Below are 144,179 nucleotides of genomic sequence, written 5' to 3' on the forward strand. Positions count from 1 at the left end.
ATTTTCAAGTTGTTGGCATTCATCCAATTAAAGACTTCTTTTAGACACTTGATTAGGGTTGAGTGATCGGCTTGATTGTCTTCGATTTTGTAGATGAGTTGAGTGTCATCTGCGTAGTTGTAGCATGTGATTTTGCATTCTTTGAAGATTCTGATTAGTGCAGTTTGGTAGATTCTGAACTGCAGTGGTGATAGTGAGGACCCTTTCTGGTACTCCACAGTCATTGACTCGTGGTGTGGATTTGAAGGGCTTTAACCAGATGGTTTCTGTTCTGCCTGCTAGGAAAGATTTAGTCCAGAGTAGTGCAATGTCTGTTATGCCTATGTCTTCTAGTCTTTGGTTAGGGTGTTGTGGCTCACTGTGTCAAAGGCTGCGGAGAGTCGAGCAGAATAAGGGCAGAGGTTGTGTGGATTCCGCGTTTGTTTTTAGATCATCCCAGATTGACAATAGTGCTGTTTCTGTTCCTCTTGCGGGTCTGAAGCCGACTTGTGCTTGGTCCAACAGGTGGTGTTTTTCTACGTGTTCTTGAGTTCATTTGTAGACATAGGTTTCCAGGAGTTTTGCTGGGTAGGAATGTTTGAGATTGTCCTGTAGTTGGAGAGGTCTTCTACATCGCCACTTGTGTTTTTTAGGAGTGGTTTCATATATGCTGATTTGAATGTTTTTGGTACAGTTTCTGTTGCTAGTGAGAGATTTAGGAGGTTTCTGTAATATTATGATGATGTTTCTTGTGCAAGGATTGATTTGTAGATGTCAGACGGGTATGGATCCATGGGTGAACCTGATTTCTTGCTGTTTCACACCAGCAAGGCGAAAGCCTCTGCCAATATTTCGGGAAAGTTTTGGAGTTTGTGTTGTGGTTCTGTGTTAGGTTCAGTTTGATGGATGTTATGGTTGGTTGGTCTGTTTTGTATGATTTGTCAGATGTCATTGATTTTGTTCTTGAAGTGGTCTGCCAGGTCGTTGCAAAGTTTCTCAGAGGGGTTTGGGGTTTTGCCTCCGTCTGGTGGGTTTCGTATTTCTTTGATGATGTTGAGCATTCCTTTTTGTGAGTTTGTCACATTGGTGATTCTGTCATCATAATGCCTTCTCTTCACCTTTTGTATTTCCTTCCTGTATGCTCGTATTGGTTACTAGACCAGTTTTTTCTTCTCTGGGTTGTATTCTTTCCTCCATTCCAGTTCCATTTTTTTGTTGTCCTTTTTCATGGTGCTTAGTAGTGGTGTGAACCATTTTGCCATTGCTCATTTTTTTGATGGGGTGAATGGTTTTTCCGGGACAAGCTTTTAGATTGTATCAGTGATCCATTTGTGTGGCAGCTCCGCTTTCCTGTCTAGGTCAGCCAGTTGTAGTTCTGTAATTGAGGATTTGGTCGTCTCCATGTTTTCAAACAGGTTGCTTGTTTTTACGGTTTTGCAGTTTCTTTTTGGGGTGGTTGTGAGTTTGGGGGCTTGGATGCAGGGTGGAGTTGTAGTCTGATGATGAAAGGGATGATGAGATGGTTGCTCCGCAGTATTTGTATTGGTGGTGCCGCGGTGATGAGGTTTTCCTGGGCAAAGATTGCATGAAGGATGTGTCCTGCCGAGTGTGTTGCTCCTTTGACCAGTTGTTGTAGTTTCATGGTTGTCAGTTGTCCGGTCAGTGAGTTTTGGGAGTTAGCGTGATTTTCTTCAAACCAGATGTTGAAATCCCCCAGAATGATTAGATGTTCATGCTTGATGGCTATGTTGGTGATGACTTCTATGATGTTATCGACGAAGGTTGAATCATATGATGGTGGTCTGTACACCAGGATGAATGTGACATTAGTTTTTGGGTTCGCTGATAGGTGTATGACCATGGTTTCGCAGTTGATAATGTTGGGAGGGTCATCCGTTTTTATTTTTAGGTGTTCTTTGAATGCTATCGCAAAATCTCCTCCTTTTTTATGTTTGCTGTTTATTTGAAGGCATTTGAAGTTGGTTTGGAGGCAGCTTTGGAGTGTGATTTTATAGTTGTCATCCAGCCATGTGTCTGTGATGAAAAGGATGTCAATGCCATTGTCATCAAGGAGGTCAAGGATCTCAGTTGAGTGTTTTGACATGGATCTTGCGTTTAATAGATTGTAGTGGAGTTTAGAGGTGTGGTTTGGTTTGGCCTTTGTTGTTGGGGTCGTCTTCTGATCGGTGTTGGGGTTTTCTCCTTTAAAGTCGATCCCTATTTGAGATGTCTGTGTCGTCGAAGCGTTCTTCTAGGTTAAGTCTTAGGTTTTTGTTTTCCTTCTTCCAAAAATTGTGGGTGTCGAGTGGAAGTTACTCTTGTTTTGGTGATGTAGGATGTTATTGCATCGATTATGTTTTTGTTATTTCTAGCGTTGTCTGATCTTCTTTTGCGCGGTTGTGTTTGGTTGTCTGCTGTTGCTAAGTGCGTTGAGTTGGTTCGTTCTGGAAACTGGTTGTTTTCAAGGTATGGCATTAAGTAGAGGGATTTTTCTCTTTTCTCAGCATTGGTTTGAGTGTCGTTCCTGTGATTCGGAGTGTTTTCTGCAGTTGCTGTTCCGGTGTGTTTGCTCTTTCTTTTCTTTGCCTTCCCCTCGGTACAGGCTGTTTGGGTGGAATTTTGGGTCGAGGGCTGTTTTGGTCTTTGTTTTTTTGCTTTGGTCTGGCGGTCTTGTGGTGTAGAACTGGCTGAGGGGGAATTGTCCGCTATATGTTTGGGTGCTGTCTATTGGTGGTCAGCAACTGGTATTGCCGACATTTTTAGTCAGTGTTTTGAGTAAGGTAGGGGAAGTTAGCTAGTATTGTATCGTTGGGTTAACGTTGGCTGCCCTTAATATGAGTCTCCTTGGAAGAGGTTCACAGCGGTGAGCCGGCTAGGTGGGGTTGGGGGGTTAGCTAGTTGGTATGCAAGTGAACTACTGATTTCAATGCTAACAGCTAGGTTTGAGAGTCTCGCACAGTGGGAGAAAGGGCCACGGCCAGTTGGTGGAATGATTACAATCCTGATCACAGTCCTAAACACAGGAGATGAATTACAATTCTAAACACAGCTAAACTTGAGAGTCCTGCATAGTGGGAGAGAGGCCCACGCCCAACAGGTGAAAGATTACAATTCTAAACACAGCTAGATTTGAGAGTCCTGTATAGTGGGAGAGAGGCCTATGCCTAACAGGTGAACGATTACAGTTCTAAACACAGCTACATTTGAGAGTCCTGTATAGTGAGAGAGAGGCCTATGCCGAACAGCCTAACAGGTGAGAGAGTACAAATCTAAACACAGGTGAAAGAGTACAATTATAAACACAGCTAGATTTGAGGGTCCTGTATAGTGGAAGAGAGGCCTATGCCTAACATATGAGAGAGTACAAATCTAAACACAGGTGAAAGAGTACAATTATAAACACAGCTAGATTTGAGAGTCTTGTATAGTGGGAGACAGGCCTAGGCCTAACAGGTGAAAGATTACAGTTCTAAACACAGCTAGATTTGAGAGTCCTGTATAGTGGGAGAGAGGCCTATGCCTGACTGTTGAAATGGGTGTTATACTAGACATCACTATGATTAATAGTGTGAACATAAGGAAGGCTGAAGAGGTGTTATTTTTACTAAGGTGTTTTAGGATGGATTTGATAAGTGGGCTAGGCTTCCAGGGTAGAGTTATTGCTCTATTCTCTGCCTATGCCACTCTTACCTTACAGGTCTTTGGTCATTGCTGGTTGACGGCTGGCCACTGGCTTCCCCTGCGGACACCTGCTGACACTTCTTGGAGCCGCCTCTTTTGGAACTGCCCTTTGCCTAAGGGCCCTTAGCTGTGGGGGCTGCACGAGCAGAGGGGCAGACTCACCTCAAGCCGGCTTCCTCGTTACACACAGAGGAGCCGGTGTGAACTGGGTCGCTAGACCCTGGAAACACGTTCCACAGGCCCAATCAGAGCAGGGGGGGTGGGTCGGGGGGCAACCTAATATGAATGCCTAAATAGCAGTATTCATGTACCAATTGAAGTGTAATATTGTGCAGAGACCAAGTATAGGTTTTTCCATGATTGCGTGGATTGCCACAATGCATTACTTTTGTTTTGTTTAGATTGATTAATAATTTGTTTTCTTCTGCATAATTGCTTAAGACATTTAGTAGGGTCTGCAGAACTCTCAGTGTTTTAGATATTAAAACGAGATCATCTGCATATAGTTTAGGAGCATCAGATAAGATGTTTGTGAACCGTTTTTTAAAATCAGAAACAAAGAAGTTAAAAAGAGCTGACGCGAGGATGCACCCCTGTTTTAAGCCTCTATGAGTGGAGATGGGAGCAGAAAGAAGGCCATCCAAGGTTAAATGAACCTGAATTGAAGTGTCAGTGTGCAGTGATTCTATTAGTGCACTGATGGTCGTTGGGCAATCGGCCTTATGGAGTCTGTTCATCATAATTGTCTAGAAACTGAATCAAATGCCAAACGAAAATCTACAAAAGCCAAATAAATCTTTTGACTCTGTGACTGGAACTGGTTCTTCAAGGCATTAATGTTTGTTAAGTTGATAGACACGCCCAAACCTGCTATAAAAACTGTCTGAAAAGGGTCTCGACACTGGTGTTTCCTGGTCCAATTATTGAAGTCTCACCAAATGAAACGCATAAATATTTTGCCAGGCGCATCGAGAAGGGACTTGGGTTTGTAATTAGTGGGGTTTTGACAGTCACCTTTCTTAAAAATTGGTACAATTATTGATTTGCACCAATACATTGGTATAACTTTAGTTCATAGGACATGAGTGTAGATGCTGTGTAGGTTGTTCGGCTAGGAAATAGGGTGCTCTTTAAACATTGCGTTATGGAGCCCATCAGGACCTAGCACTCTCGAACCACTAGATTTTTGAATATAGTACAGTATGTCACCTTTAGTTATTTCAAGCTGATAGTTTTTACCTATAGGTCTATTATAAACGGATGCAGTTGCATTGGGCAAAGCATAAACTGCTGTAAAATGATCTATACATTGCTGTTCTGAGACACCATTTATTAGAATGATATTATATGATATGATAGGTTATTTATAACACGCTTAATACCCAGAGGTTTCTAAGCGCGGATCCGGGGATCGAACCCGTGTTGCTTAGTGTCGTCTTGCTTCCAAGGTGAGCACTTTGCCGCCGAGTTATCCTCCCGAGACGGGGGTTTGTGTGATGTTATTGGCACGGTTTAATAAGCTCCAGATCTGTACTGAGTTTTTTTTACCAGATTGCAATCAGCATTTGTTCTCCATCTTGCTGATACAATACAGCTCTACGAGCTGTGTCCAATTTGTATACTTGGTTTTTATCTGTTTCAGCGCTATTGTCCTTTTGTTTGGCGTAAGAGAGTTTGCAAATCTTTTCTCTTGAGGAAAAATAGTTTTTCTGATCTGCACTTCTGGGTCATAACTGTGCTTGTATTTATGAATTCTTTTACCTAATGTGGCAGGTTGTTGGGTGAACAGTGACAGCGCTGCAACATAGTGCTCGCCTGAATTGATCAAGTCTTCATATGTGGCTCGTTCATTATTTATAATACAGTCTTTTGGATGTTTTGGAGATTGCTCCGACCATCGAAAGTGGTTTCTCCCACCAATTATTGTTAATTGACCTCCACATTTATTGTCGGAGGTCTTAGTGACTGTAAAAGTCAGGGTCCCTGCTAAGCCTTGAACGTCCAGGAGTATTATAGATAAGCAAAATAGAAAATCATAAAGGCTGGTTTTGTCACACTCCCCCCTCTTTTACACTCTGTTTGATGCCAGTACCATGGAAACCTTTAATTTTTCATATAAACGTTGTTTTTATTTTTTGGTACCAACATGTCTTGTGTGAATCTCACTGTTCAACACAATTAAATACAAAAAATGTATACGCATTCATTCAGCCAAACTATGGCCAACACAAATGATTTCATATAGTAATAACAGCATTTAACTTTTTAAGACACATGATCCAGACACTGATATTTTGCAATGTCTTATGTTCAGTTAATTTCCTCTGTTGTGTGGGGCCTGCCCTAATTTAAGCAGTGCTGATGGTCGCTGTATAGAAAGGTCTACACAGTGTGTTTCGGCTTGTCACCCACTGTGCAATCTGTTGCTGCGCTGTTGTTCCTAGTTTCCCCTATTATTCCTTAGCCTCTCTTCCTGTCCTTGTGGTTTCCCCTTCCTGGATCCTTCTCCTGGCCCCATCTTCTGCAGTTCCTGTGTCATGCTGATAACAGGCCGGGTCATTCCTATTGACCTGGCCTGTTATCAGCACCCTGCATTACCACCACTGCCATCTTACAAAGGTTTTTCTCTCCAGAGTTTTACTCTCCATTGGGTGTTCGCTCTGCCCGTCACCCTGTTCACTACTTCCTTCAGAAGTAAGGGTAGCGTCCAGAGAGGATTGTTCTGATCTTCAGAGCACTCAGTCATGTCTTCGCCACAGAACCAACACTGTAGAAGAAGCATCTAAATCATGTCCTAGGTCTCCAGTCAGCTGGTCATCAGACCTCATCAGTAAACAGGTGAACGAGATCGCTGACAGGTGATGCAGTGCAGTGATATTTTGCCCACCAGTCTGTGCAGTCAGGAGTACTTGCCTGTGTGGCTTTGTGTGGCTTTTAAAAAAAATCAAAGCTGTCCCCTGCAGGTGGAAAGTCAGATTGATTTTTCCACTATTGTTGTTGCTATTGTTTCTGAGCACAGGAAAAGCCTCTCTGTGACCCATGTAGAACAATTACTGGTAATTAAAATAAATGAGATCCATATCTCACAAGGCTATGGTATAATGTCAGTGCTCACCCAAGTATTGTGACATTATTCAAAGAGTGAGCATATCTTGGACTCAAAGAATCACATGTTTCCCAGCATATGACAGGCGAACCAGAGTAGCTTAGTGGCAATGCCTGCTACCAGTGTTTCCCCAGATTTAATAGGCAAAAATGATTGAACCCCTCAATTATGAATAAACATGCCTAAATAGCTTGTTCTATGTGATGGGTCCCACTCACGAGCGACTACAACCATGTGCTAGCTCACTCTACCTACATCAGTAGAGAAATAGCCTTTTACATATCAGTCTGCTCCCACCCACAAGAGCAATCCAGCACCAAAAAAAAGCTGGGTAATTCTCCTCAGAACAAGTGTACTTACAGCAACCCCAGACACATGTGTCTACCTTGTTGGGGACCATCAGCGAGATGAAGCTCTCAGCAAAGTAAGCGGTTGGTGCAGGTCTGGATTACAACTACCATTTTGGGTTAAAACCCCACTTTTTTCAAAATATGTTGGAGCCCATTGACTAAGAATGACTGAGCGCCATATAACCTGCCTTATGGGATGGTTACAGCCAGAAGGAGCTACAACCAAGTTTCTGCTCACTGTAACCTTCATAGAGGAGAAATATTAATTTACTTATCAGTTTGGTCCTGCCTACAAAGACAGTCCACCGCAATACTAGGCAAATCTCCTCTGAAAAAGTGAAGCTGTGTGTCTCTTTGGACTGTGAGCAGTGGTGGTCAAGTGCAGCCAGCAGCGCTTGCATGCCCATCTCCCCACATAGAGGTGCAGAAATCACATATAGAACTAAAGGGGGAAAGATGACGGCCCGAACTAGGACGGGAACCCTAGAGACAGCCAACCAATCACAGCACAAGTGCTCCACATTCGTACATCTAAAACTAGTTAGGCGAGGGGATTCGACCCCAAGGGTATGGACAGGCTGTTACAAGCAGGGAGAATACTATCCATGGACCCCTAACTCAAAAAGCAAGTCCTTCACAGGGGCGGACCCAGCAGCCAATCCCCCATCCTAGCTGCACAGGGAGGTGCAAAAGCAGGTTTAAGGCACTATTAACAGAAAGAGCTTGTGGAAGAAGGCAGTAGGGAGGGGTGGGTCAGGGCAAGGGCCTAATTTGGAGATGGCTTGCAGACAGTGTAGAATGAACAGGAGACTGAAGGATGGAATAGAGAAACAGGGGATTGTATAGAGAAATAACCAATGGGCTAGTAGAAGGTAGACCCAGAAGGAGTGGGGAGTGTAGACTCAGGAGACTGGGGAGTGGCATACTGAGGAGGTTGGGGGAAGATGGACGCTGTATGATGGGGTGAGTCAAACCCAGATGGGCTGAAGTATACCAAGGTGGGGAGCAGAAGACCCAGGGGAATGGGAAGAAGAAGACACAAGAGGCTGGAGAGAGGAGGACCTAAGTGGATGGGGAGAGGAAGGTGGAGGCTGTGGAGAGGAAGATCCAGGTGGATACGAAAAGGACCTCACAGGCTAAGGAGATGAAGACCCAGACTAGGGAAAGGAAAACCCTGGAGGTTGGGAACAAACAACCCCAGATAGATGCAGAAAGGGAGACCCAGGATGTTGAGACAAGAAATTAGCACTGAGTATAGAGGTTTCTCCAGGACAGATGATAAGAGGAATTAAGCAGGAAGAACTTCACCAAGAAAGCTACAAGCTCTAGAGATGAGGCTTTTTGATTGAAAGACTGAGAAGGATGCACATGGGACCCTGGTCAATTGTGGTCAATGAACATCTTGAGCACAATTTAGCTATTTATAGGATTATTCCTGACCTAAAAGTTTGATTTAATTTGCCCTTGTAAAAACCCATGAAAGAGCTTTTGGTAACCACATCTTCTGTCAGGCCTGTGTATAATCTCACTCTAGTAGGGCCAGAGGACATCTGAGCAGTGGTCGAAGTGTACGAAAAGAAGTAGTCGAGCTATGTTGTCTGCTGGTCTTCGCCGCTCGCCCACAAACCCCATCCCTGCGCCCCCTCCCACACACAATCATGCCTCCCAAACAAACACACCTGCTATTTATGGGAATGTGCAGTGCAGTGCACTGAAGTGCAAGCTTCAACTTCTTCCTACACTTTTATTTTAAAACTTAACCATTCCAGAGCGGTTTCTTTTTAAAATAAAAGTATAGGAACAGTGAAACTTAAAAATAAAAAGTATGGGAGCACCGCTCCCGACCGCTCCCACCCACTTTGACCTCTGCATCTGAGAGGCAGAGGGCAGGACCATTGAGGCCCGAACTGTCGAGTGCGTTGAGGTTACACTCGTTAACGAAGAGGAGAGCTTTGTTTTACCTGGGAACAGTGATTGGTAGGGCAGACACATCTAAAGAGGTAGATAGACACTAGTTGTCAGCCTAGACTTTGGTGGAACTGAAAGTCCACCAAGCAAAATATATTGGGAATTTGAGCCAGGAGGATGCACTGTACCCCTGAAATCTAATCACTCTTGGTTGGGGGATGTGTAACAAGAGGGTTTGCAGCTTGAAAATCCCCCCAGGAAAGATGGTGGAGAAATCCGCTACCACCTTGTCATCAAGCTAAATAGCCCAGCAGGGCTGCCTTTTGCAATGCCGATCAATCACAGAATGATATTGTAGCCAGAGCAGCTCCAGGAATCCTGCGTGACGTTGTACAAACTATGCAGGGTGATACAACCCTGAACACAAACTATTGTAGATTAGGGAATTTAGGTTTAGGACACCACCCATTTATTCAACAGGGGCACAAAGCTCACGCAGTAGCCTGTTTCCATTTAACCTGCGGCACTGTTATTTTGTGAACCAATCCTTTCTTTGTCAAATCCCTCATTATAGGTGTTAGGAAATGTTTCCATTTAAGTGTAATTTCCCTCCAGTTGTGTAACCCCCAACTTTTTTTTGCTGCTGTTTAACACCATAGTCTGACTTTACCAGGGGAGCCCAGCCTTCTGCTGCATTCCTCTGGGCTTTCGCTCACTTTTTATGGGGCAACTGACATGCCCTTAAGACAGTCAATACTGGGAGACTTTGTTTCCCTTAGACCTTTTCAAATGTTACAACTTTTCTGCAATATATAACAAGTGTACAATGTACCTTCCAGTACAGTACACTTGGTTCTCTTAGTCATTTCCAAAGGCCCTAGATACTCCCAAAGGCTTTTTTTAGGAGATGTGCAGAAGTGTCACAGACAGGGCTGATGGCAGCTTATCTTTTCATGTAATTTGAACCCTTTCCTGCTAGGTAAACCGCGATTACCGCGTTTGGCACAAATATGTGGCCTGGCTACAAAATGGCCATGCCACAAGGTTCTTTGTCCTGTCCTTTGGCTATCTTGCCCCTTCGCCTTCCCCAGGTCGAGCCGACCCGGGTCAGTTCTTATTTGGGCATGCATTCTCCCACGGAACACCAAGCTTTCGCAGGCGTCTGCATGCCTTGTGTGTTTGACTCCAGGATGTGGGCTGGAACGTCCGGTTCCAATACACATCCTGGGTGCCAGAGAGTCTGGAGTGCTGTGAAAGCCTGGGACCACCGTGGTCCATGATTGGTCCACATATGGTATGCCTGTATGTGAGCAGATCTCCCATTGGGTCCTCTTCGTTTTGGCACAAAGGAGATTCTGGATAAGAGAAGCCCCCAAACACCCATACCATGTCGATCTCCGGAGTTCTTACTGAACAAAGGATAGGATCCAAGTATCCTGAAGCTAAGAAGCCGAGTCGAGGAAACGCTGGTGACCCACTGGAAGGTTTGGGACCCTGAGCCCGCTGTTGTCCCGTGGGACCCCTCTGCATCTGGTTGTCCTAGAAGGTCTGCGAAGATGCTTTCACCAATTGCAATAGTGGGACCAACTACTCTAGGCACCTTCATCAAAACTGGCAAGTAAGCCTTCTCAGAAGTGTCCCTGGGCCAACCAGTGGGCTGACCAGCTTACACAGGACCTTTGCTCTGTCTCTGCCGCCGTTTTGAGGAGGCCCTCATAACTTGGTTTATTGCTAGCTGTGTGTTCACGGCACACTCACACCGAATTTCGTACACTTGGCTTTCCCAGGTCTGAAGTGAGACGAGTGCGCCAGAACCGGAGCATACTCTGGTACCGTGTCGCCCAGCCATGGTGATGACCTTTGCAGGTGCTCTGCATTTGTGCCCCTCTTTCCCCTGAAGCCTGCTGCAGTGAAACTGGCCTGATCCATCCACCAGGAGCAGAGAAAACGCCACTGCCCCATTTGGGAATCATCGCTGTATCTTCGTTGCTGAAAGAGCTGCCAAATTGCTGCACTTGAACCTGCAACCGAAGTGGACACGACTGCTGAAGTTTGGTCCGGAGTGCACCGGGGGTCAGTGAGTAATTGCAACCCTAGCCGGTGGCCCCTAACACCTCTACCCATTTTTACGCACAAGTGGCTCCTGGGAGCCCCTCTCCTTTCCACTGCTAGTGCGAACTAGCAAACTATTCCCAACTCTTGGAATCGACTCTGCCCTCAAGTTTATACTTTCTTTTAAGAATACAGCTGACCACTTGTCCCCTTTGAAACCATCCAAGTCACATGCATGTCTCTCTGAGCACTGGTTTTCTTCTGACCTCGCCGAACTGTGCCTCTGCGGCAGACAAGCAGAAACGAAATGGCAGTTTAACTATTGTCCTTTGGCCAAGTATCTGTATCGCAAAGTCACTTTTGTGCACGATCTGGGCTTTTTTTTGTTTAAAGTCCTTCATTTTTACCATCAGATTGAAGCTGCTCTTAAACAGCCTAAAGAACTTTTAAAAGTTGCTGAATCCCTCTCTTCCCGTAAGGTTACTTATAATTTAGTTCCGCCTTCCCAGGCCCTATGCGATTCATTATCAGTTTTCTTTTTAAATAAGATTGATCTCATTCAGCAAACAATTTCTTCTTCTACCACTGATTATATGGCCATCATCAGGGATGTCTCGGTTTCTACTACAATTTCCTCTCCCTCCTTGTCTTCCCTTCCTGTGTTTGTTTTTAAAGACATTATTCAGGCGACTGTTAAGTTAAAATCAGCCTCCCATCGGATTCTATTCCTTTATCATTAAATCCATTGTGGCTGAAATTTCTCCCTTGGTGACTGCTGCTGATGACCATTCATTTGCTATTAGCACTCTTCCTTCGGAACTCAAACACGACCTTGTTATTCCTTTATTGAAAAAAAACATCTCTTGACCCTTTTCTTCCAACTAGCTATCACCCTAGTTCTCTCCTCCCTCTTATCATGAAGTTGTTAGAAACTTCTCTTACTCCTCTTCTAGGTTCTTATTTTGAGGATTCTGGATTTCTTGATTCTGTCAAATCTGGTTTTTTCCCCGGCTGTGGTACCAAAACGGTTATGGTCTCAATGGTGGATGACCAGACCTTGTTCTCTGACCAGGGTGGCATTAGTGAACAGATTCTTATTGATTTATCAGCTGCATTTGATATCATTGACCATACCATCCTGGTTGATAAGTTAGCCATGGCTGGCCTCTCTTCCGTGTTGGCCTGGTTTCGCTCTTTCTTAGCAGATCCTTCTCCGTCTCTTTCTTTACCCCCTTTTCGCTATTCTTCTTTGCCAACCACTTGCATAGTTCCCCAGGGTTCAGCTCTCCCTCTGATTTTATTTAATGTTTATGTCCAGCCATTAGCCAAGCTCATCTAGTCCGACGATTTCCACTGTTACATCTATGCGGATGATACTCAGATTATGGTTCCCTTTAATGTTACTCAATCCGGGATTGCCGTAAGGTTTAAGGACTGCCTGAGGCTGTGGGTCACTGGATGAGCCTGAATTGACTCAAATTGAACACTGTGAAAACCAAGGTTTCGGTGATAGGTCCCACTTCAGCTGCCTATTTTTGGAACCCTGATTTTTGGTCTTCCTCCCTTGGCTCCTTCCCACAGCCTGTTCCTGTAATTAAGGATTTAGGCACTAGAATCACAGCCTCTTTAGCTATTGAAGACCAGATTAGCTTTGTTTGCCAAACATGACACTGCAAAATCATTGTTTTGCAGAAGGCTCTGCTCTTCCTGCCGCCGCATTTGCAAGCTCCAGTGGGAGCCTCTTCTGTGTTTGCATGCTGGACTATTGTAATGCCCTGTTCTTGGCCCAGCCTGCCTATCTTTCGAATTGTCTATACGTATTACAAAACTCTGCAGCTAGGGCAGTTTCTGGGCTCTCTTCATTTAAACAAAGTTTGCCTTCTCTTTGCAGCCTTCATTGGGTGCCAGTTGACCAACGGGTAAAATGTAAGTAATTGTGCACCAAGCTTTTTATGGTCTCGGAGCTGAGTACTTACATTTTGCCATTATATTCCTATTCCTTCCATTCTTCGACTGATCTCTTGATTCAAGTTCCGAGATTTCTTCATGCTAGAATCAGTGGTTGTGCTTTCTTTGTCGCAGCAGCATTGCTCTGTAATAAGATTCCATTTAATCTTTGGGCTATTGATAATCAACTGCTCTTTCAACACCATCTAAAGACTTTGTTGTTTAAATTCTCCTATTTTCTGCTGTTTTTCTCCTGTTCAGTGCCCTAATTAGCACCACAATGCATTCGGGTGTATGTTGTGCTGTATACATTTAATTAACATAACATAACAGACCTCACTACCAAAGTCATGGGCTACAGCCCTACATGGTCATGTTAGGATTGCATGTTTGTTAAAAGGCAGCATAAAATAATGTTGGAAAATTATAGGTGCTCATTGGATGAGTTATACTCAATAACATTGTGCATCTTAACCAAAAAACAGTCAACTATGTGAAGGCAAGTCCCTTTTTACGCACACTCCAGAAAGACAACCCGCTAAGAAAATAGGCCAGGAGATAGCGTTGCAAGTTTTTTTTAAACACTCTTTATTGGCATTTTTATAATAACAACCCCAAAAAAAACCCCACAACTCCTCCGAATCTCCCTCCCATCCACCCTGACCCCCCAATACCCTTCCCCTCCACTCTCGTAACACTTTACTTCTAACAGTGGCAACAAATTCCTAGCCCACCCCCCTCCTTCTATTCCCCACCTTCCAGTGTCCTGAATCGCCTACCCGGTTACCATTCAGTCCGTTGGTCACAGCATGCAATCCTACTTCATCCATGATTCCTTTGTAGATTAGGCCGGCCTACCGCCCATTCCCAGGTTCATATCTTCCCTGTACATCTCTACCCCCTCATCACTTCCCCCCTACCCACGCCTCTTCACTGCCGGCGTAAATCATTATCCTTTCACAGGCATTTAACAATTGGGTCCAATGGATCGTCACATCCTTTCTTCCCCATATTCTGCAGAACCGTTAGCTCCGCCACCCTTCACCTCCGCACGTCGTTCCGCCTTAAATGAATCGCCAGACCTTGTGGGGCTTTCCATGCTATCGCCATTTGGCGTTTAGCCAGTATAAGCAAGAACCGGCCCGTTCTATTCTGCACTTTATGCCTTTTCTCCCCTGGAAGCTTGCCCCATAAAAAGTTTCTGGACACCGTTCCAGTCTAGTCCCCAACAGCCCATTCACTCCTTTAAAAACCTCACCCCAGTATTCCACTATCATCCCGCACTCCCATGCCATATGCCAAAACCCTGCCTGCACCGCGCCACACCTGGGACATTCATCCAATAGCTCCCTGTTCATTGCCCGGAGTACCACCGGAGTCACATATGAACTATGTAAAATATGAAATTGGACCAGCTGAAAACAGGCATTTCTTGATGTCTTCCGGACCAATTCCCAGACCTGCACCCATTCTTCCTCCGGTATTTGACGTCCCATGTTCCTCTCCCACTTCTCCTTAACCTTCAACGCCCCCCCTGAATTTCCCACCTGCAGGGCCTTATAGATCCGTGAAGTACACCACTTACCCCCCTCCCGGTCTAACAATACTCAAAGCACTGGACTCGAGTCTGGCTCCTCTGAAATTCCTGCCCACATCTCCGCTAGTCTGCGAACCACTGCCCCATATGCTAGGAAAAACCCCTGTGGTAGTCCAAACTTCCGGCACCATTCCTTACAGGTAAGCAACTTCCCATCTTCAAAAAGGTCCCCCACCATTTCACATCCCTTCTCCCGGAGCCTCTGTATTCCAACCCTCTCAATGGCCTGACGAAGCTTCTGATCAACCCCCCATGGGAGACCACCTTCATACCGCCCTCCAATCCCCTTTCCACCAACATATTTTTTCCATGTCTCCTTCACCGCCTCAAACACTACTGTTCTATCCTCATCACCTAGTGGGTGCCAAAGTAGTTCATCCAGTCTGCAGTTCGGTGGCAGATCACCTATCAGTCCCTTGAGGGTCTCCCCCCCCCCGGTTGGTCCCATACCTGCACTGACTGCAATTGTGCTGCCACAAAGTATTTTTCATAGTTTGGGAGGCCCAATCCTCCTTCCTCTATAGTTTTCCACAATTTCTCTAAGGATATCCTCCGCCTCCCCATATCCCACAGCAGCTCCCTAATCTTAACATCCAGCATCTTAAAGAAAACTCTTTTGGCCACATATGGTATATTGGTAAAAAAATAGAGCAACCGTGGTAGAATCACCATTTTGCATAGAGCCACCCTGCCTATCGGAGAGAGGGGTAGAACCTTCCAAAACTGGACAAAGGCTCCTATCCTAGACAATGCCCTCCCTACATTGTGCACAAACGTATCCTCCATCTCATGGAATACCCGTATCCCCAGATAGTGAAATGACTCCGTCTCCCACTGTATGCCCAAATCCGGTAACTCCCCCAGCGGGCGGTCCCGTAAGCCCCCTAATGGAAACAGCACCGATTTTTCCAGATTAATACGGAAGCCCGACATGAATCGGAAGTTTCGCAATATCTCTAACAACTCTGGAAGGTACACCTTGGGATCTACCACATATAACAAGAAGTAATCTGCATAAAGGGACACTATGTGTTTTTGACCTCCCACTTCAATTCCAGCCTCTGTCATTTCCTGCCACAGAAATGCAGCCAGGGGTTCTAGGGCCAGGGCAAAAATAATATTGGGAAAGCTGCACACCCTTGCCGTGTCCCCCTCCCCAGCTCCCATGTTGCAGACACCCAATCGTTCGTCCTCACCATCGCCAGCGGTTTCTTATAGAGGAGTGCCAGCCACCTACAGATGTTCTCCCCAAACCCGAATTCCCGCAACACCCGGAACAACCATCTTTCCCCTCTTTCAAGATCACTGTGATAACTGCTTCCCTCATTGATTCCGGGAGACAGCCATTCTGGAATGCCTCCTCATACACCCTCTGGAGTTGTAGCACCAGGAGGTCAGCAAACATTGAATAAAACTCTACCGGGAACCCGTCACTGCCCGGCGCAGTGCCTCTCCTCATTGTATGGATCGCCCATCTAATGTCCCCCTCCTCAATCGGAGACTCCGATTCCTCCCGCCTGTCCTCCCCGAGTTTCAGAAGCCTCAATGATTCCATGAGGTCCTCTACGTCAAGCTATACATAACCCCCCTCGCTCGTATATATAGCTTCTTGTAGAATGCCACAAAAAAGTTTCATTAATCTCTTTCTGGGTCCCAACTATCTCCCCCATACTTGTTTTAAGTTGAGTTATGACCTGATTCGGGTGCTCCCTACCGATCAACCAAGCCAACAGCTTACACGCCTTATCCCCTTCCCCATACAGTCTAACATCCCGCCTACTATTATCAAACCACTACAGCTCTACCAGGGTTCTCTGATAGAGCTCCAACTTCGGCGCCAATGCTTCCCCCACCTCCGCACCCCCCGCCGCCTCCCTCTCCAGTTCAGCCACCTGGGCCTCCGTTTGTTGCAGCATATCTAGGAGCCTCTTACGCATCCCCACCATCATGGATAGGCACTTCCCTCTCATAGTCCTTAAAGGCTTCCCACAGCACTCCCCTGGATTCCACCGAGCCCTTGTTCAATTCGAAGTACACTCTAATCCCTTCTCTAAGCTCGCCAACAAATGCCCCATCTCACAGTGAGCCCTGCACTAGCACCGTTCTGCCCACCTCATCCTTTAATACCGCCTCCACCCTCAATGGCATCCCCTTTGCCACCCAAATGAGCACCCCCTGGCTTGGGTTGAATATGTCGTATCGATTACTTGCCCTCCCCACATCTTCCCCAGTTTCCCCAGCACTTCCACGCCCACATGCGTCTCCTGTATCAGCACCACTTGTATCCTCTGCCTCTTCAGGAACTCACCCACTCTCCGCCTCTTCTAGTAGCTCCCCAGCCTCCGGACATTCCACGTCCCAATTTTCAACTTTCCCAGCCTACCCATCTAGGAATTTGATGTCTTCACTCAAGTTATCCCTTCCTCTCTTCCCGCACCTCTAATACCTCTACCCAATTCCGACCCCATCCTCACCCCACACCTTATTGCTGCTGTGCCATACCTTCCTTCCTCTCCTCGTGTCCCACCCCCCTTTTCTCCCCAACCTGGCGCTCTACCCCCCCAACTCCCCCTCCCCTATTCCCCCTTTTCCCCCTTCTAAGCCCCCCCACTCCTCCCCTCTTACTCTCCCTCCCCCCATTCCCCCAACTACCATCCATTAACCAACCCTCCTGGACTCCAATCCTCTTCCCTCTCCTTAGCTGTAGACCCATTGGCTTACCAAACTCCTCATGCTCCTCTCCCCCAGGGTTAGTAGCAAATAGCGTTGTTTAAGCAGGGGGGTCCATCTCCTTTCCCATGCCACCCCAACAGTACCATATCCCCCCTTTCCCACGCCCCCTTCACTTCCAAATAGATCGCTTCTGCAATACCAGTTTATGACCACCCCCCATTTCACCTTATCTGCGTTCCACAGTGTCTGGGTGTGTAACGCTCACCTGGTTCCCACGGGGGCGCTGGTCTAGTCTGGATTGCTGTGGCCTCTTCTAGCGTGATGCGCAGGACCCGGAACACCGATTGGACAGGACCTCCAAATCGTGCTTGCCTGGCCCGTAGGAATATCCTTCTGCAGATGAGAAAGGGGATTAACAGTCTGCAGAATAGTTTGCTAGCTCCCCCCTTTCCCCCTTCCCCCTTCGTTCCTCTCTAACTTCCTCCAAACCCCGGTTTAAGCTCACCTTATGGTTTGGAAGGATGAACTCTCCATCCTGCTTCTGGTGCAGGGGCGCGTGTTCGTCCAGTTACTTCACTGGTTTTCAGAATGGCGCTGGCAAAATCCACTTGACTTTCCTGAGCGATGCGCCGTAAGTATGAAAGTTCAAAGTTCAAGTGAGGCCCCCTTTATGTTGTCTTTCTAACCTGTGATCTGTCCTTTATTTCAGGTGCAGAATGAAGGCGATGCGTCGAGGGGTTAAACTGCCGAGGTGAGTAGTGATGAGGGCGATCCCTCTAAATGTCCTTATCATTCCCCAGAAATGTCTCTTCGCCTTTCCCCATAGGGGCCGGGGTACGGTACCTGCCAACGGGGCGGCACCGACCCGAAATGTGGAAGAAAAGCCGGTAAGTATTATGGCTGTTAATCAGGCTTTCCTTCTGTGTTCCTTATGCTCACCTTTTGTTTCTTCCTCTCTCCCCTAGGTGCAGAGATGTGGCATCCGATGCTGACAGCCGCGATGGAGCCGGGAGATGTCTCGAGGACAGGTGAGTGAAGCGTGGCGCTGCAGCGAGCAACGCAATGCTTTTAAATGGAAGTCTTTCTTCAGGGATGCTGGCGAGAAGATTCCGGATGCAGGTAAGAATTTTGAAATAGTCCTTGGTTTTCACCTTTCTCTTCTCTTCCTTCCTTGCAGGTCTTCCAGGTTCGAGGCGGGCGTGGCTGGAGTCCAGGAGCAGGAGCAGACACGGTGAGCGTTAAGCTGCAGGAAGCAGAACAACGCAAAGCATGAGCTGCTGTCTGGGCGTGGCTTAAATAGCCTCCAAAGAAGTCCCAGGTATGTATCCTTCCCCAACTAGGTATGTATCCTTTCCTGGCCACGCCCGAGTGAAAAAATAGTCCCTATGAAAAAATAGTCCCTTTCAGGTCTCAGGGAGGCCTGAAGCGTGCAGCATGGTCTGCATCAGGTAAGTGCACAAAACACCTCCCTTTATGAGCCTGGCGCCTATGGCGCCAGGACTGATGTCCAACATGAGCCTAGCGCCAAAGGTTCCAGGACTGAGTCCAAAGAGCCCCTATAAGGGGCCGCTGGGCTTTTACCCGAGGGCATGATGCCTGCTTCCGGGGGTGCTGGGCCTGGCCTGGTGCTCCGGGGGTAGGCATCATGACAGCACTCCCCCCCCAAGGCCCCTCCCAATGTCGTTCCTTCTGGAAGTTTCGGTTTGTTTGGGAAATTCTGATGGAACCTTTTTACCAGCCGAGGTGCATGTACGTGATCACTGGGTTCCCAAAACCTTTCCTGAGGCCCGTACCCTTTCCAATCAATTAGATAGAAAAGTTTTGATTTTGAGATATTAGAATCCAAAATGTTCTTCACCTCGAATTCAGGCTCCCCATCTATCTGAATCGGTTCTGGTGGCTTTGTTAATCTGGTTCCTGGGTGCACTGGTTTCAAAAGTGACACATAAAAAACGGGGTGAATCCGCATGTTAGCTGGTAGATCGAGCTTGACTGCCACTGGGTTGATTATAGCTTTGATCGAGTAAGGGCCTAAATACCTTGGATTAAAAGTTCGAGGCCCCTTGAGTGATAGGTGTTTGGTAGCCAACCATACTTGATCCCCTATTTGGTATGGAGGCGCCTCTCTTCGATGCAGATCTGCATTCTTTTTGTATTTCCCTTTCGCATGTTGCAAATGTGCAGTTGCATCCTTGAAGGCTTGAGTAATCGTAGAATGCAAATGGTCCACTGCGGGCATTTCAAGGCTCAGAGGTGAGTCCAAGTCTGAAGTACGAGGGTGATGTCCATATAGGGTATAAAAAGGGGCTCTGACCAGTTCCAGAGTGTATCGAGTTATTGTATGCATATTCTGCCACCCATAAAATGTCCTTCCAATTACCCTCCGATTGGTGCAACATACATCGTAGATATTGTTCAAGGGTCTGGTTCGTTCTCTCCGTCTGACCATCGGTCTGTGGGTGGTGGCTGGTTGAGAGTCTTACGTCGATTTGTGCCAGTTGACAACACTTTTTCCAAAAATGAGAAATAAACTGGCTTCCCCGATCGGAGACTAGTATGGACGGGAATCCATGAAAACGGATGATATTTTCGAGGAATTCTTTGGCAAGAACAAAGGCTGAAGGTAATCCTTTCAACGGAATAAAGTGGGCCATTTTGGAAAATAAATCCACCACGACCAGAATAGTATTGTAACCATTACAAGAGGGCTGGTCCGTGATAAAATCTAGTGACAGGGTGTGCCAAGGTGCTAGTGGAATGTCTAAGGGCTGAAGAAGACCGGCGGGTCTTGTCTTTTGACCTTTGTTTTGGGCACAAACTCCACAGGACATCACGAAAGATTTAATATCCTTTCGCCAGGAAGGCCACCAGAATTGTCGTTTAACCTTTTCCTCTGTTTTGGCAATGCCAGGATGTCCTTCCATCAGGGTATCATGATGACGGGAAATAACCAGATCTTGCAATTCCTTTTCTGGCAAAAATAAGCGTCCTTGGAAGTAAGGTAAGCCATCCTTGACTGAAAAGTTAGACCCCCTTTTGATCCAATCCTGCAAGGCTGAAGAGTCCAGGAATTGTTTCACTCGTGCTTGAATGTCTTCAAGGGTTTGTAAAGTGGTTATCCCCAAAATTCTTTGTTCGGGAATTATCGGCACAGGTTCTGAGTTTGTGTCTATTTCATCCATTCCAATTCGGGATAGAGCGTCCGCCTTACCATTCTTACAGCCGGGGCGGTAGGTGATTACAAAATCGAACTCAGCAAAGAACAAAGACCATCGGAGCTGTCGAGACGATTGAGCCTTGGAAGTTTTTAAATATTGTAAATTTCGGTGATCAGTGATCACGGTGATGGTATGCCGGGCGCCGAGGAGATAATGCCGCCAAGCCTTGAAGGCGGACTTAATGGCTAATAGTTCCTTATCAGTGATCGCATAATTTATCTCCGGCGGCGAGAACTTTCTGGACCAAAATGCTACGGGGTGCAGTTGGTTGGTTTCAGGGTCTCTCTGAGACAGGACAGCTTCCATGGCTAAGCTGGACGCGTCGGTTTCGACTATATATGGGAGATCGGGACGCGGGTGCTTCAAAATAGGTGCGGACGTGAACTTAGCTTTCAACTCCTGAAAGGCCTGTTCGGCTTCCTCGGTCCATTCAAAACGTTTATTTTTTCACAAGAGTGCAGTGATGGGTTGCACCACATGTGAAAACTCTGGGATAAACCTACGATAAAAGTTGGCAAAACCAAGCATGCTTTGGACACCTTTCACCGAACTAGGTGATGGCCATTTGAGGATGGCATCCACTTTCCGTGAATCCATTCGGACCCCTTTAGGTGTCAGGATGAATCCGAGAAACTCAACCTCGGTGGTATGGAAAACACATTTTTCCAGCTTGGCAAACAGTTTGTGCTGGCGCAGTTTCTCTAGGACGGCCCTGACATGCTTTCTGTGATCAGATTCCGAAGAGGAGTACACAAGAATGTCATCGATATACACGACAAAACAGACATCGATGAGTTCCCGAAGGACATCGTTCATGAAGAATTGGAAGGCTGCAGACGCGTTGCACAACCCGAAAGGCATCACCTGGTATTCGAATAGTCCATATTTTGCACGGAAGGCCGTTTTCCATTCGTCGCCTTCTTTTACTCGTACCAGATGATAAGCCCCCCGGAGATCTAACTTGGTGTATACGCAAGCGTCCTTCACCTGGTCAAGGAGTTCAGGGATCAGAGGCAGAGGGTAACGATTTTTAACAGTTATCTGGTTCAATGCGCGGTAATCGATACAAGTTCTAAGGTCGCCTTCTTTTTTAGGCACGAAGAACAAAGCTGAGGATGCCGGGGACTTTGACGGGCGAATGAAACCATTGGCGAGGTATTGATCTAAATATTGTCTCAAATGCAGATTCTCTGGTTCAGTAAGGGCGTAAATCCTGCTACAAGGGGGTTGTGGACCGGGCACCAGATCGATTTGGCAATCGTACGATCTGTGGGGAGGTAACGTGTTGGCCTGTTCCTTTTGGAAGACGTCCTGAAAGTCTTGGTACTCTGGAGGTAGTTGCACGGGGACAGAGGTTACTGATGCTAGATTAATCTTTGGATTTTCTGGGTAGCAGGTTTGTGCACAATCCGGGAAGGTTATTCTCTTCGCTCGCCAATCAATTCGAGGATTATGTGTCTCTAACCAAGGGATTCCGAGAATAAGCTGAAACTGTGGAGCCTTGATTAAATCAAACACAACTGCCTCCCGATGGCCATCCGGACCTAAAAGTGTCACCTCAGCTGTGGAATCTGTTACCGGTCCAGAGGCAATTTCGGTTCCATCTACTGTGGTGACGACATCTTTGTTGGTTTTAGGACGCAGAGGGAGGTTTATCCTAGAGACCAATTCTTGATCCACATAGTTTCCTATAGCCCCGCTATCGATGTATGCCTTTATAGCATGCAACCGTTTAGGCTGTTCCGGATCTACGAGGACCATTGGCACAATGAAATGCGAGGTCTGAGAGTTAGTTTTCAAGCTCGGCAAGTGGACCCCTATGCTTGCCGGGCGTGGTCGTTTCCCGATACAGAGTTTCCATGGATTTTATCAGCGGCTCCTATCACCTTCTTGGGCGGCTTAACCGGGCAATCTCGTAGAAAATGTCCAGAGGACCCACAATAAAGGCATAATTGCATCTGTCGTCTTCTTTCCCGTTCTTTTTGAGTTAGGGGTCCTTTAACACCTCCGATTTGGATAGGCTCCGAGGCATCAGCCCCCTTGGGGTTAGCGTGGGTCTTGGCCAACACCCGGGTTTCAAACTTGGACCGATCTGCTTTTCTGTTTTGCAGCCTGTGATCCAATTGGACCACTAAGTCTATATATTAGGTGCATTCTTGGGGCGGATTTACGACTTGTGCCAGGACATCTTTAAGTTCTCCGCGTAGACCTCGATAGAATAACGTGATTCTTTTATCCTCTGGCCAACCAGTTTCCACAATTAGTCTATTGAAGGTTGCAATGTAGGATAGAAGGTCTTGATTGCCCTGTCGCAGAGATAGAAGTTCGTCATCCAGAGCCTGTCCCTGGGAGTGTTGAGCAAATAACCTTTCCATGCTTGTTTGAAATCCTTGAAAATCACGAAGAATCGGGTCATCTTGAGTTACCAGTGGGACTGACCAATCGGCAGCACAGCCGCTGAGATATGACAACACAAAGGCTACCTTGGTCTGATCATTAGGGAAGGCCCCAGGTCTGCATAGGAAGTGCAAACGACACTGATTCATGAATACGGCGAATCGTTTGGGGTCCCCAGCAAAGCGTTCAGGTGGGGCCAGCGGCATGTGTCCAGGTAGATTAATCTGCACCGGGTTACTGGAAACCACAGGAGCGGGGTTCCCCCCGGAACCGGGTAAAGGAGTTTGTCCAGCTTGACCTTGCAAAAGCTGTCTAGCCAGGTCATCAGCTCTATCCTTTATTACAATCACGTTCCTCCTGAGGGCACTAGTCTCTTGATGAGCGGCGTGTACTTCGGCCCGTAATTCCCCCAGTAATTGGGCCAACTGGTCAGTTTCGGAAGTTTCCATAGCGCCTGGGTGGGAATTTGTAGGAAGGCTTCGCGTTCTGTAACGCTCACCTGGTTCCCACGGGGGCGCTGGTCTAGTCTGGATTGCTGTGGCCTCTTCTAGCGTGATGCGCAGGACCCGGAACACCGATTGGACAGGACCTCCAAATCGTGCTTGCCTGGCCCGTAGGAATATCCTTCTGCAGATGAGAAAGGGGATTAACAGTCTGCAGAATAGTGTGCTAGCTCCCCCCTTTCCCCCTTCCCCCTTCGTTCCTCTCTAACTTCCTCCAAACCCTGGTTTAAGCTCACCTTATGGTTTGGAAGGATGAACTCTCCATCCTGCTTCTGGTGCAGGGGCGCGTGTAGTTACTTCACTGGTTTTCAGAATGGCGCTGGCAAAATCCACTTGACTTTCCTGAGCGATGCGCCGTAAGTATGAAAGTTCAAAGTTCAAGTGAGGCCCCCTTTATGTTGTCTTTCTAACCTGTGATCTGTCCTTTATTTCAGGTGCAGAATGAAGGCGATGTGTCGAGGGGTTAAACTGCCGAGGTGAGTAGTGATGAGGGCGATCCCTCTAAATGTCCTTATCATTCCCCAGAAATGTCTCTTGTCCTTTCCCCATTGGGGCTGGGGTACGGTACCTGCCAACGGGGCGGCACCGACCCGAAATGTGGAAGAAAAGCCGGTAAGTATTATGGCTGTTAATCAGGCTTTCCTTCTGTGTTCCTTATGCTCACCTTTTGTTTCTTCCTCTCTCCCCTAGGTGCAGAGATGTGGCATCCGATGCTGACAGCCGCGATGGAGCCAGGAGATGTCTCGAGGACAGGTGAGTGAAGCGTGGCGCTGCAGCGAGCAACGCAATGCTTTTAAATGGAAGTCTTTCTTCAGGGATGCTGGCGAGAAGATTCCGGATGCAGGTAAGAAGTTTGAAATAGTCCTTGGTTTTCACCTTTCTCTTCTCTTCCTTCCTTGCAGGTCTTCCAGGTTCGAGGCGGGCGTGGCTGGAGTCCAGGAGCAGGAGCAGACACAGTGAGCGTTAAGCTGCAGGAAGCAGAACAACGCGAAGCATGAGCTGCTGTCTGGGCGTGGCTTAAATAGCCACCAAAGAAGTCCCAGGTATGTATCCTTCCCCAACTAGGTATGTATCCTTCCCTGGCCACGCCCGAGTGAAAAAATAGTCCCTATGAAAAAATAGTCCCTTTCAGGTCTCAGGTAGGCCTGAAGCGCGCAGCATGGTCTGCATCAGGTAAGTGCACAAAACACCTCCCTTTATGAGCCTGGCGCCCATGGCGCCAGGACTGATGTCCAACATGAGCCTGGCGCCAAAGGCGCCAGGACTGAGTCCAAAGAGCCCCTATAAGGGGCCGCTGGGCTTTTACCCGAGGGCATGATGCCTGCTTCCGGGGGTGCTGGGCCTGGCCTGGTGCTCCGGGGGTAGGCATCATGACAGGGTGCACCGCCTCCTTGGATCCCTCGAGCTGGGGATCCGTCTTTTGAGACCTTGCATCCAACCAGTCCCATAACTCCCTTGGGGACGTAAAGAACCATGCCTTCCCTCCAGACAGCACCTTCAGCTTCGCCGGGAAGAACATCATATTTTAAAGTTGAGTTCCCGCAGACGGCTCCTCACCGCATCAAATGACCTCCTTTGACGTTGCACCTTGAGCGTAAAGTCCGGGAAAATCCGCAACCTCGCGCTTCCAATCTCGCAAAGCCCCACTCTGCGGGCATCCTGTAAGATGGCATCCCGATCCCGGAAATTCATAATCTTGGCCACCATCACCCTCGGTGGGGCCCCTGGTGGCGGGGGCTGTCCAGGGACCCTATGGGCCCTCTCCACCGTGAAGAGGTTGGATAGTCCTTTGATCCCCAATACCTTCAGGATCAGGGTCTCCACAAATAGGTCCGTGCTAGGACCCTCCTCTCTCTCCGTTATTCCGACCAGCCGGATGTTACAGCGTCTAGAGTGACCCTCCGCATCCTCTGCCCTGGCTGCCAACACTCTGGCTGCCCCCACTAGGCCCGCCACTTGATTAAGCTTCTGGATGTCATCCTATACCGTACTGACCCTTTGCTCCACATCCGTAACCCTCTCACATACTTTGCAGAGGTCGGCCCTCACCAAGGAGACATCCACCCCCTCCTCCTTGATACTTTCCTGGAGAGAGGTTCTAGAGGCCTGTATCGCCTCCATAAGCGAGTCCAATGTCACTGTGCTCTCCTCCCCGCCCGAGGGTCTCTCCCCCTTGTGCCGGTCCGGCCCACCCTGTCCATGCGCCTTATCCTTCATTTCAGTGTATTTGTCCATCCGCTGCTGGCTTTTGCCCATGGTAGACAGGGCTTGTAGGATCTACTCCTCGGTCTCAGGTTCTCCACTTCCCTGTGCTCCAAATGTTCATGCAATTAACCTCCGCCAAGTTCAATCTCGCCTGTTGCCCGCCTCACCCGTGTCCACTAGCAAGTGGCTACCCCAAGGCGGGTCATTCCATGCTCGTATTCCACTACAGGTCCACTAGTCCTAGAGGGGGCCCCTCCTCCCCCCAGGAGCCAGGGCCACTGCTTAAGGTTCTCGGCCACGGGCTATTTCTCCCTGGATAACAAAGTTAATTGTACAGAATACAAATATCAGCAAAGGACTCTGCTGCTCGAGAGCGCTCTGACTCTTCTTGCTACCAACACAGGCTTAAAAACCCGACAATCATCATTACATACAGTACTAAAGGGTGCCATTGATTGGAGGCACCCTACAAATGGGCCTGATCCATAAGGGATGCCAGGCTGTAATCGGTTAGTTCTTCCCCGTCGGTCTGGATCCTCGTGGGTTAGCTGGGCTCATCCTCGGGGTGAAGGCCAGGGCACACATTACTACATTGTTGCTCCTAAACTAAACATGCTGAGCCTGGTTTTTATATCTTTGTGGCAGGCACCTGGGCAGCACAGGAAATGGTGCCAGGGGGAAGGGAGGGTGAAATGCAGTCACGTTGACTCACACATTCCGGGCGTCTTTGATACCGCAGTTCCCACACTCAAGGTCTCCACCCAGGGTTTTGATCTTTAATTTATCCCTCCCTGTACCTTGTCTAACAAGAGATATGTTTTCATGCTTGGAAAAATATAGCTGTGCATGCTTAGATCTTTTGCGGATACTTGATTTGTGTTGGGCCAGGGGTGTCGTGCACATATTGGGGACTGCAAAGGCAGGGTTGTCAGGTCAGTGGTGTGGGGCTGGCTCCGGACTGGCTGAGTGCAGGTTAGAGGCCTACTGGCAGTTCAGTGGAGATAAATGGACGCAGTGAGAAGCTTGGTGTTGTCTCACGCTCTTGCAGGGCGCATTCCTTTGGAAGATACTAAATATTCGCAACACTAGAGGGACGAGGGGGAAGTGGACTTCCTTGGGAACGGGGCTCTGTGGATTCATTCTCATCTTAATGAGATTGGGCCTAGTGAGCAGAGAATGTGAACATCGCTATCCTGGAAACTTAATCCTTTTAGGCCTAATACAAAATGGAGTCATGTGCTTTGGGCTTTCTGGTGCTGCGCAGATACTGTTGGTGCTACAGTGCCTCTATATGTTGTCTAATAATGTGGAAGGCTCCCCCCTTATATAATACATCACCTCATATGGTGTTTGCCTTACCTGAAAGTGCCTAGGGGGTGGGATAGGCTCATTTCCATCCAACATTCCCCCCTTTCGTTACTTCTGCAGTAACAAATTCTCCCCCACCATATTTACGCTCATTTGCATGCCTTTCTGCTTTGTCCCAAGCTAATGTTCACTTTATAGGCATCCAAGCTCGGCACACATGTCTTAAACTTTCCCATTGCTGCACATACTGTTCAAGTGTACAGGTCATGTATATGCACCCCATCACCTGCCAGATCCACCCATACCTCTTTGTAATTTTCAGGATCAGGGGGGGTACAATGGTTGTGTGGTACAAGTTATCAACTGCATCACCAGTAGGGATTGAGACCATGTGGTGAACGGGGTGGTCATTTTGCTCAGCTTGTATCTCCACTTCCTTTGTATCATGAAGTACCTCATTATTTCTAATAGTCACCATCACCATTGTACTACGAGGCACAGCTTTGGGACAACACCAGAGACTCAATTGGCACATGCAAAAGACCACCAGGATAACCACGAAGATAGGGACCAGCATTTTCACCAATGTTCCAAGCCATGATGGGACCCAGTTGAACGTCATCGCAAACCACTTTTCCTTTTCCATTATTACCCCTAGTTCATGCACCGCTGCAATGACATGTGATAGTGTCACATTTTCCACATTTTCAGATGGTATGAATGTGCAACATTAACTCCTGATCTTTTTGCAAGCACTGCCCTCCATAGCCGTCAGGAGGTCCAACACGTACCTATTCTGCATCGTTATTAGCCTTAGGGCCCTTAGTTCCACTTTGATGACGTTGAACCCTTGTTAAGTATCATTTGTCAGCTGGATTATCTCCCATCGAACTATCTGGAGCCATTTGGCATTGGCCCGTGTCTGAAAGCTGGGTACTATGGATGCAAAAAATGTCTCTGCTGAATTATCAAGCTTATATTCTTCAAGTATTTGTGCAAGCAGCTCGGACGAGTCGTTGGAAATGTAATTCGATGCTCTTTTCCTTCTACGTAGTTGGTCACAAGGCTCTTTTTCAGGGAGCATGCAATTTTTTGGTGGTTGGTCTGTATGTCAAGCTTCTAAGGTGGGGGGCACAGTGTGAGCTTTGAGCATGAGTCCCCCGTTAGGTGCTCTTCTGGTACTATCAGCAGGGCGGAGTGCAGCGTTGCTACCGAAAAGTAGCCCCTCCAAGAAGGCAGGAGGTGAAAGTACGCTTGCTGGCTGCAGATCTAGTAATAGTCCATCAGTGCGGCTGTGCCTTTCTTGAGGTCGGGCACTATGACAGTTTGTTACATTGTTCGTTTGATCTGACAGCCACTGTCCCCTCCAGTTTGTATGATTTCTGTGGGTGCACCTTCACTGGTTTATCGAGGGCTGCAATCCAAGTTAACTTTGTGATGTGTTCTGTCCATGTTTGCTCCACAAGTATTGCATTTTTCTCAGACAGCCCAAGGAGTCTTTCAGCCCTGCATGCATGTGTTGTTTCTTGCCACTCATCGTTGTCATATCTTGCTCCTTCGATTACTAGATGCGATTCTTCGAGACAGTTGGGGTTATTGGAACTCGTTTTGCACTTTCATGGATCAGGATCGATGAGTTCTAGATGGACTTTGCTTGACTGGAATGTGACTTTGGTCCTACACAGTGCAAGGTGAATCAGACATTGTGTTTCTATTATGGGTACTTCTTGTGGTACTAAGAGCTTTGGTGCCCCAGATGCATGCAGTATCAAGGAACAGACGTAGCAACTCCCATTAGTTGTTTGTCTTCCCATTGCACTCATGTTGGAGTACCAACTGTTTGAGTGTTCGAGTGTTCGGGATGTCGAATGCCTCCCACTACATCTAGTCCTAAGTCATGATATGCATCATATTTGTGCTGGCGTGGGCCATTTTCCCACAGACATTGCATTTTTAGTGATGTTAGCATTGCATAGGGATTGTTTTGCACCTGGCATTAGTAGTTCAAACATTCTACTATTGCATACTGTAGTTTGGTAGCTGCTACTATTTACAAGAGTACCAGTATACACTTTTACATTAGTTGGCATTGTGGGGAATTCCAATCCTGTTAATATTGTGTCAGGGAGGGGGGTAGGGGTCTGGGTGGTTTTAGCCATTGTGGAGTGCATAGGGATAGAGCTGGGGGCAAGGGATGGCATTTCAGTTACTTTTGAAAGAAATACAGTAACATTGGAGGGTATTTCCGTTCCATTCAAAACTAATCATGTAACATCCAAGGGTATACTTTTATTCTCGATTCCTTTAGCATCCCCTCTCTTAGATGGCCAGCCCAGATAAAAGTCGCTCCCATTAAATCCCTAAAATTGCCGTCAAATGTAGGCCACGGTCATAGCTGTAGGCCCTGGTAATACTAATTCTACTTCTATCTACATTTGAATTTGGAGAAAAACGGGGAGGGTGGGAGACATGGAGAAGAGAGCAGAGAGAAAGAGAGAGAGAGAGATAGAGAGAGAGAGAGAGAGAGAGAGAGAGAGAGAGAGAGAGAGAGTTTTAGTTCATGTAGCTCGTGCTCTAGCAGCAATGCATGTACTGTAAATATTTGCACATGCACAAATATGGTGAGCGTAGAGCTACTGTTTTGAGGTAGTGTTCTTGCTTTGTGTATGGACACCTGGTGTGGTGTCCTTCAGTGCCCTTTGAACAGCAGAGAGGTGTATCAAATATCTCAGCCCCTTCACCATTACTGCAAGAGGGGTGGAAAACACAACTTCATAGGGCCCATGGAACCTAGGGGCATTCCATTTCCAAAGAACAAAGCTTCTGACATAGACTCCTCCCCAGGCAACAATGGTTGTGCAGGTGTAGTGTCTGCCAGTGGGGTAGTCATAGTGTCCCTTTTCTCTGTGTGAGGCAGCGCCATTTGCTTAGCAATGCATCTGATCGCACGTGTGAGTTGGGTTAGGTACTATTTGAATTCTCCTAGAATCATTGCTGCCCTATGACCATCTGATGCTCTCCTTACTGATGACAGGGGTATCTGCATGTGCTTGCCAGCTACTATTTCATGGGGGGATACGTGGTGGTCCTTACTGGGTTGTGTGTGTAGGTGGAACAGGGCCAGGGGAAGGTAATATACTCAATTATTTTTTAGAGTGTTGCATAGTTTAAATAGTCTGCTTTTTTAAGGAGGCCGTTGATTCTCTTCACCATTTCATTTGCTTGTGGGTGGTGAATGGAGCACATATGATGTTTAATTCCCAAGAATGTAGTTATTTCTGTGAACAGTTCATTAAAAAAATGTGTCCCATTGTCTGACCTTAGGACGTCACACACTCCTCAGTGGGGGAAAACCTCCCTGACAAGGAATTTTGTGACACACTTGGCATCTGGGTGGGCGCATGGGCCAGCCTCAATCCACTGGGAAAATGGACATACCACCACAATTAGATATTGTGTCCCATTGTATCTTTCTCACAGGTCTGCATAGTCAATGTGCAGCTCACGGAATAGACCTACAGAGCGGGGCAATGTCCCTCTCAAGCTTCTGAGGGTCATCCCTGTACTGTACACTTGACACATTGCGCATTGGACCACCATTGATGCTAGGTGCTCCTATACATTTTGGATCAACCAGCCCTCTTGGGTGTCCGCTGCAATGTGCTGTTTGGTGCTATGGAATGGTAAATGCAATTGTTCGAAGGCTCTTTGCAATAATTCCATAGGCATTACTACCTTCCCTGTGCTTTGTTGTCTCCTTGAGAGATCCATGGGTGATTGCATTCACCCGCGTTTGAGCCATACGTTTTATTCTTCTGGTGGTGCCCTACGTTGCAGTTCAATCATTTGTGCGATGGGGAGTGCTGTGTGGGCATCTGTGTCTGGTCTTGTGATCGCTGTGGTCATGATATATTCTGTTGATGGCTGAACTGGGAGACATGCTGCAGTTTTTGCTGCTGCATCCGTGGCAGCATTCCTTAATGAAATTTCATCTGTGTTTTGTGTATGTGCTGTGCATTTTACAACCACCACCACAGATGGTTCTGCAAGGGCGGAGATTAATGTGTTGAGCAGCGCTGCGTGCTATACCGGAGAGCCATCTGCTCTCCAGAATCCTCTCCATCTCAAATGTGACAGACCTGCGTGTACCATGGTGACCATGGTGGTGACATAGGCAGAGTCTGAATAGATGGTAACATAACACCCCTTTGAGGCCTGCAAGGCCTCTATGAGCGCTACCAGTTCAGCTGCTTATGCAGAATAATGCCGGGGTAGTCTTCTCATCATTAGTGTTTCGTATTCTCCTTCTTCTAGGTGCATCACAGCTGCCCCAACATGTTTTCCCCTGTTTCTTGGTCAATCGATGCTGACCCATCAACGAAGAGCACCTCTCCCTCTTTTAGGGGGCTGTTTTTAGCTTTGGGGATATCATCGCCCTCCCCCTCATATTATGTACAATCATGCTGCCGCAAGTCCTCAGTCCTGCATGGCTGAGTGAGGAATAGGGATGTAACGGTATAACGGTATACCGTTAAAGATACCGTGAACCACTCAATTGAACAATAATAACCGTCACATTGTTTATACCGGTATACCGTTCATACCGTTAAGTGCGCTTTTCTATCTAATTTGGAAAGGCTGCAGTAAGCAAGTGCTGCACAGTCTTGGTCTTGCACTGTTGGATGTGCCATCTGCCAAGTAGTTTCAGTTGGAGCAGTTTTTAATGCCATTCCATAAACCACATGTGCCTGACAAAAAAATCAATATGTTAGCAATAGGAAGAATAAATACAGTGCCAAGAAGGGAAAGGGTTTACTTTGGGTTGGCGGGTTTTGGGGTATATATATTTATAATGGATAATGTTTGCTAAACATAAGACAATGGGGTATTTGCCTGGTTCTATCATTGAATTTACATACAATAAGTCACACTGTGGAATTCACTCATCTCTGTGGGTATTCCCTGCTGCCATACCAAAGCGTAATATCTCTGTGATTACATGAACATCTTCTTTCGGCCCGCAAGTAAACTAAAGGCTGTAACGTAAAGAGAGCGTGCGTGTGCATGTGTGTGTATGCATACAAGCTTATACGATCATCAGCCTCCATTGATCTGTGGCATGCAGGTTATAAAGATGGCAACATGTTCATCTTCACCAGTAGCCAGTGGGGGAGCTAAAAGCCAAAATGACCACTTAAGGAAAGCTATTCAGTTTGCTTTGGCAGTTGCAGCAGGCTCCCCCCCCCCACCCTCTCCACAAGTGCGTTTGTGTTTGGTGGAAGCAAGGGATGGCATTTCAGTGGAAAGTATGTTGAAAAGCCCAATTCTGGCCCTGGGTGCCTGGTTTTGTTTGTGATGATAAATCTGACAATGTATGACCTTTTAGAAAATATTTGCTAAGATTGGTTAACTACACCTGCTATACCGCGATAACCATGATATACCGTCATTTGGCAAGAAGGTTATCGTACCATCATAAAACTAATACCGTGACACCCCTAGTGAGGAAAGTGGCAGGATTTACTGTTTTGCACCATACTACATGGATACGGGTGCTGGACAGTATTATCTCATATTCTGATGCTCTCTGTGTGGTGAGTGTAGATTTAGAGCGGTCCAGTATTGCAAAGAGTGAATGCATGACATACAATATTGCGGGACACCCATGACGATTGTGGAACTTTTCTCAATGGCAAAGGCCGCGGCAGCAAGTGCTTGTTCACAGGCAATTGTCCCTCTATGACAGAATCGAGCGTGTCACTGTAATAGGCCAGAGGTTTGTGCCCATTGTACTTTTCTGTGTGAGTACTGCTGTCATGAGTGTGTTGTTTTAGTGGGAGAAAATGTAGAATTCTTGTGTGTAATCAGTGTGGCAAGGATAGGAGCTGTAGAAATGACCTCTTTTAAGTCAATAAAACTGGACACAATTTCTGCTGTCCATTCAGTTTTGTTACCCTCCTTTTGGGCTTCCTTGAGGCCTTATAGGAGTGGTTGTGTATGCTGAGTAGTCTAGGATCCAGGCCCTACAATAGTTGCATAACCCAAGGAATGTTTGCATGTCTTTCACTGTGTGTGGCTTGGGAGTAGAACGCACTGTAGCTGCCCTGTCAGGAATTATCCTCTTACCATCCTTTGAGATGAGTTGTCCTAAGTAGAGCACTTCCAGTAAACAGTACTGGAGCTTTTCCTTTTCCATTTTGTACCCTTTCCTTGCTAGCAACTGCAGTAGTGCAATGGAGTCTCTTTTGACAGCTCTGCTCGCTGTCGCTGCAGACCAGTAGGTCATCTACGTATTGAATGATTGTGCTTGGTACATGGATGTTCCCTAAATCTTCATGCAGTATCCTGTTAAAAATACTGGGGCTCTCACAGTACCCCTGTGGCAAACGTCAGTGTTTGTAGCGCTTCCCACACAGGGTGAATGCAGTAAGGTACTCTGAGTCTGGATGGAGAGACACTGAGAGAAATACGCATCCTTCAAGTAAACTACTGTGAAATGGGTAGCTTCTTTGGCAATGCTACCCAAAATGGATGCCGGGTTGGGAGCAAGTGGAAACTCTTTCTGTACAATGTCATTAAGGAGTCTTAAATCTTGAATCATCCTCCAACTGCCTACTGTTGCTTTTTTAATGGGTTACATGGCCGTATTGCGTGGTGAGGTGGAGGGCACTATGATTCCTTGGTGTAATAGTGCCTGCAGTGTTTCCTAAATCCCCTCCTCTGCCTCCCTGGACAATGGGTACTGTTTTACTAGTGGGAGTATTACTCCTGGTTTTAGTGTGATTCTCACAGGGTCACTTCTTGTAACATCCCTACATCGTGTGGGTTTGTTCTCCATAAGTGTGTGGGGACATATTGCAAATCTGTCTCCCTGAATGATGGTGGTCTGCTGACAATGGCCAAGCGTGGGCTTTACACTTTCCTATATTGTACCATTATTTCACAGGGTATACACATTTTGAGGATTCTTTTTCCATCATTACTGCCATCGTCAAAGAGGTCGTTGTCTGCCACTTCCCGTAGGGGCACATTGGGATTGATACATAACACAGTGCACCCGTGGGGGTCAGATCCTAGTACTACAATCCTTTTAGCAGACACAAGCAACCCTTCCAAAGTTAATGACAAGATTGTGCCAGCAACCACTTCAGGGGGCGTCACAAGTCACAAAATGAAGTCTGCGGGTACTCTCAACTCCTTCCTGGTATTTGTATTTTGTATTTTTTTATTTTCTTTATAGTGCGCACCTTGCCCCGGGGTATCTGGGCGCATGTTTAAAGAGGCGGTTACAAGTTACAGCAAATAGATACACTATACATTTTTGCACATATTTACATAAAGTTCAGAGCATCAAAAGAGAGGAGAGGAGCGAATCTAAGAATACAGTATAAACAGTCTATGTACAATGAGCAGTCGGTAATGAGATTGACAGATGTAGGGCTTATAAAGAGGAGGCTAGGGCATCCCGTTCATGTAAGCACAGTTTAGTTTTAGCTTTGAAGGCATAGATGTGAGGAACGTTTCTGAGAGCATTGGGAAGAGTGTTTCAGAGCTTACCCGCGAGGACAGGGAAGCACGAGCCTCCGGCTGTCTGTAGCTTGAAACTGGGAATAGTCAGCGTATGAGCCTGAGAAGATCTTAGTGGTCTAGTTGCTGTGTGTTGTATGAAGCACGTGGAAAGGTAAGCCGGGGCTGCGTTGTTCTGGGCCTTGTGTGTTAGAACAAGTGCTTTGAGGGATATGCGGTGAGTGATGGGTAGCCAGTGCAAGGTGCGTCTCGTGTTAGATATGTGAGAATGCCTAGGAACGTTGAGAGCTGCCCTTATGGTGTTGTTCTGCGTGACCTGGAATTTATCAATGTTTCTTTGACTAGTCCCTAGGTAGAGGGTGTTGCAGTAATCGATTTTGGACATGATGAGGGTTTTGGCGAGAATCAGATAGTTCTCCGTTGTCAAGAAGGGGCGACATGCTGTAATCAATTTGCAAGTATAGGATGATGCTGAGACAACTGCGTTGGTTTGTCGATTGAGGGAAAGAGTCGAGTCAAGAAATATTCCAAGTGTTTTAGTGACGTTGGAGACTTTAATATCGTTCCCGTCAATAATGAAGGAATTGAACTTGTGGTCAAGTTTAGTGAGTTTGTATTGAGATCCAAGAATGATTAATTCTGTCTTTCCATCATTAAGGCAAAGCCCATGATGAGCCATCCAGGCTTGAATGACAGTGTAGACTGTATTGAGAGCTTTGGCATCTGTTACATAATTGGCAGTGATAGGGATGAGTATCTGGGTGTCATCCACATAATTAGTGTAGGAGACACCCAGATAGTCAAGTATATCAAAGAGCGGTTTAGTAAACACGTTGTAAAGTGTGGGAGATACACAAGATCCTTGTGGAACTCCGCACGGGACGTGGGCTGTATCAGCTGCGGCTATGGGAGAGAAGACCCTCATGGTTCTGTTTGCCAGAAAAGAGCTAATCCAAGATGTGGCTGTGTCGGAGAAGTGGGCCGCAACTTTGAGGTGGTGGCAGAGGATTTGGTGATCGACCAAATCAAAGGCAGCTGAAAGATCAAGGAGGAGCAGGAGCGCCAGTTTGCCCTTGTCTTTCAGCTCCTCAATTTGGTTTTTCAAGTCGATTAAGGCTGTCTCAGTACCATGTCTGGGACGGAAGCCAGATTGTCTAAGCCCTAGAATATTGTTGGTTTCAAGATAGTCCTGGATTTGGAGACAGGCTGCACGGTCCAGAAATTTGAGAAGGTAAGGTAACGTGGTGATGGGCCTGTAGTTAGAGGGATTACTGGGATCAAGATTAGGTTTTTTGATTAATGGGATGACCCAAGCATCCTTAAGGTTGTCAGGTACAATGCCCGATTTGAAAGAGGCATTAATGAAAGAGGTAATGAAAGGGGCAAGATCATGTGCAGCTTCCTTTATGACCGGTGCAGGGCAGGCGTCACCTTGGCAATTGGAAGGCTTAAGCTTCGTTATGATATTTTCGACTTCCTTAATGGTGAGGGGTAGAAGCGGAAAGGTTTGACGGAGTGTTTAGGAGAAAGGGTTTTGTAAAACGGGGGGTTACCCGTTGAGTCGGCGAGGTAGCTTCTTTTAGTGTTAATTTTGTCTTGGAGCATGGCAATTTTGTCAAGCAGTGCCTTTTGAATATTGGAGCACCATTCAGTGTCCGGGGTGCATGTATCAAGCGGGGCAACAGGGGACTCCAATTCCTTAAGCATCTTGAAGAGTTCCTTGGTATTTGATTGGGCTTGAGTGATCCTTTTGTTATATACTTCCTTTTTAGCAGTTAGGATGGCTTCTTTGTAGGTAAGGGAGGCTGTGGTGAGGTTGTTTTTGTTGACTAGAGAATGTGAGCTTTTCCAATGAGCCTCAGCTTTTCTTTTTTCTTTGCGCAGGTCGCGTAAGTGCGGGGTAAACCAGGAAATAAGGTGGAGCCGGGGTTTTTGTTTGCGAAAGTTTGAGGGGGGCAATGGTATTGAGGGCTTTTAGCATGACACAGTTGTAGGTGTCTACTAGCACTGTGGGGTCCGAGCACGTGGTGGACGCCGAGTTCAAAAGAGGAAGGATAAGTGGGAGTAATTTCTCAACCGTAATATCCTTTTTGTTGCGTGTGGAAGTGGGAGGGGCAAGGTTGGGTTTATCTGTGGGTGGAGTGGAATTAATGCAGAATGATATTTTGTGGTGATCAGACCATGCACATGGCGACACAGAGGTGACGTTAAGCACACAGTTCAAGTCAGAGACCCAGTCAAGAGTGCGACCCTTGATGTGGGTGGGTTCATTGACGTGTTGGGTGAGACCGAAGTCGGCCATGACTTTTTCTAGGTCAAAGGCTTTGGTGTCATTCGTATCTTGGTAGCCTAGATTGAAGTCTCCAAATATAATGATTTGCGAGTTGGGCTTAGTACTGGTAGCTAGGATAGATGAAATGTCCTCTGCGAATGAAGAGGTCGAGCCAGGGGGCCTGTAAATGAGATGTACAGTGGCCGTGTGATTAGGAGAGATCGGCAGTTTAATAGACAGTAATTCTGCTGATGGCAGCTGCAGGCTGTAATCTGGGGGACAGCTCGGGGAAGTACTTTGATGCCATGAACAAACATGTCTGGGTTTACTGGGATGCCCCTCACTACCACCTCACTGGCCACAGCATGATTTGCCTGCATCGACCAGAGGGAGCACATGCCGGGGGTGGCGCAGACTAACTCCTGTCTGTGATGGATGTTGACATGTTTAATTTGCTAAGCAGATCCCCATCAAGCAGGTTGACAGGAGAGCTCTTGGAGGAAAGAAGGGATGCTCATACAACCTTCCCTCCCACTTTAACATCTAAGTCTTTTGTGTAAGGAACTGTTACCACAGCCTCAGAGAATCCCTGAGTGTCGAGAGTTTTTCCTGATAGCATGAAGTTTCCTTCACTAATACACGACTTCTTCGCTCCCGAGTCCACCATACAGATGAATTGTTTATTTCATATATCTACCCCCACTAGTGGTTCCACTTCTGGATGTAAGGTCATTGACAGTACTGGACACGCAAGTGCTCTCTGTGGGCTGTCTTAGTCGGGGTTATGTGTCTCCCTGATATGGGGCCACTGCTCTGTTTGGTGCAGTTTCATAAGGCTGTCTGCTCTCTGCGGCTTGTTGGTTGGGGAGGGGTTGGTGTGGCTGTACGGGTTGATGCTGTGGTGGTGGGTTGTAAGGGCCAGGGATTTGGGGAGGCAATTGTGTACATGCCATATGCCTGATGAATCTCATACAGGATTAAGGACATTCCCCGCATAGGTCCTTGGGGGCTACCTGGGTGGGGGTACCTATAGGGCTTTTGATTGAATTTATATTGCCCTCACTGTCTGCTGCGACATTCTCCCGAAAAGTGTCCCCATCGCCCACATGACCAGCACTGTCCTGGTCCGCCACCCCTATGTCCATGTCCACCAAATCCACCTCCTCTTTGCCCACGGGACCCACCTCATCCTCGTTGTTGCCCTCCATGCCACTGGGGCCCTGAAACGTGTTGGTTTCCTCCCCACTGCCTTTGTCCGTTGTCAGCCCACACTGCTGCCATCCTTGCTTGTGTTGCGACAGAGGCACACTGTTCCTCTCCCGTCTGCTCTGAGACCGGCAGTGTTGATATCGCTGCTACTTTCACTAGTTTATTTTTAACTAGTTTTGCTTCCTCTGTCTGCCGCCTCTGAACAGTTTCTTTCTCACACTCTTTGATCCTCCTACAATGGTGCAATATGATGCATTGAATCGGGCCATCCCTTTGCTTCCACCCCAGCTACCTTATCAAGCACATTCTGCACTTCCTTGGGTAGCCCTCTTTTCACAATAAAGTAAAACAAGGATGTTGATTGATCACATTTTTTCCCCTCTAGTCTCCATCACCCATTGTCTGTGATACTTCCTAATTTTCTCACAGTATAGGGGCAGAGATTTACATATATGTTCTAGGGGTGTGTCTGTCCCCATGGTCGTGTATGGGAAGTGTCTTGTGTCAGGGTTGTGCTAGTACTGCTGTGTCACAGTTAAACCAGAAATACGTACAATATCACTTAAAACATGTACCCTTTAATCGTGTCTCTAATACCAGTCAATACTGTCAAAAAGTTCATAACGAAAACCAACATCCATTCATTTTCCCCCTCCCACATTCCCCACTAGACCTTCTTCATTCGTTCCCTACAAGCTCCCCTGAAGCGCTCACACATGTCACACAAACCCCTGCCGGGCCTCCTCCGTACACATTAAAATACACCAATAAAACAAACTAAAATAAGAAGCTAAAATAACAACCACTACTAGTCCCGAGCTTGCTAATTATACAGAACTCTGATGTTTGTCCTTATATTTTCTTCCGGCACTGGTTGAGACAGTGCATAAGTGGCGCCACAACTCTCCCCTCACTCGGGGAGGCTCCCATACACCTTTTTCCTTATCCTTAATATTCTCCTTATGAAATATATCAAAAGAAATGGCCAAAAAAAAATCTCAATCTACAAACCATACTTCACTTTCAATCACTGCATGTTCACCCTTTTCACCCTTTTCACACTGCTCTACACACCCAAACCCTACTTTGTATTCCCCTGCAGGCTATACGTTCTTCCGAAAGCCTCCGTTCACGGGGAATCCACAACAGGCATGGGCCTCTCCCTGGGGCAGCACCTGCTTCAACGAGCAGGCGGGAATTCTGCAAAGACGGCACCCACAAGGGCCACTCAGCATACACGTTTTTGGGGCTGGTCACCGTAGATGGGCACATCCCTTTCGAAGAGGCCACCTGGATACCACTGAAATTACGGGGGCGATGGAAGCATGTTGTAAGGGTCATCAAATAAAGGCAAGTCCCTTTTTACGCACACTCCAGAATAAAGACAACCCACTCGGGAAATAGACCAGAAGATAGCGTTGCAAGGATAACAAAGTTTAATTGTACAGAATACAAATATCAGCAAAGGACTCTGCTGCTCGAGAGCACTCTGACTCTTCCTGCTACAAACAGGGGCTTAAAAACCTTCACAATCGTCATTACATACAGTACTAAAGGGTGCCATTGATTGGAGGCACCCTACACATGGTCCCTCTCCATAAGGGATGCCAGGCTGTAATTGGTTAGTTATTTCCCGTCGGTCTGGATCCACGTGGGTCAGCTGGGCTCATCCTTGCAGTGAAGGTCAGGGCACACATTACTACATTGTTGCATGCTAAACATGCTAAGCCTGGTTATTATATCAGTGTGGCAGGCACATGGGCGCCACAGGAAATGGTGCCAGGGGGAAGGGAGGATGAAATACAGTCATGCTGACCAACACATTCAGGGCGTCATTGATACTGCAGTTCCCACAATCAAGGTCTCCACCCGGGATTTCGACCTTTAATTTATCCCTCCCCGTACCTCGTGTTACAAGAGATATCATTTCATGCTTGGAAAAATACAGCCGTGCATGCTTACATATTCTGCGGACACTCGATTTGTGTTGGGCCAGGGGTGTCGTGCATATATTGGGAACTACAAAGGTGGGGTTGTCAGGTCACAGGTGTGGCGTTGGCTTCGGACTGGCTGGGTGGGGGTTTTTGTATTTGAATTTATTAAGTTTATATAGTGGTTTACGCCAAAGCGCTTTACATTTCAACAATAAGAATACATAGGATAATAGAAGCATAACATTACAAGACATGAAACAAACCTTCAAAAACAGTATACAGAACAATTTACCACGGATAATGTAAGAGATATAGATCAGGGGAAGGAAATGAGGGTTGAAGTAAGGGAGGTCAGGGTAGGGGAGGAAGATGCGATTACAGGGGGAGGTGAAGTAGGAATGGGGAAGAAAGGAAGTTGTAGGGAGGAAGGATGGAAAGAGGGATAAAAGTCGTGATAGGAGAAATTAAAGAGGGATCTCAGGACGGGGAGTGAAAAAGAAAAGATTTCAAAGAGGCACGGAAGGGGGAGTACGAGGAAATGGAGCGGATAGAGAGTGGAAGAGAGTTCCAGTGCAGAGGGGCAAGGAGCTGAAAGGATCGGAAACGAGAAGAGGCACAAGGAGAAGGTGGAACAGTGAGTAGAAAGAGATCAGCAGACCGGAGGGAGCGAGGAGTGTAGAAAGAAATGAGAGAGGGGAGGTAGGGGGGAGCGAGATCATGAAGAAATTTAAAAATGAGGCAGAGGAAGTTAAATTTAAGTTGGGGGTGAAAGGGGAGCTAGCCCAGAAAAGAAAACAAAGAAGAGATGGAATCATGAGGGGCAAGAAGACTAAGGGGTAGAGGCCTACTGACAGTTTAGTGGAGATGAATGGGTGCAGTGAGGAGCATGGTCTTGTCTCACGCTCTTGCTGTGTGCATTCCTTTGGAAGATACTAAATATTCGCAACACTGGAGAGACGAGGGGGAAGTGAACTTCGGTGTTAATGGGGCTCTGCCGATTCATTCTGTCTTAATGAGATTGGGCCTAATGAGCAGAGAACGTGACCCGCACTATCCTGCAAACGTAATCCTTTTAGCCCTAATACAAAATGGAGTCATGTGCTATGGGTTTGCTAGTGCACACATCTACTATTGGCACTACAGTGCCTCTATATGTTGTCTAATAATGTGGAAGCCCCCCCCCCCTTATACACTACATCACCTCATATGGTGTTCACCTTACCTGAAAGCGCCTAGGGATGTGGGATAGGCTCATTTTCCATCCCAACATATGTTAGAAGCCAGTAGGCTTCGTTTTTGCCTTTCGGATTGTTCAGCCAAGCTCGGGTCGTTCCCTTTATTTCTGTAGATTTCAGACCAATTTATGCACCTGTACGAGTGAATCTGAGCATTGAGGCTGCTAGTTGCATGGGACAGTCGGTCCTCACTTTCCTTAATGGAGCAGTAGCTAGAGAGTCCTCAGTTTCAGTAGATTTTAAAATACTGTGCACTACTACTGTGCCTGATGCACCCTCTTCCATATATTCTAGGCTTCACAGGTGTATGCCTCCACAAACTGTTCAAGTCCTCTGAGCAAGTGCCAGGGACTATGTGGAGCAGGGTAGGGCCTGAGGGGCAAGGCCCACCCAAAATATGTGAATGCCCACTCAGCAGCGCTGTGTGGGCATTTACAGATATCTGTGTCAGTGCAGTGGGCCCAACTACATTAGCATCATGCCCCATTTGCTAGACATTCCTGGCTACGCCTCTGATGTGGAGATGGGAAACTCCTAACTTCCCTGATCTCGGGGTCCTCAAGTCCCCCTGTAAAGAATCAGCCCTTTACACAGGGACGGATGGTTTATTAGGCCCCCTCTAGCTGCTCCCTGTTTTTAGATAGGGGTTCAGGGAGGGTGACCTGTCCATGGATCCTCTCCATACTACCCCTGGGACTATCATTCTCTACCTTGGTAGGCGACTTTGTCACACTGTGCATACCCTACAATGGAGCCCTGTGCTCATAGATGTATGAAAAACATTTGCCATGACTTTAAGCGGGCCCCGGGGCAAAAAGAAAACAGTGTCAACGCTGGTGGGGGGAATTGAAATGACAGCCGCTGGTTCTAGTTGATTGCGTGGTTCCTAGGCATGCTTCCAATCGTTGAGTGCACACATGTGACAGAAATGATGCCCCTGAATGCTTTTGTGCCTGAAAATGGAGCAGCCCCTGTGTGTTATGGTCAGGATATGCAGATGCAGTTGCTTCCAGAGAGTAAAGTCAACTATTCTGGTGTGAAATGTGTTATTACTGAATGCATTCACTGGAATGGTGCCTCATGTTTTTTCCCTGTATATTTACTGGCGTTTAGTGCTGTGTTAAATACTTCTGTGTGCAAAAAGATTTGAAAAACTCCACTGAGAATGATAAATACTGTTTGACAAGACTTTATGTGGAATCTAAAAAAACAATTAGTGCGTCAATGCTAGTTGGGGAACTGAGCCCAAAGCACCCTGCCCCAATGGTTCGAGCTGTTGCCATGCACGCATCCTATCTTAAGACCCACCAGTGCAATGGGAGTGATGTGCACCTGAGCGATTCAGTGCCTGAAAATGGGGTTCTGGTGTTTGGTGTGGCCCAGCAATGCAAATGCAGGTTCATCGACCTCTCTTGACTGACAAAGAGACATCAATTGGCGAAATGATAGACATTGGCTCTTAACACTGTAATGGTCATGTATCTCAGATACATTGGAGCCAACATAGTTGAAAGGTGTGTTGCTGCAGTAGTGGTTTCAGATAGAAGAAAAAGAGCTATACACAAATGTTGCGTTGAATACACAAGTGCATCAATCTAGGCATTCACATTCAATTCTGTCTGAATCGTATTTTTATAATTCCTGCTGACTAGTTATGCCATACATATCAAGCATCATCGACTCAATGGGATTGATGAAATAGCTGCAATGGGAGCACACAGATCTAACCTCTATCTCGAACTCTACAATACAGTTTCACGGCAAATGCAGTTTGCCATTGCAGATGTCCAACTAGTCATTCCCTGCAGAAGCAGCGCATTTCTTCATCCACATCTCGACTGGGGATAGATGATCAAACATTAGCAGTTAATATTTAGGCAATATGACCTGAGGAGGGGGGGCCATTATCGGTCTGGTAATGCCCCCGGGGCCATAGTTAGCAGCCCAAGCAAAGCAAGGGCTTTAACTGAGCCCCGGGGGCATTACCAGACCGGTAATGGCCCCCCTCCGAGGGTCATATTGTCATTAGTACCCCGCCACATTGTCGGGATACTGGTGTACTAATTGCAATTTTACCCAAGTCGAGAAACAGCGCTGCAACCATTTCTCGACTCAAGAAAAATGCCTGCCAGGGATCGAGAGAAGGGACTACAGGTAGTCCCTTCTCCCTTTCCATGGAGCAATTGAAATTAATGGAACAGGGAGAAGGGACTACAGGTAGTCCCTTCCCCCTTTCGATGGAAATGATGGTTGGGACCAGCACGAGATGCACGCTGCAACGTCTTCGGGATTACCATCAATCAATGCTCAGAATATCACCAATTGGTGTGTAGCCTTATTCTCTGGGCCTCATTATGGCCGGTGCTACCGGTGGGTTGCTGCCAGACCTGTAATAATTTACCGCCACCTGACTTCCCGGTGCCACCAGGAGATTACAACTCTGGTGGCCCGGTAAGTCAGACGCCAGCAAAATGTAAGTCCCTGTTCCCATATATAGGACTCTATGAGAGTGGGGACACGGAAGCGCCGGCACCATTGCTAACGGTGCCAGCTCTTCCGTGAAGTGTTTACCTACCGTGGCAGCTGCGCCCGGCAGGGTCAGACCTGTCAGGCACATCGGCCACGGCAGGCAAACACAGAGTTTGCCGGTCTGGAATCAAGGGTGCCAGTGAGCTTAGGGGCACCCTTGTTTCTGGAACAGAAAACTTATAATGAGGCCCAAAGTAGTAATGTCGTTTAAGCGCCCGTTGTAGCACCAGGTTCGAACTATCAACGACCTGCATTGGAACTTCAGCTCATTCCCCTTTGTGCACTTTCCACCTGTGTTTAGCACCTCCTCTCTGAGTGCTGATCTGGAGATAACGAGTGCATGCACTGATATGCGCACACACAGTGCACACAGGTAGCTGGCGCTCTGCTCAATGCTATTGTCAGAGGTCCCCCTACTTTGCTATTTTCCGCCAATGCGTAGGTGGCGAGATGTGCTTCATGTCAGTGCACTAAAACATATCTCCACAACAGGGTTTGTAAAAATGCCGACAGGAATAGCATTCGCACACAGCATTGTCTGTTATGCAATGAACGATTCGTTTTCCGATTCACAGATCACTGACCTACACATGTATAACATCATGTAGATTTCCTTCAGTCTGAAATTCCCATGCGAGTAAGGGTTTGCATGTCTTGTGATTAACAGAAATCATGAAAACACACTTTGGAATGTGATTGATGTGTGTACATAACGTTAATCGCTCAGAATGAAATCTCAATCAATTAAGCAACGTTTCTTGTTTTTTTTTCATGTTCAGTTCTAATTTCAATAACTCGTCAATTCAGCTGCAGCACTTGGCCACTCTCCTACACCCTCCAACTGACACACAAGTATAGGAAAGCACAGATAACTTTTCCGACATTTGGCATTTTGGAAAAGGTTTTTTTTCATTTATCACTGTTGTGTTTTTTTGAGACACTGTTTGTGGCGTGCTACTCTATTCGAATCACTAGCAGCCCATTATTACGTACAGGGTCTTAGCGCCTGTACGACCATTGCATAGTTTTGGTGTTCGGTCTTTGGTTTCCAAAACAAGCGCAAATTAAGAAACGGCACGCAGTGCTGAGCGCTAATCTTTGATAATCTGACCGCAGAATTATATTTGTATTTCAATGACTTCCCCGAGATATCAAATCATAAAAAGGTCTCCTGATTGGGTGGGTGATAGGAAATGGTTACTGAGAGTACCTGAATGCACAGCGTGGAGAGGTATTGGTGGAGGCCCTGCAGAAAAGAACCAATGTTGGCCAAGCCAAGAAGGCCAAATAGAGAGAGAGCATTTAGAAGTAGGAGGAGAAGCAAGAGGAACAAGCTTGTGTTTGCCAAGCCAAAATGGTCAATCATTAAGAGACAGGAAGATGGAGAGTATATGAAGCCCGTGCAGCCAGAGCTCAGTAGATGCCAGGTTACAAGGCAAGGCTAGATGCTGCGTGCTATAGTTCTGACCCTGGTGGGAGTAACTGACATCTCTAGTAAGGAGGCCCTACTCAGGCTTGACATCTCATGTTCAGGGAGAACATTCTACTTCCAAGTCCCCAGCAGGAGTAGGTATTTACCTATTAGCTGTGTTTACTGCAGGCTCCCTAGGGCCGTCTCAACCAGCTGTTGACCATGTAGATGTTTGGATGCTGTCACCTCACCCCCCCCATCCAGGACCAAGACACATATGCTTACCATTAGGACCCAGTTAAGACAGAGACCAGAGCTATGGTAAAGACCACGGCCACTGCAAGAACACCAACATTGTGAAAGAAGTCTGTTGGCACACTCTAAAACCCTGGGACTCTGAGTGACTTGATGAGCACTGTCCTGGGTAGACACATGGGAGTTTTGTTTTGATATTAGACTAAGATGCACTTTGGACCTGCAATCCTTTAAAAAAAAAGGCTCTGTCATGGACGCCGCGTTGACCCTCCCGCCTTGCACTGTTTGGTTTAGAAGTATCTTCTTTTGAGTTGGGTACACCTCCTTTAAGCCCTCCTACAACCCTGCTCCATTGCATACTGCATAACGTTGTTGAAACCCAGGAAGTGTACCTGTGTTCTTTAGCCACCACCCATGCCAACCCCTTTATGCATTTATTTTTCACTCTATTCATCTCACTAACAACCCCCCCATATTTCCTTCCTGCCTTGTCCAGATCCACTGCCACCTCTTTGCATCGCACCAGTGACTGCTCCTCTAGATTCTGCTCAGTGGAGTGGTCTACATTCCTGTCAGGCAGCTGGTTCCAATAGGTTACAGCATGCTGCAGTATATGTACAGTCTATGGGAAGTTGGGTTCTGCGGCCCAGCAGTGCAGTTTCATCTACATCTCAGTTGATCACAGATGGCTGCCTGAATGCAGGTGGGTGGACAGCGGGCCAAGGCACACCGCTCCTTCATTGTGCATATTTACCTGGGAACAAGCAAGTGGTCGCCAGAGTCACACTAGGGAATACAATTGGGTCGGCACCAATGAAAAAGTAGCCTACAGTTGCAAATGGTATTTCATTCTTTTTGTGAGAGACTGTTTGAGTAATAAGGTGTTATGCTTGAGCTAAAATATGGCGCTAGTGCGCAGTGCATTCTGGGAGCGCTCAGAGCCATGATGGATATTGACTTCATACCGCAGTGAAAAGCTGCACGCATTTTGCTGAGAGTTAGATTCACGGTGCTGAAGAAAAACATGCTTTCCAAACCTGGTATGCAGTCAAGGACATTTATGCTGGGAAAGCTAACTTTGTTATGTCTTGTTATAACCTATGGGACTGTTTTTCGTGGTGCTTGTTTTTAGAGGAGGGAGGCACTTTGCTCATTGAGGGTACTGTCGGTTGACCCAGCTGGCAACCAACGGCTGCTCATCAATGCGCAAGTGCGTTGCCAGAAGGTTTGAGAAATCGCCCCCCCTTTTTGAAGTGTGCATATATGCGGAACCCCTGAGCGGTCAGGTGAGGCTTCAGCCGGAGGAGGACGCTTTCGTCCAGCATACTTGTGGGCTGTTGTGCTCTCAGCCTGGCTGTTATCGGGGTCTTTTAGCCGCTTCTGGTGAGATGAGGAATCCAGTTACGCTCACGGTGATGTATTTCCTTTTGAATTCTTTGCTTCTTCTGTGATTTATTTCTATGTTTCTTTTGTGATTTATTTCTATGTTATCACTGGTTGCTTCTAAGCTTTGAATGATTAGCCGTATAAGTGCTCATTATTTTCTAAGAGTGTGTGGTTGCAAATTATTGCGTCTTACTGCATTCAAAGTATTGGCTCTGTAATTGCATTGATGATTTATGATTTTCCGTGCACTCTGGAAGAGCAATACATTTTTGAAGTCACGAACAGGATATTTGTGATGAATTGTTCCAAATATTCAAGAATCTGTTTGAACGTAGATAGGCTTCGGTTACCTTGCAAGCGAAAGTAATTTGGCAGTGAGTGTTGAACTGTGTTAAGCTGTTTTCTTTCCTTTGCCGGTGTGGGAGTGATTGCAGTGTGGAAAGAAAAAAAAATATAGATATAAAGAGGTTTTGTTTTGTTTGCAGTAATGAGTAGTTTGTTCAGGAAAAAGAGTGTTACCGCTGGCGGTGAAAGTTCTTATGTTATCATTCCAGGCTGGACTAAGAGTCCATATGATAAATTGGCCCAGGCGTGGGCATGCGGCGCAGGGCTAAGTGAAACATGGGATCAGGGATTGGGAGATGCTGATCGTCTGATGTAATGGTATGCTTGCAACAAGTTCCAGTGGAACGTGGCAGAGAATGCGCTGCATTAGGTAGGCAAGGTTGAGTTCTTTCACATGCTTATAGGAAAATACATCAAATGAAGGTAGAAATGAAAAATGAGGTTTTGCGATAAGAACTGCTCTCTTTCTTATCGCAAAACCTCATTTTTCATTTCTACCTTCATTTGATGTACAGAAAGGCAGACTGCGTTAATGCAGCAGATTCAAATGAAACTTTTTAAAGATAAGGCTGACACATATCAGGCTGTGGCCGAGAGGGCAGCAGTCAGAGTAGCCCGGTATAAGTATAGGAAAAGAAAGGGAGGGGTCAAGAAAAGAAAGGTGGCAGCTGTAATCGCTACCGCCAGTCTGGACTAGGATCCGGATAAGTGGGATGGTGATATTTTTGACTCAACCAGTCTAGAGAGTAGTTCCGCAAATGAGTCTGACCCCAAAATGGAAATGAAGCAGAAAACAGTGGTGGCTAAGCCCTTTAGAAGACGGCGAGCCGGACCCCACCCGCAGAATCCTGCAGGCGGAGTGGTGGATTTAACCACGCTGGAGGATTACACCCAGCAGGAGGTTGGAGAAATTATTACCAGTTTGAGGCAAAAATCAGGGGAACCTTTATTGACATGGATGGTGAGATTGCTAGATGGGGGCGCAGCAGGGTTGTTGGTAGATTCCACAGACTCACCGCGTTTTCTACCCTTGTCAACTGACACCAATGTACAGGAGGTCCTAAGGGCAGGGTCGCCCCCTGATGACAATGGTCAAGATGCACAGGTGTCTTTGTTGCACCTAGCAGCCCAAGCATGTAACCGTAAATACCCCATTACCACAGATTGGCCTAGTGAAGAAACAAAGTGGTATACTTTGAGAGAGGCAATTCAAAAAGTCAGAGAGCATGCTATGGAAGAGGCAATTCACGTAGATGCTCCAGGACACATGGGGGCCGTGCCGCTCTCAATTTCAACTCGAAACATGGTGATTAGAACTGCGCCACCCGCATACAAAAGTGTCATTATGACTTTGTTTGTAGGTATGACGGGCAAACCCACTGATGAGGTAGTGGATGCCATTCGGCAACTTGCAGATTTAGGGGAGTGGGACAAGAGTGATGACAAGCCACGGGAGAGAGAGGGGCGTAGTGAGAGAAGAACTGAAGGCAGGAGGCAAGATAGTAGAGACTCCCGAGTGTCCCGAAAGGACATGTTTCTGGCTTTGTTAAAAGACGGTGTGCCACGTGAAGAGATTGATGGCATTGCAACCCGAGTAATGTATGAATTATACAAAAAAAGAGGACTTGCAGCCAAAGAGCGCTATAAACAGGTTAAGAAACAGGTAGTAACCAAGCCACAGGGGGACACCTCACCTTCCGCTCCTCCTGCGGAAGAACAAGAAGAAGGGTCTATGGGGACACCTTCCCCGTACCAGCCAACATACGCTGATTTGAGGAAGGTGGTGAGTGCAATGCTAGAGGCGGAGTCAAGTCACACTCATTCGAAATTTGACTAGGTCTACGGCCAAGCTCCGGCAGCGTCTGCTCGCATAAAAGTTGATAGGCGACCCTGTGTTGATGTTAAGATTTTTTGGGGGCCAGGAAATACGCAACGGGTGCGAGCATTGATAGACACCGGGGTGGAGGCCTCTCTGATTCATGACAATCCAGCAGGACTTAAAGGTGCACTTTTACTATTACAGGTCTCGGAGGAAAGGAGACCCCCGCAGTACAAACGAAAGTGGAGATGAAAATAGGCAATTTAAATAGGCAGAAATACCAAGTGTTGATTGTCCCGATACCCGAGTACATAATTGGCTTTGACATTCTGCAAGGGTTGACTTTGGGACTTGGAGGTAAACGTACCAGTTCGGGGTGAGTGCATTGATCTGTTACCGTAGGCAAATTAAAGATGCCCCCACTGCAAGTGCCTGTGGCAACCAAGCGGGTAGCAATGAAGCAATACCGCATTCCTGGGGGGAACAAGGACATTTCAGACACCATCAAAGAGTATGTGGAGGCGGGTATGTTACACCCTATCACCACCGCATGGAACAATCCTCTCTGGCCTATTAAAAAGGGGGATGGGTCGTGGAGGATGACGGTGGATTACCGTGAGTTGAATAAATACACTCCTCCCTTAGTGCCCGCGGTCCCAGATGCCATTACCTTGATTGAGAATGTCCAAAAGTTTGAGGGGACTTGGTATGCAGTGATCAATTTAGCCAATGCATTTTTCTCTGTGCCAATTGCTGAAGAGTGTCAAGAGCAGTTTGCATTTTCTTGGAGCGGGCGTCAGTACACCTTTACAAAGTTACTTATGGGGTACATACATAGTCCGACTATCTGTCACCGGCTGGTGGCAGAGCACTTAGACAAGATACTGTGTAAACCTGACATACAAATCTCTCATTACATTGATGACATTTTGATTCAGGGCAAGGATGAGCACAGTGTGCAAAGTCAGTTAGATGTCATTATGGAAGGATTGAAGAAGGAAGGGTGGGAGATTAACCCAAATAAAATTTAAGGCCCAGCTGAAACAGTGATATTCCTAGGGATTCAGTGGCATCATGGGCATCGAGAAATGGTGCCAAAAGCCCGACAGAAAATACTTGAATCCACCACTCCAATGAACAAAAAGCAAGCTCAGCAGTTTATAGGGCTGTTTGGGTTTGGAGACAGCACATTCCCCATTTAGGGTAGATATTGGCCCCCCTCTACAAGGTGACACGCAAGAAATATGAGTTTCAGTGGGGGGAAGAGCAGCAGAAAGCATTTGAGTTGGCGAAAGACACCGTGCAGCAGGTGCTTGATTTATGGCCATTGAAGGAAGGCGAAGTGGAATTAAATATGTTTGTACAAGACAATTATGCTAACTGGAGTGTGTGGCAGAAACAGGACAGGAAACGTGTGCCATTGGGGTTTTGGAGTCGTAAGTTGCCCGATGTTGGTAACTCATACACGCCGTTTGAGAAGCAGTTGCTGGCATGTTATTGGGCCCTTGTTGATACCGAGCAAATGACGGTGGGCCATGATGTATTGATGAGGCCAGAAATACCAATCATGCAATGGGAACTGAGCTCTCCTAAAACGCTTGGAATAGGACATGCTCAAGAAGCCAGCATAATTAAAGGGAAATGGTACATTCAAGACAGAGCCAAATCAGGGAAGGGAGGAGTTGCGAAATTACATGAGCAAGTAGCCAACATACCGCCCTCAGATTACATACCACCGGAAATGCCTGAAAAACGCGAGTCTCCCGTGAAATGGGGAGTACCTTACAGCGATTTGACCGTGAAGCAAACAGAGCATTCCTGGTTCACGGATGGCTCAGCCCGATATGTGGTAACTGAGCGATACTGGAAAGCAGTGTCGTACAACCCCAAAACAAGAAAGATGTTGACAACGTCAGGGAAAGGGAAGAGCAGTCAGTTTGCAGAGCTTTACGCATTTTACCAAGCATTGAAACAAGAGACCCCTGGTCGATGTCATGTGTAAACGGATTCATGGTCAGTGGCGAATGGATTGGCGGTGTGGTTGCCAACCTGGCAAAAGAATGGGTGGAAGATTCATTCAAAAGAGTTGTGGGGAAAAGAACTGTGGCAAGATATTGCAGAAATGTTATCACAAGTGAAGTCACTGTGTATCATGTGGAAGCGCATTGTGCCACAGACTCATTAGAACGTTGGTTTAATTCTGTTGCAGACGAACACACCAAGATTTCATCTGTGGATGCATAGGTTCAGGAAGACGATTTGGAGGGTTTGGCCAAGTGGGCTCACCAGAAATGTGGGCACCTTGAGAAAAGGCTACTATCAGGTGGGCACAAGCTCAAGGAATGAGTCTTCCTTTAGAGGTAGTGAAAACGATCATTTTGCAATTTCCAGTGTGCCAACACCAACAGCATAGACCTATCCCTCAGATTGTTCGGGGTACATTGCGAAGAGGAAAACTACCAGGTCAAATTTGGCAGATTGTTTATATCGGTCCCATGCCAATCAGTAAAGGTTTTCAGTATGCATGCACTATTGTGGATACATATTCAGGATATCTGATGGTTTTGCCGTGCAAGCGTGCAACACAACTGAACACCATCAGGTTGTTAGATCAGATCATATTACATTGCGGAGTGCCTTTGCAGATTCAAAGTGACAATGGGTCACATTTCAAAGGCAAACTGATACAGGAGTATTGCCAGGAAAAGAACATTGAGTGGCTATACCACGTGCCTTATTACCCTGCTGCTTCAGGGCTGATTGAACGAATGAATGGGTTGTTGAAAGAACAGCTGCGCAAATCTGGAGATGGCAATTTGGCAGGCTGGCGTCATTGTGTTTGATGCGGTGCAAGTGTTAAACAATAGGCCTGTGAATGAGCATGAAACTCCTTTGATGCGGCTAATGACTCCTACTTTACAGATTCAACCCAATTCAGTCAGAGAAACCCTATTGTACTGGGAAATTACCCCGGGTTCTTTAGCTCCCTATCGGGCGACTCCAGAGTCAGCAGGGGTAGACTTGCATTCCCATGAAGAAATCAGATTAGACCCAAGAGGGATTGTTGTAATTGAAACTGGGATTGGAGTACAAATTCCCCCAGAGCATATGGGATGGATTGCCCCTAGATCTGGCTTAGCATTGAAGGGAGTTCAAGTGTTGGGAGGAATAATTGATGCCGATTACCAATGCGAGATCAAAGTCATCCTGATGAATAGTGGGGACCAATTGTTACCAATCCACAAGGGTAATCGAGTGGCCCAATTGATTATCATTCCCGTTAAGTTGTCCATGATTAAGAAGGGGGAACCTCCTACAGTGTTAACTACCTGTGGGGAACCTGGTTTTGGCTCTTCAGATAGTATGGTACCGGCTGCGAAGGTGTGGGTGGAAAGGCCAAGTGGCCCACCAGTGCCCGCAGATGTCACTACGTCAGGCAAAGACCAAGTAGTTTTAGTCATGGAGCCCGGTAGAAAGAAATGGCAATATGTGCCCGCAGACAAATGTTACCTGAGAGAGTGATGTACAACACTGATATCTCTTTTCTGGGTTTGCCTTGTAGATCCTGTGTCTGGCTGGTGTAATTGTGGTACTAAATGGACTCCATTTGGGAGAGTTAAACAGCATGCTGCTACCAACAAAAAATGTCACATCTGTGCCAGTGATCAAGGGGATACTGATAGTGATGGGTAATGTTGTCCAAAAGCAGCCTTATGCCGATGCCGAAAAGCCAGCCAGACCGAAGACATGGATTCGTGAAATGCGGCAAACACGTCAGGAGCAAGTGAAAACAACCTTGATGCCAGTCATGCGAGAGGCATCTTCAGGACGGCGAAAACATTCTCCCATGATTACACAAATGGAGAATATGTGGATATACCTGGCACAGCAGGTGCTCAACATAACACACTTTTGTCTTACTGATGTGCCCAATGCTGAAGCCTTACTAACTATGTGCTTAGTAGCAGTGCCGACGCCAGTTCCGGTTCTAAAGCATATTTTCGGCGTCACACACAATGATTCTTTGGTTCAAGATTCTGATATTAGGCAATCTTTTTACATCTATGAGTACTGCAGATTTTGCCAGGAAACCGATCGCAAATGGAGAAATTTGACACGTGTTATAACCTATAATATAACCCAAGGTGATGTGTGCTGAGAGTTAGATTCACGGTGCTGAAGAAAAACATGCTTTCCAAACCTGGTATGCAGTCAAGGACATTTCTGCTGGGAAAGCTAACTTTGTTATGTCTTGTTATGAGCTATGGGACTGTTTTTCGTGGTGCTTGTTTTTAGAGGAGGGAGGCACTTTGCTCCTTGAGGGTACTGTCGGTTGATCCAGCTGGCAACCAACGGCTGCTCATCAATGCGCAAGGAGGTCAGGTGAGACTTCAGCCAGCGGAGGATGCTTTCGTCTGGCATACCTGTGGGCTGTTGTGCTCTCGGCCTGGCTGTTATCGGGGTCTTCCAGCCGCTTCTGGCGAGATGAGGAATCCAGTTACGCTCAAGGTGATGTATTTCCTTTTGAATTCTTTGCTTCTTCTGTGATTTATTTCTATGTTTTTTGTGATTTATTTCTATGTTATCACTGGTTGCTTCTAAGCTTTGAATAAATAGCCGTATAAGTGCTCATTATTTTCTAAGAGTGTGTGGTTGCAAGTTATTGCGTCTTTCTGCGTTCAAAGTATTGGCTCCCTAATTGCATGGGTGATTTATGATTTTCCGTGCACTCTGGAAGAGCAATACATAGGGAGAGTTTTATGATAAAATATGTTGCACATTTTGCATTTTAAAGAATATTTGTTCACCAACACTGTTCAAAACTGCTGCCTGCACACTGATGTAGCCCATTAGACTGGCCCACTTTGGCCAAGAAATCTGGCCCACACTAGCATGTTGGGCTTGGGCTTCAGGCATTACCCTACTGCCACATAGGCCAGTCCGAGCCTGATTGTTGCACTGCCCAGCCGCTGGTGCCACCTGGCTACTGTCCGCCTCTGTGGGAAGTTTGGGATGGGGGCCTTCTTGTATCCCTCAGTTTTACCTTGCAGATTCCAGGGAGTCACCTGCAGGCTCCCTGGATTCACGTGGCCTTCCTCTCCCCATACTGACTCCACCTATGTGGGATTAAGCCTGAGGAGCCACCTCTATCAGGGCTTGACTTGAATGTGGCATATGTGTGGTGGATAACTAGCACCAACCAACTTAGATCCTGTAGACCAAACACTGGTATGATCTGTTACCTAGCGCCCTAATAAATGAGGCATCATTTTTTACAATCATTAATCCTAAAGTTCTTATTCACAAAGAGTAAACTCATTTTAATAGGCTGCTTCAGAACTTGTCACAGTGCTACTTGTTTCCCCGACATGCCGTTTTTATTTTTGCTGTGTCCAGTGAATACCTCTGGGCTAAGAGTCGTTGAACCAAAGAAACATATATTTTTTATATAACCTTTTATTGTTTTAAGTGAAAACATCAATAAAAATAAAACGAATGTCAGTACTTGATTGGACAAATCAAGGATACTATATCGATCCATAACATACTCAGGAGCAGGGGGTCCAATGGGATAACAACTCTTCTCAGGGGAAGACAGGGGGAAGTGCAGCAAAATACACCAAAGTACTCCTCAGCCTGTTCCTCACCCCTCTCCCCCATACCTTTAGAAATGTTTGGGGACAGCCTCTTGCATTGGAAACCCTTTCCTCTAGGGGCAAACACCGGTCCTCCTCGGCAGTCCATTGACGGAGGCGCGGTTGTTCTGCTGATGCCCACATCGTAGTAATAGTCCTCTTTGACAGCCTTAATGTAACAGGCAGGAATACTTTTTCATACTTCTTGAACCCTGCATCCTCCCAAATCCCCAGCAGCGTGAGCTTTGGGTCGAGAGTTACCGGGCAACCCAGTAACGTGGTGAGTTTCCAAACACATTTCCCCCAAAATACTTTAATGTGTCTACAGCTCCACAGCGTATGATAAAAGCTGCCCCTCTCCCACTGAAAATGTAGGAATAGATCATCATTCCCCATACCCCACCGTGTCAGTGCCAAACTAGAGTAATACACCCGATGAAGTATTTTATATTTTATCAGATGGAGCCTGGCCGAAATTCCCACCTCCCTTAAACACATAGGCTCCTCTACCCATTCTTCAGTCTCCAAGGATCCCACATCCTCATCCCATCTATCCCAGAGTCGGGTCAGTTCTGTGGTACCAAATGCAATGAGCATTTGGTACAAGGTGGAGGTCACCCTAGATCCCTCAGGGAGGAGGTTGGCCTTGAGGGGTGAACACTTCAAAAGGGGAACTGAGATCCCATGCCATGGGACAATTTCATATACCATAATTGTTCCTCATCAGGCAGGCCATGCATTTCCTGCAGCTTCGCAAACGGGTTAAGTCGACCCTCCTGTACCACATCAGCGAGGACATGGATCCACTTTGCCTGCCAGCCTCCAAAGTGTCCCATCTTAAGCATTTCAGGTAGCTGTGCGTTGTGCCAAAGGGGTTGGTCTAGGGTTGGCCTGCTCCCCCACCCAATAATCAGATGAGCGTCCGCCCATACCTGTCGAGTATGTCTCATCATTGGCGGAAGGGAGCCCTCCTGCTTTTCAGTTCCCCATATAGCACCTGACTAGGTGGCCTCCCCCTCATCCACCCCTTTTTTTATCCCAATGTGGTGTAGCCCTGCATCCTCGTGAAGGCAATCATTTACCAAGTTGCGTGGCGAATAGTGCAGTTGGAGATTTGGCAGGTCGATGCCTTCTTTCCATACCAACGTCTTCAGCATCTTAAGAGCCACCAGGGCTGTCTCCCCCACAAGAGGCCGCGAAGGATGCCCCCAATATTTGCAAAAATACCTTTGGGAACTGGGAATGGGGCATTTTGCAATACGTATAGAAACCTGAGGAGGGCCATCATTTGGAAGAGAGCTGCTTTTTCCTAGGAGAGTCAGCGGGAGGGATTACAAATGCACCGTGTCCAGTGTAAATGTATGGACCAAACGGGACAGATTAAGGCAAAGATAATGTTAGGTAGAACCAATAGTATCTACTATGCTAGAACAAATTTATAATATGTTTAAATGATTCCAGCTAATGTGTATCCAAAAAGATATAACAATTATTTTAAGCCTCTATAGATGCTGAAAACAGACCTTGTTGTTAAACAAATTTGATAGAGCATTTTTAGCTGCAAAACAAATTTTGTAGAACATTTTTAAAAAGACATTGTTAGTTGGAAAAGAGAAACAAGATCAAGGATGACAAACAAATATTGAATCAAATTACAATAAAGAATGCAGTGTTCCAATCTTGAAGTAAAAAAGAAATCAAACAACATTAAGAGATAAGTCAAATGACAAGCAGCGAATTGGAGTTTGATCATAACTAAGAGAAACAAAAGGGAGAAGGAGGAAAAACTCCGGCCTCTGTTAGTGTTAAAAAAATTCTGCAGTGTCCAATTTTTGTTTGTGTTAACAAACTCAAATGTTTATGTATTGCAGGTCTGCTGACGTGCTAGTGTCATCAGAAAATCCAAGAACAGAAAAGGACTCCAAAGGGACTCAGTTCAGATAGAACATCCCTATCCGATGTATAATTTAAACAAGGAGCAGTCCAAAAGAACTGTAAATGTTTTTGTTGAAATAACATGTCACTTTTCGGCGAAAGTGCCCCCTGCTGGGCAAGATATTTTGATCAAAGCCTTCATCAGGGCGGAAAAAAGAAGGAAAGTGTTAGGGGCACAGACCCACCTGAATGCCCATATATTTGAAGCCCGAGATCGAGACATGATATGGGCAGTCCCGCAGGTTTGCAACATCCCCTCCCTGGATCGGGAATAGGACAGACTTCTGCCAAATTAACCAAAAGCCCACAAACGTCTTGATAATCTGATAGGATGCATGTCACCGCCGGGCACGAGTTTAAGGGATTACTCATATATATCAAAAGGTCATTTGTGTAGAGCTTGACCCGGTCCTACCCCCCTCCATGGGGCCACTTAAAACCCGAAGTTGGATCACGAGTGGTTCTATGGCCAGTATGAACGAAGGGGGAACAGGGGGCTCCCCTGTCTCATCCCCCACCCCAGTGGAAAGGATCTGGAGGAGATCCCATTGACCCTAACCAGCACCCTGGGGAACTACATAAAAGACAGACTCAAGACAATAAGTTCTCTCCAAACCTCATCCTACCCATGAGTTCCCAAAGGGCATCCCAACAAACCGAGTCAAACGCTTTTTCGAAGTCCACCGCTAGAAGAGCCAGTGGGTCCGGTATTGTATCGGCTTGACTTATGGTGAACTGCACTCTACCAAGGTTCATGCATGGGAATCTAGAAGGCATGAACCCGCATTGCTACAAGCGAATCAGGGAGCAGGTCACCCCAAGCATGCGATTGGCCAGGATGTGCGCAGGAATCTTGGCCTCCCTGTTGATCAGTGATATTGGCCTATAAGATGCGCACAACTCGGGTGGCTTACCAGGCTTCGGGAGGACCACTATGCAGGATTTTGTAAGACCTGTGGGGTTGTGTCCGTCTTTCCTTCACTGTGCAAAGAGGTGATGCATTGGTTGTACAACTAGTTCCCTCAGTCATTTCCACACTTCCACTGGAAAGCTGTTAAGCCCCTGCGTTTTACCCACTTGCAGCTGCATGAGCGCTGTTGCAATCTCCTCTTGGAGATGTCTATGCCCAGGGCCGACTTCTGCTGTGCATTAAGACTTGGGAGGGTCACCTGAGTCGAGCACCCAACCTATCCGTACAGGGCTGCCCACTCGGAGAATTATACAGTGCCTCATAAAAGTCAGCATTGTCTGCGCCCTCCGTCAATGACCCCCCTTGACTATCCGCTATGGCCGTAACTGTAACGCTCACCTGGTATCCACAGGGACGCCACCCAGCCAGGTTACTCGCTGCTATGCTTCTCAGCTGTGCCCTGATGTGGTCTGCAGGGAAGGTTCTGCCTGAAAATACAGGAGGACTGTGTTCAAGCCTGACAGACTGGGGTATGTTTCCTCCCTCCACCCCCGTATGATTTCAGTCCCTCTGGTGCCCTCTCCTCATCTTGTGGTAGAATTAGGCATGCTCTCCGACCTGCCTTCTTTGCAGGGGTGCGTTGTCTTTCATGGGCGAGTGCAGTCCAGTTCCTTCACTGACGCCGGCCCGTTTGATATTGTTCAGGTAGGTCTTATTGCTGTTCTTTAGTTTTGTTGCTATCCTCCATTCCTTTCTTTGTTTAAAATGTCTCTTTTTTCTCCCTTAGGTATGCAGAGCTTCAGCGAGGCGAACTGGCTTGGTTGAACCCTGCTGGTAAATGATGGCGCATTAAGAGCGCTATGATGCGGTACGTAAGTGCTATGTGCAGCGCTGCAAAGTCTTGCCTTTGCTAACCTGTGTTTTCCTTCCTTGTAGGTCGCAGTGTTCTTCAGCGTGAGTGGAATGTCCGGAGTGGTGCCAGCCGAGAGACTACCAGCCAGTTAAGCCTTTTGAGCAGTTCGTAATTTGTAAATGTCTCTACTGCTTTCTTTAATGTTGCCTCTATCTTCCTCTTTCAGGTCGTTCTGTCCGGGAGGCGTGCAGATTCGAGGAAGCTGTTCTAAGTGGCTGCGAGTGTTTAAAGAGGAAGACTGCAGGTAAGATGCTGCTGCTAATGATGTTGTCTTGCTCGGGTGTGGTTTAAATAGCCCCAACAAAATAGTCCAGGTAAAGTAGTCCCTAGTCTACACACCCAAAACACTAGACCGCATAGCTTGGTTCTTAGGACCCAGCTATGTGGATGCCTCCATGTTGGCTGACAATACAATAAAGTAGTTCCTAAGCACATTGTTTTTCATGGTGTATGAGCCTGGTGCCATAGGCACCAGGACTGGCCACATGAGGACTTTTGAAGAGGATGCTAGGCTCTATAGGCCCGAGTCCTGACTCCACCTTGCCAATGGTGTTGCCAGAGGGGGTTTTGGGCGAGGGTCGTGACAGCACTCCCCCCTAAGACCTCTACCATAGTGTTCCTTATGTCTGGCCCAGGTTTGGTTGGGTGGTTCCGATGGAATTTCCTGATTAGACGTGGTGCGTGGATATTCTCACTGGGCTCCCAGGGTCTATCTTGTGGTCCAAATCCTTTCCAATCGACGAGATAATATAGATTGGTCCTAGAGTATTTAGAGTCCAAGATATCTTTGACTTCAAATTCTGGTTCTCCATCAACAAGTATGGGCTCAGGTGGTGTCCCAATCCGTGTGTCGGGTTGCATTGGTTTCAGGAGGGACACATGGAATACCGGGTGGATGTGTAGATTAGGTGGTAAATCCAGTTTCACGGCTGCTGGGTTGATAATTGCCTTAATGGTATAGGGTCCTAAGAATCTGGGATGAAAACTCCGGGTTCCCTTAATGGGTACGAATTTAGCGGCTAACTAAACTATGGGCCTCATTACGAGTCTGGCGGTAACCGAGGCGGTAAAACTGCCTGGTTACCGCCGGACTCGTATTACCATTCCGCCTCCGTGATTCCCGGAATTACCGGGGCATTACAACCCCGGTTTTCCAGGAATCACGGAGGCGGAATGGTGTAAATCCCCATTCCCATTGAGTCCTATAGGACTCAATGGGAATGGGGATCATGGAAACACCGGCAGCATCTCGTAATGCTGCCGGTGTTTCCTTGTCCGCCTGCAGGCGGGCGGTGTTAAACCCGCCAGGTCAAACCTGGCGGGAACATCACCTCCCGCCTGCAGGAGTCGGGATCAGGCGGTCCGGAAACAACGGTGGTGGCGGGTTTACCGCCACCGTTATTTCCGGACTGCCTGATTTGTAATGAGGCCCTTTGTCTCCTACTTCATAATCAGGGGCCTTTTTCCGGTGTTGGTCGGCGAATCTCTTTTGTTTTTCTTTGACATGAATAAGGTGTTCCTTTGCCCTTTTGAAAGCCTGAGTAATGGTTGTGTGTAGAGTCTTTACTGCTGCCATTTCCAAGCTGGCTGGAAGGTCTAGTTCAGAGGTATGTGGATGTCTGCCATAAAGGGTATAGAAGGGCGTTTGTCCCGTGCTTGAATGCAAAGAATTGTTATATGCATATTCGGCTATCCATAGTAGGTCTTTCCAATTCCTTTGTTCATGGTGCAGCATGCACCGTAAATATTGCTCGAGTGTCTGATTGGTTCTCTCGGTTTGGCCATCCGTTTGGGGATGGTGACTGGTAGATAGCCGAACGTTGATCTGCGCCATTGCACAACATTTTTTCCAGAAGTTTAAAACAAACTGGCTGCCTCAATCAGAGGCCAGAACCGAAGGGAAGCCATGTAGCTTAACCACGCCCTCCAGGAACACTTTTGCTAAAGTGGCTGTGTCTGGGAGGCCTTTGAGGGGAATAAAATGGGCCATCTTCGAGAATAAGTCCACAACTACAACGATGGTGTTGAACCCTTGGATTGGAGGTAGTTCAGTGATGAAGTCAAGGGAAAGAGTGTGCCATGGAACTGGAGGAATGTCCAATGGTTGTAGGAGACCAGATGGTTTTTGTTTCTGTGATTTATTTTGTGCGCAGATACTGCAGGACTGAATATACTGAATGATGTTCTTACGCCAGGTAGGCCACCAAAAGTTCTCTTTCACCTTAGCTAGGGTTTTGGCAATCCCAGGATGCCCTTCGATCCGTGAATTGTGATAGTTTGAAATAATATGCTGTTGTAATTCCTTCTTGGGTACATATAGGCGATCCCTAAAAAAGGGTAGATGGTCCTTGATTGCATATTGTTCTCCTGGAGTTTGCCATGCGAGGTAGGCATCAGGATTCATTGTCCGTTGGATTTCTTTTTGTAGTTCTGCTTGTGTTAAGGCTGTCGTGATACCCAAGAGTTTGTCTTCAGGTATAATAGGTACTGGGTCTGGAGTTGTATATACTATTTCATCTATGCTCATGCGAGATAAGGCATCCACCTTTCCGTTTCTGACTCCAGGTCGAAATGTGATTACATAATCATATTCGGCGAAGAAAAGGGCCCACCGTAATTGGAGCGAGGACTGGGCCTTGGCTGTTTTGAGATATTGCAGGTTTTGGTTGTCTGTGATGACTGTAATGGTGTGTCTGGCCCCCAGAAGGTAGTGCCTCCAGGCTTTAAAGGCGGATTTGATAGCCAGGAGTTTCTTGTCCGTGATGGCATAATTAATCTCTCGAGGTGAGAACTTTTTCGACCAGAAGGCCACAGGATGTAGCTGGCCGGTTTCCGGGTCTCTCTGTGAAAGGACAGCCCCCATTGCGAGACTGGACGCATCAGTTTCAACAACATAAGGGAGGTCTGGACGAGGATGTCGCAGGATTGGAGAGGAGGTAAACCTTCGTTTAAGTTCCTGAAAGGCTTCTTCTGCTTCTTCGGTCCAAGCAAACTTTTTATTGTTTTTGCGTAATAGTACTGTGATTGGGTGCACAACCTGCTCTCCGTCCTGCCTTCTTTGCAGGGGCGTGTTGTCTTTCATGGGCAAGTGCGGTCCAGTTACTTCACTGACGCTGGCCCGTTTGATATTGTTCAGGTAGGTCTTATTGCTGTTCTTTAATGTTGTTGCTATCCTGCATGCCTTTCTTTGTTTAAAATGTCTCTTTCTTCTCCCTTAGATATGCGGAGCTTCAGCGCGGCAAACTGGCTTGGTTGACCCCCGCTGGTAAATGATGGCGCATTAAGAGCGATATGATGCGCTAAGTAAGCGCTCTGCTCAGCGCTGCAAAGTCTTGCCTTTGCTAACCTGTGTTTTCCTTCCTTGTAGGTCGCAGTGTTCTTCAGCGTGAGTGGAATGTCCGGAGTGGTGCCAGCCGAGAGGCGACCAGCCAGGTAAGCCTTTTGAACAGTTCGTAATTTGTAAATGTCTCTACTGCTTTCTTTAATGTTGCCTCTATCTTCCTCTTTCAGGTCGTTCTGTCCGGGAGGCGTGCAGATTCGAGGAAGCTGTTCTCAGTAGCTGCGAGTGTTTAAAGATGAAGACTGCAGGTACGATGCTGCTACTAATGATGTTCCTTTTGTCTCCTTGCAGGTTCTGCTTCTCTGAGGTTCGAGGGAATAGCTGGACACGTTGAGGGTCATGTTGCAAGCTGCAAAGTAACACAAAGCGTGTTGTCTTGCTCGGGTGTGGTTTAAATAGCCCCAACAAAATAGTCCAGGTAAAGTAGTCCCTAGGCTACCACACCCAAAGCACTAGACCGCATAGCTTGGTTCTTAGGAACCAAGCTATGTGGATGCCTCCATGTTGGCTGACAATACAATAAAGTAGTTCCCAAGCACATTGTTTTTCATGATGTATGAGCCTGGCGCCATAGGTGCCAGGACTGGCCCCATGAGGGCTTTTGAAGAGGATGCCAGGCTCTAGAGGCCCGAGTCCTGACTCCACCTGGCCGATGGGTTTGCCAGAGGGGATTTTGGGCACGGGTCGTGACAGTAACATACCCATTTCCCATGTCCCATCTCTCTAACCAGGCTGGTGCTTTACCTGCCTTGTCCCCAGATTCATGTATCTGGCTACAGCTGGCCTAGTGCGCCTTCTCGTGCCTTGAAACACTTGTGTATAGGCGCGTTACAAATACCATATCATATCATATCCTAGTATTGTCTAAACCACATTGCGCAACACCTCCTGTGCGGTGACCAAGGCCTCTCGCAAGGCTGATGTTCCTAAGGCGAGGAATTGTACTTCCTCCTGCTTAGCCGCTGACTCCACCACCAAAGCGTGCTGTTTACGCTTAGCCACAACCTGTGAGAGCGCCTCCCATCTAAGCACTGCCATATATCCCTCCCATAGGGTGACTGGGCTATCAATTGTCCCATCATTCATGGAGAAATACTCTGATGTTTTGCTGGACAATTCCTCCATGAAGTCAGGTGCCCCCAGATAGTAAGTATTCAAGAGCCACATTGCAGTGGGTTTAACATGCCTGTTTTTTAGCTCAATAACTAACGGGGAATGGTCTGAGACACCTCTGGCCAAAAACTTTGCTGAGAGAAGCCTGTAGATGATAGAGGATGGGACACAGAACTAATCAATACTCAACATAGAGTCGCGCACCCAAGAGATGAAGGAGTACCCACATTCCGACTAGTGCAACCTCCTCCGTGTATCTCTCCAACCCAGAGCTGAGGCAAAGGAGCCTAATTTAGTGGTCAGCCTGCGGTTCCTGGTTACAATATGGTTCCTATGCTGACCCAGTCCAAAACTTCATTAAAGTCTCCCCATCACTGATGTGTTCACCTAGGAGCAGAGTATCAGCTCCTGGAGCTCCGTATGACGACCAAGTGCAAGCAGGGGAGGTGCATATACTGCCACCAAGCCCCAAGCAGCCTCCCACAATTCACTATTCACCATGACAAATCTCCACTTCGGGTTGGATTTCACGTATGTAAGCTGGAAGGGGACCCTCTTGTGCAGAAGTATAAGGGTGCCCCGTGAACCTCTCGACAATCCTGTGTGATAGGCCATTTTAAAATGTGTTTGTCTAAAAAATGTGCATTCTGTCCCCGCAAGGTGCGTCTCAGTGAGAAGCGCAATGTTGGGCGGGTGCCTATTGAGGAATTGTAACACCAGCCTACACTTTACGTTAGACCACAGCCCGTTCACATTCCAGGTCATCGAGACCCTCCCCTCATATGGCATCCTTCCTGAGAAACCGTGTCAACAATCTATCCCAGCCGAGAATCACTCCCACTCCGCCTCTCCAAGTCTCCAACTCGGAGTCCCCCAAGCCCACCTACAGAGACCTCAAGCATAGCATGCAAACCAGTTACCAACCATAAAAACATCCCCAACCCCTACCCCGTACTTCCCCCCCAACATGAAGCACCTGTCGCCCAAAACCCACAAAAAATGGACATGAGAAAATACCTCCACCCATATGCGGGGTGCTCACTGAAGCAGCCTCTGCAAGCCGAGATCCCCACCAAATTCCACCTATAACTCATGAGCCCTTCGTATGCTAAATCCAACCATCACCATCTGCCTCTGCACGCTAGCGGCTTGTTCTCTGGGTTGTGAGTCAAACAAAAGGGAAGATGCCCCGGGCTCAGCCTCCATTTTAGGCCTTCCCAGAGGCAGCCTATGTCCAGGTGCCCACACAATCTGAGTCTCCAGCCAAGCCCAAGCTTCTGTAGGGTTGTGGAAGAGGTAGACTGTCCCCTTGTGGTACACATGCAGCTGTGCAGGGCAGAACAAGGTATATGGGATCCTGAGCATTATCAACTTCTTCTTCACTGAATCAAAGGGCTGGCAGGCCTTCTGAACTTACCTAGTGTAATCTGGGAAGAAGTTAATCCTGTGCCCATAAACAGTAATGGGGCCAGTGGCCCTTGCCATCTGCAGCAGAGCATCCTGGTCTCTATAATTCAAGAGTCTAGCGATTATGGTTTGAGGGGGATGCCTGGGATGGAGTGACCTGCTGGGATCCTGTGTGCCCTCTCTAATGAAAAGAACTTTGAAAGTTTCTTCAGGGTGAACAATTCCGCCAGGCATTGCTCCAAGAAGACTTCCATGCTGGGCCTTTCCTCCTTCTCAGGCAGCCCCAGGATGCAGAGATTGTTGCACTGTAACATGAGCTCACCTCACTATGCTCTGCTCTTTGCTCCAAGGGGGTGAGCTTCTGGGTGACTCTTGGCATTTGCCTCTTTAGTTTATGAAGAGCATTCTCGAAATCCAAGATCCGCTGTTCCACCTCTCCCAACCTCTATTCCCGTCTCCTCAAATCTTGCCTCAGGAAGGACGCCTCCGATGCCAGCCCATCGATTGTTTTCCTCAACGGAGGGCATGGATTCCCCAATATCTCCCATTATGTCTGCGAGTGAAATTTGAGAACCCTGCATTTGCGCTCCCGCAGTGACCCCTGCTTGTGCCTGGGGGGCAGAGGATGGAGGGGCAGCTCACCACTTACTGTTCCATTCTGTTCTGGAGCCCTTCTAAAGAAACATAGGGCTTTATTACGGGTTTGGCGGTAGCCATGGCGCTATTGGCGGCATGGCTGCCACCAACACCGGTCCGGGTTCCCTGAATGGGGAATTACCGGGCCATTCCGAGTTCGGAGGGCCCGGTAATTGCTCCCTCTGGGAACCCAGACCCAGACCTTCCCCATTCCCATTTGAGCCCCCATAGGGCTCAATGGGAATGGGAGATGGAGCTAACAACGCGCCGATTACGACCGGCCCGTTGTTAGCTCCCTCTTCCCCTTGCGGGACCCGGTAAAGACGCCTGGTTTTACCAGGCGTCCTTACCGGGTCCCGCAAGGGGACCTCGTAATCAGGCGGCATTGGTGTTAACGGGCCCGTCACCATTAGCAGAGCCCGTTAACCCATTCCGCCTGACTTGTAATGAGGCCCATAGTCCTAAACTGCCTTTCTAAAATCAGCAGCTGCAAAGAGCATTAAAGAACATTATGTGTACAAACAGACATGGCTTATCGAGTGATTACCCTTATTTACTCATTACGCACAATTTCTCTGGAATTCTGATTGAATGGAATACATCAGGTTTGTTCTAGCTCATGATCAAGTTTCTAATCCTTCAGTATTGAAAAATATTTTGGTAAAATCATAATCAGAAATCATTTTCACATGGGCCTACTTTGTTTCAGGCTGGCGGGTTGTTACCGGCTCTGCCACCCCCAACATTGGGTTATCACTGTAGTAATTCCTGCTCATAGATGAGCTGTATTTGTAATGTTTTCTGAAGTGGGGGAGGTAATCATGCCAAGAACAGGCTCTCAGACTTTGAAATTATCGGCCTGCAATTGCTCAAAGTCAGGACACTCCTCAGTTGTACTCGGATTTCTAGGAAATCTGATTTTTGGTCCCAGGCTGACAGTTCAGAATCCAAGGAACCTCTTCCAGGTCATCTATATTTGTACTGCCATAGACCCACTCCACTTGACGTGTCAGATGGGGTCATTACCAGCTGAGTTGTCACAACAGTGTTGAAGGTAGTGGCATAACGAAAAAATGTGCCCCCCGCTTCTTGCAAGCCACACTGATGGGGCCACCGTCCCAAGTTCCTCAACAAAGTACAGGATGCTCCACACTCTGGGCCCGCATCGAACATCACATGTGCACAATGCTGATGATCTTCATTCCGCTGCAGGGGCAGGACCGCACTGCGCTAGGTGAAAGATATAAGTATGTTTTTTTTAATCAAAGCTTAAATCTTTCACCTAAAGTAGAACATTTTTTATTGGAGGGGTGTAACCATTTTTCACATGTATGCGAGAGCGACTGAGTGAAGTGAAGGAGCCCAAAATAATGGAAAATATATTTTAATAATGGGCGACAATTGTGCTTTCTACAGCACACTTTCTGTAAACAAATTGGGTACAAAAATAACAGTTTGCAACCGGTTTTGTAAAAATGGAAAAATCCAATAGATGTAATTCACCAACAGTGCACAGAAGCACTTCTCCACACATTTTCATGCCTTTCTCCACAACATATGCCATCACAAAAAACATATTCACGCTGGTTCTGCCCATACATTTCCATGCTGGCTGCACCAATATATGCCCACATGCCTATATAAGAAAATACTCATGTTTGCTTTGTGCATAATGCCAAAAGAAAACATGCACAAGCTGTCTCTACCAATATATGCCAGAGCCCCCACATAAAAGCATACTCATGTTGGCTATGCTATTAAAAATGCCATGCCACAATAAGAAAGCAATAAGAAAGCATGTCCAAGCTTGTTCCAATGTAGGCCAGTGTAGGAACAAAAGAACACTTATTATGCTTGGCTTGTCATGCCACAGTAAGATATAACTAGGCTGGTTGCACCAAGATTAAAGTCTAGCTGCGTAGTAACACATATCATGCTTACTTCTTCATGGGAGGATAGCTCAGGGGCAAGTCTCGGGAGGATACCTCAAGGACAACACGCTCGCTTTGGAAGCAAGACAACGTGGAGCAGCACAGGTTCGATGCCTGGGTCTGTGCTTAGAAACATCTGGGTATTAAGGGCGTTATAAATAACCAATTGCAATTGTAATGGATAAAAGAAATGCGGAAGTTGGTGCCAGATGGGTAATTCAACCTATCAAACGTAAGATAAAAATATTCATGAGACACTCAAAAACAGTTTCACCTTACTGGGAAGAGGTTCACACATCAATGTATTAATACTAATGTGTTTTATTATTCAAAACAAGTAGAAACATACTGCATCTGATCACAATGAAAACTGATTACATTAGACATTCACAAAGACATACACATGTAATAAAGTACTTACAAAAACAAATAGACCACACACACAAACTACATGTAACATCAATAATTAATTCAAAGTGCATCCATTCATATCAAAGGTTCTAATTTTTGAAAGAGTGCATTAGTGCATAAAAGAAACAGGAACCAAATTCATAAATGCCAAAGATCCCAAAAATGAGGGAACCAAACATTATTATTTTCTTAAGGTCTACTAGCTGAGGTCAAGGGACGTCTCGATGATAAGGCATCCTCACAACAATGTTCACAACCTCTGATCATGCTAGTTTCAACTGATCCAGGACAAATGTCCAGAGTGTATCTGTTAATCATTATTGTCCAAATACTGTTAAAGAAGCCATCGGCCGGTAGACTGCACCCAGCACACGCACTGAGCAGGAGTATATAACTATGAGACATCGATAATGCAAAAACATATTTCAGTGATCAGTTTGCAATTAAATATTTTGGCTATAAATTAAAGTTTCAAGTAACATTTATGATGTCTACTCTTTGCGTCAAATTGACCATTCTTCCGTCACAGCATTCAACATATGGCAGACAGTACACTTTCCACACTTCAATAATTATTACTTAAAAAATTTAGTTTTTTTCAAATCCATTCTTCCGATGTAGCAGAGGATCAACCACTTCACAACACAATTTCCTGAAATTTAAACTTTTCTTTCCAATGTCTGCTTTTAATATAGTGAATCGTATAATTTCTTTGCAGATTATGGACACATTTACTCCCAAAAAGTCTTAGTGCCCTGTTTTGAAGGACACATAACAATGCCACCCTTCATGTAGCGTTCACAGCGTGCTCGAGTCAGTTTCGTTCCTGGAAACACATGCCACAAAAAGTAACAATATTACTGGCAAACAGTGTACTACAAAAACAACCAAATATTTCAAGTAAACCACATATCACAATATGTACTTCCATTTTACCGGTATCAACGCACCTGCTCCCAATACATTTACATTTTCTTTAAAAAATAACCTCATGAGCGGTGCACCCAGGCACGGATTTCCCTATACGTGAATAGTAATGTGCCCCCTGCTCTCAGCTATGCGAAGCATTTCCCTAGCAGAGAGTTGGATCGGCAAGATCTAATGTATTGTGAAGAAATGTAGTTTGTCAGAAAGAGCTCCAACTTAACATAGTATCTACTTTCCAGCGTGTCCAAACTTCATTTGCCTTTTTCATTTATTTCTTGGTTATTTGTAAAGCCTCTAAAACCAACAAAATAAAATGTGCACATCGGCACAAGACCAAAAAAGGGTGGTGAGGTGTACATCTATTCCCACAAACATATCCATTTCTGCATTCATGCAACCACCCCTCATTGCCCTGTGCAGCAAGATGTAAAAGTGCAAAGACCACAGGCACACTTTCATAATGCACATTGGCAATACAAATTCCTTCACCTGTTACTTGAATGTTGGCTAAGATTGTGCACATAAACTCTTCGTCATTTGCAATCTGAAGCCACTTATCATAGTATCTACTTTGCAGCGTGTCCAAAGTTCGTTTACTTTATTCATTTATTTATTGGTTATTTGTGAAGCCCCTAAAACCAAAAATGTGCACGTCCCCACAAGACCAAATAAATGGTGGTGGGGCGGCCAGAGAACAAAACAACAATGATTTCATACAAAAAGTCATTGGTAACACACCTGTACGCAGGTGTTTCTAGGCACAACTTGACAAAGAAGGGAACAACAAAAGGAAACTGAATAAATGATCATGGTAGGTCTTGTGCATTCATATAACGCAATTGTAACAGGAAACAAGCTGAGAAGTGCCAGGGGGATGGAAGGGGAGAGTGCAATAAAGAACCACCAGTAAGTGACACCAGGTTTGCCACTACTAGGTAAGTGCAAATAGCCATGGCACGATGTGCTTGCAGATACAGTCCATAGTCGGTGATGGGCCCAGAGACACTGCATGGAGCTACTGGTGATAACACACCTGGTCCTCATAAGGTTTTCAGATTGGCCAGGTAACCATTTAGTGCAGCAACATCTTCTAACCTCTAATGTAGTTAGACTACACCAACAGGTATCTAACTATTGCAAGCATTTCCTTAATTACAACATACTTCAAACAAACATACTATCACCTTTACACTCACGTAACTGTAAAATGGCTATATAATGGATAAACAACAGCAGTGTGTCATACACTAATGTTCTACCATAGTACTTAAAATGTACTGTTTATGAGGTTCTGAAAAAGAAAATATATATTCAAAACTGTACAGCACTACAGCTTTTGAACTATCATGCTAAATCAATTGTACTGTCTTTTTCTCCACAAAAACAAACCAGAGATTGCAGCTTCATGATGCTACAAAACTAAGTAGCCACAGCAATCTTAATCAACTACATAATCTAAGAGCCCTCAATTGTACTATAATCATAAGTACCATATACAAATCAATCACATAATACTTCCATATTACAAACACTTTAAACTCCCACTTCATTACGTACAATTACGTACAATTACTTTACACAAATTGCTACTATGGTGATTCTGGTCATACTCCGACTACATTACCTATAATTACAATACACATATTACTACTGTAATCATTGTGGCCAGTGCATATATTCTGGGGGCCACTGACCACAACACAATTGACTGTATAACAAGTATGTATCATACACGGTCAATCCCCACCCCCTCACAATCAAAATAATGTCCACGAATACCGAAATGGACCGCAGTCCCTGGCGGCATTTGTAAACCCTTTTTTCACCTATAAAAACAGCTCTACATTACCTTCATTCCACTTCCCTACCATTTCTATGCCCTTTTTCAGCCATCAAATAACCCCAAATGTCTTTCCCAAGCGGTCCGTTCAGATCGCTGCCCGCGAACAACCCGGCAGGCAGCTACTGCACCTGTCTGGTCTTTTTCAACCCACGGAAATAGTCCTATATCATCTTTTTTCCACTCTTCTACCCTCCCCAGTCCCTCTTTCCACCACCAAATGACCCAAAATGTGTTTTCCAAACATTTTCCCCACTGAGAGGTCCACAGTCAGCTTCGATGTCCGCTGAATCAATCTTCACAGGGTCGATCTTATGGGCCCATTTACTTTCTTTGCAAAGTTTTGTCAGGATTCGTTCAGGCGGGCCAAGTTATAAGCTGCCCAAAAAGTGCTCTTCATATGGGTTGAGCAACTTAACCATAACTACAGGGCCACACTATGCATTTACATGACACACCCACGGCCAGTGGTTTAGCACTATGCACTTTATGCCTGTATTTCAATTTATGTAGCACCATGCACTCTATGGCGACTTCCTTTCCAATCATAGCACTTTATTATGATGCCCATTCAATCCAAGGACCAACAATGCACAGTGCACTTTATATCTTAAAGCTACGGCCAGGGATTCAGCATTATGTACTCTATGTTGTAACATTTAAAACTGTGAAGCACTATGCACTTCACAGCGCTTTTTTCTGCAACTTTAGCACCATCTGATAATGTCCTTTCAAATCCAGTGCCAAAAAATGCATCAATTGTTATTTACATCCCATTTTAGGAGAGAATATTAAGATTGTGTCTAGAATTACTTGTGAAACTGAATATGTGGTATATGTGTTAAACTGTCCATGTAACAAGTGGTATGTCGGTAGCACCAAAGGAAAACTAAAATTGAGGGTGTTACAGCACATTAGGGCAATCAAGAATGCCGACTTACCCTATGGCCCTTCATTTTAAGAACCAACATGGAGGTAAATTAGAGGGTTTCACCTTTTTTGGTATAGATACAATCAGCAAACCACTCAGAGGAGGCAATCGCGAATTAACACTACGACAATTGGAAACCAAATGTATTTTAGACCTTGAGACAAAAAAGCCCAGAGATCACAACTTGATGAGGAACTATATACCTTCCTGGGCACATGAGGTTTTTGTAGATACTGTCTCAGGTTCGCTCTGACCACGTCTCATATGCATCATATGCTTATCTTTTTCTTTCTAAGTACAGACAAGGTTACGTATACAACACGTGCCATGCCCTGAGCAATGAAATGTACAATGTGTCTTTGATTTTCACGTATTAATAATTTTCACACTCCATACATTTTTGACGATGTAGGTGTTGTTATACATATATATATATATATATGTATATATATATATATATAATGGACTGGGGTTCTGTTCTCACAGTTTTAGTGTGTTTTTAAACTATTGTTTTTAACTTGTAGTTGTATAGGTTTTGGTACTTATGTTAAGTGGCTCTTACAACACAGAGACTTTTGGACTAGTTTTAATCTGCTTTATTGTGCAAAATCTGTGATAATTCTATATGGACAAAATATCTAGGGTTTTTTATATTGTATTTGTAACACCTCACTCTTTTTAACATAAGGATGCATGTATATGGGCTAACAACTAACTAATATGACTTTTTGGCCGTTTTATGAATTCGGATACTGCATGCACTTAGCACTTTATAATTAAGCAATGTCTGTATGCACTTTGCACTTTATAAGGGGAAACTTTTTTCCTCTTTAGTTTTAAAAAATCAGCAGCCCATGCATGTAACTCAGACTCTGTGAGAAACATAAATTAATAGAGATACTCTTTATTTTATACAATGAGGATATTATAATCCACATATTAAAAATCTGACTACAGAGCCCTATACTCATAGGAGAGGGACATGCATGGACGGAGAGCACTATGCACTTTATTTATTGCTGCTATGTAAATACATATTTTTGCTGCTAAAATGCTATTTGCACGTATATCTAAATTTCTACTTTTGTGTATTTGTACAGCCCCAACAAATAGGTATTATTACCTACATGCATTCCTTTCAAGTATTACCCTAGTTTATTGTATGACATATATAATCACAGCATTTAACAATTAGATATCATACATGTAGTGCAGCACATCCCTGCTCGAGCAGGTCAAAGGCATCACAGCCGATCTACACTCTGCAAAGGCTGCCCCCTCTTTTGTTTTCCACTAGGCAGCCAGGAGCAGTATTTGATTATTTTCTCTTTTTATGTAATGTTATTGCATAATGGACATACAAAAAGACGGAATCTGAAAAACAAATGTTTTTTTATGAAGTTGTTTTACTTAAAGCGGCATCATTATTGTCCTTTCGGCATAGGTTTTGAAATTGTGAATTCATTCGAAAATATTTCAGTACTGTCATCTATGTCTCGCATGCTAGAGGAAGTCGTCTGCACTTTCCTATGAGAAACGTATACTATCTAATTGTTTCAAGATGTCTGCCTGACAAAACATGCTAAACAAGCGGCATCTAGCAGGTTGAGACTCTCTATGCACAATCAGAGAGTTGTCAGGGGTTAAATTGCAGTCCATTATCTGTGTTGTTTGTAAACCTACGTGATCAAGCGGTTTGTATACCGCGAAACGCGTCGTTCTTTTTTGGTTCCTTTTCCTGACGCATTTATATTAATAAAGAAAACGTGCTGCCAGGAAACATAGAGGTGTCTTTTCCACTTAATCGCCGCAAGGATATTTTTTTCCCGCTGCAGCTGCTCTCTGGAGTGCATTCCACTGGTTGCCTTTCCCTCGAAAAGCTTCATTTTGACATATATATATATATATATATATATATATATATATATATATATATATATGAAAAAACAAGGAAAGGTGCGCACTCCAATTCTCTGCATAACCGTCCAGGCCACTGGTGTACTCCTCCGACCGGTTTCTGTGCCAATACACGTCATCAGGGAGGCTGGGTGGATTTGCAGCTCCACCGCAGGTGCAGGTGATAAAAATCTGCTGCAAGGGCTACTGGTAGATGTAGCCATCTGGTCAGCAGAGAAAACGCTCACGCCCAATCTCACAGTGGAGAAAGGGGGGGGGAAGTGTAGCCTCCAGTGAGGCACTCCAAAGCCAGGCATATATAACCCTGGTGCGCACCTTGTCAGGTCTTGAGGATTCCACCCCTCAAGGTCCTGCGAAAAATGAAAAAACAAGGAAAGGTGCGCACTGCAATTCTCTGCATAACCGTCCAGGCCACTGGTGTACTCCTCCGACCGGTTTCGGTGCCAATACACGTCATCAGGGAGGCTGGGTGGATTTGCAGCTCACCGCAGGTGCAGGTGATAAAAAACTGCTGCAAGGGCTACTGGTAGATGTAGTCATCTGGTCAGCAGAGAAAACGCTCACGCCCAATCTCACAGTGGAGAAAGGGGGGGAAGTGTAGCCTCAAGTGAGGCACTCCAAAGCCAGGCATATATAACCCTGGTGCACACCTTGTCAGGTCTTGAGGATTCCACCCCTCAAGGTCCTGCGAAAAATGAAAAAACAAGGAAAGGTGCGCACTCCAATTCTCTGCATAACCGTCCAGACCACTGGTGTACTCCTCCGACCGGTTTCTGTGCCAATAAACGTCATCAGGGAGGTGGGGTGGATTTGCAGCTCACCGCAGGTGCAGGTGATAAAAATCTGCTGCAAGGGCTACTGGTAGATGTAGTCATCTGGTCAGCAGAGAAAACGCTCACGCCCAATCTCACAGTGGAGAAAGGGGGGGAAGTGTAGCCTCAAGTGAGGCACTCCAAAGCCAGGCATATATAACCCTGGTGCGCACCTTGTGAGGTCTTGAGGTTTCCACCCCTCAAGGTCCTGCGAAAAATGAAAAAACAAGGAAAGGTGCGCACACCAATTCTCTGCATAACCGTCCAGGCCACTGGTGTACTCCTCCGACCGGTTTCGGTGCCAATACACGTCATCAGGGAGGCTGGGTGGATTTGCAGCTCACCGCAGGTGCAGGTGATAAAAATCTGCTGCAAGGGCTACTGGTAGATGTAGTCATCTGGTCAGCAGATAAAACGCTCACGCCCAATCTCACAGTGGAAACAGGGGGGGGAAGTGTAGCCTCAAGTTAGTGTTTGGTGCCTCTTCCGTCATTTCTCTTCCCCCGTTTCATTCTAAGCTCTCCTGCCCAAAAAAAATGCATCCAAAAACAATAAAAGAAATGTTCTTTTAGGAACCACCTTTCACAGTTAAAAAATAGAACTAAAAAAAATGTATAGACTCCATCTACTTTATATTTCTCAGTAAAGAACATAGACTCAATAAGATTTTCCAATATTCCCATTTGCATTTTGTGTTATGCTAATGGTCACATTGTGGTGTTTATCCTCCGTTCCAGGGATACCGGCCCAGCAGCCCAAGTTATCAGCCCAAGCCAAGCGATGGTGGATAGAGAGGTCTCTGGACCATTATCCCTCCATTCCAGGCCCTGTAATGGGGGATGAAGGCCATTAGCACCCTAGGTTCCCAAAGCGGGAACCCAGGGTGCTGGATTTTCCTTCCTACACCGGGACGGCTCTGGACAAGATGTCCACCATGGAAAGAGAAGGCAGGGTTCCATACAGGGCCCCTCTTTGCTTTCCATGGCAGCCTGCAGAAGGCAAAAAGAGAACTCTATGACCATATTACCAAGAGCACATTTTTCTTCCTTTTCAAATCTATCCCAATTTAGAATAACTTTACCACAAAGCCAGTCCCAGGTGGACATGCCCACTTTAACCTCATGTTTTGTCCCTCGTCGTCATAGCCAGTAGCCAGATTGTCCGGATCATGACCTTATTCCATGACCCGGACAATCTGGCTTCTGCCCATGGCCACAGGCTACACCTCTGTCACCAAAGGTATATCGCTATTTTTTGTATCTACATTATGACACTTGTCAAAAAATAAAACACGGGCACATTTGCAAAACCATGCTTTCATGTCCTTCTCAATGCTCCTTACTCAAGTTTGCTGGAAATCCACCCATGTTTTATTTTTTCAAAAGTGTCAAATGATGCACATACAATCGTCATATAACCTAGCCCCCACTTGACAAAATCCATTCAGACTTTACGAAAACATTTATATCTAGATCTATAATCTTGTTGCAAACTGTTGTGTAGATTTGTCAAATGGCACCACATTTATAAGCCTTTACAATATTTTGGGACCCCCCTCTAATTCTGCCCCCTCTTGACAAAATCCTACCGAAACTTCACAAAAACATTTGCATCTAGATCTATTATCAGTTTGCCAAATTAAGTGTAGATTCGTCAAATGGCACCTCATTTATAAGCCTTTACATTATTTTGGGACCCCCCTCTAATTTTTCCCCTCTTGACAGAATCACACCAAACTTTGCAAACTCATCCGGGATCAGGTTAGGAATATAATTGCAAAATTACATCCAGTTCCATTAAGTGGCGCCAAAGTTATAAGCCATCAAAGAACTGCTTTTCACCAAACCAGCAATGCAGAGGTGTCTGCGAACTTTCACAGGACTGTTCGCGAACATCCGGACTGTTCGCAAACTTTCGTGCTGAAACCCACCCTTTTTTTGCTTCTTGCAGCCATATTCCATCACATCCTCATCACCCCTCACCGCCCCAGAGATTATTTGATAAGTTTGACATGTGCAATGTTGTGTTTTTTAATATATTTTTACTACGATGTCCGTGGACACCGGTCGATGTCCGCGAATCCAAGATGGTGGGCGTTTCCAAAAATCTGACGCACCTCATGCTTCATGCCTACCAATCAGCAAACACGTTGGGTGTCCGCGGACAAGGCGCAAGTCAATTAGCCAATCGGTGTCCTGTCCACGGAGCGAACAGGGAAGTGTGTCCGCGGAACAGACGTAGATATCACTAATTTTTTTGCTTTACGTTTTGGTCATTTTTAAAAAACGAATGGATGGATTTACACCAAATTAACAAAAGCACGCTTTTGGGACCAAGCCGCCACTCCTGCCGCACATTTGGTGAAAATCCATCCAGCGGTTTGGGCTGTAGGTGTGAGCAAAATTTTTTCCCATTATGTCTATGGGAAAAAAAGAAATTTTGGGACCCCCCCTATAACTTTGCTCCCTCTGGACCAAACCTCACCAAACTTTGCAATTCAGAATGGGCCATACACTTTATTTGCAAAGTTAGGTGAAGATTCGTACGGGGGGAGCGAAGTTATAAGCCACCCAAAAAGTGCTCTTCCTATGGGATTAGCAACTTAACCATAACAACACGGCCACTACTGTGTGCCCTAAATATGTAACAGGACTACACTGTTTATGAAAATGCTCCTATATCATGAATACATTTTCTTCCAGCTCAGCTAAAATACATGACAAATGAGGCTACATATTACAAGCAGGTGAGAGCACGGATCGCAGGTCATGGCATTTATGCTCTCATCCTAGATGCCCCTACTAACTGCTTCATCAGTGCCATCTGCTGCCCTTCCTGCTTCACTAGCCACAACAAAAAGATCGGTTTGGCACAGCAGGCAAATGTGGTGGCACAAACTAATTGCGTGTGAAGTTGTCATGCCCATCTTCTGATGAACATAGCGAGAAGGGTTCAAGACATTGGCCCTCATTACGACCTTGGCGGTAGCCATGCCACTATTGGCGGCATGGCTGCCGCCAAAATCACGTCCGGGTTCCCAGAATGAGGAATTACCGGGCCATTCCGAGTTCAGAGGGCCCGGTAATTTCTCCTTCTAGGAACCCGGACCCGGACCTTCCCCATTCCTATTTCAGCCCCCATAGGGCTGAATGGAAATGGGCGAGGGAGCAAACAACGGGCCGATTGCGAGCGGCCCGTTGTTTGCTCCCTCCTCCCCTCTCAGGACCCGCTCTGCACGTCTGGTGAAACCAGGTGGACCTTGTAATTAGGCGGGACGGGATTGATGGCGCCAGCACCTTTAGCGGCGCCGTTTACCCCGTCCCGTCTGGGTTATAATGAGGCCCCTTGCATCCCTCCTGCCGGGCTTTGTGGAGTTCCCCACCCCACCCATTTCCTTGGTTCAGCTGTGAACAGGAGCAAGGCAAGGGAAGCAGGCAGGGTACCGGAGCAGATGCTTGGATACTGAACACTTCCTTATTTGGGAGTCTAGACCTATTGGTACATCACCTGTGTAGGCAGCCACGTCAGGAACTATGGCTGTGACTGGGGGAGGCTTCGTCATTAGAGAAAAGGCATGGAAAGAAAGAAACAGTGGGCTAGGGGAGGAATTCATGGACATTTGATGGCATCCTTAACGATAGGGAAGTTTTTTATGGCAATCCCTGGCTGTCAGGTGGATACATGGTCATTTGAATCCCTGAGAATGTAGTGAATACTCGTGCATTTGATATCAATGCCTAGGAATGGTGTCAGCACCTGGGAGTGTAGTGATAATTCCTGAAAATGTTATGAGCATTAAAGATGTTGTTGGAAACGCCTGGCGTACATGTGAATAGCTAAGCATTGTATGGCAATGAATTGCAAGGGTAAGCATTTTGGGGAAATGTATGGCAATTTGTGAAAATTATATGAATACCTCAACATTTGAGGCCAGTCCTTGGCAATTATGTGAGTACTTGGTCATTTCATTGCAATACCTGGCAATTATGTCAGTACTTGGGCATTTGATGTCAGTTACAGGTAATTATGTCAGTACCTGGGCATTTGATAGCACTCCCTGGCAATGCCGTGAGTATATTGGTACTTTTATGAAAATACCTAATCAATGATACAGTTAACGGGGCAGTTTGATGGCAGTACATGTAAATGTATGTGAGGTGTGAGCACTTGGGTATTTGCTGGAAATACCTGACAAAGGATGTAAATTATCATCAGATGTTAATACGTGACCAAGTGTGTGAGTAACAGTTTTAATGGCAATGCATGGCGAAGATATATGTAGCTGTGAAGCTGAGGCAACCTCTTTCAATTACATGAGTACCATAACATTTTTTTTATTTTTTATTGTTGGCATTTTTTAATCAAATAATTGATTTTTTGCAACATTTTTTCTTTGTAAAATGGACTATCATTTCTCTTTTCTCTTTGGTCCTCTGGATGTCTCGTAGCGAAATTATTTTCAAAATTTCTTTGATCCGAAACAAACAAGGTCTTAGTTGTATTCAGTTCCTTTGAGCTCTAGTTTTTCTGTTAGCTGTTGTAGGATCTTAAAAGTAGCCAGTTGCCATGATGTTCGATGTCCACTGATCATCCGTGCCCAACCATGTTTCCTCATCAGTCGTTTGTGAATATCGCAGAAGGAATTTCATATAGGGCAAACGTATCCCCTTTGTGGCAGGGCAAGAAAGCAGTAAATGGCGAATTGTTTCCTTGTCTTCATTACAGAATCTACAGCTGTTAGATAATGACAGAACTCTAATGTAGCGTATTTCATTGCAGTCAAGCAGGTTCAATCTCGCTCGCATTATCAAGTTACGCGCTGGCCGGCTCGGAAATTTTTTGATGTAATTTTGTAGAACATTCAATTTCGTTGCCATAGGGGGAAGATGTGAAATAAGTTTATAATCAGTCGATAGATTTTGCGTGTTGATCCAATCCATCTCTTTTAGTTTCTTAAGTATCCTTGTTGGATTATTTATCAGTTCTTCTTTGGCACACTCTATTGTTTTCAGCAGATCTAAGTTTTCTTTTTTCCATCGGGTGAGCATTTTGCCGCTTGATACTTGAAGTTCTTTAAGTATCAGACCATGGATAAAGGTGCAGTCTGGGAGTATACATTTTCTGTAGAGCATGAATGTGTTACAGTCTACCATACCCTGAAGAGATAGCAAGCTTAGTTCTCGATGAATCAAAGGAACCGGTGTTGAATTCGGTAGGAAGAAAACTGTCCTCCAAAAATAAGCTTCCAGCTTAGGCCAGTGGCAGATAGGGCATGGCTTCAGCGCCGTATGTCACAGTAGGAACCACCTTTGATTTGTAAAAGTTTAGCAGTGGAATTGTCGAAAATTTTCCAAACCTTCTATCAATAGCTTTTCCTTTTGTAGCTAAATTGCAAATTTTGTCCCAGAGAAATGCTTGCATGGCCAGCTCTTTTGTTGTGGTATCTAGAACAACACCCAAGTATTTAAAATTCTTAACTTTTTCAATCGCTGTTTTATCGATAGTCCAGTTGAATTTTTCTTGTTTTTTGGTCGTGCTCTCCAACACCATTATCTTTGTCTTTTCGATGTTGATTTCCAGGTTGTTTTCGGAGCAATATTCTTGTAGCTTAGAGAGTTGTCGTTGAAGGCCTCTGGGGGTCATATCAAGTAGAATGAGATCGTCAGCGTAGAATAATCTGCTGATGTTCGTTTTTGCAAGTTTTGGTGGAAAAGATCTGATCGAAGTCTCTGTATACTTATAATCTCCCATATAGGCAAGAAAGAGTGCTGGGGCCAGAGGACAGCCCTGTTTGACACCTCTCTTGGTGACGATTTCGGTGGAGAGGCTTCCTTGTTAGTTCAGCCGTATCTTAATGTTGGTGTCTGAGTGGAGGGCTATGATGGGATTAAGATTGCCCTTGGGCATTTCCATGTTGTCAATTTCTCCCAGAGTTTAGAGTGATCGACCTTGTCGAAAGCCTTAGAGAAGTCGATAAAGGCCATGCATATTCTCGGGTTTCCCTCCTTTACTTTAGCTTTCAGAATAGATATCATAAAGATGTTAATGGCTGTTCCCAACGTTTTTTTGAATCCTGTTTGGAAATTGTCGTTGCATGGCACGTTGGCAGCCCAGACTTGGAATTTTTTCAAAAGTAATGTCCCAAAGACTTTCCCTATGGGGTCCAATAAAGCGATGGGGCGGTAGTTCATTGGATCTTGTTTATCTCCTTTTTTGTATATTGGAACCACTATGGCAGAAAGCCATGAAGGAGGTACAGATTGAGATGCCACACATCTTGTGAAGACTGTTCTTATAAATTTAGCCCACTCGTCCGGATGGGTTTTTAGATCGAAATTTGTAATCCCATCAGGGCCCGGGGCCCTGGACTTTTTCAGTTTTCTTAAGGATGTCTAATATGTCTTCCAGGTTGTCAAGTTGCGTCCTGGAGTCAATGGTCCTTGTGTTTTTAGATACGGCTAGCGTCATCTGAGAGGGGCTGCAAGCCGTTGAGTTTGATGTGGGATTTTTGAAGAGCGAACTGAAGTGAGCAGCCCAGGTGAATTCGCTAATACTATTCGCCATGTTCAAATCGTTGGGTCAAGATGATTTGTTCAGCAGAGACCAGAATTCTTTTGAATTGTTGGAACAAATCGATTTTAATATGGCTTCTGCATCTTGTTGGTGAAGTTTCCATCTGTATGATCTCACCCAGTTTTTATACTTTCTGGTAATTTCTTTGATTGCTTTGGATCTTTCCATCGTCGTAAGTGTCAATGCATTTATTTTGGCTTTTCTGAAAGCCTTTCGTTTCTGGACCAGCACTTTATCGTACGAGTGTAGGGATGTTTGCAAGTTTTTGTTAGATTTCCCTCTCTGTATTCTATAGGTGTTCAACAAAGGGGCATAGTCGACCAATTCAAAGGCCGATGTAGGACACGAGTCTATGTACAAGTTTGTGAGGTCTCGAATACTGTGTGCTGTTAAACGCAGTATAGTGCCTTGAGGAGTTTGTTCCACCACAGATTCATACCTATCAGGATTTGAATAAGAAGTTTTCAAAGTGGTTTGAAGAATATTATGAGCACTAGATGTTGTGTGAACAACGTCGAAGGAGGTCGTTAGCAGCAGAATGGGTTCTGAGACAAAAAATTTTAGTCAATGGTTGACATTAGTTGCCCGTTTGTCCAAGTTGGTAATCGATTATTCTTTTTGTATACTACGTCAAGGTTATGTAGGTTTCTTGAGTTCATCAATTTCATCCATTGGTTTCCCCGGTCTTCACTCGGGGATTGTTTTTTGATTGTTTTCTGGGTGCAGCAAGCATTCAGGTCTCCACATATTAGCATATTAGAATATGCAAGGTGTTATAGGTCGTCCGTACCTCATCGATCGTGTTTTCGATCAGTTTTAAGAATTTCTTTTGGTCGATTGCTGCAGGGTTCCAGTATACATTGAAAATCGCTACGAAGATAGGATGGTAATAAATTCCGTCTGATGATAGCGATGACCAAGTTAGCAAGAGTGCTAATAGAGAGTAGTTTGAGACAATGGTGTTAGTTACTGCAAAACCTCTATCCATTCGCAAACCGGTAAGCAGACCAGAGGAAGGGCGGCCCATTTGGCCTTTTGTCGCCGGGGCCAGGAAAAGATTGTATCCATAGAGCGTGGGTGTTTTAGACAGACAGGTTTCTTGGAGACACAATATGTCAAAGGAGCCCAAGTTTGCATCGCTGATCGAGGTAAGATGTTTATAGCCCCTAGTGTTCCAACTGGCTAACTTGATTTCAAACACGCTGCAGGTTTGATTGGTCGTCGAAGGTAGAGCGTCGATCAGATTCTTGGACTGCTATTTTGAACGATGCGATGCTAAGGCCTTTGGGAGCCATGCCCAGAAACTGGATGAAATTGAGTTTCTATCAAGAGATGCTGTAGGGGCATTTTCTTCCAGTTGGATGGTTTTAGTAAGTTTCCTATTGCTGTTTTGTCGATCTTTACGAAAGCTGATTTTGTCTTCAGGATCTTCTGCTTTTGAGTCGCCGGATTTCTCGTTAGATGGTAGTGAGGTTTGGAGAGGCCTATGTTGGGTCTTATTTGAGAAGGTCACTTTTGGGCTGTGATGACGCTTGGGTTGAACTGATCGATGAGCTAGGTTTTGTCTATGCGGAGATGTGTCAAGGTTTCGATGTATCTTTGGATAGTTATTTTTTTCTTTGGAGTTCCTGTTGTGTGTTCGAGTAGTTTCCTTGGGCTTGTGGCTCTTTTCTTCTGTTGTCGTCGTTTTTAGTGAGAGATGATAGCCCAGACTTGAAAAGTCTTTTTTTTTGGTTGATCAATTTGTCCTTAACTTTTCTTGATATAATATGGAGGTGGCAGACCACTCTTCCGTGGTGGTGACTTGGGTCAACTATCCACAAGTCATCTGAAGAAATCTGTGTTAATTTAGGTATGAGATGTATCAGCGTCAGCATGCCTCCTCTGCTTAATGTGACTTTATCTCGATTTTCACTAGATTGTTCTAATTTTAGAATTTGAGTTTGGGTTTGCCCGGCTTTTTGGCCGTTTGGTGAGAGATTGTCTTAGAACTAGAGGATTTTGTTGTATGATGTTTGTTTTCTTTAGGACTGTCCTCTCGTAGATGATTCCTAGATGAAGTTTGTGAATGGTGTCGGGGGGTCTCATGAGAATCTGAGAACTGTTGAGAGTCTGTCGAGGGTCGAGTACGCCTTTCCAGGCTGGGTTTGTTGGTGTTGTAGCTTATCCTATCACTCTGAGACGGAACGGGATCTCTATTTTTTTTTATTGAGACTGCCTGGTTAAAGTTGACAGTTCGATCTTCTTTCGACGTTCTTCTAAAGTCATGAATGGTGACTGATGATGTCTGTTTTCAAGGCTTGTGGTCTTCGAAGGGGTGTTTGTAAGCAAAGCTGCAGCAGTGGGGTTGTCTGACGATGGATTCCATTGGCCTGGTGGCATAGGGGAGGTTGCTTCGTCATGAGGTTCTGAGAGGTTCATCAGGTCTGTAATGGGCTCAGACGGTGTCCAGTCATAATTTCGAAAACATAATTTCGAAAGTCAAAAAAGTCGAATCAAAAATGTCGAAAAAAAAAATGTCGAATTGTTTTTTTTTTCGATATTTTTTTTTGGGCTCTAGTTTCTGTGAAAAAAATAGGTAAAAATAAAAAAAAGGGGGGTTGGGGGGGAACCCCCCCATTTCGAAAAAAAAAACGTCATTAAAAAAAAATTCGACATTTTTTTTCGACGTTTTTTTTTCGACTTTTTGACTTTCGAATATTTTGTATTCGAAATTATGTCTATGAACCGGCTCAGACTCCTCTGTGGATTTTGCTGAGATCTTAAGATCTTGGTTCGCAAGTGAGTGAAGGCAATTCAGAAGGTCAGAGTCTTGTTGTGAAAGGTGAGTTTGGGGGATAAGGTGAGTTTGGGATTCAGGAACTGATTTGTCTACTTGAACCATCGTTTTTATAGATGATGCTTTTGTGTTGGGTGCTTTCAAGGTCAGCAGAGGGATGGCATGTATTGATTTCGCAGCAAAAATTTAATAAGGTTGATCTGGTTGGGCTGCTGATATTTTATTTGGATTTTCTTCCTCGTCGATCACCAAAACAATATTGGAGGCTGATCCGTTTGTGGTTTGAGGCGATGTTGGTGGCGCTTTTTTGTGAGACAGTTTTGTTTTAGCACAAGGGATAAGGGTCTGTGGGGTACAGGACGTCAAGTCAGTCGGAGGTGCAGTGATGGTATGTGTGTTCGTAGAGCAGTTTAGAAGAGTTCTTTTCTCCAGGCGGGTCAATATAGTTTCTATTGCTTGAAGGCGCGCATCTATGGCCATCACGGTTGGGGGTGATGGGTTTTTTGTTTCGTTTTGAGCAGTAATGTGGCCTTCTAGGAAGATGAGTTTGGTGTGGATCATCGCCTGTAAGACGGTGTGGTCCTTTAGAGTATCATACAGCGATTCATATAGTTTGGTGAAAGGGACCAGGGCAATGGATAATGCCGACATATATGAAAGTAAGTCTGGCTTTTTTGATAATGATTCTTTACTGGATGTAGTGGACTTACGACTTGAATCTTGTAAAGGAGTAGAATGGGTAGAGGAATTTGGTCTATCAGAGCAGGGTTCAAAATCTTGATAAGATTCTCTATTGTCTCTGTGATCAGCAATAGGTGGAACCTGAGAGTCAATTTGCTGACGCTTTGAAGATTTGTCTTGTTCGTTAGGAATTGGAATCATCTTTTTATTAGCGCTGAGCGAAATGTTTCCTGGGTTGTCTTGTGAAACAGGTGAGAGTAGTGGTGACGGAGAAGGAAAGGATTCGGCCCCCAATTGTTGTTTTCTTTGGTCAGATGCCTGGGCAACAGCGTTGTCAGCAGGATGAACGGAAATCGCTGTGGGAGCCAGGAGATCCTTTAGATGTAATACAGGGCTAGACGTTTGGGGTACCGCCGGATCTAGGCCAAAAACAAATTCAGTAGGTATAAGGTGCGTGGATGTTTGCCCAAACGTGAATTTGTTTTCCAGGTTTTTTTCGGACTGTAATCTTTTTCCTGGAATAGGTCGTTTGAAATTGAGAGGATCTGGTCTAGGAGTTAGACAGTCCTCGGTTCTTCTTAATTTGCTTGATGGCTGTAGATCGAGAACAGCATCGAGGAGTTCAGCATCAGTAAGCTCTGTCAATGAGCTAGTGCGGTTGTTAGGTTGGTGTTTTTTTTCGAAGAATTTCACCAAGGTTCCCATAGGAGAGAGAACCGGTTTCAAGGTCTTATCTTTGGCTGATTTATTTTTGCTTAAAGATTGCTTTAATGTTGTGTCTTTGCTTTGTGATTTGCGTAGGTTTGTTGGATTTTGTTTACCAATTTTGAGTTTTAAAGTTTTCTTTCTTTTCTCAGAGGTTCGAACAGGGGATGACCTTGGGCGTTTCTTTGCGTTTGCTGTTTGTACTTTCATCGATGCAGTAGGATGTAGCGAGCTCAGGGGGCGGGGCTCGGACGTCTCAAGGGAGCCACACGCACCCGGCTCTGATGACGCCTCTCGGGGCGTGCCACACTCGTCAGTCATGCGCGGCTCTGACTGCCGCTCCACAGAGACCGCCTTTTCTTTCGCCTGAGACGGGCTCTGCGCGACGGCTCCAGCCGCCTCAGCGTGTACCTGGGCAGAGACGTTATGGGAGGCCGAGGCAGGCGTTTCGTCTGGGGGGACCGAGTGCTCCACTTGCAGCCCGGTCGTCTGATACTCTCGCTCCTCGTCTGGATCCCACGCTGTCTGAGTGGTGGGTGCGGCAGGAACACGCCCTCATCCTTGCTGCGCCTCAACAATCACGTCGCCATCGGTCGGAGGTCCGAGCACAGCCCCGCGAGCATAGGAACTCGCCCGCCCCACTGCGAACACATCTCCCACTCCGGGGACAGATGGTAAGCGAGCAGGCGGGGGCGAGGTGTGCTCAATGGTGTGGTTTTCGATCGGCATATTTTTAAGAGGCAGCGGTAGGAGCTGGTCAGTGAGGGAAGGGAAAATTGCTTTTTGAGCAGATGTTTGCAAAATGTCATTTGATGTAAGGAGAGGGTCTTCTCTCAGTTGGTGTGTTGGAAATTTGAGGGGTTTTTTCCCGACTTTTTTCCCACAAGTTTTTAAGGATTTAGCTGTGTTTGCCAGCGTCTTCGTAGTGTCAGGAAGTTCAGCCAGCAGAAATGTATCTGAATGTTGGCGGGGACGCCAGCTTCGTAGCCGTCCATTTTCCTCTTCCTGTGGAGCCAGGGGAGAGGCAGTCATACCAGTCACGACAGCCATGACTGCTAGACTGCCACTCTCCGCCACTCCGCGTCCGCTCTGCGGTATGGAAGGGTAGTTGTAGTAGATCAGCAGGCTCCTCCTTCAGAAAGGAATGGACAGGGTGAACAGACTCAGCAGGTAGGGATGACTGCTAGACTGCCACTCTCTGCCACTCCGCGTCCGCTCCGCGGTATGGAAGGGTAGTTGTAGTAGATTAGCAGGCTCCTCCTTCAGAAAGGAATGGACAGGGTGAACAGACTCAGCAGGTAGGGATGACTGCTAGACTGCCACTCTCCGCCACTCCGCGTCCGCTCCGCGGTATGGAAGGGTAGTTGTAGTAGATCAGCAGGCTTCTCCTTCAGAAAGGAATGGACAGGGTGAACAGACTCAGCAGGTATGGATGACTGCTAGACTGCCACTCTCCGCCACTCCGCGTCCGCTCCGTGGTATGGAAGGGTAGTTGTAGTAGATCAGCAGGCTCCTCCTTCAGAAAGGAATGGACAGGGTGAACAGACTCAGCAGGTAGGGATGACTGCTAGACTGCCACTCTCCGCCACTCCGCGAGTACCATTACATTTGATGACAATGCCTGCCCAATTATGTGATAACTAGGGTAATTGATAGCAGTACCTGGAAAATCATTGGACTATCTGGAAAATATAATGGCATTGCCTTGCTACTAGGGCTTTTGATGACCATGTCTGGAAAACGGTGTCAGTAAAGGATTATTTGATGGCTATACCTTTGAATGATGTAGGCATCTGATATCCTAGCTGTCCCTAGTATCTATCCAATCCTGGGTTCTGGCCATTAACATTTTTCCAAGTAATTTGAAAAAGGAATTGAATAGAACGCACTGCATGAACACACGAAAATCTGATAGGGGTTTTAGGTTCTGGGCAGTCGGAAAAAAAACATGGAAGCAGAGGCCACTTTTACCAACAATTCTGCCATTTGCTGTGATGGAAAACATTTTCAGCGATTTTTGCCTAGCTCTATTTGGGACGTGAACCCCATTTTTTTTTAAAAGGCTATTAGTTCCAAACGCTGTAGGAGGAAGTACAGATTATTTTTGTCACATCATATAGTGAGTTTTCAGGATCTACCACTGCAATGTTAACGTATTGCAACAGTGGAAGCACGCCCTCAAATCCCCTGAGTATTGAGGGTCCATTTCTCATACGGCTCCACGTTTTGATAATTTTACTTGTGGGTTTCTTCTGTGAGACCCAGAGGACACCATTTCATTACAGCCCTTTCAAGTAATTGCATCATTAGGTCTGTTGATCGGCCTGACATGTGATGTGAAGGGCCCTTCAAGGTGGCCATCCAACTCTTGCCAAAGTAGGATGAATTGGAGACGCCAAATATTTGGCTAGGAAAAGGCACATTGTTACCGAGGAGGAAATCTGGAGGACAGCTTAGTCGATAGATTTCAAGATTTCTTGGGATCCTGAGGTCTTTATGCGTTGACCGGATATCTCGAAGGAATGAGTTCAACACGCCAGTGGAAGACCCAAGGCTAAATTGCCATGAACAGGGATCTTTGATGGTCTCGAAGAGGAGGATCCCATAACCTCAAAGGATAATAGTGATGGGATGTATTGACTGGCTATCAGCTATTCACCCCTGCACAGTTGTGTGCTGATCTTGTTCAACATAGGAAGGCAACGCAATCTGGGTCCTGTTCTACTTTCAGTATCTGATCTTCAAGACATACAGTGATGTCTCTAAACCAAGGTGAGTGCAGTTTTACATCAGATGCTCTAGAGGGCGACAAATAAAAATATCAGGTAGGTAGTATTGGAAGGTTTTGTAGGTAATAAACTGTTTAATTACTTGTTTTACATGGAATTTAGATATATAAATTGATGAATTGTTTTTAGATTTTTATGAAATTTTGATCTTAATATTATAAAATGTATCTTTTTCTAGGTTCATTGTTAAATGGTAATTTTAACTGAATAACAGCAATACATATAAAAAAATATAAACAAAATCCGGTGGCATCATTGATTTCTTGCCAATATATTCATTCGTGATATATTTCCTGTTCCTTCAGCACAAGCCAATGTTAACTTTTTACCTCCTCATGTTTTACAACACATCAATTTCATTTGAGAACAACATTGCAAGTGGAGAAAATATATGCTCCATAACACGGATGTGTTCTTCCTGTTGCTTAGCATGTAGTTAAAATGCTGCTCTCTTTTGGCGGGCATTATTCTACCGCGCGCGCACCCTGGGCATGTATTCTGCTGTGTGCGGATCCATAATGTATTGCGCTCTGGCAGGTGGTGTTTGTCTGGCGCAGATGGCAGATGTCAAAGAAACTGTCATGTCTAGCGGTTTGCCGCACCAAGTTGTAAGCACCTGCAATCCCCTGCCGCCTTTGGGCTCCACGTCGGAACCAGCGACAGGGTCTGCACCGCTTGCTCAGAACACGAAACCCAGATGTCTTGTCTCAGGGGGTTAAAAGAGGATGAGTGGACATGAAAAGCAATATTTTGCCAGGTTTTGCTCATTAACAACAAGGGCGACATAATTATTGATGAACCGAGTCTGACATGCTAATGAGAAAGCCCAGAACAGCTGCCCCCCAGAGCTCTGAAATATCACTGCTTGATGAATGCGCATGAAGTACGACAGTAACTCTCGCCGAACCAGCTGTAATTTCCCTTTCAGCCAGGAAAGCAAGTTCAAGATGGCAGACATTAAGCAATCCATTCGCAGAGTCTAATTAGGAAATGTGAGGCACTGAAGCAAGATGAGCCGTTGGTAACATTTTCAAGTCTTCTTTTTTGTTCTCCTAATCAAGTAAAAATACAAAAAACGTTCTATTAAGGGAGCGCAAAGAAGCGGTTCCTAATTTAGAAATGTATGTGGTAGATAAGTTGCGTGATATGGCAACATTGCCTTATCCAACATGGTGGAGTCTCTGCCCATACTCTAATATGGATGTGATTTGTTGAAGGTCAAAATGGAGCTTTATTCTTCACTGCACTCTGAGGGGATGGATGGGCCTGTGATCAATATCAATCATGGCACTCCACCGATGAGGCAAATATTCGAGAACGCTCGGCTGCTGTTTCAGAACGCAACCAGCGGCTTAGTAATGCTTTAATTCTCTGAAGCCTGCCTGTTCACCCATGAACATCCAGTGATGCTCTAAAATTGGCGCTGGAAGTTCAACAGTCCCGTTCTGAGACGACAAAAGTAGCTCATCCTCTGGTGATTGTGTGGTGCTGTAGATCCTAGGATGTAGGCAGAAAAGAGGCGGACAGGTGGACTGCTTTGGCCAAACACACTGCAAGATATTGCCTGGAGACAGGCAGGGAGCTGTACTATTCCCCTTCTCTCAAGTAAATGCACTCAACATAGTACATATATCCAGGGACATTTTTCTCCAGACCTCGGCTCTGTTCTCCTTTGTGCCTATTTTGCATGCAACTCCCTCTCCACCCGTGACGCCATGCCTTGCATGATGTTGCATGCTCCGTGCATTGGCTGAGACAAGGGACTACATGCCACAGAATTTGTAGAGTCCAACTGATGTGGGACTTCATAATACTTATCTATGTATTAGGTAACCCACCATTTAATATAGGCCTTTACTACACAAGTTGGTAGAGTGACTGAGCAGCCAAGCGTATTTTACGAGGGCTAATGTGAGCTGTAGAGCTGTACAATGAAATCAGTAAATACGGGTATCCAAGTAAACTCTCACACACTTAAAGTTATACTATACATATTTATTTATATATATACAAGGATAATTAGACCATCTTTAAAAAGCAGCAACTAATAGTAACATTAATATAAAAGTTAGGCTTCAGTTCAACAAGAGCAATAAAGTAGGTTAGTAAACTTTTCTTAAGCTAAACATATTCCAGCACACTGAGTGATGTCATTTGAGGTCAGTATTAGCACTTATTTGTGATCACCATTACAATATTGATTTTCAAGGAGGGAAAAGTTAAAGTTAGATCAGAACATACTTTGTAAGTAGTAAAATAGTTAGATTCTCCCAGAGAGCTGTAGGCAGACTTTTATCCCAACAATAATAGTGTTCAACAATTAAAACCTATAAGGGAACACGCACTGTCAAAGCCAATAGATTCACAAGGGGGCTTTTAGGGAGCCAGGACAGCTAAATTCAATGGGCCAGTTAAATGTTCTGATGCTCTCTTCTTAGAAAGTATTTTAAAATAGAGAGCAGTTCAGTAGAAAATCACAGAAGCTCAGGAGGAGCCACGTTGAAGAAGCACAAGTTGGGAGGCCAGTGCAGGAGAGTTGAGGTCAATTCCAAAGGGTTTAAAATAGTACTTCTCAAGCTAGGAAGTACCCCAAATGGCAAAAGATAGATGTATCCCAAGCCCCACAGTACTTGAGAATTGAAGAATGTCTTCCAACTGGATGCCTTCCTGTTGCAGTGTAGCATACCCTTGTTCCTGGTCCTTGGTTGTGGTGACAAAAGGGAGGATGTCTGGTGGGCTACAGTGGGAGCACTCGAGAGATAGACTCGGCAGCAATGGATTCTCCTGGATTCAGCAATCTTTTGTGGTTTTGAATCTTTTTCCCAGCACCAATGGAGAACAGCTCCATTTGGAAGTTATTTGATCCCTCAGCCCTGGACTCTAGTGGGGGGGCTTTGGATGAAGATGTCCTGCTTCCTTAGGGTCTTCTGGATGCCTATGAAGATTTGGCCAGATTTTCACTTCCGAAGACAATGCACTCGATGATGGTCAGGGGTCCCCAGGCATTGGGGTTCTGCAGCCTTGGAAAGTCACAGTAAGTCGGGGTTGCGTCAAAATGAAGCTTTTCTCAAGTCTGGTTGGTCCCATCAGCCCAAGGGAGGAAGCCATCCCTTGCGGGTTTTCTCAGTCGAAACAAAAACAGGGTCAGCACAGCTGCAGGGCTTGAAAGGGCACTTCGCGGTCCAGGTTGATGCTGCTGGCCTCTCTTCACATCTTCTTCATTGGATGTTGTCCTCCAGGGGTCAACTCTGCTCTAGTCCCAAAAACCTCACCTTTTAAGCAAGTTCACATTGACTCACAGCCTTTGGCTGTCAATCACCCAGCAGGGTGGCTGTCCTCCTGGAGAGCCAGCCAGCCAATCAGAATGAGTATCATTCACCTCCTGCCTTTTCAGACATACTGGAGCCTGGGCGGGCTTTAGGGCTGAAGCCCACCGTAGGCAAAATGCACAAAGGACTCCAAACCAATTCAAACAACAGAGTAAAAGCCGAGAAATAGCTAAGTGACAAGAAATGGCGAAAAAAGAACACAGCGGCCATTTTGGGGAAATGGTCACCCATGGGTGCTCTATTGCAGCTGAGAAATCAGCCTGCAGATACATGGCACACAGGTAGTAAAAAAGAAACCACTGCCACCAGCCATTCAAGTTAGTTAATGTAAGAAAAAGTTACAGGAGAAGTTGGATAAGGATTTACTATGTAACCCCCCAGCACTCCAAATAGGGTGGTGTTTGCTGGACCCACAAAAGAAAAAGTAAGTAAGATAAACATCATCTTACTATTCTTGGGCACAGTAGTTCACCCAGGAAAATGTATTTAAACTTTCTGAGAAGTCCAAGGGACCTCTCAGTGGCACTGCACAAAAGTTACTGCGTGTCACCATGCAACAAGCAGATGCCTATGTAGTTTTCCAGACTCCATTAATCAGTAAGAAACCAAAAATCCTAGTCAGAAAAACACACAAGGGAGTGGGGGAAAAGCCCCACTCACTCAGAAGTAAAATTTAATAAGCCTTCAGTTCAGAAAAAGAGCTGGGGGTCTCTAAGGTAACAGGGGATTTGCACAAAAATGAAAATTCTCCCTAACATTCTCTACATAAAACAAATGAAGTTCATAGTGACGTAGCTTTACAGATGCCTTCCTGTTCCTTTGTGACCTTCTCTGCTCTTCAGGTGCTCTGAAGGAAGACTTCACGGGCTTGTTCACTGCTTTGCCAGGCTCTTGTTCTTGCAATAGTTCATGCAGCCCTTGCTAATCCCTGTTCTCTTGCACGCGTACTGGCTCCTGCAATTCTGAAGTAGAGTCATCATGCTGTTGTCCTAGTTTGCGTACTCCTTTCTCTACTCTTCACTTATACACTACGGCCCTTTCTATATTCCATCTTCTGCAGCTATACAATCAACACCAGATTTCCCCACAAGTACAGGTCTATTATATTTCAAAAGATGTCCTTGTTCTTACTGTTCAACTTGATTTCCACTATATCTTTTTGGTGTAGCTTTCCTTGTATCATACTTCTTTCCTTTTGGTTTGTTTATTATTCACTGTGTAGTGCATTTCCTGTCATAGGCCATGGGGCCTGCCTTTGATGTCCCATAGCCAAGTAGGTAGTAGCATGTTATTCATCGTCCTGTCCTCCATGATTTCGATATGAGAGATCCATATGATTGACTTTGGTGTGCGCGGCTATATTTATTTTATTTTAATTTATTTATTTGTTTGTAGTGCACCAGAGCCCGCAGTTATCAGGACGCAGAAGAGAAGGAACAAGGGCAAAACCAGTGCCGGAAGAAACAAGCCTGACATTAAAATTATTTGAACAAAGCTGTTTTCAATCGCTTCCTAAATGTAGCTAGGTTGCTATCTTTCTTGTTGTTCGTGGTTTTCATTGGTTGCTCATACTGAAGACCCTTGTTCGATAGCTTGTTTAATTAGTTCTTAGACCTGGTAGTTGAATTATATTATAGTATGAATTAATTGGTGCTGGCATTCGCTAGCCCTCATGTCAACTTAAGCAGTGCCGTTGACAATTTATGGAATTCTCAGAATATTGGAAGTTAATATTCCAGTCCAAGCGGAGACATGTACAGGCTTTTAACATTAAGGGCACATATCACGACACTCAGTCATTACAACTTTGGGCTGAAATATGATGAATGGTAATACAACGTTTCATAGAACCCAATGAATTAATTCACTTTCACGAACACGGTTGCAAGGACAGCCAGGGATATATATGGATTTAGTTGACTTCTGGGCTAGCGAATGCGAGCACCAATTAATTCATACTATAAAATATTTCAAATACCAGGACTGAGAACTAATTAAACAAGATATCGAACACGGGTCTTCAGTATGAGCAACCACTGAAAACCATGAAGAAGTGAAATGGGTGAGTGATGATAATTATCAGTAAGTCAACCGACCATTAGCCTTGTGCCACTCTTTCTCATGCCATTGGTAAAGAACTACAAGCGACCCACTCCTGTGTTGTAAAACTAAGTAATACCAATGATATCCACATATTTTCATGTGGAGATGGGGATTTTTCCAATCTAGGGCCATCGAAATCCCCGTGTGGAACTATCGGGTCGATTTATTGCAGTGTCTTTACTCTTAATTTGATGAAAATAGTTGGCTTTCTAGATCCGGCATCATCCAAACCTTTATGCAAGGGAGTGAACACTGAAAAGTGGATAATAAAGAAGACCTGCCCCACTCCTCATGGGGAGCTTAGCCAATAGAGTTCATTAAGAGACACTGCTCTTTTTCCTCGTTGTTTGAGACACCATTCTGTACTCTTTCAGTTTCTGTAGGATACTGAGAAATCTTGATCCAGTCCCACTCTTGAATATTATCCAAATACTTCTGAAAAATGTCTTTATGAAGGCACAGTGACTACAAAAGAACCTATTTCTTTTTTAAGTCTGAGGGTTCCCCATGCCCCATGACATGGAAACCTGCAAGCTGGAGGCCTCCATGTCATGGAGTAGGGGAGACTTATGATTTCAAAAAGACATATTTTCTTTTTGAAGTTACTCTGCCTTCATAAAGAAATTATTTCTGTTACGGTACGGTCCTTTAACGGAAATAATGTCTTTATGAAGTCAGAGTAACTTCAAAAAGAAACTATTTCTTTGTGAAGTAATAGGGCTCCCCACCACACCAATACATGGAGGCCTCCAGATCCTCTGCGATCCTGGCTGCTACAGGGAGCTGAAGGCCTTGTTCCCTGGACCAACAGATTAAAATAAAAACATGTATTTTCTTTAAATGTTTGTGCGTACGTGTGTGTGTGTGTGTTTTACATGGCCACCCAGGCAGCCACCCATACATCATGCACTAACTTATTCATGCTCATTACATTATATATATATATAGATATATATATATATATAATGTGTATATTACATGGCCACGGTAGTGGCCATGTAGTTATGGTTAAGTTGTTGTTTCCATAGGAAGAGCACTTTTTGGGTGGCTTATAACTTCACTCTCCCTGGACGGATCCTCACCAAACTTTGCAAAAAAAAGTATTTGGGTCACTCTGAATTCTTTTGCAAAGTTTGGTGAGGATTCGTCCAGGGGGGGCAAAGTTATAGGGGGGTCCCAAAACCTTTTTTTTTCCCATAGACATAATGGGAAAAACTTTGCTCACGCCTACAGCCCAAACCGCTGGACGGATTTACACCAAATTAGCGGCAGGAGCGGCGGCTTGGTCCCGAAAGCGTGCTTTGCTTTATTTGGTGTAAATCCGTCCAGTAGTTTTTAAAAAAATGACAAAAATGTAAGTGAAAAAAATTAGTGATATCTGTGTTCGCTTCGCGGACACACTTCCCTGTTCGCTCTGCGGACAAGACAGTGATTGGGCAAGCAGCTTGCTCGATGTCCGCGGACATCTGACGTGCTCTCTCATTGGATGCTTGAAAGCGTGCAGTGCGTCTGGCTTCAGAGACTCCCGCCATCTTTTTTCCTCGCATGAGAGGCTTTGTATCCCGCCTGCACAGTAAGTCCCCCACCCCTGCTCATGCCCGTGTGTCTTTCTCCCTCCCGCCCACCACCGGCTCATGTCCGTGTGTCTTTCTCCCTCCCGCCCACCCCCCGCTCATGTCCGTGTGTCTTTCTCCCTCCCGCCCACCCCCCGCTCAGGTCCGTGTGTCTTTCTCCCTCCCGCCCACCCCCCGCTCATGCCCCGTGTGTCTCTCCCACCCCCGTGTGTCTCTACCACCCACTGCTCATGTCTGTGTGTTTCTCCCCACCCGCCGCCTGCTCATGTCCGTGTGTCTCTCCCCACCCGCCGCCCACCCCCCGCTCATGTCTGTATGTCTCTCACCACCTGCCGCCCACCCCCGCTCATGTCCGTGTGTCTCTCCCCACCCGCCGCCCACCCCCCGCTCATGCCCCGTGTGTCTCTCCCCCTCCCGCCCACCCCCGCTCATGTCCGTGTGTCTCTCCCCACCTGCCGCCCACCCCCCACTCATGTCCCGTGTGTCTCTCTGACCCCCCCCACGCCCGCTCATGCCCCATGTGTCTCTCCCCCTTCCGGCCACCCCCCGCTCATGCCCCATGTGTCTCTCTCTCCTTCCCCCCACCCCCCACTCATGCCCCGTGTGTCTCTCTCCCTCCCCCCCACCCATGCCCCGTGTGTCTCTCCCCCTCCCGCCCACCCCCCGCTCATGCCCCGTGTGTCTCTCCCCCATTAACCCACCCCCCTCTCATGCCCCGCATGTCTCTCCCCTTCACCCACCCCCCGCTCATGCCTCGTGTGTCTGTCTCCCTACCCCCCACCCCTGCTCTTGCCCCATGTGTCTGTCTCCCGCCCACCCCCGCTCTTTCCCCGTGTCTCTTTCCCCCTCCCGCCCACCCCCGATCTTGGCCCGTGTCTCTTTCCCCCTCCCGCCCACCCCCGCTCTTGCCCCGTGTCTCTTTCCCCCTCCCGCCCACCTCCACTCTTGCCCCATCTCTTTCCCCCTGCCGCCCACCCCCGCTCTTGCCCTGTGTCTTTCTCCCTCCCGCCCACCCCCGCTCTTGCCCCGTGTCTTTCACCCTCCCGCCCACCCCCGCTCTTGCCCCGTGTCTTTCACCCTCCCGCCCACCCCCGCTCTTGCCCCGTGTCTTTCACCCTCCCGCACACTACCGCTCTTGCCCCGTGTCTATCACCCTCCTGCCCACCCCCGCTCATGCCCCTTGTGTCTCTCCCCCTCCCGCCCACCCCCGATCATGCCCCGTGTGTCTCTCGTCCCTCCCCCCACCGCCCGCTCATGCCGCGTGCGTCTCTCTCCCTCCCCCCACCCCAAGCTCATGCCCTGTGTGTCTCTCTCCCCTTAGCCCCACCCCCTGCTCATGCCCCGTGTGTCTCTCTCCCTCCCCCCACCCCCGCTCATGCCCCATGTGTCTCTCTCCCTCCCGCCCACCCCCCGCTCATGCCCCGTGTGTCTCTCTCCCTCCCGCCCACCCCCCGCACATGCCCCGTGTGTCTCTCTCCCTCTCGCCCACCCCCCACTCATGCCCCATCTGTCTCTCTCCCTCCCACCCACCCCCCGCTCATGCCCCGTGTATCTCTCTCCCTCCCCCCACACCCGCTCATGCCCCGTGTGTCTCTCTCCCCTTCCCCCACCCCCCGCTCATGCCCCATGTCTGTCTTCTGTTCCCCCCGCTCATGCCCCGTGTCTGTCTCCTGTTCTCTCCACACCCCGCTCATGCCCCATGTCTGTGTCCTGTTCCCCCCACCCCCCGCTCATGCCCTGTGTCTATCTCCTATTGCTCCCCACCCCTCCCGCTCATGCCCTGTGTCTGTCTCCTGTTCCCCCCACCCGCTCATGCCCCGTGTCTGTCTCCTGTTCCCCCCACATGCTCATGCCCTGTGTCTCTCTCTTGTTGCCCCCCTCCCCCCGCTCATGCCCCGTGTTTGTCTCCTGTTCTCCCCACCCCCTGCTCATGCCCCGTGTCTTTTTCCTGTTCCTCCCACCCCCGCTCATGCCCCGTGTCTGTCTCTTGTTGCCCCCCACCGCCCCGCTCATGCCCCGTGTCTGTTCTCCCCACCCCCCGCTCATGCCCGTGTCTGTTGTTCCCCCCACCCCCCGCTCATGCCCCGTGTCTGTCTCCTGTTCCCCCCACCCCTCTCTCATGCCCCGTGTCTGTCTCCTGTTCCTCCCACCCCCGCTCATGTCCCGTGTCTCTCCTGTTGCCCCCCACCCCCGCTCATGCCCCGTGTCTCTCCTGTTGCCCCCCACCCCCCGCTCATGCCCCGTGTCTGTCTCCTGTTGCCCCCACCCCCGCTCATGCCCCATGTCTGTCTCCTGTTGCCCCTCACCCCCGCTCATGCCCCGTGTCTGTCTCCTGTTGCCCCCCACCCCCCGCTCATGCCCCGTGTCTGTCTCCTGTTGCCCTCCACCCCCCGCTCATGCCCCGTGTCTGTCTCTGTTGTTCCCCCCACCCCCCGCTCATGCCCCGTGTCTGTCTCCTGTTCCCCCCACCCCCCGCTCATGCCCCCTGTCTCTCTCCTGTTGCCCCCCACCCCCCGCTCATGCCCCGTGTCTGTCTCCTGTTGCCCCCCCGCTCATGCCCCGTGTCTGTCTCCGGTTCCCCCCACCCGCTCATGTCCCGTGTCTCTCTCCTGTTGCCCCCCCCACCCCCCACTCATGCCCCGTGTCTGTCTCCTGTTGCCCCCCACCCCCCTCTCATGCCCCGTGTCTGTCTCCTGTTCTCCCCTCCCCCGCTCATGCTCCGTGTCTGTCTCCTGTTCCCCCCCACCCCCTGCTCATGCCCCGTGTCTGTCTCCTGTTGCCCCCCACCCCCCGCTCCTGCCCTGTGTCTCTCTCCTGTTGCCCCCCACCCCCCGCTCATGCCCCGTGTCTGTCTCTTTTGGTCCCCCCACCCCCCGCTCATGCCCTGTGTCTGTCTCATGTTCCCCCCACCCCCCGCTCATGCCCCGTGTCTCTCTCCTGTTGCCCCCCATCCCCTGCTCATGCCCCGTGTCTGTCTCCTGTACCTCCCCACCCCCCGCTCATGCTCGTGTCTGTCTCCTGTACCCCCCCATCCCCCCGCTCATGCCCCATGTCTGTCTCCTGTTGCCCCCCCTGCTCATGCCCCGTGTCTGTCTCCTGTTCCCCCCACCCGCTCATGTCCCATGTCTCTCTCCTGTTGCCCCCCACCCCCCGCTCATGCCCCGTGTCTGTCTCCTGTACCCCCCCACCCCCCGCTCATGCCCTGTGTCTCTCTCCTGTTGCCCCCACCCCCTGCTCATGCCCCGTGTCTGTCTCCTGTACCCCCCACCCCCCGCTCATGCCCCATGTCTCTCTCCTGTTGCCCCCACTATCCCGATCATGCCCTGTGTCTGTCTTCTGTAACCCCCACCCCCCGCTCATGCCCCGTGTCTGTCTCCTGTTCCCCCCACCCCCTGCCCATGCCCCGTGTCTGTCTCCTGTACCCCCCCACTCCGCGCTCATGCCCGTGTCTCTCTCCTGTTGCCCCCCACACCCATGCTCATGCCCCGTGTCTGTCCCCTGTTGCCCCCACCCCCTCGCTCATGCCCCGTGTCTGTCTCCTGTTCTCCCCACCCCCCGCTCATGCCCCGTGTCTGTCTCCTGTTCCTCCCACCCCCGCTCATGCCCTGTGTCTGTCTCCTGTTGCCCCCCACTCCCCGCTCATGCCCCGTGTCTGTCTCCTGTTGCCCCCCACCCCCCGCTCATGCCCTGTGTCTGTCTCCTGTTGCCCCCACCCCCTGCTCATGCCCCGTGTCTGTCTCTGTTGTTCCCCCACCCCCGCTCATGCCCCGTGTCTGTCTCCTGTTCCCCCACCTCCCGCTCATGCCCCGTGTCTCTCACCTGTTGCCCCCGACCCCCCGCTCATGCCCCGTGTCTGTCTCCTGTACCCCCAAACCCCCTCTCATGCCCCGTGTCTGTCTCCTGTGCCCCCCCACCCCCCGCTCATGCCCCGTGTCTGTCTCCTGTTGCCCCACCCACTCATGCCCCGTGTCTGTCTCCTGTTCCCCCCACCCACTCATGTCCCGTGTCGCTCTCCTGTTGCCCCCCACCCCCCGCTCATGCCCCGTGTCTGTCTCCTGTACCCCCACGCTCATGCCCCGTGTCTCTTTCCTGTTGCCCCCGACTCCCCCGCACATGCCCCGTGTCTGTCTTCTGTTCCCCCCACCCCCGCTCATGCCCTGTGTCTGTCTCCTGTTCCCCCCACCCCCCGCTCATGCCCCGTGTCTGTCTCCTGTTGCCCCCACCCATGCCCCGTGTCTGTCTCCTGCATTCCCCCACTCCACGCTCATGCCCCGTGTCTCTCTCCTGTTGCCCCCCACACCCCCTGCTCATGCCCCATGTCTGTCTCCTGTTGCCCCCCACCCCCCGCTCATTCCCCGTGTCTGTCTCCTGTTCTCCCCACCCCCGCTCATGCCCCGTGTCTGTCTCCTGTTGCCCCCCACCCCCCGCTCCTGCCCTGTGTCTCTCTCCTGTTGCCCCCCACCCCCCGCTCATGCCCCGTGTCTGTCTCTTTTGGTCCCCCCACCCCCCGCTCATGCCCTGTGTCTGTCTCATGTTCCCCCCCCCGCTCATGCCCCGTGTCTCTCTCCTGTTGCCCCCATCCCCTGCTCATGCCCCGTGTCTGTCTCCTGTACCTCCCCACCCCCCGCTCATGCTCGTGTCTGTCTCCTGTACCCCCCCATCCCCCCGCTCATGCCCCATGTCTGTCTCCTGTTGCCCCCCTGCTCATGCCCCGTGTCTGTCTCCTGTTCCCCCTACCCGCTCATGTCCCATGTCTCTCTCCTGTTGCCCCCCGCTCATGCCCCGTGTCTGTCTCCTGTACCCCCCCACCCCCCTGCTCATGCCCTGTGTCTCTCTCCTGTTGCCCCCCACCCCCTGCTCATGCCCCGTGTCTGTCTCCTGTACCCCCCCACCACCCGCTCATGCCCCATGTCTCTCTCCTGTTGCCCCCACTTCCCCGATCATGCCCCGTGTCTGTCTTCTGTACCCCCCACCCCCCGCTCATGCCCCGTGTCTGTCTCCTGTTCCCCCCACTCCCGCTCATGCCCCATGTCTGTCTCCTCTTGCTCCCACCCATGCCCCGTGTCTGTCTCCTGTACCCCCCCACTCCGCGCTCATGCCCGTGTCTCTCTCCTGTTGCCCCCCACACCCCTGCTCATGCCCCGTGTCTGTCTCCTGTTGCCCCCCACCCCCTCGCTCATGCCCCGTGTCTGTCTCCTGTTCTCCCCACCCCCCGCTCATGCCCCGTGTCTGTCGCCTGTTCCTCCCACCCCCGCTCATGCCCTGTGTCTGTCTCCTGTTGCCCCCCACTCTCCGCTCATGCCCCGTGTCTGTCTCCTGTTGCCCCCCACCCCCGCTCATGCCCCGTGTCTGTCTCCTGTTGCCCCCCACCCCCCACTCATGCCCCGTGTCTGTCTCCTGTTGCCCCCCACCCCCCCGCTCATGCCCTGTGTCTGTCTCCTGTTGCCCCCACCCCCTGCTCATGCCCTGTGTCTGTCTCTGTTGTTCCCCCACCCCCGCTCATGCCCCGTGTCTGTCTCCTGTTCCCCCCACCCCCCGCTCATGCCCCGTGTCTCTCTCCTGTTGCCCCCGACCCCCCGCTCATGCCCCGTGTCTGTCTCCTGTACCCCCAAACCCCCGCTCAAGCCCCGTGTCTGTCTCCTGTACCCCCCACCCCCCGCTCATGCCCCGTGTCTGTCTCCTGTTGCCCCACCCACTCATGCCCCGTGTCTGTCTCCTGTTCCCCCCACCCACTCATGTCCCGTGTCTATCTCCTGTTGCCCCCCACCCCCCGCTCATGCCCCGTGTCTGTCTCCTGTACCCCCCCACCCCACGCTCATGCCCCGTGTCTCTTTCCTGTTGCCCCCGACTCCCCCGCACATGCCCCGTGTCTGTCTTCTGTTCCCCCACCCCCCGCTCATGCCCTGTGTCTGTCTCCTGTTCCTCCCACCCCCCGCTCATGCCCCGTGTCTGTCTCCTGTTGCCCCCACCCATGCCCCGTGTCTGTCCCCTGCATTCCCCCACTCCAAGCTCATGCCCCGTGTCTCTCTCCTGTTGCCCCCCACACCCCCCGCTCATGCCCCATGTCTGTCTCCTGTTGCCCCCCACCCCCCGCTCATTCCCCGTGTCTGTCTCCTGTTCTCCCCACCCCCGCTCATGCCCCGTATCTGTCTCCTGTTCCCCCCACCCCCCACTCATGCCCCGTGTCTGTCTCCTGTTCTCCCCACCCCCCCGCTCATGCCCCGCGTCTGTCTCCTGTTCTCCCCACCCCCCGCTCATGCCCCGTGTCTCTCTCCTGTTGACCCGACCCCCTGCTCATGCCCCGTGTCTGTCTCCTGTTGCCCCCCCACCCCCCGCTCATGCCCCGTGTCTCCCTCGTGTTCCCCCCACCCCCCGTTCATGCCCCGTGTTTCCCTCGTGTTACCCCCCGCCCCCCGCTCATGCTCCGTGTCTCCCTCGTGTTCCCCCCACCCCCCCGCTCATGCCCCTTGTCTCTCTCCTTTCCTCCCCACCCCCGCTCATGTCCCGTATGTGCCCTTTTACCCCCCGCTCATGCCCTGTGTCTCCCTCGTGTTCCTCCCCACCCCCTGCTCATACCCCGTGTCTCCCTCATGTTCCTCCCCACCCGCTGCTCATGCCCAGTGTCTCTCTCGTGTTCCCCCCACCACCGCTCATGCCCTGTGTTTCCTTCCTTTTCCCCCCACCCCCTGCTCATGCCCCGTTTGTACCCTGTTCCCTCTCACCCCCCGCTCATGCCCATGTGTCTCCCCTGTGCCCCCCCAACCCCGCTCATGCGCCGTTGTGTTCTTTATATACCCCGCCTTCCCTTTCCATGGTGGCCGTCTTGGTAAAAGATTTTCCTTCCTACACCGAGACGCCGCAGGCGTCCCGGCGTAGGAAGGAAAATCTTTTTGTTTTTTTTACCACCCGGCATTCCCACTTTGAGGACATAAGATGTTAGTGGTCTTCATCTATTGAAAAGGATGTATGGTCACGTTGTACTAATAAAAACCTTTAAAATTTAGTTAAAAAAAAAATGTTACAGGAACGTTATGGTTAAGTTGCACTAATAAAAACCTATGAAATTCAATGAAAAAACTTTGTTAAAGGGATGTTATGGTTAGGTTGCGCTACTAAAAACCTATGAAATTCAGTGAAAAAACTTTGTTAAAGGGACGTTATGGTAAAGTTGGCTACTAAAAACCTTTGAAATTCAGTGAAAAAACTTTGTCAAAGGAACGTTATGGTTCCAAGTAAAACCGAAAAACCCTTGAAATTCGCCAGTTATGGTAAGCTAAGCAACCATAACTCGCGCCACCACCGTGCACTGCTAAGACTAACACCCAGGACATCAAAGATGACATCACAAATAACGTCCCTTTAACAAAGTTTTTTCACTGAATTTCATAGGTTTTTAGTAGCGCAACTTAACCATAACGTCTCTTTAACAAAGTTTTTTCATTGAATTTCATAGGTTTTTATTAGTGCAACTTAACCATAACGTCCCTGTAACATTTTTTTTAAACTAAATTTTAAAGGCTTTTATTAGTACAACGTGACCATAACATCCTTTTTAATAGATGAAGACCACTAACATCTTATGTCCTCAAAGTGGGAATGCTGGGTGGTAAAAAAAACAAAAAGATTTTCCTTCCTACGCCGGGACGCCTGCAGCGTCTCGGTGGAGGAAGGAAAATCTTTTACCAAGATGGCCACCATGGAAAGGGAAGGCGGGGTGTATAAAGAACACAACGGCGCATGAGCGGGGTTGGGGGGGCACAGGGGAGACACATGGGCATGAGCGGGGGGTGAGAGGGAACAGGGTACAAACGGGGCATGAGCAGGGGGTGGGGGGGAAAAGGAAGGAAACACAGGGCATGAGCGGTGGTGGGGGGAACACGAGAGAGACACGGGGCATGAGCAGCGGGTGGGGAGGAACATGAGGGAGACAGGGGGTATGAGCAGGGGGTGGGGAGGAACACGAGGGAGACACAGGGCATGAGCAGGGGGTACAGGGCACATACGGGACATGAGCGGGGGTGGGGAGGAAAGGAGAGAGACAAGGGGCATAAGCAGGGGGTGGGGGAACACGAGGGAGACACGGAGCATGAGCGGGGGGTGGGGGGTAACACGAGGGAAACACGGGGTATGAGCGGGGGGTGGGGGGAACACGAGGGAGACACAGGGCATGAGCGGGGGTGGGGGGGCAACAGGAGACGGACATGAGCAGGGGGTGGGGTCAACAGGAGAGAGACACGGGGCATGAGCGGGGGTGGGGAGAACAGGAGACAGACACGGGACATGAGCGGGGGGGTGGGGAGAACAGGAGACAGACACGGGGCATGAGCGGGGGATGGGGGAACAGGAGACAGATATGGGGCATGAGCGGGGGTGGAGAGAACAGGAGACAGACACGGGCAATGAGCGGGGGGTGGGGGGCAACAGGAGACAGACACGGGGCATGAGCGGGGGGCGTGAGGGGCAACAGGAGAGAGACACGGGGCATGAGCGTGGAGTGGGGGAATGCAGGAGACAGACACGGGGCATGGGTGGGGGCAACAGGAGACAGACACGGGGCATGAGCGAGGGGTGGGGGGAACAGGAGACAAACACAGGGCATGAGTGGGGGGTGGGGGGAACAGAAGACAGACACGGGGCATGAGCGGGGGAGTCGGGGGCAACAGGAAAGAGACACGGGGCATGAGCGTGGGGTGGGGGGGTACAGGAGACAGACACGGGGCATGAGCAGGGGGTGGGGGGCAACAGGAGAGAGACACAGGACATGAGTGGGTGGGGGGAACAGGAGACAGACACGGGGCATGAGTGGGGGGGCAACAGGAGACAGACACGGGGCATGAGCGGGGGGTGGGGAGGTACATGAGACAGACACGGGGCATGAGCGGGGGTGGGGGAGTACAGGAGACAGACACGGGGCATGAGCGGGGGGTGGGGGGCAACAGGGGAGAGACACGGGGCATGAGCGGGGGGTGGGGGAACAGGAGACAGACACGGGGCATGAGCGGAGGTGGGGGAACAACAGAGACAGACACGGGGCATGAGCAGGGGGTGGGGGGCAACAGGAGACAGACACAGGGCATGAGCGGAGGGTGGGGGGCAACAGGAGACAGACACGGGGCATGAGCGGGGGGCAACAGGAGACAGACACGGGGCATGAGCGGGGGGTGGGGGGGAACAGGAGACAGACACAGAGCATGAGCGGGGGGTGGGGAGAACAGGAGACAGACACGGGGCATGAGCGGGGGGTGGGGGGCAACAGGAGACAGACACAGGGCATGAGCGGGGGTGGGAGGAACAGGAGACAGACACGGGGCATGAGCGGGGGGTGGGGAGAACAGGAGACAGACACAGGGCATGAGCGAGGGGGTGGGGGGCAACAGGAGACAGACACGGGGCATGAGCAGGGGTGTGGGGGGCAACAGGAGAGAGACATGGGCATGAGCGCGGAGTGGGGGGTACAGGAGACAGACACGGGGCATGGGTGGGAGCAAGAGGAGACAGACATGGGGCATGAGCGGGGGGTGGGGGGAACAGGAGACAGACACGGGGCATGAGCGGGGGGTGGGGGGTACAGAAGACAGACACGGGGCATGAGCGGGGTAGTGGGGGGCAACAGGAGAGAGACATGGGGCAGGGGTGGGGGGGTACAGGAGACAGACACGGGGCATGAACAGGGGGTGGGGGGCAACAGGAGAGAGACACAGGGCATGAGCGGGGGGCGGGGGGTACAGGAGACAGACACGGGGCATGAGCGGGGGGTGCGGGGCAACAGGAGAGAGACACGGGACATGAGCGGGTGGGGGGAACAGGAGACAGACACGGGGCATGAGCAGGGGGGCAACAGGAGACAGACATGGGGCATGAGCGGGGGGGTGGGGGGGTACAGGAGACAGACACGAGCATGAGCAGGGGGTGGGGGGGTACAGGAGACAGACACGGGGCATGAGCAGGGGGTGGGGGGCAACAGGAGAGAGACACGGGGCATGAGCGGGGGGTGGGGGGACCAGGAGACAGACACAGGGCATGAGCGGGGGGTGGGGGGAACAAAAGAGACAGACACGGGGCATGAGCGGGGGGTGGGGGGCAACAGGATAGAGACACAGGGCAGGAGCGGGGGGTGGGGGGCAACAGGAGACAGACACGGGGCATGAGCGGGGGTGAGGGCAACAGGAGACAGACACGGGGCATGAGAGGGGGGTGGGGGGCAACAGGAGACAGACACGGGGCATGAGCGGGTGGGGGGAACCAGAGACAGACACTGGGCATGAGCGGGGGGGGGCAACAGGAGACAGACACGGGGTATGAGCGGGCGGTGGGGGGTACAGGAGACAGACATGGGGCATGAGCGGGGGTGGGGGGCAACAGGAGAGAGACACGGGGCATGAGCGGGGGGTGGGGGAACAGGAGACAGACACGGGGCATGAGCGGGGGGTGGGGGGAACAACAGAGACAGACACGGGCCATGAGTGGGGGGTGGAGGGCAACAGGAGACAGACACGGGGCATGAGCGGGGGGTGGGGGGCAACATGAGACAGACACGGGGCATGAGCGGGGGTGAGGGGCAACAGGAGACAGACACGGGTCATGAGCAGGGGGTGGGGGGCAACAGGAGACAGACACAGGGCATGAGCAGGGGGGCAACAGCAGAGACACGGGGCATGAGCGGGGGTGGGAGGCAACAGGAGAGACACGGGGCATGAGCGGGGGGTGGGCGGGAGGGAGAGAGACACATGGGGCATGAGCGGGGGTGGGGGGAGGGAGAGAGACACATGGGGAATGAGCGGGGGGTGGGGGTAAGGGGAGAGAGACACACAGGGCATGAGCGGGGGGTGGGGGGAGGGAGAGAGATGCACGCAGCATGAGCGGGGGGTGGGGGGAGGGAGAGAGACACACGGGGCATGATCGGGGGTGGGCGGGAGGGGGAGAGACACAAGGGGCATGAGCGTCGGTGGGCAGGAGGGTGATAGACACGGGGCAAGAGCGGGGGTGGGCGGGAGGGTGAAAGACACGGGGCAAGAGCGGGGGTGGGCAGGAGGGTGAAAGACATGGGGCAAGTGGGCGGGAGGGTGAAAGACACGGGGCAAGAGCGGGGGTGGGCGGGAGGGTGAAAGACACGGGGCAAGAGCGGGGGTGGGCGGGAGGGAGAAAGACACAGGGCAAGAGCGTGGGTGGGCGGCAGGGGGAAAGACACGGGGCAAGAGTGGGGGTGGGCGGGAGGGGGAAAGCGACACAGGGCAAGAGCGGTGGTGGGCGGGAGGGGGAAAGAGACACGGGGCAAGAGCGGGGGTGGGCGGGAGGGGGAAAGAGACACGGGGCAAGATCGGGGGTGGCCGGGAGGGGGAAAGAGACACGGGCAAGAGCGGGGGTGGGCAGGAGGGGAAAGAGACACGGGGCAAGAGCAGGGGTGGGCGGGAGGGGGAAAGAGACACGGGGCAAGAGCGGGGTGGGCGGGAGGGGGAAAGAGACATGGGGCAAGAGCGGGGGTGGGCGCGAGGGGGAAAGAGACACGGGGCAAGAGCGGGGTGGGTGGGAGGGGGAAAGAGACACGGGCCAAGATCGGGGGTGGGCGGGAGGCGGAAAGAGACACGGGGCAAGAGCGGGGGTGGGCGGGAGGGGGAAAGAGACACGGGGCAAGAGCGGGGGTGGGCGGGAGACAGACACACGGGGCATGAGCAGGGGGCGGGGGGAGGGAGAAAGACACACGGACATGAGCGGGGGGTGGGAGGAACAGGAGACAGACACGGGCATGAGCGGGGGTGGGGGACTTACTGTGCAGGCGGGATACAAAGCCTCTCATGCGAGGAACAAAGATGGCGGGCGTCTCTGAAGCCAGACGCACTGCACGCTTTCACGCATCCAATGAGAGAGCACGTCAGATGTCCACGGACATCACGCAAGCTGCTTGCCCAATCACCGTCCTGTCCGCGGAGCGAACAGGGAAGTGTGTCCGCGAAGCGAACACAGATATCACTAATTTTTTTCACTTACATTTTTGTCATTTTTTTAAAAACTACTGGACGGATTTACACCAAATAAAGCAAAGCACGCTTTCGGGACCAAGCCGCCGCTCCTGCCGCTAATTTGGTGTAAATCCGTCCAGCGGTTTGGGTTGCAGGCATGAGCAAAGTTTTTTCCCATTATGTCTATGGGAAAAAAAAGTTTTGGGACCCCCCCTATAACTTTGCCCCCCCTGGACGAATCCTCACCAAACTTTGCAAAAGAATTCAGAGTGACCCAAATACTTTTTTTTGCAAAGTTTGGTGAGGATCCGTCCAGGGAGAGTGAAGTTATAAGCCACCCAAAAAGTGCTCTTCCTATGGAAACAATTTAACCATAACTACATGGCCACTACCGTGGCCATGTAATATACACATTATATATATATATATATATCTATATGTAATGAGCATGAATAAGTTAGTGCATGATGTATGGGTGGCTGCCTGGGTGGGCTTGTGTGAATGTATGGTGAGAGGGTGCACAATTAAATGTATGGGTGGCTGCCTGGGTGTGCCTGTATGGTGAAAGAGTGCACACTTAAATGTATGAGTGGCTGTGTGTTCATGTGTGTGTATGGTGTGTGTGGTTGTGTTCAGGGGTGCAATGAAACCTACATTTTGGAGGGGGGGACTAGCCGGTCAAATGTTGGGCTAGGTGGTGCTAACTTCACGGGCAGTGGCAAACTTATTTGTATCGGGGCATCTAACTTCTTTATGCATTCTAATGAGACTATTCTAGTGCAGCTTCAATGTTACAAGCAGTTCACTCTCTTGTTTAATCCCAAAAGCACCCACTCATGGACTGCTGTGAGAATGAGCAGTCTCCTGTCCCCTCTTTGCCCTTCCGATCACTCCCCTGGCATACAAGTACTAAACCGACATCACGATTTCAATTGCCTAAAAAATTATGCATTTGAATGCAGGTACTAACAGTGAAATTCTGTACGTTAGTTATTGCTGGGCCTTTGTTAATGGCCCAGCAAAACCCAGGAGCCATTTAACCTTTGTGTCCATATTCTGTCTGAAAACAGCTCTGTAGGTCAACCAGGTCGAGTCAACATAGCCCAAAATTTTGGGGGCTTGAGAGTGCTGAAGCACAGTTGGCTCAATGTTGTTATGCCACTGCATGTGTTTAATGCCTTGATTTCTTATTGGTAATCTTCCTTATTCCTAGCACTTTGCCTCATACATAAATACTGGGATCAGGTAACGAAAATGGAGGAATTGTCTGGCTTAGTTTCCTGTACTCTTCATTACTCCTGGTCCCTCTCCTCCTCGTCCCAGTACTTACCTATGAGGCAAGGTGCCTCATAAGTAAGCACTGTGATGATTAAGCGGGACAATGAGGTAATTGTGGGCTGAGGAGCTGATTCTGGGGGTTTGGGCTGCGGTGCGAGGGAGAGAGAATATGTTTGGGGGTGTGGTGGGCGGGATTGTATGATAAATCGTAATGGCCATCCATGTCCAGGGTAAGTAGGCATGATATCTGCTATTAGTAGTTAGAGAGGCGTTTGGGTGCACCCAGTCTAGTCATTTCTTTGGCTTGACTTGTTTAACTGGGCATCTCTGATAAAGCAGTCCTGCTAAGTGTAATTACCTGGCTAGATTGCAATTTGGGCTCTGCCAGTGCAGCCTTTTCTTACCGTGGCATTGAATATATCTGGGCATCTTTCTGACTCTGGCATTTTGGTGCAACCAGTCTAGGTATGTCTAAATGTCACCTGGCATGCTTTACTGTAATATGTTACTACTTGTCTAGACTGGTCTACATTATGCAGCCAGTTGGACATGTTTTCATTGTGGCATGGCTTTTTTAATAGCAAAGCATTACATTAATGAAAACATTAATGTTCCTGTGCACTGTTGGTGACTTGCATGTATTGGATTTTTGGATTGATGTTACCCTACAAAACAATTACAAACACTCTGGCTTTCTAGGCATTTTTTTCTCAGAAAGTGTCCTGTATAACCTATGAAATTCAATGAAAAAAAGTTGTTAAGGGGACGTTATGGTTAAGTTGGATTGATAAAAACCTATGAAATTCAATGGAAAACCTTTGTTATGGGGATGTTATGGTTAAGTTGCACTAATAAAAACCTTTGAAATTCACTGAAAAAACTTTGTTAAAGGGACCTTATGGTTACAAGTAAAACTAAAATTCGCCAGTTATGGTAAGCTAAGCAAGCATAACTCGCGCCACCACCGTGCACTGCTAAGACTAACACCCAGGACATCAAAGATGACATCACTAATGTCATTGATGACATCACTGGTGACATCACATGTGAAATACATTTTTATGAAAAGTCCCTACACGGTGTTGTGTTTATACTGTTGGTAACAAGATGTCAGGGGTGATCGGGAGAACTATCATGAACTACTTAATCTATTAAAGAATGTACTCATCTAAAATCATTGTATTGGAGTGTTGTTAGTACAGACACCTAATCATATATAAACATAGGCAATGACTGCAGCATGCACCATAGAAGTACACTATTATAATCTTGTAATTTTAGATAGTACAATAATGAATGCTACCTTATCAGAGTTTTGAGTAATGTTAAACATGTAATAACTAGCTAAAAATTCAAGACTTACAACACTTGTGCTGGTACATACAATACATATGAAGAACCACAATGCATATAAATCAGAGGCACATACAGGGAAACTAAAGTAAGGAAGAAAGAAACAGCATCATCAGAAAATGTTAATGACATTAAAGTTTATCTTCATGTATACAAATGAATTGTGTGTTTGAGGCCTGCTCATTTCCCTATGTATGTGCACCATGAGCTGAGACCAAACCCTAAGGAAAGTACTTAAAAACATATGACAAGGTTAACGTCTATATATATATATATATTTTCAGTGGAAAAACTTTGTTAAAGGGACGTTATGGTTCCAAGTAAAACCCGAAAACCCTTGAAATTCGCCAGTTATGATAAGCTAAGCAACCATAACTCGCGCCACCACCGTGCACTGCTAAGACTAACACCCACGACATCAAAGATGACATCATAAATGTCATCGATGACATCACTGATGACATCACATTTGTATGTACTTTTCATGAAATATGTGTACAAGGGATTCTTATTATAATGTTGCGAAAAATGTGTCAAGGATCATTGCAATAAATATCATACCCTAATTAGTGCATTGAACGATGCATTGATATAAATAGCATTCTATTATGGGGTACTATCTAGTATACTAAGCTACTCATGCAGAAACATAACATTGTGTGCAGCGTACAAGATGAAGGTATAATATTCATAATGTTAATATGTTGAATAATGAAATGATAATTGTTTTCTTAATAGATTTTTGTGTACTGTGAAATATGTAATACGTAGCTAATAAAACCCATGTATTACATAATTGCATTACTATAGACAAAACACAAAGAGACAAGAACACATACCAATATGGGTATATACAGGGAAAGTGAAGTTAGCAAAAAAGCACAAGTAGTAGCAGAAGCAATTCATAATTTAACTGATTATTTTCATGCAAATAAATGATTGCTCTGTTTCAAAGCTGCTATTTACCCTATGTATATGTATCACTTGATATGATTGGACCCTAATGAAAGTAGTGTGAGTACAATGTATACAAATATGACCATATACAGGGAAAGTACAGCCATAAAAAACAACAGAACTATCAGAAAGTGCTGATAAGTCTATTGATTATCTTTATGCACAAAAAGGATTGCTGTCTTTCAAGCTTGTGTCTTCCCCTATGTATATGTTTCATATGATGTGACTGGACTCTAAGGGAATTACTATAAGAACCTACTTGAAGGATACGTCTACACATAAAATAAAGTTTTTAGTTTCTGACTGTTACTGAAGAAAACCATGTGGCCTAGATATGTCAGCAAAAGAAAAAAGAGTGAGCCAGACATGTGATGTCATCAGTGATGTCATCAATGACATTTGTGATGTCATCAGTGATGTCGTGGGTGTTACTCTTAGCAGTGCACGGTGGTGGCGCGAGTTATGGTTGCGTAGCTTACCATAACTGGCGAATTTCAAGGGTTTTTCGGTTTTACTTGGAACCATAACGTCCCTTTAACAAAGTTTTTTCACTGAATTTCATAGGTTTTTAGTAGCGCAACTTAACCATAACGTCCCTTTAACAAAGTTTTTTCACTGAATTTCATAGGTATTTAGTAGCGCAACTTATCCATAACGTCCCTTTAACAGAGTTTTTTGTAACACATTTTTTTTAACTGCATTTCATAGGTTTTTATTAGTGCAATGTCACCATAACATCCTTTTCAATAGATGAAGACCACTAGCATCTTAGGTCCTCAAAGTGGGAACCCCGGGTGGTAAAAAAAAGATTTTTCTTACCAAACCGGGACGCCACAGGCGTCCCGGTGTAGGAAGGAAAATCTTTTACCAAGATGGCCACCATGGAAAGGGAAGGCGGGGTGTATAAAGAGAACACAACAGGGCATGAGTGGGGGGTGGGGGGAACAGGGAACACACGGGGCATGAGCGGGGGGTGGGGGGAGAACAGGGGAGGCACGTGGCATGAGCGGGGGGTGGGGGGAACAGGGAAAAAACGGGGCTTGAGCGGGGGTGGGGGGAAAGGAGGGAGACACAGGGCATGAACGGGGTGTGGGGTGGAACAGGGGAGACACGGGGCATGAGCGAGGGGTGGGGGAACAGGGGAGACACGGGGCATGAGCGAGGGGTGGGGGCAACAGGAGAGAGACACGGGGCATGAGCGGGGGGAACAGGGGAGACAGGGGGCATGAGCAGGGGGTGGCGGGAACAGAGGCGACAAGTGGCATGAGTAGGGGGTGGGGGAAAAGGAGGGAGACACGGGGCATGAGCGGGGGGTGGGGGAGAACAAGAGAGACACGGGCCATGAGCAGGATGTGGGGGGGGAACAGGGGAGACAAGGGGCATGAGCGGGGGGTGGGGGGAACAGGGGAGACACGGGGCATGAGCAGGGGGTGGGGGGAACAGGGGAGACAAGGGGCATGAGCAGGGGTGGGGGTACAGGAGGGAGACACGGGGCCTGAGCGGGGGGCAACACGAGGGAGCCACGGGGCATGAGCGGTGGGTGGGGGCAACACGAGGGAGACACGGGGCATGAGCGGGGGTGGGGGGAACAGGGCAGACACGGGGCATGAGTAGGGGGTGGGGGGAACAGGGCAGACACGGGGCATGAGCGGGGGTGGGGGGAACAGGAGGGAGACACGGGGCATGAGCGGGGGTGGGGGGAACAAGAGAGAGACGAGGGGCATGAGCGGGAGGTGGGGGGGAACAGGGGAGACACGGGGCATGAGCGTGGTGTGGGGGCAACACGAGGGAGACACGGGGCATGGACGGGGGGTGGGGGGAACAGGGAAGACACAGGGCATGAGCAGGGGGTGGGGGAACAGGGAAAACACGGGGCATGAGCGGGGGTGGAGGGGAAAAGGAGGGAGACACAGGGCATGAGAGGGGGCTGGGGGTGGAACAGGGGAGACACGGGGCATGAGCGGGGGGTGGAGGGGGATCAGGGGAGACCTGGGGCATGAGCGGGTGTTGGGGGGGAACAGGGGAGACACGGAACATGAGCGGGGGTGGGGGGGAAAAGGAGAGACACGGGGCATGAGCGGAGGGTGGGGGCAACAGGAGAGAGACACAGGGCATGAGCGGGGATGGGGGGAACAAAAGAGACACAGGCCATGAGCAGGGGGTGGGGGGAACAGGGCAGACACGGGGCATGAGTGGGGGGTGCGGGGCAACACGAGGGAGACACGGGGAATGAGCGGGGGGTGGGGGCAACATGAGGGAGACACGGGGCATGAGCGGGGGGTGGGGGAACAGGGCAGACACGGGGCATGAGCGGGGGGTGGGGGGAACAGGGCAGGCACAGGGCATGAGCGGGGGGTGGGGTGCACAGGAGGGAGACACGGGGCATGAGCGGGGGTGGGGGGAACAGGAGGGAGACACGGGGCATGAGCGGGGAGTGGGGGGAACAAGAGAGAGACGAGGGGCATGAGCAGGGGGTGTGGGGGAACAGGGGAGACACGGGGCATGAGCGGGGGGTGGGGGCAACACGAGGGAGACACAGGGCATGAGCGGGGGTGGGGGCAACACGAGGGAGACGGGGCATGAGCGGGGGGTGGGGGGCAACACGAGGGAGACACAGGGCATGAGCAGGGGGTGGGGGTAACACGAGGGAGACACGGGGCATGAGCAGGGGTGGGGGGAACAGGGCAGACACGTGGCATGAAGGGGGGTCGGGGGTAACATGAGAGAGACACGGGGCATGAGCGGGGGGTGGGGGCAACACGAGGGAGACGGGGCATGAGCGGGGGTGGGGGGCAACACGAGGGAGACACTGGGCATGAGCGGGGGGTGGGGGGCAACATGAGGGAGACACGGGGCATGAGCGGGGGGTGAGGGCAACACGAGGGAGACACAGGGCATGAGAGGGGCGTGGGGGAACAGGGCAGACACGGGACATGAGCAGGAGGTGGGGGGCAACAGGAGGGTGACACAGGGCATGACCAGGGGGGATATGACCGGGGGGTGGGGGGAACAGGGGAGACACAGGGCATGAGCAGGGGGTGGGGGGAACAGGAGGGAGACACAGGGCATGAGGGGGGGTGGGGGAAACAGGAGGGAGACACGGGGCATGAGCGGGGGTGGGGAACAGGAGGGAGACACGGGGCATGAGCAGGGGGTGGGGGGTAACACGAGGGAGACACGGGGCATGAGCGGGGGTGGGGGGCAACACGAGGGAGACACGGGTCATGAGCGGGGGGGTGGGGGGCAACATGAGGGGGGCACGGGGCCTGAGCGGGGGTGGGGGGAACAGGAGGGAGACACGGGGGATGAGCGGGAGGTGTGGGGGTAACACGAGGGAGACACGGGGCATGAGCGGGGGGTGGGGGGAACAGGGGAAACGCGGGGCATGAGCGGTGGGTGGGGGACAACAGGGGAGACACGCGGCATGAGTGGGGGGTGGGGGGAACAGGGCAGACACGGGGCATGAGCGAGGGGTGGGGGGTACAGGAGAGAGACACAGGGCATGAGCGATGGGTGGTGGGGTAACACGAGGGAGACACGGGGCATGAGCGGGGGGTGAGGGGCAACACAAGGGAGACACGGGGCATGAGCGGGGGTTGGGGGGCAACACAAGGGAGACACGGGGCATGAGCGGGGGGTGGGGGCAACACAAGGGAGACACAGGGCATGAGCGGGGGGTGGGGGGATAGGGAGACAGACACGGGACATGAGTGGGGGGTGGGGGATCATGAGGGAGACACGGGGCATGAGCGGGGGGTGAGGGGCAACAGAAGGGAGACACAGGGCATGAGCGGGGGGTGGGGGCAACACGACGTAGACACAGGGCATGACCGGGGGGGTGGGGGGAACAGGGTAGATACGGGGCATGAGCGGGGGGTGGGGGGAACAGGGAAGACACAGGGCATGAGTGGGGGGTGGGGGGATCGTGAGGGAGACACGGGGCATGATCGGGGCATGAGGTGGGGTTGGGGGGACAGGAGGGAGACACGGGGCATGAGCGGGGGTGGGGGGATCGTGAGGGAGACACAGGGCATGAGCGATGGGTGGTGGGGTAACACGAGGGAGACACGGGGCATGAGCGGGGGGTGAGGGGCAACACAAGGGAGACACGGGGCATGAGCGGGGGTTGGGGGGCAACACAAGGGAGACACAGTTCATGAGCGGGGGGTGGGGGGAACAGGGGAGACACGGGGGATGAGCGGGGGTGGGGGGATTGTGAGGGAGATACGGGGGATGAGCGGGGGTGGGGGATTGTGAGGGAGACACAGGGGATTAGCCGGGGGTGGGAGGATCTTGAGGGAGATACGGGGCATGAGCGGGGTGTGGGGGGAACAGGGGAGACACGGGCATGAGCGGGTGGTGGGGTGAACAGGTGAGACACGGGGCATGAGAGGGGGGTGGGGGAGAACGGGAGGAAAACACTGACATAAGCTTAGTGTGCAGGCAGCAGATCCCGCTCCTCGGCCCTCCGCAGGCCACCATGTGCTGAACAGGGCAGACACGGGGCATGAGCGGGGGGTCGGGGGTAACATGAGAGAGACACGGGGCATGAGTGGGGGGTGGGAGGCAACACGAGGGAGACACGGGGCATGAGCGGGGGTGGGGGGCAACATGAGGGAGACACGGGGCATGAGCGGGGGTTGGGGGCAACACGAGGGAGACACAGGGCATGAGCGGGGGTGGGGGGAACAGGGCAGACACGGGGCATGAGTGGTGGGTGGGGGGCAACAGGAGGGTTTACACGCACGCAAGTGATTAGCGGTCCAGCCCGCTCACGCGCATGCGCACACACGTAGGATAGAGATCACTATGATGCGCATGCGCTATAGATTAGCGGTCCAGCCCGCGGTTGAACATGCGCAATAACCCCTGGGACAAACACATAAAACCACAATCAGTAAGTACGCTAGGGACCGGAGCACCGCACCCGATGCACCGTGGGCCTCAGGACCTCCGTGGATACATGCACGCCGGACGTGTGGGTAAGAGACAGAATCTATACAATCCTATTAGGCAAAATCTCTTTGATTGTGAACCATTGCACTGGATAAACTCTATGGAAGGTTTAAGGGGCCAGACTAGATTCGGTCTGACTAGCACCCTACAACCATTTATACAAAATGCATGATTCAGCAAGGCTTATTGGGCAGTAGCCTTAGATTGAGAATAACCGCACTACAGTAACCGTCTTGAAATTCTAAGAGATTAGACTGGTTCTAGCCTGACTCGAATACTACAACCAGACCATTTACCTGATTGGGATAATACAGCCAGATCCACCATAGGGGGGAATGGCATTTCCGTTCTCTATTGGTGTAACCTGTAAATCTTGAAACACCTTCCAGTGACAGATACACTAAGCAGACCACTATTCCTTCCCATTTTCTTTAGAAACTGTTTTGACGAAGAATAAACTCCATGAAGTATGAGTGTCCTTACACAGAACAGATTAGGTGCAGCCATACCTATCTACAAGAGGTTGTCCAAAAATCAGAAAGCAGATGCCAGTGGCATCAGAGAAAGGTGCGTTAAGAGTAAACCTGTTTTATGGTATCAGTAATATAATATTATAAATTACAATCCCGTGTTGTTAAGCTGTTTTATCTTGAACAAGTTTAGAGTAAACCTGTTTTATGGTATCAGAAATGTAATATTATAAATTACAATCCCGTGTTGTTAAGCTGTTTTATCTTGAACACGTTTTGAAACACTTTGAGTGTAATACTATCTATATGTTTTTACCATAGGAATTGAATTTTGAAAGAAGTAGTATCATTTAGCCCTGAAGATGGACTGTCAGAAAAGTCCGAAACGCGTTGGCAACACATTGATAAATCTGGATACTATTTTGTTTTGTTGACTATAACTAGGAAATCTGTTTGACTACTTTTCTTGTTGCTACTCTAAAAATTAGTTATTTTTTGTTGTTACCCTAAAGGGTCTTTGTGAATTTATGTACATAAAGAAACAAACCTTATGTATTTATGAATAAGATGTCGTTAATTGTACAAATTATGGATCTTGACGAATTTTGAAAGTGAAAAAATTGTTTTGGTTTGATTAAAAACAACCCATGAAGGGTCTCTTTACTTTCCCAAAAGTTGTATTGGTTTACATCAATGAATTAATATTCTTATTGTAAAACTCAGTGAAGTGAACTTAGAAAGGTAAACACAACTGCTTGACAACCTTATCGGGTAGCAGCGATCACACATCCGACCACTCTATTTACCCTACCAACTGTGAACCCTAGATAAAAGAGATCGACACCTTTAGCTAAACTCAGAATCGCAAGCAGTGGAAGCTTTATCGGAGCTCACGTGCCTGCCACATTTACATGTTTTGGGATTATATTCCCTTTGGAGTGCACTAAGGGTTGGCAGGTAGTAATACATGCCTCTCTCTCTCCGGGCAACAGGAGGGTGACACAGGGAATGACCAGGGGGGGTGTGACCAGGGGGTGGGGGGAACAGGGGAGACACAGTGCATGATCAGGGGGTGGGGGGAACAGGAGGGAGACACGGGGCATGAGCGGGAGGTGGGGGTAACAGGAGGGAGACACGGGGCATGAGCGGGGGTGGGGGGTAACAGGAGGGACACACGGCATGAGCGGGGGGTGGGGGGTAACACGGGGCATGAGCGGGGGTGGGGGGCAACACGAGGAGACACGGCTCATGACTGGGGGGCGGGGGGCCAACACGAGGGAGACACGGGGCATGAGCGGGGGGTGGGGGGGAACAGGTGGGAGACACAGGGCATGAGCGGCGGGTGGGGGGTAACACGAGGGAGACACGGGGCATGAGCGGGGGGTGGGAGGAACAGGGCAGACGCAGGGCATGAGCGGTGGTTGGGGGGAACAGGGGAGACACGCGGCATGAGTGGGGGGTGGGGGAACAGGGCAGACACGGGCCATGAGCGAGGGGTGGGGGCTACAGGAGGGCGACACAGGGCATGAGTCGAGGGGTGGGGGGTAACACGAGTGAGACACAGGGCATGAGCAGGGGGTGAGGGGCAACACAAGGGAGACACGGGGCATGAGTGTGGTGTTGGGGGCGGGGGAACGGGAGGAAGACACGGGCATGACCTTACTAGCAGGCGGCAGATCCCGCTCCTCGGGATAAACAAAGATGGCGGGCGACTTTCAAAATACAACGCACTGCACCGCAGCCAATGGAAAAGCATGTAACATGTTTGCGGACACCACGCAAGCCGCTTGCCCAATCCCTGTCCTGTCCGCGGAGTGAACAGGTAAGTGTGTCCACGAGGCGGACACAGATATCACTAATTTTTTCTGACCTACTTTTTGGTCATTTTTTAAAAAACAACTGGATGGATTTTCACTAAATTTGCAAAAGCACGCTTTCGCGACCAAGCCGCTGCTCCTTGTCCAAATTTGTTGAAAATCTGTCCAGCGGTTTGAGCTGTAGGCATGAGCAGTTTTTTTCCCATTCAGTCTATGGGGAAAAAGGACCCCCCCTATAACTTTGCCCCCCCTGGACCAAACCTCACCAAACTTTGCAAAAAAATTCAGAGTGGGCCATATACTTTTTCTTCAAAGTTTGGTGTGGATTCGTCCGGGGGAGCAAAGTTATAAGCCACCCAAAAAGTGCTCTTCCTATGGAAACAGCAACTTAACCATAACTACATGGCCACTACCGTGGCCACGTAATATATATATATGTATATATATATATATATATATGTATATATATATATATATATATATATATATAGCACCTTTTTCAATTTTAATATTCTGTCAGTGAACAAAACCACCTGGCCTATATATGTCAGTGAACAGAAACAAGTGACCCAGATATGTGATGTCATCAGTGATGTCATCAATGATATTTGTTATGTCATCTTTGAAGTCCTTGGTGTTAGTCTTAGCAGTGCACATTGGTGGCACGAGTTATGGTTGCTTAGCTTACCATAACTGGCGAATTTCAGGGGTTTTTCGGTTTTACTTGTAACCATAAGGTCCCTTTAACAAAGTTTTTTTCAGTGAATTCCAAAGGTTTTTATTAGTACAAGTTAACCATAACTTCCCCTTAACAACTTTTTTTCATTGAATTTCACAGGTTTTTATTAGTGCAACTTAACCATAACGTCCCCTTAACAAAGTTTTTTCATTGAATTTCATAACGTTTTTACCAGTGCGTGCTATTTTCCTACAACTTACTAATATCATACTTACCCAATATAGCAAAATATTTGTGTCCATGTTGCATAGTGTCACCTTAAAACTTTTCCATTTCCCACCTTCTAGAATTATTTCTATACACTTTTTGCAACAATTTCAACTAGTTTTGCATCCGTAGACGTCTACGAACATCTGACTTCATTGCAAAACTTCCGGATAGTGCCCCATGATCATACGCTGGCGCGCGGCATGATGACATGTCCGAGAACCCATCCGCACTTCAGGATAAAATCCGTACTTCGCGGACAGTTCGAACGGCATTTGCTACTGATCTAGGAACTTTCAACTTCTAAATTTCCCTTGCACAACTCCAACACCTATTCCTACTCAGGTAAAGTACATAGACTCAATAGGATTTTCCAACATTTCCATTTGCATTTTGTGTTATGCTAATGGGAATATTGTGGCGTTTATCCCCCGTTCCAGGGACTGGAATGGTGGATACGGGCCTGGCAGCACACATTATCAGCCCAAGCGAAGCGAGGGTGGATAACGAAGTCTCTGGACCATTATCCCCCAATTCCAGCCCCTGCAATGGGGGATGAAGGCCATTAGCACCCTAGGTTCCCAAAGCAGGAACTCGGGGTGCTAAAAAAAGATTTTTCTTCCTACACCGTGACACCTCCGACATCCCGGTGTAGGAAGAAAAATCCTTTTCCAAGATGGCCACCATGGAAAAGGAAGGTGGGGTTCCGTACAGGGCCCCTCTTCGCTTTCCATGGCAGCCTGCAGAAGGCGAAAAGAGAACTCTATGACCATATTACCACAAGCAAATGTTTCTTCCCTTACAAACCTATCCCAATTTCGAATAACGTTACCACAAAGCCAGTCCCAGGTGGACATGGCCACTTTAACCCCATATGTTGTCCATCTTGGTCATGGCCAGTAGCCAGATTGTCCGGGTCATGACATTATTCCATGACCCGGACAATCTGGCCACTGCCCATGGCCATAGGCTACACCTCAGTCACCAAATGCATATCACTTTTATTTGTACCTACATTATGACACTTGTCAAAAAATAAAACTAAGGCACATTTGTAAAACCATGCTTTCAGGTCCTTGCCAATGTTCCTTACACAAGTTTGCTGGAAATCCACCCATGTTTAATTTTTTCAAAAGTGTCAAATGTATGCACATACAATAGTCATATAACCTAGCCCCCACTTGACAAAATCCATTCTGACTTTACATAAACAATTATATCTAGATCTATAATCTTTTTACAAACCTTTGTGTAGATTTGTCAAATGGCACCACATTTATAAGCCTTTACAATATTTTGGAACCCCCCCTCTAATGTTGCCCCTCTTGACAAAATCCCACCAAACTTTGCAAACTCATTCGGAATTAGGTCGGAATAAAATTGCAAAATTTCATGCAGTTTCATTAAAGGAGTAGTGCGCTTAAAAATATTATTGTCCCAAGCGTTCGGCATGTGTATTTAAGCATACGTTGATCGATCGTAAAAACTTTTCCTTTGCACCTTACAGTGGTTTTCCTCACTTTTACTAATGTGAAATCAGGTAGTAGGGTGCGGCCATTTTGTGCTAATCTTATCCGTTACCACATTGCCCTAAGCTCAAGTGCCCTTTCGGCACTAAATCATAGTCTGCGCCCCTGAAGCTGACATCACCATTCATAGCGATATTCTCCGCCTATATCCGTGACGCTACTGTGCAGCGTAGCCAAATGCAGCCAATCATCACCTACGTCCAGACGTCAGTTGACGCAAAACCCGGAATATCAACACACATCCTTTCACAGCAGAGCGCGTCCCAATTCTGAATACAAAACACTATCTTTAAAGGAAACAGCAATACTCTGCAATTTAGAACGTGCTTTTATTTCACAATAAACGCTCCAAGAACATCTACTGATTTCCATATTCAACCAAATTTTTTGTTTCCCTCTTTGTTCTCGATGCACAAATGTTTATCGTGAGTCACACAGTGTTCCTTTGGGTATAAGCTCATTGAACGGAGGCACTGTGATTCGCAAGTCCTCTGCATCAGCTTGTTGCTACACCACTGTACACAATGTGAAGGTACTCCTTATTGCCGGTACCACGAAAGGGCATATGGGCCTGGGGCAATCATCCCAAAACAGCGTGATGCTCACCCAACCATTGAGGTGTATCATCAACTGCCGGCTGAAGAAGCCATCAATTGGTATGTGGAAATTATGACATATGCAGTAGGGCAGGATGTGGCTGTGTAGAAAACATAACAGAAATGTGTCTCAGTAGCCATTCTTAATTCTATTCTAATCGATCCATTACTTATGCACCGTGTGAAAACTAAGGATGAACACAAACGAGAAACAATGCAAACACAGAGAAAACAACGTGCAATGTTGGAGTCAACGATGTGATTTAGAGGTTACTGCTATGCAGTGTGTTTAGCTCGCAATGGGAGGCCCATGCAGAAGTTGACTGAAGAATTCAAATAACACATAGACAGCATTTTAATGTAACATTTGTAAGAGGATTCAATTCAACACTACAGCTAAGTCAATGCCTAGTCTGGGATACTGAATGGAAACCCTTATTAATATATCTTTATGTCCAGTTCATGCGTTCTGGATGACTACCCCTATATAACACCCCTCTCTTTGAATAACCCTGACCCCACTGAGCCAAGAAGTAGTTCTGTTTTGCAAGTTAAAAGGTTTATTTGATAATTTAAACAATAGATATATATATCGCACTTTATAATAATTGAATAATTGAATATCACACTGAATCTGAGCAGTAATCAATAATGGATAGTCTGGCACTAGCACACTTCTTTATAATCAATGATGAGTGGTTATAGGATGGATAAGATAGCAACACTGGTAAATAGGGACAGAAGAATAATGTGGTAGAGAATGCTTTATAGGGTTCGAATGGATGCAATGTTGAATGAAAATGCAATACAGAAAATACTCAATATGATTTCAACAAAACAATGTAATCACTTTTCTCTGGCAATCCCCTCCCCCCTTTATGCAATGCAAGGAAATGGAAGGAAAGCACACAGTTCTCAGAAATGCAATCAACTGTAATTCAGTTCACCCCAGCAACTTAGACTACAGAAGTTTACAACACAGGCCCAAAATGCTTTTATATATGCTGGCAATGAAGTGAAAAATATGCTAAAATGCTTTTAATTCCCTCTAGAGGTTCAGGGTGAGTGGTATCAAGTTAATATTAGTCCAGGCTCACTTTAGCAAGGATCTAGGAGTAACTAGCAGGTTAAACGAATTTTTGGCAACTGAAAGCAAGAAAACTGCTGTTTTCACACGTTGAGAAATTTGCAAATCGCGGCAAAATTCGCGCGTGCGTTTTTCGCGATTGCGGAAAAAGTATAGGTAGGAATGGAATTCTAGGTTCGTAGAAAAGCCACGATTCACAGCTTTCAGAGGAAAGTTACTGCAAGTCTCTAGCACAAACGGTTACGGAGTTATGAACGATTAAATAAAGGTAGTTTTTCGGATTTGAAATTTTAAAGTTCAAAATGACAAATGACAGCTAGCAACTAGAAATGACAGGTGACAGCTTTGCAAATGACAGGTGACAGTTAGGAGGCAGTTCTACTTAGATTTAAATAGATTGAATTATATTATTTTAACTAAGAGATTGGTTCTGCACAGTTCTGCTAGGTACTCACACTATATTCTTGAATTAAATGGGCCTCGCCACGGATCTGGTCAGGTTTTAGACTGGACTCTGGTCTGGTCTCTGCACTTCACAGTGATCTGGGTCAGCTCTCTCTCTCTCTGGATTCTGGAGATTGATGGATTTGAAGTCTGGATCTTTCTGCACAGCTTTCTCTAGAGATTGATGGAGGTAAAGTATGGATTTTCCCGGCAGAGCGTCCCGCAGCAAATGGAATTGAAGGTCCCTATCTGTCCTGTCTGTCTGCTTTTATGTGTTTTGAAAATGGGTGTGTGTGCAGCATCACTAAGCTCTACCCCTCTCCACTTGTCATTGGCCACTTCATCCGCTTCCCCTTGATTGGGGGAATGAAATGAAGTGTCATCATGATGAGGTCTGTTTATGATACAGAGAACCCACCCCTGTCAAATTACACACAATCTATATTTTGACCCAAAAGACATATTTGCACAGGTACACATTTGTTTAAAATTACATGCACCCATCACATATCACAGGAGGTATACCCTGTCCAAATCTGCTCTTCCTGGGAGCTTGCATTCAGAAATGGCGACATTTGCACTTTTTAACTGATTTCGTAATATCGGACATTACCCCAAATTTACACACATGTGCGCAAGGAGTATGGACATTAATTGATCAAGTGTCAGATTTTTAACATGCATACGTTTTAAGTAATACCCTCTTAACTGCTAGTTTGCCCCCAGATCATGCCACCGGTTCTAAAAACCTCTTAAAATGTGGGCAGAAAAATCACAAGAATTATGGTATCATTTAAATAATTTTCACAAGTCTGTACTATGAGTTATTCATCTTTTTCTAAAACCATATTCTGGCTACAGGGGTGTGGTTTCCCCCCAGCACAAGGATGAATTTCTGGTTTTTCCAGTTCTGCCAAGCCAGCTTGCTCTCACAGGCAGTGCTCCTCCCCTTTACTTCCAGGAGGAAGCCACTTTTACAGCCCCGTAATAAAACATTTGCCTGAGTCAGGACAGGGCTTTGTTCAATTTCCTGCAGAGCCCAGGTAATTCAATCAGGGAAGTGTCATATCCCTTTTGGTGGGAGCAGCAAAAGGACAGCTAGGCCTGGGAACACAGCTGTTGTGCAAGTCTCATCTCCTGTCGGGGGTAGCTGGTGGGCAGAATTCAGTTCCTTAAACCAGGTTTCAGATAAAATGTCACTTTTGTTCCCCAGTTTAAGTCAAGACAATTTTTTACATATGCAGCTAGAATGCTGATTCTGAGTTTAAAATTATGACATTTAAACAATTGCAACCTATGTGACACTCAAAAGTAGGTCACTCATTTCTTTTAAACATTTAGATTTTTGGTAGTTTTAAATCCAGTTTCAGTTAGGCTGCTGCAGACCTGCAGAGCTCAGCCAGTCTTGTTATGAACATTCAAGTCACTTCAGAATATAACTTTACATTGGATCCACCTCTCAGTAAGTCTTTCTTTGGCTTGCCTTGGGTTCATTTATTCAGTTTTAAACAAAATCTGGTGGTTTTAAAATGCTGGCTTTCTGATAGTGGTGAGTACTGGTACTGCACCCCTTTTTGGGATTTAAGAAAATGAATTCCCCACAATTCTAGGTTGCTTTTGGCAATCAGCATTGCCATTCCCAATGGTTTCAGACTACTGTGTGGGTAGTCCAATGGTGGTTTTAGGCAGTGTCCTTCTGTGCCCATAACATCGGCAAAAATGAGTGGCAGCCTATTCTTCATGCATTTCCCTGTACATTTTCTGGGAAGCTCTGGCCATCATGATGTTTTCCATGTCAGTACTGCACAGTTTTTGAGGTAGGGCTCGGATGCATGGGTAAAAACATCCCACAAGACCCCCCTCTTGCGATGGCCATTCTGTTTCACTGATGGGACTCGACCTGGGATGTTTCCTCATCTTCTTCCAATAGATGGCACAGTTCAGCATCTTTTTCTCCATCTGGTCGGATCGATCGGTTCTCCTCGCCGGTCCTGATGGGAAGATTGGGCGGTACCCTGGGCCCCCCGCGTCTCTGCTCCCGGTCTCCGGATCGTCCTCCTTGGCCCGTCTCCAGGTTTTCTTTCTCCTAGGACGACAAAGGAAGAGCGGCAATACCTATTCATGGACATTTTTCCCCCACCATTGATATAGTGGGGTGGCATATAAATTTATAGTCAAAACATATGGACATGCACATTTCTTTTTGCATTCAAAAACAAAAACACCCACATTGAGAAACTCAGAATTTGATAGGCGATATGTAGGATATTTTAAGTTAGAACTGAATTAATCTGAGACAGTACCCTCTAGGATTCCAGAGGATTCCTCCAGTTGTTGCAGAGTGTGCCTGGGATGGCAACACTTCAACTGGTTTATGTGGACCCACTTGTCTTCCCCCTCTGCCAAACCGCCTTTGGGGATGCGGATCTTGTAGGCCACAGGGGAGATTTTGTCTATAATCTCAAAGGGTCCCTTCCATGTAGGCAAAAATTTTCGCTGTTTGGCCTGGTTCCTTTGGAAATTGTATAGATAGACCCGGTCCCCCACCTGATATTCCTTCCTGGAAGTTTTCAGGTCATAGTGGGTCTTCATGCTATCAGCTGATCTTTCTAGATTCCGCTGAGCATAAGCAAAAGCATGTTGAAGGTGTTTCCTTAAATTCTCCACATACTCATGAGTTGTGGAGGCATTTATCAGTGTCTGCTCTTGGGTCCTGTAGAGCAAATGCTGAGGAAGCACCATCTTGCGCCCAGTCATCAACTCAAATGGTGACATTTTGGTTGCAGATGAAGGGGTAGATCTGATGGCCATTAGGACCAGAGGTAATCGGATATCCCAACTTGGCCCAGAATCTGCCACAAACTTCTTTAGTATGCTCACAATGGTTCGGTTATATCTCTCTACTGCCCCAGAAGGAGCTGGCCGGTAAGCAATATGCAACTTCCTTTTGACCCCCAGTATCTCCCACATCTTTGTCATTACTTCACTGGTGAAGTGGCTACCCCTGTCTGACTCAATCCTTTGAGGTAGACCGAAACGGGAAAAGATGTGGTTAATCATCAAGGCAGCTGCCGTTTCTGCCTTGCAGTTTGGGGCTGGGAGACATTCCACCCACTTGGTAAACAAGCATGTCACAGTCAACATGTACTTATTCCCCCTAGCAGAGCGAATCACGGGGCCTACAAAGTCGATTTGTAAATCTGACCATGGCAGTGTCATCCCCCGCTTTTGGAGAGGCGCTCGGTGCGTGAGGGATGATGGCTGAAATTGTGCACACACAAGACACCCCTTCAAGTATTGGTCGAGGTCCTGCCCCATGTGTGGCCAGTATGCAACCTCTCTTAAGATTTCCAATGTTGTGTGAAACCCCCTATGACCGGCGGTGGCCGCATCATGGGCGTGACTTAACATCAGGCTTCGGAATGAGGTAGGAACCACCCACTGATCGTGGCCAGCTTTGGATTTCCTTACCAGCAAACCGTCTTGGATTCGGAACATTTTTGGACATTTCATCAACACTCTTAGGTCCTCTTTCCCAGTGTAATCGGTATCCGTCAGGGGAAAGTTCTCAGGGTCCTCAAGGTGTTGGTAAAACTTACCAATTATTGGATCCCCCTTCTGAGCTGTAATCAAATCAGCATCAGGGTCTCCTTACTCCATTGTGCAATTGAAAGGTCGTTGTGAGCATTTGTCTGGGACCTAGTGATAGCAGTGACCTGGATTTCCCCCAACAGGGACTCAATCTCAATTAGATCCCCTTGGATGGCCCCGGTTTTGGCCAGCTGATCAGCTAGGTCATTTCCAGTTTTGTCTGGTCCCTCTACTTTGGAATGACCCTTGATCTTTTTCCAATAGATGGTCATCTCATTCGAGGTGACCAGATGATCAATGTTTTGGATCAACTTCCCATGTTTCAAGGGTTTGTTGTTAGCACATAACATGCCTCTGGTTTTCCAATTAACCAGGTGCTCCACGAACCCGTTCTGTACATAATCCGAATCTGTGATTATGACCAGTTCGTGGAGTTGATGTTGGACAGCAGTGAGGATGGCTTGATGCACGGCCATCAATTCTGCCACCTGACTACTTCGGGGACCAATTTTGTATCCAGCGGAGGGTTCTGGGAACTCCTTCACCCATGCATTCCCTACGCCGGCCACCAGTTCTTTCTCCCCGTCGTTGTCAACATGGTAAGAGCATCCATCCACATAGACAGTGGGCATTCCCTCGCACTTGTCTTCTTCAAAGACTTTGTGTGGGGAATTAAGATATGCCTCCGTGTTGTCCTTTATCTTTAGACTTCCGTCCTCGAGACAGTTTTCTCTGGCACAATCATGCAAGTCAGCCAGACCTTGCGCGAGGGGACTCTTCTTGTTTTGGCCATATCTGACCTCCACAGGAAAGCCTTGCATTGATAGAATCCAGGAAGTAATTCGGGAATTACTCACATTTCCGGCCCGGATTCTGTAACTTTGGAGATATTGCAGAGGCTGGTGTGGAGTCTCCACTATGATGTGTTCCCCCTGGATAAACGGGCGGTAATTCTTCAATGCCCACACCGTTGCCAGGAGTGCCTTCTCACAATCGTTGAATTTTTCCTCCACAGAGGATAAAGTTTTGCTCGCATAGGAGATTACTTTATTGACCTTGTCATGCTTTTGGTATAATACCGCCGTCAAGCATGTATTAGAGAACCCCGTCTCCAGGAAGAACTCCTTGTTTCTGACAGGGTAAGCTAGGCAAGGCGCTTGTGAGAGGCTTCTTTTGAGTTGTTTTACTGCCTCGGCTTGTTCTGGACCCCATTCCCACTTGACCCCCCCCTTCAAGAGATGAATCAGGGGTCTGGTGATCTCTGCGTAGCCCTCAATGAACTTTCTGCTGTAATTAGTCAGTCCAAGGAGGCTCCTTAGTTCCCGCAGAGTTGTGGGGTCCTTCAGTTTCTGAAGTGCTTCCACTTTCTTTTCCTGGGGACAGAGACCCTGAGGAGTAATCTCATGCCCCAAGAAATTAACACGGGTTCGACACCACTGTGCTTTCTGAAAGGAAAGTTTTGCTCCGGCGGCCCTCAACTGGGTCAGAACATAACGGATCTCTGCTATGTGTTCCTCCACAGATGAACTTTTGATGAGGACATCATCTACATAAGCCAGGTTACCCCTCGCACCCAGGTCGGGCATGGCCTTATGTAGGAAAATGTTGAATTCATTGCCGGAGTTGAGGTATCCGAAGGGAGTCCGGGTCCATGTGTATTGCTGGCCCCCAAAGGTAAAAGCCAGCTTGTATTGGTCCTCCCTACTGACAGGCACAGTCCAGTATCCATTGGTCAGGTCTATTGCAGTGAATAACTGTGACCCCTGGATCTGGGCCAGCCCTTGGTCAATGTAGGGCAGAGGCCATCGGGAAGTATGGACCCGTTGGTTGAGCTCCCTAAGGTCAGCGCAGAGTCTCCACTGGCCGTTTGGCTTTAATATTCCCAGCACCGGATTATTGAAGGTGCTGTGGACGGGACGGATTATTCCCCGGGACTCAAGGTTCTTAATTATTTCAGTAAGGGACTCCATTGATGCGAGAGGCAAGCGATATTGCTTCACAAACACAGGAGTCATGCCAGGGTCCGTGGGGATTGTTGTTGTGTGGATGTCAGTGCGACCACAGTCATATGAGTCTACCGCAAAGAGATCTTGGAAATCCAAGAAAACTTGTTTCAACTTTTGCTTCTGTTCCAGAGTCACACAGGCGTCAGCTAGGTTGACTCTCTCTTCCACCATCTGCCTGAAGCCTGGAAAGACTTCTGGTTTGGCTATTTCAGCGGCCTCCTCCAGCTGGGTGGAGAAGTCCCTGGTCAGAGTGCTGATTTGGACTGGGGGCTTCAGGTGGGAAAGGCAGCCCTCATGGACTTGGAAAATCACCTCATCCCTCCTGAAGTCACAAGTCACATCTTCCTTACCATAAGGGCAAGAAGTGTACACCAGGAAGTTCCCCCCATGCCGGGTAAAAATCCTGTCTGGTGTTGTATTGTCATCACTGTCACTGTCAAAGCAGTCCTTGGGGATTGGCCCTAACAGTTCATTACCTAAATCAATGGAAAAATGTCAGTCATCAACCGCCATTCCAATAATGGTGCCTGCGGCTAGAGCAATACTCTTTAAGTCGCTGTTATCCACCTCTATTAGAATGGTGTCATGTTCTATGTTGACTAATGGTGTTGGGTTTACCCCCAACCCTTGCTGTTGGAGAGAAGCGTTTAGATGTATGTAAGCATCAGGGTTTTGCAGATATTGTCCTCTTTTAACTTTCACTTCCAGGGAGAATTGTCGGGTCCTTTCTGGGATGGTGACTTCCTCTTTGATCTGAATTTCAACTGCATAAGGTAGCAATTGAGCTGACCTAAATGCTTTTTCTGGATCATCAAAGCCCATGGGATTATCCGCTAATCGGGACCAAGCTTTGAAGTTTATTAGGTCCAAACTAATGGCAAAGCGATTGAGAATGTCACTGCCTAAGTAAAAGGCGGCAGTGACGTCTCGCACGACCCAACAATTATGGACTATGCTCTTGTTGCCAATGGAGATTTTGAGCATACACCTGCTTGGCAGGAGATGTTTGGAATTAGGCGCTTCCAGGTCCATTTCCCATTTGTCTATCAGTTTGAATGTGGGAATGGCTGGATCTTTTGGGAGTTGGCGTAACATGGCTTCGCTGATGAAGCTCTTACCGTTGTTCACACACACTCGAGCGAGAACAGAGTCCTTCCCATCATTTAACTGGACAGGGATGAACAACTGCTCTCCAATTTGCTGAATATCAGCCAGGCTCTGAGCTGATTTCACATCTTTCTGGACTATAGGAGTGGGAGTTTCTGAATGTGGATTAGTATAGAATCTCAGAGTGTTTCCTTCCAGCGTGGAGTACCACTTTAGACTGGAAGGAAGGTTGATTTTCAGAAATAGAGAGGACCCTCCATCACCAGTCTGTTGTCCTACTGCTATTACTGTCACGTCTGGAATTTGGCTATTCTGGAAGTGAAATTCTACTTGGTCAGGTTTTTGTTCAACCATGTGGCATGTGCCGTTTAAACTAACATGGTTGACACTCTGTTTTAATTTTATTGGTCGGCTAGTCTGGGTCCAGAGGACCTTGTTTACACAATCTATTAGGGGTGACAACCTTCTCAGGAGGTCATTCCCCAGTAAACAAGGGGTGCCCTCTGGAGTCACTACTATGACCGGGTGTTTCACCTTGTGTCGCCCGATCTTAATGTCCAAGTCTGCAGTCCCCTCAACGGGAATTTCCTTCCCGTCAAAGTTCTGCAGTTGTCCAGGAAGAGAGGTGAGAGGAATTTGGTAATTCTCTCCCCTTCCTGCATTCAGTTTGTCAAAGGCCCTTCTGGACAGAAGGGTAGCTTGAGATCCAGTGTCCACCAGTGCCAAAATTGTACCCTGCCCCTGTACTTGTACCGGGGCATAGTACCTTCCCTCCTTCTCCTCAAGGGGGCACAGATAATGCACATTTTTGGACAACTGGTGGGCTAACTTTCTGGTTTTGGACATTTCAAGAGAAGAAATTTGGGCAGACTTCTGTGGAGAGTCTTGGGAATCTGAAAGAAAAAATTGGCAACTGGAGATCAGAGCCATTGTGGGTTCCCCTGGCTCCGGTTCCGGGCCGCCCCCCCCCTTTTTGGAGGCAGTCACCAGGATGGGTTTGAACCAGGGGATTTTCTTGCTGTTGGTTCTGGGATGAGATGGTGGGCAGCGGTAGCTCAGTCTCCACATCTCCCCAGTCTGGATTTGCATCCCTAGGGACCCATTTTTCTTTGGGAGGAGTTCCCCCCTCTCTGAAGGAGAAGATCCTTTTCCCAGGATCTTCTGAGGATCCCTCTCCCTCAAATTGGAAGATCTGTGCCTCCTCCTCAAACTGAGTCTGTTTGGGTCTTTTGTTTCTCCTACCCCCCCTCTGCTCCTTAGGAGGCAGACTTTCAGGGGCAAGAGATTTTGTTTCCGGTTCCTGGGTTTCCAGGGGCTGTTTACAAGTGAGGAAGGAAGCTTCCTCCAAGGCTTTACACCCCCCTTCCCCTTGTGCCTCCTCCCTGGGAACCGGTGAGTTATCGGGGTGCTGCCCCCGTCATTGTTCTGGAGCACCAGGTCCAGAGTTGGGTGCGTTCTGCGCCGGCATGCCGATCTGAGGGTTCTGCTGAGCCCTCAGTATGTGACCCAGATCCCGCGCCATGTTTTGAACCTGGCGCTCTAACTGGGAAACCCGCTCAGGCTGATACGGGGCCCTGTTTTCTCCCCTGGGCTGATCCCGGGAAGGGTAGCTATCCCTTCTCTGGTAGTACCCCGGGTTGGGAAGATTTGGGTACCCCTCCACCCTTGGCCTCCCCTCTCCCGGATTAGGTTGTCTGGGCTCAGGGAATTGGGGAAAGAAGGATGGATGCTTTTGGGGTTGGAAGTTGGGTGGATACCTGGGGAAAAGGTTCTGCCGAGGATTTGGAGAATTTCTGCCCTCCGGTGGGAAGTTAGGAGGGAAGTTCCCTGGGTTAGGTGCTTGGCTGGATCCCCCCCCTTGGGCTGGAGGAGTCCACACATAACCCAGGATGGGTCTGTTTCCCTTGTAACGGGGGCTTACATAGTCAGGCGAGCGAGGGACCCCATTTGTGGGACTACCTCCTTGACTCCCTGTTTGTGACTGGCCCGAGGACCTTCTGGGCCTAGCATTATTAGGTGCAGGTAGGTTTTTAGGCCCCCCCATCTCCAAATCCGAAACGAGGGTGACCTTTACCTCTGCCACCTTGGCAGCAGCAGGGGTGTTGTTGGCTTTGGGGTTTTTGGGCGCATTATTTTTATTTTCTATTGGCTTCTGCACCTCATAGATCCGGGTCGCCTGTTCAATGACCCAGTCTAAAGATCTTTTCTCGTGAAAATCCCTCACAAGCTGGGTCATTATGTATTTGGGCAAGGCATGGAAAAACGTATTAATAAATTCTCTGCTATCCGTGCGCACCCTTCTGGTGGTCTGCGCAAAGGCACGTTTCAGTTCTTGCACGAATTCTTGTGGGGCCTGATCCTCCCCACATTGCAAATTGTAGGCTGCCTTGCGAGCCTCTTGGGGATTTCTGTGAACAGAAAAATGTTTAATATGGCCGCCCTATAGGTGGACCACCTGGAATGATTTTGGTCCTCCAGCCCTGCAAAGAAACTGGAGTACTCTGGGGAGAATGTCCACTTTACATATTGGATACAGCTTTGGCTGTCCTTCAAATGAAAAGTCTCCATCATTTGCTCATAGAGCTCCAAGTGTTCCCAAACAGAGTACTTGGCGTTCTTATGATAAGGCGTGATGACACTCCTGATTACCTTAATCTGTTTCAATGGGTCCTTAATCAAGGCCCTTTTTGCCTTATTGGCCTTTTTGGTTCGGGTAACCCTTGTCCATTCGTCCTCTGACTCAGAGGCACTGCTCCCAGAGGTTCCTGTCTGATCTTCCAGGTTTTCCCGGATTCTGCGAGCCTGGGAATGGCTGGCAGAATGTGGGGACCTGGTCTCCTGTGTCCTGTACCGTTAAGAGGAGTCTTCAGATTCCTCTTTGCTGCCAGGATTTGATGGGTACCCCCCCACTGACCTAACTGGGCAGAGGTTTTCAGGATGCCCTTAATGGGCCTACTCTCCTGGGGTTCCCCACTAAATTGCACTGTGCTTGGGTGCCCATACCCGGATGCCCGCCCCTCCATTCCTGGGTGGTACTGGCCTATGAGCCCCATGCTTCTGGCTGGATAGTAATCTGCCATCCCTGTGGCCCTGTGCTCATGTGCGCCAGGGGACATGGGGGTGGCAGAGTCCAGGGACTGAGAGAAATAAAGGCCTCTGGTACTAGGGCTCCTGGGGTTATGCTCAGGAGTTTCTCTTTCCCAGCGAACCTCATCTCTATCCGCCCCTGCTCCCTGTTGCAATGCAAGAGCCTGCGCCTTCAGTTCCTCAGTTAAGGCCTTACTAGACTCTATCAGTCTCTCCTGCATCGCTACCTGTTGTTGGAGCCTATCATTGTGCTGGCAGAGAGCCTCATTCTCTCTCTGCGTTTCCTGATTGGTCCTGGAGCACTGGGCCAGTCTTTGCTGCAGGAGGGTTACCTCCTGAGCTGTGTCCCAATTGGCCTGCTCCTGTCTTGCCAGAGCATCCTCCACCCTCCTGGTGTGCTCTAGCAAGTCCTGGTGTTCTTTTTGGAGGTCACCCAGTCCCTGGTGGGCCAGGTGATTTTCTTCCAATTTCCTTTTTAAGTGGCAGACTTCCTGGCCTAAGGTATCCCTTTCCTGACTAAGAGCCTGCATCTGTGCCGCCAGGTCGTCCCTTTGCCTTTGGAAGGCACCAGTTTTCTGGCGCTCCTGGTCAAACTCTGCCTGGGTATCCAGGTCTTTCAAAATCAGTTTATTGCTCTCTGCCTTCTCCCTATCTAGGTGGCTTTGCAGGGTGACTACCTGCTCAGCACATGCCCTATTGAAGTCTAACTGTTGCTCCAGCTTTTTCTGGCTCTGCAGTAGGGAGTCCAAACCTTCTTGGTACTCCTTCTGCAAGGCCAGAAATCTGGTATCCTGGTCAGCCTTTTCCTGTTGCAGGATGTCCATATCCCTCTTTATTTTAATGATGTGCTGTCTACTCCCATTTTCTGACTCCTGGCTCCCCTGCAGCCTCTGCTCAGAAGAGACCAGGTCAGATTGGACCTTCTCTAACGCCATCTGTCGCTTATTCGCCAGATCTTGGCTTTCAGTACATATATCCTGCATGTCTCCCATATATAGGTACAGGTATGCCGCTATCCTAACCATCTTGTCTTGTTCATCCTTAGCCTTCGGGGCCAAATATAGTTCACTCAGGGCCACATGTAAGGGACCCTGATCTCTCCATATATCTGACCCTGTTTCCGTGATCTGGGGTGCGATTGCTTGCAACCAGACCGTCTGGTCCTGGTGAGTCCACTCACCTCTCACAAATAACTTATGTAAGAAGTACTCTCTGGCTATTTTCATATCTACCAAGGTCGTCATTCTAGAGATTGGTCTCTGTCCTGACTTACAGAAATGAGTATTTTATTTTTGCAAAACAGACCTTTTTCTTAGAGCGTTCCTTTGAGGAGTGCTTTACAGCGTAACACAGCGTGTGCTCCGACCGGATATGTGTATCTGGTCAGCTGGCACGCTGTATTAATCTGCACAAGTGATAGATCTAATCCAAACGTCCGGCACGAGCCCCCAATTTGTAAGAGGATTCAATTCAACACTACAGCTAAGTCAATGCCTAGTCTGGGATACTGAATGGAAACCCTTATTAATATATCTTTATGTCCAGTTCATGCGTTCTGGATGACTACCCCTATATAACACCCCTCTCTTTGAATAACCCTGACCCCACTGAGCCAAGAAGTAGTTCTGTTTTGCAAGTTAAAAGGTTTATTTGATAATTTAAACAATAGATATATATATATCGCACTTTATAATAATTTAATAATTGAATATCACACTGAATCTGAGCAGTAATAAATAATGGATAGTCTGGCACTAGCACACTTCTTTATAATCAATGATGAGTGGTTATAGGATGGATAAGATAGCAACACTGGTAAATAGGGACAGAAGAATAATGTGGTAGAGAATGCTTTATAGGGTTCGAATGGATGCAATGTTGAATGAAAATGCAATACAGAAAATACTCAATATGATTTCAACAAAACAATGTAATCACTTTTCTCTGGCAATCCCCTCCCCCCTTTATGCAATGCAAGGAAATGGAAGGAAAGCACACAGTTCTCAGAAATGCAATCAACTGTAATTCAGTTCACCCCAGCAACTTAGACTACAGAAGTTTACAACACAGGCCCAAAATGCTTTTATATATGCTGGCAATGAAGTGAAAAATATGCTAAAATGCTTTTAATTCCCTCTAGAGGTTCAGGGTGAGTGGTATCAAGTTAATATTAGTCCAGGCTCACTTTAGCAAGGATCTAGGAGTAACTAGCAGGTTAAACGAATTTTTGGCAACTGAAAGCAAGAAAACTGCTGTTTTCACACGTTGAGAAATTTGCAAATCGCGGCAAAATTCGCGCGTGCGTTTTTCGCGATTGTGGCAAAAGTATAGATAGGAATGGAATTCTAGGTTCGTAGAAAAGCCACGATTCCCAGCTTTCAGAGGAAAGTTACTGCAAGTCTCTAGCACAAACGGTTACGGAGTTATGAACGATTAAATAAAGGTAGTTTTTCGGATTTGAAATTTTAAAGTTCAAAATGACAAATGACAGCTAGCAACTAGAAATGACAGGTGACAGCTTTGCAAATGACAGGTGACAGTTAGGAGGCAGTTCTACCTAGATTAAAATAGATTGAATTATATTATTTTAACTAAGAGATTGGTTCTGCACAGTTCTGCTAGGTACTCACACTATATTCTTGAATTAAATGGGCCTCGCCACGGATCTGGTCAGGTTTTAGACTGGACTCTGGTCTGGTCTCTGCACTTCACAGTGATCTGGGTCAGCTCTCTCTCTCTCTGGATTCTGGAGATTGATGGATTTGAAGTCTGGATCTTTCTGCACAGCTTTCTCTAGAGATTGATGGAGGTAAAGTATGGATTTTCCCGGCAGAGCGTCCCGCAGCAAATGGAATTGAAGGTCCCTATCTGTCCTGTCTGTCTGATTTTAGGTGTTTTGAAAATGGGTGTGTGTGCAGCATCACTAAGCTCTACCCCGCTCCACTTGTCATTGGCCACTTCATCCGCTTCCCCTTGATTGGGGGAATGAAATGAAGTGTCATCATGATGAGGTCTGTTTATGATACAGAGAACCCACCCCTGTCAAATTACACACAATCTATATTTTGACCCAAAAGACATATTTGCACAGGTACACATTTGTTTAAAATTACATGCACCCATCACATATCACAGGAGGTATACCCTGTCCAAATCTGCTCTTCCTGGGAGCTTGCATTCAGAAATGGCGACATTTGCACTTTTTAACTGATTTCATAATATCGGACATTACCCCAAATTTACACACATGTGCGCAAGGAGTATGGACATTAATTGATCAAGTGTCAGATTTTTAACATGCATACATTTTAAGTAATACCCTCTTAACTGCTAGTTTGCCCCCAGATCATGCCACCGGTTCTAAAAACCTCTTAAAATGTGGGCAGAAAAATCACAAGAATTATGGTATCATTTAAATAATTTTCACAAGTCCGTACTATGAGTTATTCATCTTTTTCTAAAACCATATTCTGGCTACAGGGGTGTGGTTTCCCCCCAGCACAAGGTTGAATTTCTGGTTTTTCCAGTTCTGCCAAGCCAGCTTGCTCTCACAGGCAGTGCTCCTCCCCTTTACTTCCAGGAGGAAGCCACTTTTACAGCCCCGTAATAAAACATTTGCCTGAGTCAGGACAGGGCTTTGTTCAATTTCCTGCAGAGCCCAGGTAATTCAATCAGGGAAGTGTCATATCCCTTTTGGTGGGAGCAGCAAAAGGACAGCTAGGCCTGGGAACACAGCTGTTGTGCAAGTCTCATCTCCTGTCGGGGGTAGCTGGTGGGCAGAATTCAGTTCCTTAAACCAGGTTTCAGATAAAATGTCACTTTTGTTCCCCAGTTTAAGTCAAGACAATTTTTTACATATGCAGCTAGAATGCTGATTCTGAGTTTAAAACTATGACATTTAAACAATTGCAACCTATGTGACACTCAAAAGTAGGTCACTCATTTCTTTTAAACATTTAGATTTTTGGTAGTTTTAAATCCAGTTTCAGTTAGGCTGCTGCAGACCTGCAGAGCTCAGCCAGTCTTGTTATGAACATTCAAGTCACTTCAGAATATAACTTTACATTGGATCCACCTCTCAGTAAGTCTTTCTTTGGCTTGCCTTGGGTTCATTTATTCAGTTTTAAACAAAATCTGGTGGTTTTAAAACGCCGGCTTTCTGATAGTGGTGAGTACTGGTACTGCACCCCTTTTTGGGATTTAAGAAAATGAATTCCCCACAATTCTAGGTTGCTTTTGGCAATCAGCATTGCCATTCCCAATGGTTTCAGACTACTGTGTGGGTAGTCCAATGGTGGTTTTAGGCAGTGTCCTTCTGTGCCCATAACATCGGCAAAAATGAGTGGCAGCCTATTCTTCATGCATTTCCCTGTGCATTTTCTGGGAAGCTCTGGCCATCATGATGTTTTCCATGTCAGTACTGCACAGTTTTTGAGGTAGGGCTCGGATGCATGGGTAAAAACATCCCACACATTAGCCTAGAATTGGGCATTGGTGGAACCTGTGCGAACACAGACGTGGACTCAATGCATTTTGGTGCTGGATAGCCCACGTGCCATGGGACAAATACAAGTACACACCGGTTGTTTCTGAGTCTCCTCACTAATTGCCAAAAACCATTGCAATATTCGCCAGCCATCCATACCGGTCATAAAATGACTCCTTTGTCTACAAATTCATCTACAGTAAAACTTACATAATAATTGAATTGGCATTTCCATTCTCTTGCCGTAACGCGGAGTGTCTATACAGACCAATGATTTTTTGCATCAAATGAAATGAAACGTTACTTTGTCCAGTTTTGGAATGCTGACCTTTATCACATTTGCTGTTTTTACATACCTCATTCCATTCCTTTCCTTTCCTTACAAATCCTCCCTTTATTTCCGAGGACAAAAACCAATACAGGCTTAGGCCTTGCTTGCTTTTGGTAAATGGAAGCGCCCAATTACCTCGGCAGCACACGAGGGAATAGACAGCTCAAGGCATTGACCTTGAGGCCCACAGCATCGATTCCCACGTGTACTACTGTTGCATTAGGAATATTTATGAATAACAAACAAATTGTTGGCTTGCATACACCAACGCCGTGCACATTTTCAAGAGATTTACTCATTTTATGAAAACACTCAGAATGAATAATCCACCTGTCAGCTTAGCATGTCTCCAGTTTTCTGCTAGTGAGCTCCGTGCACAGGCAGCACCAACAGCCCCCACCTTTGGAAAGGCTACGCACAGCAAACAGTGACTGCCCTCCACCTTTTTCCTCCTGCGCCTGCATCAGACTAGCCTATTTGTCATGGCTGGTCCACCGCAAAGTGTTGTAATTCAATAGTGTATTGGTTTTGCTTCCACTCATAAGGTCTTTGAAGAGCAGTACCTCTGTACCACCCACCCCTGCAATCATTTGGAAATGGAATGTGTTTGATATACTGTTTTACAGGGCTGCAGAGTTATCGGTATGCTGAATCTCTATGAAGACTTTATTCTTCTCAATGCCACTCTCCTAGTCTCATTCCTCGATGGATGTGTACAATAATTATTATTATATTTTGTATTTTGGGGAACTTGCGCCTTCAGACCCTACCCCCACACCACCTCAAAATCACCTCCCACATACCTAATATGTAGTGCTCAAACAGGCACCTCTTGCCAAAGAAATTGACAAACAGGGTACATCTGGAAAGACATTTTTTGTACGCTTTATTTGGACAATTTATTCTTTTGATAGCTTTGAAATTCAAGTTATATATGTTTTCCATTGGTCATGTACAATGTATCAAAATAACATACAAATAGCTGATAATTATTTGTATCCGGATGCCAACTGTTCCACAAGTTCTGCTTTCAGTGGACAGAGCACGTTTGCAATGTTTTGTGGCAATGTATGTGTCCTAGGAACCAAACCACGAACGATTCCATGAGTATGCATGTCCAACACAGTCAAAATAAGATCTTTCACAAAATCAAATTCCATTTCCTGGCATATTGGCTTGACCACCCACTTTTTGGTTCTTTTTCCAAAAGCCATTTCGTATCGAAGCATCCCAAATTTGCCAGCAGTTCTAGATTGTTGTCTGCCTATGTTCTCGCACTAATAATGCAAGTAGTGTGCGAGATTCCATACCCTATATACCTAAATGCAATCTCTTGGGCCGGTACTTTAAGCACATATTGTGGAACACCTCCAAGTCCCTTCAGATCTCTTGTTAGAGTTCTATCAAACACGATCTTCTCAAGAGCTTTGTGTGCAGGTGAAGAAAGAACCAACCACTTCTTGCGTTCCTGCTCCTCCGTTCAAGGTCCATGTTCACATTTGTGAAAATGTTGGTTTTTTGTCCATGAGTGAACATTGGAGCAGTGGTGCATCAATGAGCACCATTTTTCAATTAGAATTTCCAACTGCTTTTCACCAACCCTGTAATGCTGGGGTGTCTGCGAACTTCTCACAGACTTTTCGTGAGAAGTTTTTTTTTTGTTGCTTCTTGTAGCCATATCCCACCCCATCCTTGTCACCCCTCAGCTCCCCAGAGATTATTTGAAAAGTTTGACAAGTGCAATGTTGTGTTTTTTATATGTTTTACCGCGATGTCCATGGACATCGGTTGCTGTCCACGAATCCAAGATGGCGGGCGTTCCCAAAAATATGACGCACTTCACGTTTTTCACCATCCAATCAGTGGTTTCATCCAATGTCCGGGGATACCACGTTGCCTTCTAAACCAATCGGAGTCCTGTCCGCGGAGGAAACAGAGAAGAGTGTCCGTGGAGCGGACATAGATATCACTAATTTTTTGGGACCTACTTTTTGGTTGTTTTAAAAAAAAATGACTGGATTTTCTCAAAATTTACAAAAGCACGCTTTCGACACCAAGCCACCACTCCTGCTGTAAATTTGGTGAAAATTCATCCAGCGGGTTGGGCTGTAGGCGTGCGCAAAGCTTTTTCCCCATTCAGTCTATGGGAAAAAATACATTTTGGGACCCACCCTATAACTTTGTCCCCCTTGCCCAAACCTCACCAAACTTTGCACAAAAATTCAGAGCGGGCTGCAAAGTTTGGTGAGGATTCGTCCAGGGGGAGCGAAGTTATAAACTGCCCAAAAAGTACTCTTCCTACGGGTTTAGCAACTTAACCATAACTACATGGCCGCTACTGCAAGCCATGTAATATATATATATATATTCAGTAAAAAAAAACTTTGTTAAAGGGACATTATGGTTAAGTTGCGCTACTAAAACCTATGAAATTCACAAAAAAACCTTTGTTAACGGGGTGTTATGGTTCGAAGTAAAAACGAAAAACCCTTGAAATCCGGCAGTTATGGTAAGCTAAGCAACCATAACTCGCGCCACCGCTGTGCACTGCTAACACTAACACCCAGGATATCAAAGATGACATCAGAAATGTCATTGATGACATCACTGATGACATCGCATGTACATTTACTTTGAATGAAAACTCTGTAGAAGGTATTGTTATTATAATGTTGACCAAAAAGTGTCAAGGATAATTGGAATAAATATCAAGTGCAAATTAGTGCATTTAGCAATGCATTGAAATACGTAGCATTCTATTATGAAGTTCCATGCAGTATACTAAGGTACTCATGTAGAAACATAGGCATTGTGTGCAGCATACATGATGGACGTGCAATATTCATAAGCTTGCCATGTTGAACAGAGAAATGATAACTGTTTTCTTATTAGAGTTTTGGGTCCTGTGAAACATGTGATAAGTAGGTAATAAAAACCACTTACTACATAATTGCATTATTATAGACAAAACACAAAGAGACAACATCACATACAAATATGAGTATATATACGGAAATTGAAGTAAGGAAAAAAACAGCAGTAGTAGCAGAAAGTGTTCATAACCTAACTGATTACCTTTATGCAGAGAAATGATTGCTCTGTTTCAAAGGTGCTACTTACCCTATGCATATGTATCACATAATTTGACTGGCCCCTGAGGGAATTACTGTAAGAACATACTTGAAGGATAAGTCTACAAATATAGTACCTTTTCTATTTTTAATTCTTGAGTGTTACTGAAGAAAACCATGTGGCCTAGATATGTGAGAAAAGGAAAAAAGGGGGAGCCAGACATGTGATGTGATCAGTGATGTCATCAATGACATTTCTGATGTCATCTTTGATGTCCTGGGTGTTAGTGTTAGCAGTGCACAGTAGTGGCGCGAGTTATGGTTGCTTAGCTTACCATAACTGGCGAATTTCAAGGGTTTTTCGTTTTTTAGTGAATTTCATAGGTTTTTAGTAGCACAACTTAACCATAACGTCCCTTTAACAAAGTTTTTTTACTGAATTTCACAGGTTTTTATTAGGGCAACTTAACCAAAACGTCCCTTTAAGTTTTTTTTACTAAAGTGCATCGGTTTCTAGTAGTGGCATGTAACTATAATTTAAACTTACATCTGACTTCATTGCACACCTCGCGCAGAATGCCACATGACCATGTGCTGGCGCACAGCACGGGGACGTGCCCGAGAATCCATACAGACTTAACAATAAGATCTATGCCTCGTGGACAGTGTGGAAATACATTTTTTACTGATGTAGGAACTTCCACCTTCAACATTTCCCTTGCACAGCTCCAACACCTATTCGTAGTCAGCCAATAACAACGTAGTAGACAGTACATACTTTTAGCTAAAGTACTATTAATCTGAAAACGGCATGAGCTACGGCCATCCCTCCTCCCCAAGTAACAGCACCACTGCTGTAATGAAGGAGCATGAGAAACAATGACCCTACCTTACAAATAACACACGCACAACATGTTCCCCCGTCCACCTACCTCCCCATATGACTGTTTGGTGCCTCTTTGCTCAATGCCGTCTGCAACTTTCCTTCTTAGCTGTCCTTCCAAAAAAAAAAGCCATCCGTAAACAAATTAAATGTTCCTTTAAGAACCACCTTTCACAGTTTAAAAATATAAAAAATAAATAAATCGCATACACTCCATCTACTTTATATTTCTCAGTAAAGGACATAGACGCAATAAGATTTTTCAACATTTCCATTTGCAGTTTGTGTTATGCTAATGGAAATATTGTAGCGTTCGTCCTGCATTCCAGGGACTGGAACGGTGAATAAAGGGCCAATTTATCAGGCCAATCAAAGAGATAGTGCATAACGCGATCTCTGGATCATTACCCCTCCTTCCACCCCTACAATGGGGGAGGAATGCCATTAACAATCTAGATTTGCAAAGCAGTATCGTGTGCTACTAAAAAAGAGGATTTGTCGTTCTAACCCGGGACGCCTGAGGCGTCCCGGGTTAGAAAACAAAATCCTTTTCCAAGACGGCCACCATAGAAAGGGAAGGTAGTTGTTCCATACATGGCCCCTCTTCGCTTTCCATGGCAGCCTGCAAAAAGCAAAACTATATGCCGTGATGCAGAACCTGAAAATGAACACACAGCGACGTACAACGTAGCATGTAACATTTTGAAATAATAAACTAAACTGTTCGAGACCATCTGACTATTCCCATTTTCAATAAAATAGTAACTTTGTTTCTTGGGTCGTCTTCGAAAATGTTAATCGTGATGCATACGTTGTACTTATCGCATGCGCATAAGTATTCGCTTTCGATAAAGCAACCACTTCGGTCACACAGTGATTTCCAAGACGTCGGCATGAACTACGGCCTACACCAACATAAAACATGTTATGTTACTCCTAATAGCCACTCCAGCATATGGACAAATGGGTCCGGGCCGGTCGTCCCACAAAACTGTAACGATTAGGCAGCCGGTCACGAGTACGTGCATCTGGCGTGCAAAGAAACCATCACTTGGCATTTGGAATACATGGCAATCACAGTACGGCAGAATGGAGCTGTTTGGAAAACGTAACAGAAAATATGTATCAATACCCAACCTTCATCATACAATTTCAAAAAAGACAAAAATAACGTGGAAACTGATACACAAATCAATGTGGTCATACATGACATTTTTAAGAAATAATAGCGTTGAACATGGGTGAGCCTAGCGATAGTCTACAAACTGCGAGAATGTGCACTCTCCATAAGTAAGAAAAAAAATTACAACTATACAGAAAGATAGTACCTCAGTTACAATGCCAAATTATTATTGTGGTAATAAAAAAATAAAACCTGTTCCAGTGTAGAGTCATCAAAAATAAACGTACACAATATTTACCGTCTCCATTGTCTTCGTTAAACCCAGACAGCAATGTACTTGCACCAAAGAATCTTCTTGAACTGATATCACAAGAGTCTGACAAAAGTTTTGAATACATAACCTTATCAAATGGTATTTTTTCCAAACTTTCACTCCCAGCATTCTTACTGAATTTTCCCTCTGGCTCAAGGTCAAAAAACAATTGACCCTTATGGGTTCAGTCGGATGCATGGGCCTACTGGGCTCACAACCAAAAAAGCAAACCAAGTGACCTTCACTCAGAATGAAAATACATTCTGATTTTGCAACAACATATCTGAATGCATGCATGAGAACTGGTACTCCCATACACTTGCAGACCCGCTATTTCCATCAAACAGTGCAGGTGGCTGCCTCAGATTTCAAACTCTAGGACGCCAGTCTGAGTGCATTATTATTTTAAATACATTGCAACACAGACACAGTAAATCTTCGCCTGTACTTAGTGGACACTATATTGAGCAGCAACTTCCAATTTACCATATGACTTTGGTGACAATAAACCCCACTTTTTGACTTCCTGCTGCCACATCCCATCCGAGCCTCATTAACCCTCACCTTCCGAAACAGTATTTCATAAGGTTAACAAGTGCAATGGTGTGTTGTTTTATATGTGTTAGCGGCGATGTCCGCGTACACCAAAACAGGAAAGAAAGATGGCGGGCGCTGCGAAAGAATCTGACGCACTTCACGCCGTTCAACATCCAATCAGTGAAGGCGGCACATGTCCGCGGACATGACGCTACGGATTAGCCAATCGGTATCTTGTCCGCGGAACGAACAGGGAAGTGTGTCCACGTAGCGGACATAGATATCACTAATTTTTTGAGACACACTTTCTGGTCGTTTTAAAGAAAACTACTGGATGGATTGGCACCAAATTTACAAAAGCACGCTTTCGGGACCAAGATCCTGCCGCAAACGTGGTGAAAATCCATCCAGCGGTTTGGGCTGGAGGCATGCGCAAAGTTTTTCCCCCATTCAGTCTATGGGAAAAAAAGACGTTTTAGTACCCTCCCTATAAATTTACCCCCACTGGACCAAACATCACCAAACTTCGCAATACAATTCACAGTGGGCCATATACGTTTTCTGCAAAGTTTGGTGTGGATTCGTCCAGGGGGAGCCTAGTTATAAGCCGCTCAAAAGTGCTCTTCCTATGGAAACAGCAACTTAACCATAACTACACATATATATATATATATATAGATATATATATATATATATATCACTAGAAAAAACTTTGTTAGAGGGACATTATGGTTAAGTTGCACTACTAAAAACCTGTGAAATGTACTAAAAAAACCTTTACAAATGACATTTGTGATGTCATCTTTGATGTCCTGGGTGTTAGTGTTAGCAGTGCACAGTGGTGCGGGCAGTTATGGTTGCTTAGCCTACCATAACTGTCAAATTTCAGGGGTTTTTCGATTGTACTTTGAACCATAATGTCACGTTTGTAAAGTTTTTTTGTAAATTTCACAGGTCTTTAGTAGTGCAACTTAACCATAACGTCCCTCTAACAAAGTTTTTTCGAGTGAATTGTACGGGTTTTTAGTAGGCCAACTTAACCATAATGTCCCTTTAACTAAGTTTTTTTACTCAATTTTATGGGTTTCCAGTAGAGCAACTTCACCATACCGTCCCTTTTGCAAAGTTTTTTGCTAAAGATGATTGGTTTACAGTAGTGCCACGTAACCATAATGTAAAGCAACTTCTGACTTATTTAAACACCTTGCGGAGAATACCAATTGACAATATGCTGGTGTACAGCACGGTAATGTGTCCCCGAATCCATAAACACTTAACAGTAAGATGTTTGTGTCGTCGACAATGTGGAAACAGATTTTATATTGATGTAGGAACGTCCACCTGCAACATTTGCCTTGCACAGCGCAAACACGTATTGGTAGTTAGCCATTAACAATGTAGTACACATTGCATACTTTCAGCAAAAGTTTTAGTTATCTGAAAATGACATCAGCTAATGTCATCCCTCCTCTACAAGAAACAGCAGCACTACTCTAATGAAGGAGCATGACAAACACTGCCCCAACCTTAGAAATAACAAACGCACAATATTTTTGCACCGGAGAGCCACTCCCCCATATCACTGTTTGATGCGTCTTTCCTCATTTCCGGTCGCAAATGGCCTCATTAGCTATTGTACCAAACAAGAAAACCATCCGTTAACAAAGTAAATGTTGCGTTAAGAACCACCTTTCACAGTAAAGGACATAGACGCAATAATAGTATAGATGTGCAAAGCATTAACGTATGCTACGCAGGATTTCTGGTTATAATCCGGCCCGCCACAGGGGGGATTACAAAACAAAATCCTTTTTCATGATGGAAAGACGGTTGTTCCATACCTAGCCCGTCTTCGCTTTCCATGACAGCAAGGAAAAAGCAACAGTATTTACCGTGACACAGAACCTGTAATTAAACATACAGCGACGTATAACGTGGTACTTTACATTTTGAAATGATACACCTGATTTTAAAAGTACTTTTATTTAACAATCAACTGTCTGAGATGAACAGACTAATTCCATTTCCAAATAATTTGTAGCAATGACTCTAAGGCCAACATTGAAAATGTTCATGGAGAGACACATGCAGTTAATTTCGCATACACAAAGTATGCGTTTCTGTTAAAGCACTCGATTTCTTTGCACAGGTATTTCCAACACGGCGGCATCACCGTTGCTTTACACCACCATAAATGATATTAAGTCGCTCCTTGT

The sequence above is a fragment of the Ambystoma mexicanum genome, chromosome 6p (genome assembly GCF_040938575.1).
Source record: "Ambystoma mexicanum isolate Mex_15411 chromosome 6p, UKY_AmexF1_1, whole genome shotgun sequence".
Taxonomy (NCBI): domain Eukaryota; kingdom Metazoa; phylum Chordata; class Amphibia; order Caudata; family Ambystomatidae; genus Ambystoma; species Ambystoma mexicanum.